Consider the following 121896-nt stretch of genomic DNA (forward strand, 5'->3'; position numbering starts at 1 on the left):
TCCAAGACATTGTATGAAAACAGATCCAGCTCCACAAGAGCTCCGCAACACAGTGTTGCCCTGCACTCATCTTGCATGAGGATGAGGAGTGGCAAGTTGTTAGGAAAGACTGGGCTGAGATCAGTGTCAGGATACTTTATTTTTTGGTGAATTCTTATGACTTTACGGTCCTGAGAAACGCAGGCCTGGGATGATCTCCGGGTTTTCCTCTATGCGTGTGTCCTTTAATCGTTGAATTGACACACATCTTCAAAAACTTGACAGTGCTACAGATGTCAATAGGGGGCAAGCTTTGTATGTTTCTTTTTTGTATTTCTGAACGCGATTCAACAAAAGAGGTATTTAATCCCATATTACTTGAAAGTGCTCTGAGGCACGGTACGCTATCTCATTAGGTCAGAATCAGAGAGAGTCCCTGGGAGAGCCCATTTTTTCTAAGTATGAAGATAAGAGGATCGAGAGGCTAAATGTATATTTTTTAAAAATCTTGCTGAAAACTTACCCTTCTATATTTAGATTAAGAACGATAGTAATTGGGACGAGAGCGAAAACCAGTTGTGGTTAACATTAATATTTGAGATCCAGATCATCTTATTCAAGCTCTACTTTAATTTGGAATTAAATTATTAATTAAGAATGAGTATTTGCAAGTAGAATTAGAATTTGGTTATCGCAAATTTGTTTTCATAGGATGATTTTTGAGGTATCTAATACTTGATACTATCTGCATCAATGTTTACCTTTGCTTCGACTTGACCTGGTCTGGCTTAAGCAATCAGGGCATGCCATCCAGCTCAGCAGAAGTCATATGTTATTAGGGTACAGAAATTACAAGCTACGGCAGCCCATGTTAACATGTATTATTGCTGAAAGCGCTCTTGAATTCCTTAATATATTAGACAGTAAATTATAACGCATCATAACCAGCAAAGCCACCCGTACTAGAGGGACGAGCAAATGCTCCTCAATTACTTTGTCACGGTTTGTCATTTCCTTTAGTTTGTTCAGACCTCTCAGATTCACAAAAGATAGGAAGGGAGGGTGGTTTTTCTTCACCGTTCATCATCCCTGCTCCACGTGTGGGTCAGATGCATCCGGAAAAGAAAATCACATAGCCTTTCTCTTCATCTGATTATACCAAGAAATCCCTTTGTTAATAACTGTTTTCAGTGCATTTCTGTTAATAAGAGCTGTTTTGTTCTTTAAATAATAGCTTTTGATGAAAACATGAATAAGAAAACATGCACTTGAAATGCTCGAAATGAGGACTGTATTTTGCCTTCAGTCCTCATCTCACTGAAGTCTCTCACTGGACTTCAAGCTGTAATGTGCAGAATAAATGAAGTTTTAAACCATTATCTAAGCGCGTATTTACCATCTCAAGATTTGGACTGGAATCTGATGACAGCTTTTGTGTATATGTATAGTTATTACCAGACCTCTTATTCAACAAGAATTTCATGAGAGAAATATTTTTCTTTCTGGCTGCCTTAAGTTTAAAAAAAAAAAAAAAGGCAACTTAATGTATTAGCCAGAAAGACATCCAGAACACATCTGTTTAGCACAAATGTTATTTTTCCCCCATAAAAACATGTTGCTAAGTGTGTCTGACAACAATATACTTGGGAGAGTATTTGTCTTTCGGTATTGCTGTATTCCATTTACCATATCTGGAAGCACTCGCAGGCTACCAAAATATGGCATCAAAACGATCTTACTTCAGCAATGGTACTGTTACTTTATTTTCAAAGTCATTACGATGCAACCTACCATGTTATTATAAAATTATAAGAGTCTAAAGGAACATTTTGAAAAAATATTTTAAAGATAAAATTAATAATCTATTTTTTAGAAGATTTGTGTTTATGATTCCCAAGCACTACTAAATTATAGTCACAGTTAATGATCAGAAATGGACTCATATGAGGATAATTTGGAACTGAGTATGGGAAACTCAGTTTGTATATTTATACTGCTGCTATGATTTATTGTGTTGGTAACAGTTGCGAGATAGATTTTTGAAAAATTTGAGAAAGATTATCAAATAAGTTTTAAATCCTTTCAGTAGTATTTTGGCAAGTTAACTACTTAAAGTGTGCTATTATTTTCACACTTGAAGCATGAATCAATTCTGTGTTTGTATGATCTGTTATTCATTCTAGTGGACTCCCATTAGTTAGAAAGCAATCAAACCCTCCCCGTCGTCTTAAAAAATGGTTGTAACTGTTGTAGATCTTTTTTCTGGACCTGCTGGTATTAGCATCCTGTGATTCTACACTGACCTTACATATCTCTCATTTCCGACCTGCCACGGTTTTCAAGCTTTGTGACATTTCTGTCTGCAACAGCATAGGTAGAGATCATTCCTAACACAAATGTATGGAGACTGTTTCCACTGTACTTAATATTTACCTTACTTTTCAGTGTTTATAACAGACTGTTCTAGGGAAGGAACCTTTCGTTTTTGAAAAGAGTAAGCAAAGAACATCTCTCTGGTAGAATCATTACTGATTTTGACAGTTTTATTTCCTTATTAGTGCATCTCACTCCAGTGACATGTCTCCTCTCCAGAGGAGGACATTTTATGGCATTCTAAGTATCTTAGCTGGCATAAAAACAGTACAGCAGGGCTAAATCTGTTGTTTAAAATGCTGGAAAATACTACGTTTCACAGTAGGACAGTGCATAAATGAACTGTTAGTTATACGTAATAATTTTCTTGGCTTTGACTTCAAATTTTGTAGCTGTAAAAGCATTCACAATATCCATTCTGAAGTAGATGTTAGTCTCTAATCCGTTTGTGTTAGTAAAGCTGACTGTAGTTACTTTTTTAGCTGTGATGAGGGTTAATTTATGGAAGAAACACTGAAGAAAAGGGCTTCTCAGGAGCTCGTGCAAGTTAGCTTTCCATCTTGATTGAAGTGATCAGCGAATGAACTTTATATTACTTACGTGCGAGCAGTAGTTGCGCTAGGCTAGGTGAAACAAGTCCACAGAAATACCAAACATTGCCCAACGTCATTGGACAAATTAAAACCCTGAAAATGGTTAACATGATCTCATTTTACCATTTCAGAGCCATTTAAAAAGTTTATTTATTAGTTAATTTTCTTTTAACGTTTCACTTCAGAACCTTTCAAGCTAATTTATTTCGGCTTTCCCTGTAGCGATGGAATGAACTTGGCACGAACAGGGAAAATATTTATATCAGTCCTAATTTTCACTTTTCATCTTTTTCCAGTTGTGGGCTGTGTGCCTTTCTGTTTGATCTGTGATGGTGTCTGTTGGAAAGGCCAAAAGATGTGTGAATAGATAGTGCTGTGAGATCACTTCATCTCTGTCACCACGGGGAATGGCAGATGTGGCCATATCTGAGAATTGTAAAGCCTGTACTAAAGAAAGAATTCAATCTTGACCTCTTTTAAATCATCACATGCGGTCCATTTAGCGAGGCTTTGCAAATTCTGTGGAAAAATACAAGATTTGTAAGAGTAATGAAACAAAAGCTGTGGTCTGTAGTTTACAGAGGATCGTACCTTCATGGCTGTGCTTTCATCTTTTTATTATGCCCTGCTTTGACTCAAAAATGTTTTCACCATTACACCGTTTTTAAATAAGTTAAAGAAGAGATTTTTCTCCTCTGTCTTGTCAAAAGTAGCATACCACTTATTTTTCCCCATCGGTATTATTGCCCTGCTGTAGACATTTCAGAGGCCATACCTTTAGATTTATTCTCATAATTTTCTAATTAACTCTTATTGCAAGTTTACAAATCCTGACTGTACCGTGAAACTGATCGTGCAAAATAATTAAGAAGGACTTCTTTCGTTGTTCAGACGGGCATAATTTTTTTGTCAGGGCACAAAACGTGGTAGGATAGCAATTCGGCTGAAGAAGGTATAGACTCTAGGTAGAACAGTTAAATAGAATATATGCTTCAAGTGACAGCCTTGGTGTACAGAGAGTTGATTCACAGCATTGCTTAAGCGTAGAACCGAACTCCTAGAAATTGCTATTTTAATTGAAACTTTTCTGATGTAAGCTAGCTCGGACGGTTATTTATTATTGGTCATAACTTTCTCTGATGCCTCAGAGTTTAAAGGAACCCTGCAATTAAAAAAGTGAGGTTTCTTTTTTTCTTTGCTCCACAAGTTTGCCAGCAAAGGATGGAGAGCTCAGCAAGCTGTCAGCCGTCCTCATTCTGAATTCTGTATGAGGCAGCAGCAGCCAGGCTGAGGTCCAAGGTTAAGTGTGCGGTGTGCCAGGTGACAAAAGAAAACAATGTTACATCCTTTCTCTGGGATTTCTTAATTGCGTCTCTTCTTCCTGCAATATTCATTTTACTTGTACGCTCTTGAGCAAGTTCTGAATACTTTCATGGTCATGAATAGTGTTTTTTTTCCACTGCAACCTCATTCACGTGGACTGTTTTGCAATATTTATTAGGTAGATCACGAAATGCAGAAAATATGATCCTTTAAGCAGAGAACAATGTTTTGCCGTTCTTTTTGTATTTCCATTGTTTGACTTTTTTTTTTTTTCCAAAATAGGTGGTATAAAAATGCTTGAGAAGTAATTAATTACATATAAGGCTTTATTACGTAGAGGGCTTATTTTAGAGCCTCTTTGTCTGACTAGGAAAGAAGGTATCAGTTAGAGGGCAAATAGAACAAATTCACAGTAAGTGCACCTAAATTTGATTTTTTTTTTTTTTCCATTTGCTTCCTTAGCATATTCAAAATGGTTGTTTTCTTAGAGATTTTTATATGACACAAAATATAGCTATACATCTCTTTAACCACCTCTTTGGGAAGAAAGCATGTGGACTCTCAAGTTTGAATAAATGACTAAAACTACTGTGTCTGTAGCGTTAGTTTCTTTTATTGTGTGTTGTTTACAAATGTGACAAAATGTGATGCGGAGAGACAGTGTTTGGACAGGCTATTTTGAGAAAAATAAAAATAAAGATCAAGTTTATTCATGAACTGGACAAATGAACTTTGAGACCCCACAGAAATCTTGCACATCTTTACTATTCATTCTTATAGTAGAGAGTCTCAGGATGCTCAAGAAGTAGAAGGCCTTCCTCCTTGAGCTTTGCTGAATCTTTGTCTTATTGTGAGACAGAACATAGAGAATCTAAGAAGGAAAAGAATGGGTGTTTGAACTTGAATAAAAAGCTGTTATAAATATATGAAAAAAAAAAACCCACCAAGTAAACAACCATCTGTGTTAAATCTTCTATGTTGCTGAGGAAATAAGCAAAATAAATTGGTGCCTTCTAATGTAATTTTTATTTTGTTGATATATGTAGTCTTGCCCCTAACAAGAAATAGAAATAATAGGTGTTTTGATTTTGGTCTGAGATCTTTTGGCCAGCTGGAGGGAAGAAGGCATCGTGGTAAAATTGAAAGTACTTCGCTAGTGAGCTATAGCAGTAGAGACGTTGCTAGTGTATAAGAATCTTGTCTTCATATTTTTTGGCGTTTTCCAATATCTGCACACGAAATGTTTTGACGTAATAGTGGTAGTATGTCTTTCTGCACGTACAATGATATTTCCTCCACAATTAATTATTTTACATCAGTTACATTATGCAGTCAAAATTAATGAATCGCTTTATAACAATATTGACAAGTCATGTATGTATTTACTCTTTCAAATTGCTTTGTAAATGGCTTAACTGATAAATATCTAGTAGTACAGCTCACCCAGTGTTTAGTCTCAGTAACTGTTTTGCTTTTTATATAACCTTATATCAACTCGCTAATCCAGAGACCTGTTCTTTTAAGTAGCTGCTCAGTGTTGTGCTTTATCAATATTTTGTGTGTTATATGAAATGTCATAGTGATTACACAGCCTCAGAGAACAGGGTCATGTAGTCTTAATGAATTACTTACAAGCCTATATGAAGTGAACTACAGCTTGCTATTCCTTGGTAACAGCAGAACAGGAAAGAAATGTAGTTCTCTTTTAAAGGGTGCGTATTTCCTTGAACTAAATTAGTTAGATCTGCACTGACATGGTGATAGGGAAAAGTGATTCTTGCTCATTTTTTGGTACGTTTCTGCCCTTTTCAATTAAATGCTTTAAAACTCACTGCAATGACAAGTGTTAACTTCCTGCGGTTTTGCACTGTGTTGTGTCATAGGGAGAAAACTAGAAGCAGTGGTGTCCAAAGGAAAAAGCCTTACAAGTGACAACTTGTGCTGGCCTGCAGGAGCTCGGTGGTGTTAAGTCCCTAATGGAGAAGCTAATATATGTCACCGTCGTACCAGTCGGTTCAGATGGAAATACTAGTGTTTCCTCTTGTAGAATGTTTTGAGCAATTAAAAAAATATTAACGTAATTTTCATTTTTATCTGTAACTGGTAATGATCTTGAATTTGGATATTGCTGCTTGTTGTTCTCATTTGACAATTGTAAAGGAATCCAGTGAAGTGGAAGAGTAAAAGATAAATTGCTAATATTCATTCAGATTTCATCGCTATTTTGCCATGCTTCAAGAACCTTCCAGAGAGCGCATGCTTAAACCCTATGAAGAGAAAGAAGTATTGAAGCAATCTTTTTCATTGATAGAGCTACTTGCAAAAATGCACTAAAAATACCTTTTTGTGTGCTGAGACTCTTAAATGTAAGAGAGAAATAAAATGTGGAAGATAAAGAATTTTCTTGAGACCTGAACTAGGAGGTAAGCTTTTCCAGGACCTCAGAAAACTTGCATCTTTTTACAAGAAATTCTGTGTTTGCTTACTCAAAATGTTTCTACTACGTAATAATCATGAGACTATTGACATTCACAATCTACTCATAGTCAGCGTTTTTTATCTGGTAGAGGACTCCTGAGGTAGAAAGGATGAACAATTTCATTCCGTCGTCTTTTCAGTCATAAGGAATTTTCTTTGTCAGAATTTATTAAGCATTTAGCAGCGCTTTGAATGCCATTGTTTGCATTACCTGTAAAAAAAAAAAAAAAAAAAAAACCATACTGATGTTATGACGTTAGGTGGTACATAAATGTTTTCACTTCGATTTAAAATCAAGGAAGCGAAAATATATGCAAAAAACTGTCTGAATTAAATGCACATCTTAAAAAATGGAAAATAATTTATTAGTCTCGAAGTAGCTGGTGCTCTTGGACATCATCCTTTTTAAGGTCATTCGTAGGCTTCCCTCTTCCAGAACGTGTTCTGCTTCGATACAGCATGGCAACTCCACTATGAAAGCATCAAAATTTATTCACAAGTGTTCTGCAGACTTTTCTGGGATAATGGGCTTGTCTCCTCTCGGGAAAGGATATCTTGTATAGAGATGTGCGATATTCCAGTTGCTTCTTAATGCGCTCTTTAAAATGCTTCGATCTTGTCTGTCAGGTATCTGTGACAGAAAAATAAAGGTTACATTCCCAAAACACAGGAGGTAACCAGATGAGGAGAGCAATATCTCTTTTCAAATGCTGGCATTGAAGAGGTGGATAGAGTGAGACTGTGACGTATCAGGATGAAAAAATGTAGGTAAGAAGAAAGGAAATAGGCTGATCTTAAGTTCCACATAGCTGAGGGAATGTCTACATCTTTGGTCTCTTGTGTTTCTCACTTAAGGCCAGCGAAGCACCACTGCTACATGTGAAACTGAAACAAGCGAGGCAGTAGGTGAAAGACACAGGTAAGACAGAATCTACCTATTACTATTGCTATTTCATCCTGTGTTTACTTGCTTCAGTAAGAGATATGGAGTTAAAAATCCTCCAACAGACATCAGGAATCTGAAGGTATTCATGAAATATTTAGGTATGCCTGCTTTCTGTCTCTGCAAATCACTCTGTACCCTCCCCACTGCCCCCATTTCTGTAGTTTCTATTCAAATTTTATGCGTAGGTTACTCCAGGTAACACAGTGAAAATGTTACCTTGGAAAAAGTCAAGGTTTTTTTTTTGTTGTTGTTACCATGTAGTGCATTCTTAAAAATTACTTTAACTGTAAGGACTTGAGTTAATCTTCTTGCCATTTCCTACAGTCTTGTTCATTTTAATACTATTTACAGTTGATTAAACGCTAAGAAGCAATGACAGCAATAAGATTTTTGTTTTTTAAGGCATATTGCAAGTAGCTCTGTCATGGAAATAGACTTGGAATACTTCTGTATTTGTATTCTTTATGTGCCAGTAACAATGAGTGAGAAAATCAGTTGCACTGAAGAGGACAACTTAGAATTACAATAATATTAAAATATGCTCAGAAACCTAGCACCTGTGCTCTCTTAGGTAAGATTGAGAAATTAGATACCGTTTTTGATGCAATTAAGTCATTGGGAACAGTGCATTTGTAGTGAAAATACTAAGTCACAGCCTGAAGCAGCAATGCAGCACATGGTAGGAAGGCAGGGCCAACCCAGGGGAGCTCAGGTGCGTGCAGTGCAGCTGAGTGACCGGAAGAGCTGGAGCCAGGACCCACCCATTCCCAGACCTCATTTAAGGGTTGGAAGTGGAGGTGAGGGGGTCTTGCTGCAGATCCTTGCCTACCTGAGGGCTTCCGAAGGTAACCAGCTCTTTTCTTTCATTTCTCCATCTGTGGTTGCTGCATTTGGGCTTGTTCTGATTTGCTGCAGAGGAATACCTTGCCACCCTGCTGTTACTGTGGTACTTCCCATCCCGTTATAGCATTACAGCATTCAGAAAGCCATTCAGGTGCTTTTTGTGTATAAGATCTGTTTACTTAAGTTCTTTAGATAAATTCTTGGAATGAAAATGGAGTGCAACAAATGTATCATAATATGCTTAAGGATACTGTTTCTGAACTATTTGATGTTTATGGAGAAGATCTAATGGGCTAACAGTAGTGTGATGTAAATGTGGGCTGGTCTAGGAATATATCTTGAGGGAGTGGGGTAGATAAACTTGTCAAAATGCAGAAGTGTTAGCGTAAGAAAAACTTCAGCTTGTGAATGCTTGATGTAAGCTAATTTAAATAAAATGACTAGATATAAGAAAATCACTGGGAACAAACACATGTGAGCAAGGAACTTACAGCTGTGACAAACAATTGGCACAGCACATCAGCTATTTGGATGTGTCCTTTTGGTGGGACACGATACAGCCTTCCAAAGAGATAGGCGAGTGGGGATCATTCCTGCAAAAAATAATGCAAATCCAAGAATAGTCTGGTTTATAGTGAGTGGTTTTGAACAAATTATGCGGTATGAATTTTTTACGCCTCTTATGGCAAGTAGTATTATTTGCTTTACGCTAAGTAGGTGTTTTCAGAATCATTCAGCAGCTAGTTCTAATGAAGCTAAAAATAGTATTTTTTTTTTTTGCTGTTTTACTTATATGGACAGGGCTTATATCTTTACTTATATGGAAGTGCACCTGGTTGTAAGCAAGACTGGAAAAAATATCTAAGGATGACAAAATGAGAATTGCTTTTGATCTGTTTGCTAGTTTCTGTTTCCTCAGTGATCTCGGGTCTACAGCTAAACCTGCTTTTCAGTATGTGACTTCTTATATTTAATTAACACAGCTTTTAGTCTTCCTTTTTCATCTCAGGAGGAACAAATCAAATTCTTTTGTTTTTTAGCGATCTCTGGTATGTGCCATTTGTACTCATTCTGGGCTTTGTCTGGTACCATCTCTAATATCCTGTGGGAGCGTATCTCAAAGTTTTGAATCCCAGTAAGATCCTGGGAAGGTCTCCAAGGATCTTAAAAGTTATAGTTGCCCATCCTGAGTACTTAGAGTTTCTGGCTGGGTTTTTCTATGCTCTCCTGGCTAAAATATGAACCTATAGTTGTAATAATAGGTACCTGAAACTATTTAAATTTCTCTCATTACACTTCAAAATTATCTGGATAGCCAGTAGAAGATGATACGAGGGAAATTTCCTGAGGCCTGGGTGTGCGTATGGAGTGAGAGAAGAAATAAGGGACAGCAGAAAATGAATAATACATAAAACGCTTCTGTGTGGATCAAAGAAGGGAAAGGGGAAATGGTAAAAAACAGGGAGAACGTTTTCACCCTTTACTACTTTTCTCTGCACAGGTGTTCACGGTTTCCATGGAAACTTGAATATAGTCTGTTTTGAGGGGTGGGAAGTAGCGTTTATTCCATTTCTGTTTAACTGCCATAACTGCAATGGAAAAATTGATGTGTGGTTTCTGTTTTGCATGATTAGGCCAGCTACTTCCACCAAGAGCACTCACTAAAACCAACGAATCTATTGAACCTTGTGGTTAAATTATGAATATACTTTATTTTTACATATCACAGGAGCAGTCGTGGTCATAAAACAAGCCTAAGAGGTATCAAGAGTTAAAATTGAGTTTGCCTTTCATCTCAGTAGGTGATGCACTTAGATTATACTGGTTAAATGGATTTCTTCAAATGTATTCATCTACAATTTTCACTGTGTTTATGCAAAGTTGTTATAGTTTTTTTTAAGGAACATTTCTTTATTTTGTTCTGCAGTATCTAATATTAGGTGAAGAAGAAAGAAGTTTTTATTACGGTATTTTGTTATCCAATGAATAATACTGAGAAGATTGATGGAAATTAAATAAAAATAGGCTATGCCAAGTGAGATGCGTGCTTTTGCATTTATGTCATACATAGCAATTGTTTGTCGCTGGTGTGTACTATGGGTGCAGTATTCAGAAGCTATTGGCCTAAAGAGGCCGGCAGTTACTTGGCATTATCGCTGCTTGGTTTTGCAATTAAAATGGCGACTGAGAGATTTTTTTCTAACTTTCCAATGGAAGTAAGAATTATGAAATAAAACGTGTTGACAACACTGCACAACTGATAGCATAGAAAGTGCAGAGTTAAACAGTAGCTTCACAGTGCTGTTACAGGAATTGGCTTTGTGTGTGTCTACACGTCTCCAGGAGCAGAATGGGGATTTAACTGTATCACAGGGAAAAACAGGCAGTCCTTCATGTTGGGAAGTAGGTAAATTGTGTTCCACAGGTGGATAAGAACAGTGTAATGCTAAGTAGGTGATGACATTGCTACCTTTTGTTCCAAAAGGTATATAGTTTGTTTTTGTATTAACTGGTCATTGGTATGAGATGCTTTTAAAAATATATGTACTTGAGAAAAGAGTGGGATTCCCTTTTCTGAACTGAGTCTGGAAATGAGAAGCAATACTAGGCACAGGCAAATTAATAAAGCATGATGTTGGTGGGAGAGTACATGAGGAGCAGAGCTGCAGCGTGTTAGACAGCCCTAGGAACTTGGAATGGCAGTGATCTAAAACAGTGATCTGCTAAAAATCATCCTTATGCTTAAATGCATACCCACTCCGATGTGCCTGCTCAAATTTTGCTTGCGATCCAACTGCTGGATGTCAGCCACCATATGGCATTGCTTACTCAGCTTCACATGGACACAGATGTGATACCAACTTCTGTTTATGGCTGAAAGCAGCTAGAAGATGTTAGTTTTGGATTTTTATTAGAACTCCAAACTATAGTAGCTCAATTCCAGTTAAATATAGCAAAAAAATGTTTTCTTTGGTTTTTTTCTTGTCTCTATCATTTATCTCCTTTCATTTAAAAAAAAAAAAAATAACTTCTGCCTATGCTCAAAATGGAATACATGCTGTTAGTTTTATACATGCATTTTGTTCAGGAGGAATGGGTTTGGTTTTTGCTATGAATACGCACTTTGATTAATTTGTCTATTGAAAGATAATAGGTGACTATAAAAAATACTGAATATATGATAGGTTTTTTTGAGGTTACATCTGAACTGCTAATTAAATTCTCAGTATTAACACTGAATAAGTATGGTGTGTATACCATAATTTAAATACATTTGTGATGATTAACTAAAAACATTTCAATACTTTTTATGATCCTTATTCTTTTTGTTCCACTGGAATCACTGTTTCTGTATTTCTTCCTTCCTTCATTTTCTTTCCGTCTTTCTCCCTTCCTAAATACAGAGTTTTATTTATGTATATATATATGCATACATTTTGGTAATATTCATATGGTAAATAGTATATAGCCTTCAATTCTATTCTTTATGAGCGGAATTGTGATGGTTTTAACATGTGGGTTTCTTTTACAGTCATCCCCAAAGTCCTTGAGAAGGATCTCTTATTTCCGTACACTCTGTATCATAGAATTGCTTGAGTTGGAAGAGACTCTTAGAGGTCATCCACTCCAACTACCCTGTCAGGCAGGGACGCCTGCAACTTGAACAGGTTGCACAGGTGCTTGTGGGCAGACCCTTTGTTCACACAATTTGTTGACATCAGTGTGTAGTTTGGAGTTCCCAGAGATAGCAAAGTCTCTCCAAGATTTTGAGTGGTCACTGCCTGGATGTTAACAATTTTCTGTCGTAAGCCTCCTCTCAACACTCTTCAGTTGGACCGTCAGGTTCCCCAAAACGTGGCTTAGCAGTGGAGAAAATGTGAGGGAGTAATACCCACTGACTGTTGAGCAGTGTCTGCTGTGCGTCCGGTGTGCTCAGTCCTAGGATACCAGCACCAAGGGAGTGCTGGGATGGGCAAGTTTTCCACCTTGCCCTTGGTGAGTGCACCATTAGCGGTGCCTCTTGCTTGCTGCTGCAGCTGAGAGAGATTATGTCAGATTCTGTGCACAATGGCCACCCAGGCCATACTGGTTCCTGTGATCGAAAGGCATGGTGAAAAGCAATGGCTGCAGGACTGCTGTCATCACCGGCTGCTGCTCCGGGGAGACCTTCTCACAGAGAGCGTTGCTCCTCCTTGCAGCAGGCTGCATCCTGCCTGCTCTTTTCTTCCTTCTGGTAGCAGATCATCCTCTGCCGCAGCTTTAAGTCCAATCAGTGCATCTTTGTATGTGAAAATCTCTTCCTATTACATTGGAGACCTCTTGCAAGGTCAGATTTTCGTGAACTTGAGCACTGGCTGGATTTGGCACAAGTTGCTGGAAGATGTTGAGCAGGCTAGCTGTTCAGAAGGCTGGAAACAAGATAAACATTCTCAGGCAGCTTCTTGTAGCCTAAGAGGAAGTGGTTCAGGCATTTTTTCTCCAAGCAGAAGCAGAAGTGCTGCAGGAGATCACTTCTCCCATGGCGGCAATTCCATTTGTATCAGACTTGACAGGGCTATGGTCATCAGGTGCTGAATCACAACTGTCTTCAATGCTTGGGAGACAAAAGCCTGTGCTCACCAGCAAACAGTTGCAGGTTTGCAGACAGCTGAGGTGGAGGTTATGGTGCTGGGCATTCCTTGGCTCTTCCTGACAAACTGCACCTCTACCCCAGCATAGTTTTTGATATGTGCTGCTACTGAAGCTGGTTTCAGCCTACGTGATGCTCAAGAAGATGTCTAAGTGGTTGGGGTGCGCCCCAGCCATTGTCTCAGCTGAGAATGTGTTCATGGAGGCAGTAGTCAGCTTGATCTTGCAGGAACGATGGGAGGGCAGCACAGTCAAGTGGTGATCATATGACTGAGGTAGAATCATGTAACCTCTTTTCTCCTGATTCTGGAAGCGTTGGGTGGTTTCCTCCCAAGCAGGTAGAAGCCCTTGCGGAAGAGGTTTAAGAGGCTTTCTCTATCTCACTGTCCTTGTCTTCTTCCTTGCTCGGGAATCTGTCCCACTTCCTGCTGCTGTCTGACTTAGGAAGCAACAGCCCAGCCCATACAGCAGAACAAGGAGTTCTTAGGGATCTTGGTAGATGAAAAATTGGATAGATATTCATCAGAAGAGTTTAGCTATCATTTCATTCTGTTTTTGGGCACTTGGGCGGTTCACCCTCTGAGTTAGAAAATAATGGGTGCGATTGGAACTACAGAGTAGTAGTTTTTGTGTTGAGTATCTCGCAGGTTCACTGAAACAATTTATGTACTACATTTCAGAATGTTGTTTCCTAAGTAATATTGGCAGAAAATGTCTGGCTCCTGTGGACTGGAGGCTTGAACACTTAATAGAGGATGTTGTTGAAGTTGTTTTAATTAAAACTTTCACCAGCATTAAAATGAATAAATATAAATAAAAAAGAAGTGGTTAATAGCACTAAACAAGACGACAGATGCTAGATGCTAGTTGCATCGATTACTGAATTACTGGAAACACTTAACACTCTGAGGATGAGGGCAGACAAAGATCAAATGCAGTATCACAGTAAAGCCGGAAAACTGCCTCAATGAAAAATGTCGGAGCAGCTCTGACTCACCAATCTGATAGGAGTATTTTGTGAATTTGTTTATAAAAAAACCCAACAAAATAGCAACATTTGAAAAATGAAAGAATAACAAATATAATAAAAAAGCAAAAATCGTAATTCACAGAATTTTTTCATGTGTTAACAAGTTAACTACGTCGCAGCCACAGTTGATAAGGAATACATTAACTTTAAAAATGTTTGATATTGAAACTACCTCTTATAAACCGGTACCTTTAGCTGACATTCCGAGAACTTCGCGCTGTCACCGTCTTGAATCTTCTTTTGAAGATCTGAAGTACATAGTTAAGATATTCTCTTAATGTGCGTAAGTTTTAAATAGGAAAGCATGCAAGGAGAATTTCTAGTTGGTATATTTTATGTTTTATTGAAGTATACTTCAGTATGCCTCTATTAACTGAGAAATTGTCTTCGCCTCAGTCTGTATATATCCTTTAAAGAAAGATTTCTTTTTCGTAACAGCTTTATATTTAAAAATATATATATTTTTTAACTTCACTTATCAGGCAGAGTAAAAGAGCCATAACTTGAAAGCATAGGTAAAAATCTATAGTCTGGTGCTATTTGCTTGTTCCTTGATAGTAGACTCAGTTAACAAATACAATAATCTGAATGCATCTTGTGACTAGCAAGACAATCTTTTTTTTATGCATTAAAAGTTTACTATTATTAAATTCCTTGAAAAAGCAGCAGAAATAGTTTCCTATTTCGAAAGAAAAAAAAATTCATCTTTGAGAAAGTATAGGCGGAAAAAAAAAAAAGGAAAAAAAAATAGAAGAAATCCTTTATCTACAGCTAATTTGGACTCTTGAAGTTTCCATAAATATTGTTTCCCTACTAAAGAACCGCTTGATGGCTTCTAAAGTCCTCCAGAGAGTTAGGACCTTGTTTTATAGACCTGTGGTAGTGAATTTACGTGCTGGTTTAAATTTAAAAAGTCCAGCTGTTTCTAGTGTTGAATTCTTAACGATTAAAATATTGGTTTTATTTAGTCATGATAAATAGGACAGCATTTGTAGCATTAGAGGAGAAATAATTTACCAATCTATAACAGTGGGCCTCTATCCCACAGTTCAGATTTATGGAGGCCATTTACGTGAGAGTTAATGCCAGCATTTTACATCATCAAAATGAACAGTATGATCCATGAGATGCCAATATAACTGTTTTCCAGAACCTGAGAAAATTAACAAGAGACTTTCAATTTATGCCATTGTTAAAAATCCGTGGAAACCATTTCCAGAGAACACTTAAGTATTTCTGTTTTATGCTGAGCTTACCGTGTTTGAATTTATGGTCTAGTGCACTTAGTTATGTTACTTAGTAGATAAACTAGATTTTGTAGTACTAACATAAACCAGGTCAAGATGTATCAATATCACATTTGTAACAGATGTCACTTAGTATCTTGCTTACTATGTAAAATGTGATAGGAAAGAAATAATACCCTTGGCGTTCTAACAGAATTTTGGTTTGGCCAATCATAATGGTATACTGCTGTGTACTGACTGAATGATGTCCTTATATATAAATTGATAAACGTTACAGGATATTTAGTAGGATGGATGTAGAATAAGTGTCTTTGTCAAACTGATGTGATTTAAGTGAAGTCCTTGGAGGAAACAATCCAGTTTGATTAATTATATTAGAGTTGCTTTCACTGAGTATTCAGTTTTTCAAGTCCCTAGATATCTTGGTCTTGTTGAATGACAACATGCCTTCTGGTGTGTCAGCCACTCCACTCAGGTTTGTATCATCAGCAAACTTGGTGAGGTGCACTCTATCCCTTTTTCCAGGACGCTGATGAACAAGTTGTAGTTTACACCTAATAAAATAGGAAATGTTACTTTTGGAGAACCCACGTGTGTTTCAATGCATGATTTCAGTGCCCTGTTCTCAAAAGTTAGTTCCTGTTGCTTTTACAAGTACGCTTATTTTTGTTGCCTTAACTAGATAGCTTATTTTTTGTATGGCTTTGCATGTTCTAGACTGACTGTTCACATTACTTAGATTCTGTGAGAGCTATGGCTTTATCACCCTTTAGAAAAAGAGAAAGTTACTTTTAAGTGTTCCAAGTTGAATGTACGCTGAATTAGTAGGAAACAAAAGTGATTGAGTCGTTATTTACGATAATCCATCAGAATCGCAGAACTTGTTGATAGCTTCACCGTGCTCACAAATTTTTGTGAAAAAGGTGCAGCTGTAAGCTACTAATGAGTTTCAATCTAGAGACAATATGACTGATGGCCAGGAGTCTTAACATTGTCCTTAACTTTGTCAGTATTAGCTGTATGTCATGTGGATAAAATCATTTGACTTACTCCGTTGCTGTTTCTTTGGGGAGCAAGTAATGCTTATCTTGCTTGTAAAGTTCAGTGATACTTGTCCATACAAGAATCTAAGCCTAGTGCAAACAGAAGCTTGCAGTTCAGTTATTTGCTCTACAGGTGTTTTACAAGTATTGGGAAGGGAGATGAAAAATTCAGCTAGGGTGAGTGGATGTCATGTGGTGTATCACTAACAGCAATAATCATTAGACGAGTTTCAGTGTGAAGAATCAAGTGAGAACAGGAAATGTTTTCTTCTATTATAATCAAACTGAGAAGCATTGCAGAATATCAAGATCTTTCTACTGTAAACTGAAGGAAAAAAAAAAACAACAAGTATGATAGAAAACCAAGCAGTGTTGCAGGATATTTTTTTTCATGGAGGATATTTCTAATATTCTTATCGTAGACATGAACACAACGCGTAGTGGAGAACACTGGACCAGTGTAATTATACGTATACCATACAGAATCTAATTATTCTTCCGGGCTGCTATCCGAGAAGTAAGATTTTTCATATTAAAACTGCTTTTACCAAGCATCTTTAATACTAGAAAATTATTGAATTAAGATCAGAGAAATTATCACACTCAGAAGTTCTTTTGTAATTGAGAATGCCTGATTCTGGATTTGTGTTTTTACAGATCCTTGCACGTGCATGTGCTAAATAACACCTATTTTAATTTAGAGACTTTTCTGCCTGAAAGAGATTTCCAGTATAAATTTTACTGATTGTATGTCCTCTTAAATTAATGACAAGTGTGCGTTTATGAAGGCAGACTAGGACTAAAAGGAAACTGAACAAAATGTTCAATGTGTTGTACTTGTAATTAATAATAAATTTGCCTTTTTAAGCAAGTTTATTAAAACAGGTTTCTTTTATTTATATCTGGATTTATGTTGTCATTGACATTACAGAATGGATATTCACAATCCATCCACCTCTGCGTTGCTGTATAAGAATCTCATGTAAATTTTTGACATGATGAAATCCATCCCTCATGAGCTGGATACAGACTGTGGTGATCTTAGAAGTGTTAAGAGCAATATTCATGATCCTACAGCTTTTAAATTCTTAAAGCCCTAGTTAGACTTCTTTTTTATTTTAAGGGAAGACTTTATGAAAAAGCAATGTAGGCATATCAGTAAAGAATGTTGCTGTGCGTGAGATTGCATTTCTTGATAGCTGGGGAGGTTAACAAACTTGCCTGTAGTTTGGCCGCTTCAATCTCTAGTGATACAAAAACCCTATTTCTCTTGCTGCCTCTCTTGCATAGGTCAAATGCAACCTTCCATTTAAATAAATGGGCTCATTTGTATTCTTTTTCTTTCTAATTTTGATCATGTTAGCATGCTAGCATTTTCAAGAATATTGAATATTAATTAATTCTAGCTATATTAGGCATATAGTTAATATAACGAATGTAAATATTAAAGGTTGAATATGAAAAAATTGGGCAACGGTGTTTTGATACTTAAAATGTAGGCACAGAAGTATGTGACCTATTGGTGAAACTTTTTTTTTAAAAGCACTTCTTGAAATGAGGTGATGTCTAAAGTGAAACACCTCTGAAAAGTGCATACCTTAGATATGGTGTGGAATGGACTACAGAATGTTTAGAAATTAATCAAAAAGCCAGATCTTGCTACCGGGGATGAAAGTATAATTAGACATAAAATTTCCACAGTCTCCTTTATACAACAATATTTTATTTTTTTCCTTAGTTTTTGAAGATTTTTTTACCCTGTAATTTGTGTTCAGGCAGTTTGTTTCCTTCAACTTCCTGTAGCGTATAAACAGTGTTACTCAACAAGCATCTAAGATTGTATTGCAAAGACTGTCTTACTCCTTAGCAGTGGCCTTTTGATAAACTTGTTATGTAGAATTAATTGTGACGTCCTTTGGGATAACTTCTCTTTCCATTACATTAAAAGCAATTTAAAAGGAATTTTTAGCATATAATTGGAAAAATAATTTTTAAGTATTTAATAACCCAAAGAAAAAAATTCCTCAAAAATGTAGATAAGTAACTTGTGTTCTTTTTACTTCAGTTCAAAACGAAGTTCAGAATATTCTCTATGATAAATAAGGTGTGCTGCAGTTGTGTCGCAGATGTTATTTACGTGGTCAGGACTGATTTATTTTCCCATGATTTGGGATTTCATTTTTTTAACAAACAAGCTCTTTAATTTCACTAATCCTCAACACAATCACAGCAGGGAACTTCATTAACCCATTTAATGTGTTTTAATTATAATAACAAATAAAAATCTTTAGTTTCTGCTTCACTTTGACTTTTGCTTCACTTTGGCGAAGCACACGGGGTCCAAGCATGTAAATCTTTCTGCTTCTTTAAATAAAAGTAAGAAAGAAAGAAGAAAAAGAAACATTTGAATTGGACGGTTCTTATGTGAAAATCAGAGAATTTAGTTTAAACTAAATTAATATTTTGGAAGCCTTTGAGAAGACTAGATAGAATATATTGATGATTGTTATTGTGCACCTAGTGCTTCAACAGTGAGAAAAGTAAATACTCTGCTATTACTCTCCGGAGCTGAATATTCTTTCAGAAAAATGAATCTATCTAAAGCTAAAAATAACAGATGACAACTTATCTCCTATTTGACAGTGAAGGCTTTTGCCTGATATGTTTTAGACGGATACATGACATAACCAAACACACAAAAACAGACGTAGGGATGTAAATTACTGAAGGATTCATAGGGAAGAGGATAATAGTACACTAATATTTTCCTCAAAAAGGAGAGACGTAGATAATGCTACAAGGCCATGAATTTTTCTTGATTTTGCTACTTAATATTGGCAAGTATGATGTTATGAGGATGCTCAGTGGGCAGAGTTAACAGATGAGATGGCCTTTCCCAGCTGATTGTGGTTTCTCTCACTTGCGTAAAAAGTTGTCTAGAAACAGTGAGAGTTGCAACAAATAGCAGCAGCTCATGCAAATTATCTGTGCTAAATTAATTATGTATGCAACATACCCTAGAATACTACGTAAGTATTTTATTGACTACTGAGATACAAAATAGGCAGCAATTAATTAATCCTAGCGTGCGTATTCACTTTGCGTAGAAATATTAATTATCACAGAGGTTCAGATTTATCATTTTTCCATGCCACTGCACATTCTAAGAACCAGATATGCCTTAAAAAGTTCAGCTTTCATCCTTCAATGAGCTTATTCAGTTAAAGCGTAAGAAAAGTATTATATAAGTATGCAAATTAATGTATTGCCTTTCTTTCTATGAAATCAGGTACGTCGTTACAGAGTTGGGTGCTAGGATGCTAATTTCTTTGCTCCTCAAGGATTTACAAGCAATGTCAAACTGTTATCAAGCGTTATTTGATTGAAAATGAATGAAAGTTTTTTAGATCACGTGTCAACTTTTAACGTAATTTGATTAATTACTAGATGCAGATAACTGAATAAATCTCATATGCTAAAGCATAGAACAGTAGATTGTAAAATTACTGAAGAATCTAAGTGGAAAAAAATTTTAAATATTCTTACCTCTTAGATTTTCTGTTGCTTACTAATACTTGAAAACGGAGTATGGGAATTTATAGATACTTTCTAACAGCTATTGTTATTTCTACCTATGAAGGAAATAGAGCACTCTTGATGTACATTCTTGTTAAAACATCCAGAGCGTGTGCTACAAAAAAAACAAAGGACAACACAGTGCATTGCAGTGCATTGGTGTTTTTCTGTGCTAACACGCTGGCTTGTGTTCCTGCCTGCACTTGAGGAAGCGGGATGCCTCAAAGCAGAACCATGAAGGCATGGCTTTCTCGTGCCCACTTCCTACCTCCACAATTTTATTCACTCTATCCCCAAGCGTTTCAACAGGCCTCACTGTGGTCTGGGACTCCTCTTGACTGGCAGCCGTCTCTGTGCAATGCCCCCCTGGCAATAAAAACGTTCATGACTGCTTTCCCAGGTTTGATGTTCAGATGTAATGCTAAACTAAATGAAATTAAGTAATATGCGCAAAGATCCATAAATAATACATTTAATGAATGTTGGAAGGGACAAAGCAGGACCACTGTGGCTCGCACACAGCGGAGTTTGTTACCACCGCAGCTGGGCATGGCCAGTTGAAGGAAGGCAATGGCCACCATTATGTGGGAGCCCTCTGAGGGCGCCTGAGACCCCATGATGACCTCGGTCATTTTTTATATTCAACCTTCCAGGTGGCAAAAGGAGAAACGGGTTTTTGCAACTTCATCCTAGTATAGAAGGCTGGATGAATAGGTGATTATTAAGAGATTCAATATTCTCTGAAGAAGGGAAAAATTAAATAAATAAAAATCATGGCTGTAAGGTTATATACATAGGTGGCAAGCTAGACTTTCTAGAATATAGAATATCTATCATCTTTCTATCATCACTGTATGCAAGGCCACTTTTGGTAGAAAGTGCGTTGATGCAGATTTTCAAAATGCCAAGCATCCAAAGCTAGCTGAAAAATTCCTAGAAATCTTTATGAAATATCTCTGAAGTAACCTAGCAGGCTTTTTCTTGAGCTTCCAACCCTAATTATTGGCTTTAGATGGTCTTCTGTTAAGGTTTGCATCCATAGTTTCTCTGAGGTACTGGAGAACAAGATTGCTGTGGGGAGCTGGTCTGTATCTGACAGCTGCCAACACCTGAACTGTGCCTTTGTTCTGTCTCTGCTTCGTGTCAGGTAGAGTCTTGTGGAATGGAAATAGGTTTCAAACATGTCTCTGACCAGGATGAATGGTTCCTTGGGGCACGTTGCTTATTGCTGCAAAATGCTTGTGCAACCACTGTGACTGATGAGTGAGAGAGTATAAATATTGTCTTCCTTGGATGAGAAGAAAGAAGAGAAAAGGGGATAAATAGCAGTGAGAGTAGTTTTAAGCACTGAATAACTACGATGATTACTAATATTTTAACTATAATGACTAAAATGAGTATTTTGAGCTCTTGGAAAATGGGTGTTACCTTTATACTGCTCTCCTATTTGAAAGATATTGTCACTCTGCTAAAATGTGCCGGCTGTGAAACAGCCAAGTGTTATATGATACGTTACGCTACTACTAAAATAACTGCTAGAAATAATGATATTTTTAATGTAAAAAAAAATGTATTAAGCTGAAGACAATTAAATGCATATGCTACATTTATAGCAGACGTTTTTTCTTTTTCTTCAGTATAGGAACCCTACTTACCCCATCTTCTTTATGTAATCAGTGACGTGGAGCGCTTATACAAGCAAGGAGTAATACATGGCACCTGAATTTAAATTCAGACTGTGCCTTTAAATGTAGTCTGAGTTTTTAAATTCAATCATGTGTCTTTAGCCAAGGAAACTAATGAATATTAAACTGAAATCTTGTACTAATGAATGTATTCAAAATTAAATCTGGTCTATCAGTTTACCGGATTTATCTCTTAGTACACGTTGTCAAAATCTTGTCAGCTTTTAACAGATGCAATTATCTTAAATTAAAATTCAATTGAAATCTTGTTGGATGGGGGAAAACTGTAACTTAACTCTCGGTTGTACTTCTGTTGAACTATCTTTGCTGCTATCTAAGGCTTAGTGGTGTCACTTATCCCACACAGGTAGCTGTATCTTGTACGTGGTACCTTAGCGATGCTGTTAGCTTGTTTGAAAGACTCATAGCACAGAAGAATATCAGGGAAAGAGTGTCAATGAAGTTAAACAGCAATAGAGAGCGTGCTGCTTCCTGAATATGAAGGATTTAAATTATCCATTGCTTGTTCTATACTGTGTCTCCCAGTGATAACTAAGAATAAAATAATTTTGTTGTACTAAGTTAACTAAATTAACTAAGGTACGAAAATGAATGTAAGTTCATTAAATAGAGCTGTCTGGTGTTGAAGAAGGTAAGGCTGGTAAGAACTAAACAGCTCTTACACCTAAAGAATGTGTGGTTTACTTACTTAGATTTAAAGCTCCTTTCATTAAGTATTTCTGTTTATTCTTTAGTAGAACAGTGAATAAGTCAAAATGCTTTTTGAATAAAATGCAATTTTGACCCTTCAGTTAGAGGACGAAAGCAAGGATTTGTCCAAGAATAGGAATGGGGAGAAGCTAATATTGCTTATTGAGGCTTAGGAAAAACTGTTGTTTTTTCTTCTCTGAGTATTTGTTTGATTTATTACTTGACACATTCTGATTAAGTAGCTTAGCCAAATATATAAACTATTACTCTGAAAATAACTAGTGTATAAAATTGTTTATGCTTGCTTAAGTCATCTTTCTGCCCAACTAGGAAAAAAAAAATGTAAAAATCCAGATGTGAGAATAATCTAATGAGAATTTACCACTTACTTTATACTCAAAGGATGCTAAATAAGTCGTAGGAACAGTTCAAGAGTATATTAATTGTAATTTTTCCTGTGCTCACAAATTAGCATGTAAATTAAACAATCTGCAAAGCCACTGAATTGGCACAGCAAGTCTAGCTCAGGCTTATAACGATGCCATGTGCAGTGTTTGTCCATTATCTGTTCAGGTGAGTCATTTTAACTTTGTGCCCTGTCAGTGCAGTGCAGTCATGCCCCAGGGGAATACTGGCAAATTCATACAGTCGCACTTTAGATCTGAGGAATTCGGATGTTTTTGTTTGCCTCATCCCCTCCACGCTTAATTCTTCCCTCATGCCCAATATAATGAGGGTTTTAAAAATCAGTATTAGTTAAAAAGATTACCTGCTTTGCTTCTTAAGTAAGTTATGAATATTGTCTGTGTAATTTTGGAAATGAATTTTGTGCATGGAAAGCTACAAGTTTGATGCCACATCAAGTATGTTTTTTAAAGGGATTGAGAAAGGCCCTTGTGGAAATAGGTCTCTAAAATAGTAATAACTTGGTATGAAGTATTATTATCCCTAGTTTTTGATAATACTCTAAGATTGATTCAAACCGGTACATTTATTATTGCAACAAATTATATGCAGGCCAGATGTGTCAGGTCATGTTAACTTAGTTTTTTAAGTTGGTCTTGTTTTCTTACACTTTATTCTTTCATTAAAATGGTAATGGAACAAAGTAAAACCCTTTCGAACAAATATGCCCAGCTGAGTTCTACTTCTTGATAAAGTAAGCTTAAGAATGTATGATCTGGTTCAAACGTACGATAACGTTTTTTGATCATGTGATTTCAGTAGCATTAATTTCAGAAGAATATTAGATTAGGATAGTAGCAATGCAAATACAGCGTTTGAACTAACTCTTCCTTGATGTCATCTGCTGCTGCTCAAGAAAAATGTACAATCTGGTAATTTATGATGCTCATAATGGCAGGTAAATCTTGTGGACTGTATAGTAAAATCATGAAAGAGAGACTGAGAAGAGAGCTTAAGGTAGTGAGATTTAGCAGAACCGGAAATAGGTTTTGATTTTTACATTCCTTGGACAATGTTCTACAGTATCACTTTCATTTTCAAATAACTGTACTGAGGTTTCAGCTGGATTTTTGAGATTCTTATTTTAGGACATGGTATAATGAAGCATTACAATCTCTGTGTAGAAAATTATGCTGGGAGATGAAAAAAAACAAAACAAAACAAAAAAACCATAACCTCAGCCATGTAAATCTCACAGAATCCATTTAAAATAAATAGTAATCTTTATAAATTTTACCTAATTGCTAAAATACGTGAAAAACTACTGGATGTCTTTTCTCTGCAATGTAATCAGTACAAAGTGAAAAGAAGGCATTTTCAAATGAAAACATTGCTAAAGTACAGATGTAAGCATTTTTTTATTAAAAACTACAGTGCTTCACTGTTTAAAAAGCAAGCAGAAAATCCCTAGCTGATATCAAGTTCCTTACATTTTAGTTTATTTGTACAGAATAAAACATCAGAATAAAATATCTGAAGATACAGACGTGCTACTTCAAACAGTCCTGACAGTCACTCTCTCAAACTACCTTTTATGCAAAATATGCAAGTACATAATTAAGCGAATATGTTGATAACTGAAATTTGAAAGCTGTTTGAGTCCAATACTGATTGCCAGGATCACTTGGAATAGTTGAGCAGTGCAGATTCTCCGGGCACCTGCAATTTTAAGTGTAGAGTTGAGACGACCTCTTGAAATCAGAGCATAAGATGCCCAACTTGAGTTAGAAACGGCACTTTGTGCAAATTTTCTCATGTTATGTCTTGAATAGTGTTTTGTTGAAAAGTAGTCAATGCAACAAGGTTTTTGTCTTAAATTTGTTTCTCTCTGCACTAGGGCAGAAACAAGGCTTTCTGACATAGCACCTTTAGCACGCTCAAAATATCAAGAACTGAAGAGTTCTCAAATAAATAATTTGGGAAGGATACTGAGGGCTTGAAATCTCCGGTTTCCCAGGAACTCAAACTTGACTCAGTCCTCATGTAAAATGGCAGCTTTCGAGTCTTTCCCTGCAGTCAGGCCTAGAAGTCTCTTCTGTGTAGGAAAGTACAGAAAAGAATAGAATTAGTTGGGCTAATTTGTGATCCCTAGCTAGGTGTTAGCCAGTCATTTGCTATTCACCTGTTATTTCTTACGGTAACTACTTTGTTTATGTTCACAGTATCAACTGTATGCAGTTTTGCATGTTGACTTCTCTGTTGGAGACAATTCCTGTGAAGTTGTCCCAGTGCTTGAAAACCTTAAATACTACCACAGGTGTGATGCGTAGATAAGAAGTTTATGCTGCTGGGGCACTGTGATATTATAGGGCAAAGCATGTGACAAGTAGCATTACAAGATCAACTTCTTTTGGCATAGTTGTGTTTCTCTCATGGTGCCATCTTGAAGTGCGTGAGCTGGATTCTATTCAGGGTAACTAGAGCACAGTTTAGTTCAGGACACTGTTAATGATCATTAAGTCAGCGGGATCAGGATGGTTGCCTCTGTCTTCTGCTGTAAGGCGCGCTATAGACAGATGCTCCTGCCTCTTCTGTTTTTATCTGCAAATCCAAATTCCTCTTGCACCACGCCATTGACTGATCCAACATGAAATTTGCACAGAGCTGTTCCAAATAAGGATTTAATCCAAGCAATGGATTCTGCAGTTGTTTGGGTCCAGAACCGCAGAGTGGTCCTTCATTGTTCTGTATTAGCACCTAGCTTAATCAGGCATCATTTAAAGATGAGTCAGGGATAAATGAATCACATTGTTTTTAAAAATGAAAGAGACCGGATCCCTGACAAATCTTCAGGAAATTCTTCACTGTGATCAAGATTCTTTGTCCATGAATAAATTAAATTTTTCTAAAGTGAAAATGAAATCATCACATTCAAGAGTGGTGAAATGTTGTGTTCATCTCCTGTTAGTGTTGTGCTCAATATTGCGTTTGTTCTGAAGTAGCCTTGTTAGAAAATGCAATTAGGGAAATGGTAAAACAGCATTTCTTGTGTTTGCTTTATGATTGAGAAGTTCTTTTTATCTTTTAAAATCACGTGATATACAATGTGATTCAGTGTTGCAGCTTACAGTTGCTTAGCAAATAGAATTATGAAAACTAAAACACTAAAACTAGTGATTAAACCAGGGCACCAGTGCAGATAGTTCTTTACATATGCTTTGTCCTCAGCAGGCAAAACTCTCCAGAGTTTGTGGAAAAAAATTTTTAATGGTGTATGAAAGTTGCAAGACCTATATAAACGCTGAGAAGTTAAATCATATTGTTTGTTTGGCAGAATCAATCTTTTAACAGGTCAAATGTACACTGCATTCTTTAACAAGGAAATTTTATGGCAACTAAAGGTAACTTTAAAATCAATTATTATCAATCTATGGTATCTGGAGGAATGAAAGCCAGACTTCTTGTTATAGCGGAAAAGATGCTACTCAGCAGAAAGATTTAGTATAATTCCCTAACCGACTGATGAATGAAAAGCTTACTGGAGTGAATTTGTGAAATCACTTTCTATTTCTTTCCTTCATTGCCGGTTCCTTGTGATAGAACACAAATCGTCTTTATAGCAGCCTAATCCTGTGAACATTCAGCTTCCTGTCAGCAACAGGTTCTACATGACTCTGCTTTTGAAAAAAATCTAAATGGCATTGGATGTAAAAGCTATCTTTGGTAGTATGTAAGAAGGGGAAAGACTGTGAATTACAAGTATTATACGCAGGGAAAAATATTTTTAAGGCAATACAACATCAGTGTTTTAATGCTATTTGAAAATCAAGTGTTATTTTTTAAGTAACGCTAAGTTACTTAAGTCCAGTGAAACGGGACTAAATTCTGCAAGCTATCCAAAAAGCCAAGCATCCTCTACTCAAACATGTTCTGGATCTGTCACAGCTCCAAATGACATGCTTCCAGTTTCAGAGGCATGTATAAGAAATAATAATTAAGTAGATTTCAGGACTTAATTTTATAAATGTATGAAGACACCATAGTTACTGTAGTGATTAGAGCATCAGTTCTTACTCTCTTGCTCTGTTTTCAATGACTGGAGATATTAGCTATCTTACTGCTATTCAACTTGAAGTCATTTTTGCATTAGCAAAAGAATCATGCTGAAGGCTGTATATTCAGTTGTGAGGTTAATGGATGATACTGGCATGCACTGCAGTCCTTGGGAATATTAATTTTAAGATTAAACAAGTGTGACTTCGTGTATGAGTAGGAGTGCTTGCAGTGTGTCTATAGTTAATGTTCTAGTCATTCTGATAGACTGACTCAGGCTGGAATGTTCTGTGTGGAAGTGTTAAATAGTATGTCAGGTTTTTCAGCACCGTGACAAGTGCTACATTGATGTTGGGGGAAAAAAAGAAGTATTTATCTGGCCACTCTTAGAAATTTGAGTTAGGCTTCACTTCTCATTCTTCAGTAAAGGCCTTGTGTTTAAATCATGTAGTGCTTATGTATTCGTCCCTTCTCCTAATTACATCGCTGACGTTCATTAGTGATCCTCATCTTGCTGTTCTTTCTCATTTAATATGTATACTGATAAAAACTCGAGTATATTGTTTCTTAATTTTACTACCTCTTCCTTAAAAATAATAAGTTTTAAAAAGTGTGTGATTTCATGTGAAATAGTAATACAAATACCAGCACCAAAATCCTCGATTGCCTACGGCTTGTCATACTATCTTTCCAGCAGATGTCAGTTTGCTTTAAGTCCCTCAGCAGGACAGGAGCCTGCGGTCCAGGCTCCTCCTGCAGCTGGAGGATTAAGCCTTCATCAGCATGCTCCACTGGATCAGGTGGCCTGTAGTAGACACCGACCATAGGGATTCCCTTTGTTGCCTTGGTCTCTCTCTCCTATAGGCTTTTGATTTGCTCATTGCCGTTCTTCATGGACAGCTCTTCATACTTCATACTCTACTGTTTTCTTGATGTAGCAAGCAACACCTCTCTCCCTACTTGTTTTGAAATGAATAGGTTATGTTTCATCAAGCTTAGTTTTTTTACTTTTGCTTTCTTAAGACTGATGCAGTAATTTATGAAGATGGCTGACAGAACAGCGAAAAATAGTTGCGTTAATATAGATACAGTTTATGGCTACTTTTCTACTTGATAGGGTCAGAGGAAACAGTGGTGGAAATGGTACACGAGAGTAGAATTGGTAGCGATCAAAAGAGGATTAGTAACAAATTACCAAATATTTATTAAGAGCTCTGAAAAGATCTTCTTCGATAAGACAGGTATTTTACCTTGGATACCTCTGTGGTATTGCATTGTGTTCCCACTGTATTTTGGTCGCTTTAATTCTTAGATGCTGAAGGAGAAAGGAGACTAAGGATCTGAAAGAAATTAAGGACTAATTTGCTATATTGAGCTTTGATGACATGACGAAGGTGGGATGTCCCTGGTACTGACAATAGTGAACATTATAAAAAGATGTGAAAATATTGTATTCAATCCTTATTGCTTTGAGTAACGTCTAAGGTGTGCTGTGTGTGTGCAGTCTTCAGTAACTTCCTGTCATTCAGATGGGGTCTTTATTATAGACATAAGATAAATAATTTGAATTGCCAGAGAACAATTTTCTGCCAGATAAGCTTCCGTGTCACCTGTTCCAGAGAAGTAGTTGAGAAATAATTCGACTGGATCATGTATGTATACAATATATTAGACCATTGAGAACACTCTGTATTCTCTAACAGACAGCACGTTATGCTTTGGACTTGATTCCAGCTGGAAGTATATATATATTGCCCTGTGCAAGCATGTTTCTTTATGTATATCATACACGATATATGTGTGGTGTTGCTATGTGTATTTAAAAATATTTATGTAATGCATACGTATGCATGTGGGAAATCGTGTTAACGTTAGTGAATCAAAACCAAACTATGATATGCTTCCTGTTTCATATATGTACATAAATAAAAGAAAATTAAGTCTTACATACAGTGACATCTGGTTTTACCATCCACTTGAGAAATGAAAATATAACAGAAGGGAAGAAACATCTGCCTACTGGAAATTGTCAAACTAAGCAGTGAGTCCCAGAGTGGCTTAGAGAGCAGGAGTCTAACCAAGCAGTTCTGTGGCTCCAAATGAGACATGCACTGTACAATGGAGAAGCGTATGTGTTTCTTAGAAAGTAAGACCTGGAGTCATATAAAGCTTTCTAGGTAGTCATGTTTGTTGCTGGAACTGTCAACATGTTTGGGTTGCTTAAGACCAGTGGATTTTTCTGCTGTACACTCTTAGTTATTTTGGATTGCTTCAATTCAGCTGGTTGGTCAGGTTACGTTTACAATCAATGGTATTTTAAGGACACTTGCATTTAATAGAATCATCTCTGTTTTGCTGGAACTAATCCCTTCTGACATTGTTTCACTATACCATTTTCCAAAGATCAAAAACGAACACAAAACCTTACTCTTGCTTATTTTGTCAAATTCAACCTAAAAAAAAATTTTAAATTACTTTGTTCTGGAGCACATTGTTACATTGCTCTGTCGTTAAACAGTAAGAAGAAAGTGTGAGACAACTAACATAGTTGATAATACTTGTTTATTTTAATATTAAATTAATGTGATTAGCCATATAGCTCAATAGCCCAAGATTCTTTCTCAAAAAAAAAAAAAAAAGGCCTTCTGCCAGTAAAATATCAGTCTTGGAGAGCACAGATTCTACTTGCTGGTAGAAGTGGACAGGACTGTTCATGCAGTGGGAGGGGAGGGCAAGGTTAAAATGGATTAAGAATGTTTTTCTGGTCATACGTGTTAAGTGTTATTCTGTGTTGTGTCTTCCTGATAATCTTTTTAAAGCAGGTTTGTCTGACATGTTTTTGATTAATGAAAGTTAGAATAGTATACTTGTACTCTGTTTAAGAGCAATGCATTTAGGATTATGTAGAGTTTGAATCTGGAGGGTGGAAAAAAACTAACAAAAACAGCCATGTTAGTTTTTCAAACTTGGCAGTGATTTATGTTATTATTCTGAAGGTCTGTGGTTAACTACCAGCCTGATGTCTAACAAGTGAGGTTTTATTTGCTGTTCCTGTTGTTGTGGTATAGTTTTGTTCTTGGAGTGTCTTAAAGCAAGAATTTATATTCAATGGCATCTACATCTTTCTATAACCATTCAGTTGAGTGTATTCTGAGGCATGTATGTAGAACAACAGTAAGTCAGCTAAGGGTATGACCCACAATGTTTATTTGGTAACATATATAAACATAGACATAACTGTAGGTCCTGGTACAGGAGACTTGTTAAGATCTTTAGATAATGCAGCATTTCTTTGTGATAAATATGATGACATGCTTCCAGATTGTGGGAAATAGGTGTTATTGTCCTTTCTAAGCCCACTAGGGAGTAAGTAACAATTATTTTCTTGGAAAAAAAAAAAAAAAATCGATCTATCAAGAGCTTCCTTTTCCAAAAGAGGACAAAAAATGGTCTATTTTTGCAAGACCAGGCAGGATATCTATTGAGATTCCCTGGAGCAGTGACTCTTGAAAAACCTTTGATACTTAATTTGCTAGGGTACTCTTTGCTTGCAACCTGTTTCTAGGTTATATGCAGCAAGGTATATCCATTACTAGAACAAGCTGTGATGTTTTCATCCAGTGTCATCCTTCCTTACAGGGATGGAAAGTTATTAGTACTTAATGGTTAGGATATTAACATAGAGCACTAAAGGTAGGCCTCAGAGGACTTGATTCTAATGCTTGAATGAACGTGTCCTTTACTTGTGTGAGAACGTTGCACTGATGAGTGATGGTTCTGAGTGTTCAGATTGTCACCAAACTGATTTTTTCGGTGTTCCGTAACTCATTTTCAAATAAAATGGACGAGGCCTTCAAATGTTACATCCATTTTATTTTAAATAAATAAATCCCTCCTTCCCTTTCACAAAAATCCTAATGAGAAATGTTTTTTGAAACTTAAGTCAATTAGTTGTGCAGATTCTTTTTTGCTTCAAAAGATAACAGATACAGACTCTGTCATTGCAAGACTGATTGTCACATCTGGGGGCAAGATAATTTTCACAAGCTTTTAAAAGAGTTATTAGCAAAATAAAATGAAAGAGCATAAGTACTATTTATAACAAATAAACCTTTTATTTCATACTGTGCAATGGCCAAATAATGACCAACAAGAAACTGGTAAAATGTGCAGAAGTTAGCAGTATAGCTATTACTGTTTGGGTTTTTTTTTTGTCTGTTGTATCCTAGCCATTCAATTTGCAGTGCAGGTGATAATTTATATTTTATATTTTATATATATATACATATAATATAATTTATATTTGTTATTATATATAATATATATTATATAGTATTTATATTTGTTATTATATATATATTATATAGTATTTATATTTGTTATACACTATATATGTTATATATTTATATACAGTATACATATATATAATATACAATATATAATATTGTATATTATATATATATATATATATTTGCTATAAATTATATCAGCTTCTCCCAAAAATAATTCTTTTTTGGGAGGAGCTGAGTTAGAGCCAATTGATTCATTAAGGGATTTTTTTGTTTGCCTTATTTATGAAATGGCCAATTTTTTTTCTGAATGTGTGCATGTAGGAAGGTGGATGTATGGTGGAATGTGTGTTTGGTGTTTTGTTTGATAGTCACTAGTGCTTGAGATCTCTTTGTTGACAGTAGGTTGGTGATCCATTGAGCCTTTGCTTTTCTCATCTAGTTACTTCAGCAAGGGGTTAATTCAGTATTGGTTCCTTAATCTGATGTTGCCTCATTCCTTTTACCTGTGATTCAAACAGAATACTACAATCTCCCAGGTTGTCAACCTGTCTCCTTTCACAAGCACTAAATACACCAGGGGAAAAAAAAGCAATTTATTACATTTTTACAACTGTGGAATACTGGGTAGCTCAGGAGATGGGTAATGAGCCTACATACTGAACTTGTTGATACAGCACATATGCTGCTCACAGATTTTTAAAGATGTAACTGTAGATACACCCAATGGGTTGGCCCAAAGAAACTGAAGATGGAATGTGGTTGATGGGACATGATTTTCCCCTGTGTAATAGCATTAAAGTTAAACTGAGGCCCCTTGAAGTCCATGTTTAGCAAATGAAATTCCTGTCTTATGTGACTTTTCCACATGGTACCTTTCAGGCATCTACTCCAGATGAATCAAGTGCTGAGTTAAATTTCAGGTATCTATTGCAGATAATTTACTTCAGAGTGAATATTCTCTGCTTTTATACAATATAAACTTCATTTAAAAGAAGTTGTTCAGAACGCTATGGTACATCACATCATAGCCTACTCCGAGTCCATGCTGTAAGAACTTCATACACTTTACACTGAGAACAGTGTACAATACATAAAATTAATACTTTGAAAGGAAACTGAAGTGATTTTTTTTCCTGTGTAAATATTTCCAAGTATTTACAATATTTTTCTGAGCCTTTTGTTGGGAATTTTTATGCCGAAATATTGCCTAATAAGGATAAGAGAATACATCGAAACCACTGTTGGCAGTAGCTATTCAGAGAAAACATTCAGCCAGCAGTGTTCCTCTTGCGTGTGGAGACTGCTTTCGAATCATGCTGAATTGCACGACTTGAAGTTTCTTTTAGGCTTTATTATCTCCAAGAGCTTTTGATTCGATTCACTCCACTGCTGCGATGTCAGGCTGCTCCTAGCTTTGATTTGAGAATCAACTTGATATTTTTGATATTCCCTTTTTTTTTTTTTTTTTTTTTTTTTTAGGAAGAGAGAATAAATTGTGCTTTTGGAAATAAATTTGCTGCGTTTATTCACTAGCCATTTAAAAAAATAATCTAAAGTACTTGTTTTATTTCATAGATTGATGCAGTCTTGTGAGATTAAATAAAGGTTAAAACTGAACAGAAGTGTGGGTGGCTTGCTTTCCTGGAACAGTGTGATATACTAGCGGGAGCTCTTAGGTGTTTTAGAAACTTTTTCATTTATAACTACTTAAACAATATGAATTTTTCTAAGGTAATATGTGAACTGAAGTTCTCAGAAGTTAAATGATGCTCGTGTGCTGCTATTTTCTATCACCTGCAGCAATGTCTGAACAGTTTAGTATAAAAATTAAAAAAAAAACAAAACAAAACAAAACACGGAGGGATAAATAAAAATCTTCAAGATCGACATCATTCTGTGGGGTGCATTGGCATCAATTACCTTGTAAATGTCTGACATGACAAGATGTTCATTTGATAGTGTTTAAACGTTAACCCTGACCAATAATAAAGATAACAAGTGGTTTCAATAACTGGCAGTAGTCTAACAATGCATATGAAGTAATGAGGGGTACCCTAACAATTTGTTTTCTTGCAACATACGTATATTTGTTTTCACAGAAGCTGAACTGGATGACCTTTAATGATCTTAGTAATTTGTTGAGAAGGTGGTCCCTTCTTGTCCTAGCCAGTTGAGTCTATTAGGGAAGAAATAAAGGTATATACTCACAGGTAATGCAGGTATTACTCTGCCTGATACATACTTCACATTTTACATACATTGTATGTATTTTATGCAGCCGAAATACAACTTTCATCCACTTATTAGTTATTCTTAGATACTGTTTACTAGTAAATTTCACGTGTATGTAGGATTGATGGAGTACACGGGGAGGAAAGTGGTCTGTTCAAACTTGGCCTGGGTCAAATCCTTAGCTTCAAATGCTGATATTTACGATTAGAACATTCATCTACGAAGACCACACCCAAAACTGAAAGAAAGAACTTGACTGCCTGAAAGCTAAAATGCGTTCAGATGTGAAATATTCTGTTGGGATAATTCTGTGCACATACAAATGCGATTTCCTCAGAAATTCTAATTAGAAACTCTGTTTGTCAGATTTCTAGATGTTACTTTCCTGTGTTGTGTATTTTTGGATATTATTTTGTATTTGCATAATGCATCTTTAATTAGTGATTAAAAAAGCATTCTCAAGAACTGCCATTTTGTTTCACTTTTGATTAAAATTACGTACCGTTTATATTCTCAAGGTTACGTTCACTCAGATGGCAAAAGATTCATGCCAAAAATTCCTCATGTATTTTTTCTGTTCATTATATATTTTAATTATGAACGTAGCAAAATACCAAATAGAGTATTGAGGTACTCAGTTATCTGATAGTTTTGCATGTGTGTTTTGAGTGAGTTGCATGGTTTCTTACTTAGATGGATTCAATTAAGTTTATGCCTATCTACTTTCATTTGAGTTTTTCTATGCATAGGTGTGTGTGTACACTGACATGCGGAGTATTGGTTGCTACGGTTTGATGTGGATCATTGCTCGTGATAACTATTTGTTTGTAATGTTCAGGGAGGGTTAGTCATGATATTTTATGCCCTGTTTTTTTCCTACAAGCTGAATCACATAAAGATAAAATTACACGAGGGCTTTTTATTTTTAAGTGTATATGCAGTTTTCAATAATGCATTTCCATTTGGAAAAGTGATGTTGAGCCTCTTGAATTGGATTGCTAAATGTATGAGTATTATCTTGTTTTTCTTTTTATCTTAGAAAATACTCCTAACAAAAGCATATTCCTAACATGTACATTTGAAATTGTAGCTACTTTGTTGCGGGAAACCTGTAAAACCGTATGAGATGTGTCTCACTGTAACTTAGATTTTGGGGAATTTTGAACTAATAGACGTTCTGTAAAGCATTCTATTTAGGTAGAAGGAAGTTTTCAAGAGAATTAAAGATTTTATTTTTAGTTGACTCTCTTGCGGTTTTGAGGCTACCTGTGATTAATAAGATGTAATTTAAACTATACTTTTCTTAAAACTGTTGCTTTTTGTGGGCGCAACAGTTGAGTTGTAGAAACTTGTGTATGAACTTCAGTACTGTCACATACTTAACAATTAAGCAACATCGGTCCCTTTAATTCATCATCTTTGCCAGATATGTATTTTTTTAATTTGTAAAGGGGTTTGAGAAGAACATTATTGCTGTAGTTATATCTGTCAGATCGTACAATGGCAGTGATGTATCAATTTGTCTTTATATTTCTTTGTGAGATGTTCACACGAGAGTGAATTTTAGTTGTATTATTACAGTTTAATTTCAAAATACTTGTCAATATAAAAATGAAATCTAGGCATTCTTCTGTTGGAATACTTCGCGTCTTCTAGATCTCAAGTATAAATTTAACCATGTACATCAACAGTAATTGACTGATTAAAGTTCTGTAATTATAACTACTTGGTCTAATTGCAATCACAAGGGAGGCAGAACAAGCTATTTGTTAAATAACTGTTGTGTGCTTGAGGTACTTCCCCTGCAGGTTGTTCAGCTGCTACGTTTGCCAAGACTCGAGCGTGATAGATTTGGGCTGATTTAATTTTGTTATTGTGGATTTATTTGACTTGAGTTGACAAATTAGCTTGTCATCCAAGGTAAACCAAACGTAGTTGATGTGCCATTGTTGGCTCTTGTGTTTTTCTTGGTACTTTTCATTTAGTTCTTCGTTTGTCTGCAGCTATTGTAATGGAACATGAGTTATGTACTTTGTTACTGTATCTCTTTAACACAGCGCAAGATGTAATTAGCTCACGCTTAATAGCAAACAATTAGTGATGCTTCTAATAGATACAAAAATATGTGGGAGGGAAATGTTACACGAATGGTGTATTTCATTTTACAATGCACTGACATGAAAGAAAACCTGGTTCGTCTTGTTAATGGAAGAGAATGAGTAATTTCATAATCTTTTTATGACAAAAATCTAAGCGGTGGTTATCTCTGTAATGGAGCTGTTTTCATTTCTTTCTTCTGCTGAGTCTATAAAGCTAGTTCTTTGTTTTCCCTTGTATAATGTGATAGTTTTATGCTAGATGATAAGTGCACCCTTGGGCTTTTAAGGAAATTAAGGTTTTACAGTGACTTGTACTCTAAAAATAGCTTAGTAACTCCAACTTTGATGCTGAACGCTTGAACGGAGGAAGAAATGTTACCTGTTTTTAGGCAGGCCATTAACATTCCTGTGAGGCGTTCGGAAGCTGAGTGCTGGCACACACTTCTCTACTCCGTAGGGATAAAATCCTTGATTTTCATGTGGCTTTTTATGTGCGCAAACCAACGTGATTCTTTGTGCCCACAGACCCCTTGTGTGGGTGGGCAGGCAGTGCCCTGCAGAGCCTGGGCTGGCTGGGGCTCGCTGCCTGCCCTGCTCTGTGGGTTGTGCCCATGGCAGGAGGGCACCTTTCATGTGTGGCAGGGGCACAACCCGTGTGTTGTGATAGTTTCCTGGAGCACGGTCACAGGCATTTATAATACATCACCACAATATGTGATTATATGATTAGGTATGTATTTGCAGTGTAACACATTTCCTGTGCTTTATAGAAGGCAAGTGACAGGATAAAATACAGCTGTGAAACATTTATCGATAGCTTAATTATCTTGAAATGTTTTTTCTTGAAGTCCTTTAATCTTGCAACTGTAATGCTGAATAGAATGGTTTACCCTTGTATTTTCTTATTCTCTTAGCTGTCAGAAATGATCCAAGCTTAATCTTTATGACTGTACACTTCCCTCTTCAGTTAAAGAAACACAATACTTATTTACAGCAGGGATCTATTACAGAACTTCTTGTACTCGGTGTGTATTTCAGACAAAACTCTAAAGTAGCCTTAGAGACTGAAGCATCCCACGCTTAAATTCAGATAAATATATAATGTTCCAGGATCTATCTTTAATCAATTTGTTCTTTCATAGTATTCTACTGAATTCTGTTCTTTGTTCTGTGTTTTGGGCTGTATGAACTTGACTTATCTGTAATTGATAGAAATGGCAACAACAATGACAAAAACTTTTAAAACTGTCTGGAAAGGGCAGCCTTACACGTGTTTTTGAAGTCAGTAATCTTGGTTTTTGTGACAAACGAACAAACCAACAAAAACCATAAAACACTTTACAGCACAGAGTGATTCTTTCAGCATCAGTTTAACATGACTTTTAACATTTCTTTTTTTTTTTTGCTTCTTTTTATTTTAACGTGTTTTAGCTCAAAATTTGTTCTAGATCTAGAGATATTGGGAAATGATGTGGTTTATGCAATTATAAATCTCATAATGCTCCACGTCTGTTCTGAAACATGGAAGCGTTATCAGTTAAGATAGGGTTGGAATTACATGCCTCTAGTCATCGAAAGCAATCCTGAATCTTTTCCAACACTTAAGACTCCAAATCTGACAATTCTAGTAAAGAAAAGAATATGTGTATGTTTTGTTATAGTAGATGATGAGGGATACGGTTAGGAGAAAGTGATACATGTTGAAACGAATGAAGAAAAAGTGATAGTATTAGGAGATGAAAAGAGAAAAAGAAATGATAAATGTATAGAAGAAAGGGAGAGGAAGATGAAAATGTCCTTTTTAAAATTAATTTAAACTTTTATTGCTGTCAGCTAGGCAATACTGCTTCTTTAGAGGAGAAATGTAACTGGAACAAAATCTTTTAAAATGCCTTGATGCTACATTCCCTTTATCACAGGACCATGGAATGGCGTGGGTTAGAAGGAACCTCAGACCTCCTCTAGTTGCACCCCCCTGCAGCGGTCACGGATGCAAACCACTAAATCAGGCACTAGATGACTTCATTATCACTCAAGTAACGTATTGGTAAAATGAAATCAAATGCTTCAATGTTCCAGGATGTAAATAATAAAATTAATTTGCATTCTTCGAAGCATTAGGCACCTGAACAAAACGTTTCATGGAATGTAATTGAAAAGGGCTAGGAGAGTTACCTCTGCAAGTGTTAGTGCACGAGTTTAACACAGACATAGATCACATTATCATGTGGAAAAAGAGAAGCTATTACTGTAGAGCACTGTTTAAGAAATGTGTTCTCAACGCTGGTTAAGTATTTCAAATAGTTATGTTCTTCTTTGTTGCTTTCAAGGATTTCAATCTCTGGTTTCTAAATGAGAAGATGATTTTCTGGGAACTAAAACTATATAATAGAGTTCAGTGAAGTTTGCTGTCGGTGAAGAGGTTTTTTTTTCTGTCTTGCGTTTGAAAAGTGCTTAGGATTTGTACATAAAGTAAGTACTGATGGTGACAGAAGATAGCTTTGGGATACTGAAAGGAAGCTGGGAACTCACTGAGCAGGACTGTAGCATGGAGGTTTTTCAGTGCCAGCGGCAGTAATCCTTGGAAGAAAGCAAATCCAGCATAATTCAAAAAACTGAGAGGAGGTGGATGATTTTTGACCTGTGCTATGTATTTTCTCTACCACTCCAGTTTATACGTTCAGCCTCATTTTCATAGCCTCAGTCACTTTGGCAGAGATTACTGAGATTTTAAACATCCAACTTCAGAAGCACTGGGCTGCTTCAGGTGACCAGGAAAAGTTGTCATGGCTCACTTCTATGTGTCACCCTGGAAACCTCACTACCACTCCCTTACTCTATCAGGCTTTTGAGTTGAAACTTGATCGTCATGAAAAATGTCTTTTTACTATTTTAAGCTTTTCCACTGTCTGGATTTTTCCTTAGGTCTATTTTAAATTTTAATTGAATTTAGTGGTTGGGAGAAAAATGTCTTAAGTTCTGTTCTGATGGGAAAGATTTCTACCTCCCCTATTTTTGGGAGGGATGAAGAACTAAATGTAAGGTAAGTTAAACAATAGATATTCATATTAGTACTGGGGGCTTATTTTGCATTTTACTTCCCTCTCACATATCTGTTAAATTTCACCTTTTGTAAAAGGTATGAGCAAGAGAGTATCAGTGAATAAGAACAGCGTATGCATCTGATTCCAGGGCTTAGGCTCATTTAGAAAAATACGCATATCTTGAGCTACGACTTGATCTAGAGAAAGTTTTGTCCACCGCAAGAAAGAGATCCTTCCTTGTGTTTCCTTCTCTTATTCACACATGCTAAGACACTGAGAGAGCAGCCATGTGCTGCAAGTTGAGTTTACCTTAGCCATCTCTGTACCATATTAAATGTGTACTTGACAGATCCTTAGAATAATAATTGGACATTTTTATTTTTCCAGAATACTAAAAAAAATAGGATAAAAAAAAAGGAGAAATTATTCTAATTTGAAATAAAATACTGTGCATTACATATACTGTCAAATTCTGAAATAGCCATCCATTTTATTACTATTTATTACTATCAAACTATATATTGTCCATGAATTTTGTATTACGACATTTTCTAGCAACAGAAAGTGTTTAAAACTAGTGTCAAAATGTCTTGTATTTAAAGAAATCCCTTCTTAACAATAATTTAGGGGAGAGACAGATGTAACAGAGATCTGTGAGTTTACATGCAGTTCAGTTATTATTAGAAATGAATTTGAAGTGACAGAAAACATTGTTGAAACTGGTAACATGTAAGAACAAACCTCTGCGTAGAAGGAAAACTATGCGTGAATACAAGTCCTAACTTGGACTTCAGTTCAAAAAAAAAAAAAAAGTACTCATGAAATTGCTTAGTGCTCTACCGCAAAATAAATGCTCAGTTTGTAAGATCTCACAAGTTTAATTGCGTCTTGGAATTTCTTTTCTTCCCAGTGACAAATCACAAGTCCTATAAAATATTAAAGTTTCAAAATTCAGTATAGATTTCTGCTACCTTTTCTGGCAGCCAATCAATAAAGGTTATGTGGAAATGAGAACAGAACACATTTCTTTTAGACAAATTTTAAAGATAACCACAGTCATTAAGTGTTGTATTTCTGCAGTATTGGCTTAGAATTCTTAGGCTTCATATTTTGATTATTTTTACATATCTATTCTGGGCAAAGCTAGCTGTGTCTGTTTAAAGTAATATGTTTGAATATTAGTATCTTCATAAGAAGCAATTAAAATAAGTATGCAGCACATGCACAAGCGTATGCTCCCAAAAACTTATTTCTCTCCCGGTATTCTGAGTTATGAATTACATGATAGGCAGTGCAGTATTTCAAAAGCTTTTAGTTCAGAATTAGTATGTTCATATCTCCATGAAAATGAAATTAGGTTGTAATTTGGGGACCCTTTAAAACTGAAGATAGAGTTTAAAAGTTTGTATTGTATTATTGAAGTACATTATCCAAGACAATTCCTTTAATTTTGATACCATAGCAGAGGAGCACTTCCTGGCTGTTAGAATGCACTACGTATCAGGAACAAATAAATACGCACTATTGAGATTAGTCTCTCCTTTGAGAAGCTGACATTCTCTCAGCTGCCTTCTACTGAGCTAACAGTACTGATGAATTTCAATGACTCATCTCTCTTTGGTTGTAACTTGAAATAGTCTTTCATCTGAAATTTTTAGCTCCCCATTAAAAACCCCGGAAATGCGCTGACCGGTTGCAGAAGACATAAGGATGTAGTTTTCTCATACCCTTCCTCCCACTGCTGGCTTTCCCAGCAAGTTGCCAGCTACAATTTTACTAGGGAGGCAGCGGAAGTTTTAGTTGAAAAACACAGTTAATTTTGTGAGTGGGTTTATGTATTCCTCTGTTTTGTGAATATCCACTAACTAAAACTGTTGGTTTTTTTTCCAACACGTGTCCCGCAAATCCTACAGGCCTAAGCACAGTGTCAGGGTATTATTAGTGGGGTCTTAGGGTATGCTATGTAGAATTGCTGTACCACAGTTTGAGCATTCTAAATGCAAGATGGGAGAAGAAGAAAACTAATTGGATTTTCCAACAGTTCCTATCTAATCTCTATTTGATACAATAAATTGTTGGTTAAACAATTTGATACTTTTATTAGCAAACGTGTTTTCCTAATATTTTGCTTCACAGTAGTCACTTCTTCCTCCTCGGTGTCTGTTGGTTAGAATACAATGTTTGCCAATGGTGTAATCTTAGAGGGCAGTAAACTCAGCCAGTCACTTCTGACCATCTTCAGCTCCCTAATTGTTTTCATTTGCTTATTGATTTAATGCCCTTCTTTCACAACTTCTTCATTCCTTATTGTCTCATCGGGATCAATTTCTGTTGTTAACTGTTGCCATATTCGGAAAAAAAAAGTTGTGCAAGTTTGCGTGCTTTGTGAGTCTACCCTTCATAACAAGTACAATTCTTAGTTACTTCTACTCAAATGATCTTGAAGTATCTGGAAACTACTTAGGTGGCCTGAGATAGTGTAGCACTGAGCGTAGAAATACACTCCTCTCTTTAACTAGTCAAAAAATATTTCTATGTTCAGTTCTCATCATGCTTCCATTCAATCTCGCGGTATCATTCAGTATTGGTTTACATTCCTTTATTCATATAATCTTGAAAAAGCAAATGTTGAATGGAAAAATACAACCCGGTAGTATTATTTGCCTATGAGTATACAATACAAGTTAATGCACTTTTGGCTTAATAGTATTTGTCTTTGCTCTCTATTCTTTCTTTCTCATTCACAGTACTTCAGATCATAGTTCTAGTTTCTAGATATTTGATATGGCACATAAATATATATTTATAAATAAAAATATTGATATGGTATATAAATACTCTATCAAATTGCTAGAGCAACTGGCAAAAGTCAATAACAGCATCTAAAAATAAATAAAAATAACTAAAACAACAAGGCAGTACAGAAATCTAAGTCTCAAAATGAGCAGACTTGAGTGCTTGTTTAATATTTAACAAGCCAGTTAGATGATCTTATAAGGCTGACCTAGAACAACATATTTGTAAAGAGTTGTCAATAATGAATTAATCTTGGCAAGAAATATTATTAATAAGAATAAAAATACGGAAAAATAACTGAAATGCAGAACAAAAGAGAGAATAGAGGTTCTGGTTTGCATATGACCTTTATGTTCTTCTATCAACAGTTCAGTTAAATTTAATAATTATTCTTGTGATGTGAACTATTGGTTGTTTTAAATATATGTGACTAACATTTAAAAGCAGTTCTAATGACTGTTGTTTTTTCTTGGTTATCAATAGCAAATCACCAGCAGATAAGAGCTGGAAGAAGAGATTCCCCCCCACTCCCGCCCCACTATTCATTTAATTTAAACTATTAAATAAGAAAAAATAAGAGGGTTGCATATAGTATATTCTCTCATGGAAAAAGCAGATAACTTTTAACTTTCACTCATCAAAATGCATTCAGACACCAAGCCAAAATCATGGTTGTTTGCTAGAATCTTCATTCAGTGGGATTGTTTAATGGTGTTCTTTGATTTCAGTTATGTTTAGCAAAGCGATGTTTGCTCTTTCTGATGTCATAAAATTCTATTTAGCACCTTCTTAGTTGAGCTTCAAACTGCTCAAAGTTCCTGGAGTTGTACTAGTACAATGCAAGTTCAACATGAATTTGTAGATGAACGTTGTAGTCATTTTCTCCATTAAACTGAGAATCACTTAATATAAATACTTGGAATGCATTATATAAACAGCTGAAGCATTTGACCCTTGATGTTTGGCAGTTGAATATTTTGTAGAACTGGCTAGAGAACTTTTGGTATGAGGAGGACAAACTTGGCGGTGTATTCCTGGAGCTTAGAATCCTTAGAAATCAGGACTTAGGTTCTGTGGGATATTTGCCCATTTCTTGTTCAAGATATACTGCATATTCAGATTCATATTTTATAATTTGTATCAGTGTCTGAAAAACTGTAAAAGAAAAATATTTGGCAAGTTGTTTCAAGTACAAGTTTAACAAAAGCGCATCATGCTGTTTGTACAAAAACCTGTTCATCACTCTTTCTGTACTACACTTTTGTGATAGTGATAAACTGAAAATAGCAGTGTTCTCTTAGTATGTCTTCAGATGTCATTAAATACAATAGATCTTAGTTACATTTTTTTTCCTCTGAGTAGTGCTCAGTAATAACAGTCTTTTTATAGGATAATTGTGCGCCCATCCAACTCTAATCTGAGGTCATGTGTCATCTGTTTTTTCGCTTCTTAGAAATCAGCCGTCGGGCTTCGGATCCTCTGTGAGTATTAGAAGATGGAATGAAAAATGCAGAATTACTGTAAGGCATGTCTCTTCTTGTTTCTAATTATTTCTGGTATATTGTTGATGTAACTGTTGTTTGTAGCGCCAGTCGTGGTGCTGCTCATCCTGCTGTGGAAGTGAGATACTTCATCTGTAGAAGTGTCTGATGAATTATCAAGTAGACAGATGGAAAGACTTGAAGTAGAGGGTGAAATTTAAATGGGAATATATCGTCTTTGATCATTTTGGTTTACGTAGTCATTTCAGAACGTACTGTTCTATATTTTAGGATACCTATAATGCAAAGAAATATTGTGATGTTGTGTAACTGTATAAATTTTACTTTCTGAACTTAGGATGTGTTAACAGGAAGGCAGTTCTAGAAGATATTAAAGCTGCATGGTTTTACTTACCAGTGCCTAGAAAAGAATATAGAAGTTGCATGAAAGATTGAAAACCGCAAAATCTTTAAGATTTTATGTTGGAAAATAACATGGGCTTGGATCATGTTCCAGATTTATTTGGGGCTGTTAATTCCTCGGGCTTTTTCCATCGTTTCTCATTTACTTTTTCTTCAGGAGTTAGAAGCATTTGCTTCATTTTTTCCATCAGAATTTACACCTGCTTGTTTTATTAATCAGAAATAATTATTCTACATCTTGACAATTATTCAGTGTTCTAATTCTTTGTTGAGAACATCACCAAAATCCTCTTTCAGTTTCATAAGACCTTCTTTTCACTTTAATGGGAGGAGAAAAATGCAATATCATCACCGTATTAGCCTACTCAGAAGACGTAACTAAAGAGAATGCTGTTTTCTGTATAAGTATAGCTATTTCTGAAGGCAGATAAGTATTTCTCTCTCCTACTTGTCTCAGAGAGAAAAGAAAGAAGACAGAAAACTATTAGAAAAGTGCAGATATCTCCAAGCAAAAGGGATAGTGTGCAAGTGCACAACTTAGAACGTAGTGGTTTTGATAATTTTTGGGAGATGGCTGTCTCTTGAACTTCATTGTTTGTTACTGCTATAGGCACGTGCTAATACTGGGGAGAAGTTTGATGCTCCATAAGATCTCTTGGTTTGTATCTTACTTGTGTCCAGTTTTGCTAGCATGCTCCTTTGTGCACTGTTTCTTTAGTAAATATGTTAAGAACCCTACTGTGAGGCAAAAGAAATCGCCAAAAAGTAAGAACAAAAGTAAGAGCATTTTCATAGCTGCTGATTTTTTTTTATCAGCTGAAGTGAGGATGCTTCAAAGGAGATGATAAGGGAACTAGAAACCTTTCAATTTTTCTAGTAACCTTGCATGTCCTTAAGAACAAGGAGCTATACAATATAAACTCTGTGTGTTTGCAATAACCTGTACTTCTTGACAGCACTTGCATTAATACTTTTATTGAAGGACTTCTGTCTAACGCAAACGCTGTGGGCTGATGGTGATGCTTGACTTCTTTTTCTTTTCCACTTCTTCTGGACTGAGTTGTGTGTTGGATGATCTCAGCAGGATAGCAAAATTAATTAATGTGGTTTTCTGTGAGACTTCCTCAGCAGACGAGGAGTAGAGTGGACCTGATAATTCAGTCAGTGCAATCCCCTAAAGACTGTGAGTATGAATACAGTTGCTGCTGAATTCTAGTAGTACAGAGAAATACAAACAAAAGCTGAAACTTGTCCAAATAGTTCTTTTTTTATTCTTCCCCTTCTTCAAGAAAATCCCTGTCGGCGTCACTCCTTTCCTTTTAGAGGAAATCAGAGATGGATCCATTTAGAATTTCTTCAGAATACAGTAGACTATGCTTGTTGCAATAATACATAATTGTTTTGATCAAGAAGAATAAAGTAGATTTAAAAAAAAAAAGAAGACAAAGTACCATGAATGTATTCTGAATTGATGTTGTTGCAAGATACAGTGGAGTTTAGCTTTGCAGGGGATCAGTTAAGTCACAACTTGAACTGGTGATTGAGCACTTGGTGAAAGGGTGTGGCTGCCCAGGGAGCACAGGCAAATTGTTTGTACCTGTGCTCCCCATGAGAGCAGACAGCGTTAAACCCAGGGTGGAAGGACCCTGATCTCATATAAGAGCCAGTCACTGAAGTGCGATCATCTTTTGGTCCTCAGCTGGTTTCTGAGAAGGACTGCTCCATAGCTATGGGTTCTCTTCATCATTTGGGTGAGTCTGGTGCTTCTTTATTTATATGACCATTGGCTTACCCCTAAGTGCTTTGCCTAACATCTCTAAGAATTGTCAGAAGAAATTTTGCTTCTTTGAGAACACTACCTATTGAAGCAGAATTATCTGGGACCAAATTACTTAATGCTTCTACAGAATGCTTATAGCACATCTTATGTTTGTGTTAGTGTTAGGATTTGAACCCTAGAAAAGACTTGATCTTCTCAATAACCTTATTTTCTTGATACAAAACAGCTCTGTTTTCTGCAAGTACAGTATGAAGATGGGCTTATTTGTTTTTTTGTTTGTGTTTTTTTTTCTAAAATAATCCCACTTTCATATTTTTCTTACCATGAAGTTGTTTTTTTTCAAATATGTACACTCTTTGATGTCAAGAGCTATGTTTTCCTGTTGGTAACAAACAAAAAATCATGAAGTTCACTCTGATTGTTGATTTAATAAGTTAATTGGAAATTCCATATGTGAGATTCTGTTCAGTGCATCATAATAGTTCTCAAGCTGCTATTAGGTACTTGGTAAATGGTAAGGTGTCAGTAGTAGTTATTTTAAATGATTCCCTGTTATATTTCTGGTTTTATTTTGTGTTTTGGTTTTTGTCTTGGCTTTGATAACATCTATGAATCTAATAACGCCAAACATTTTGACTGCTTGTTTTCAGTGCTGAAGGTTTTAGGGGAATAAAGCTCTTCAGCTGGTACTAGAGAAGCCTTGCATCATGTGTTACTTGAAAATATAGAGCAGGATCTGTATTTAACATAAAGCAGATTTTCCATTGTGTGAAATAGTGTCTCAATCAGCTCAGCTGAAAAGTGAAGGTATGCCACTGCTTAAATGTATTTTAGAGTAGTTATATTCTGACCTGAGTATTGTATGATTAGGTATTGCTGTTTTGGTTGGTTAGTCATAAGAACTGTCAATGCTGATGTAGTACATAATGTTCTTAGATATGTGCAAGAACTGCTTCCAGTTAATTGAAAACAACAGGAACTGGTGTGTTTTCAAGACTTTTGTAGTAGCAGATAAGTTTGTCAGAAAAATAGGGATTCTGAAGCAGTATTAATAGTAATTCAAAAGGTAAATCTTCATGGTTTGCATTCTAGAGAGTCTCTGTCAGATTTCCAGTTCCGTGAGATTGATCCATGATGGACTAAGGGAGCTGCAAAGAATGGGATTTAAGACTCAATTCTTATAAGGATTTTTCTGTAGGCACTCAGTGGAAAGACTCAGCTGAAATGCTGTTCAGCCTCCCAATCATCCTGCTGCAGAGTTTCTGATTTGTGGGTTGTAAAACCATAGAATATAGGTGATATAAGGCTGATGGAGATCTATAATTTCTATTTTAGGTGAAAGGGAAAAATCCTCTATTTTTCTGCATTGAGAATCTAGGAAGGAATGAGACTTGAGCTGGCAACTGTGAGCAGTGTTTCAGGTGTGCTCTCTCGTTGCACTGCTATGTATGCATGCTGTCACTGATAGTAGTGTAAGCCTGAAGTCATATTTCAGGCAAGTAATGTGGTAGACATATAAACTGAGAACGCCAATGGGAATTTGAATTGAAATGTTCTGGAAAAACAGGGCAACGCTTTAGAAGTTGTATAAAATAAAAAGCTCAAATCAAAACCTGGCACTAAGTCATGACAGAAAATTATTTGTGTGAACTGACTTTAAACTTATTTAGTTATTTGGGGCATTTTGTTTGAATATTATTCGGCTATTTGTTGGTCCTTTCCTTCTAGTGCTTTGTGCGCTACCACCAATGCTCACCTCTGATATCATAGACTGCCATAATAAAATAGCAGGTACTACTTTTGGAACAGCCCTTGTACGTGCGATTCTTCTGCTCTTTGTGCCTATTTATCAGTTGTCGAAAGCAATTTAGAAGCATAAACTGCACGTAGATGAGTTTCTAAAAATTATTAATAGGAACAATGTTTTTTAAGTTGAGCCTAAATGCCTTGAACTTGGATGGCGCTGGTAGTATGAAAACATAAATATGTACTCATAAATATGCAAAGATCAGCTTGGTTGTTTGAGTGTGGCATATGTAAAACAGGTGATATTTTTCCACTTGGAATAATGAAAGGAGGAAAATGAATAGGTATAGGCTAATTAACAGTTCAATGATGTTAACTAGTTATTTGTAAAACTCAGAATTTAAGTACCTACTCAGTTAAGTAAATGGGAAATGTCTTGTACGGTTCTTCCAGTGGGAATGAATTTAAAATTTTAAGTTAAAACTGTGTGGTGTGTGTCAACTGACCCACGGTATTTTCTTGTAGCCTGCAATATGGATGCGTAGCTTAAAGCTGCTTTTCAATATGTTATCCTGAGGTATTACATATCAGCGGAACAGTGCTACATCTATTTTTAAGTTTCAAAATAGGAAAAATAGGGATAAATATTCATAGTATCCTATAAGTGTCCTTAAAATGCTTTTTGTACAAGCTGGATTTTTTTCCTTTCAACTACTGCATGTATGTGTAAGTAATACAGATTTATTTCCCTACTAAAGCACATGAGATTATCAGCAGACTTGGGCATTTTTGCATGAATTCTATCTTGCTTTATCTGTGGATCCAAATGGTTTGTATTCCAAAGTTTAGTGGCAGTGAAAAACATCTTAAAAAAAAAAAAAAAAAAAAAAAAAAAAAAGTTTGGATGGAGTGATAGCAGTTCCTATGCAGAAAACTGCCTGAAGAAGTAGTCTGCTGGAGAAAACAAACGTATTAAGAGTGGACTGCGTTTCATAATAAAGGGTTGCAGTGGTTTCTATATAATTTCAGAGTGATAATTGCTGTAGAAATATGATCTTTATTATTGTTTCTGCAGCATTCTAAGTAAACAAGTTGTCTGTCATCTTAACTAGCATCTCATTTAGTAAGATTTTTAATTGCCTTTACAAATTTTACTGTATTTCTAGAAACAGCCCAAGTATGACATAGTTTGAGATCGTTTTTTTTTTTTTTAGTTCACATCTGAAGCACACTTGCATGGGAAAAACAGTTTAGAAATTTTAATATATATTTTTAGTGTCTATGAATTGATGATAAATACAGATAAGCTGAGGCGTCTTCACATGGGAGGATAACTGAGGAGACTCAAGGAACATCTTCAAAGCTGAATTTGGGATGATTTCTGGTATTTTAATATGGCTTAGGACATATCAACAGGACATGGAGTTAAAGATGGTTTGATAATAGCTGGTAAATGATGATCTGTTTAGACACTGTTAGTCTGCAGTGCCAACACATTAATGAGTTGCTATCTCTTTCACTGAGGAGTGAACAATTTTAATTTGACTTGTACTTGCTGCAGGGTAAGAAAACATGCAAAGTGAATTACCATGGAGCTTTCAAGCGTTTAGTAACCAAGACCTTACAAATTATTTTTCTATCATTTCAAAATAAGCTTGTTAAGTGAGGCCTAATCAGAACTAGTTCAAGACAGGTTATAAACAATAAGTGGTTTCATTTTCTGTGGATCTTTATGCCATGCTATGAATTGTAAGCAGTTTCAGGCATGCCTTCAGAAAATTACTTAAAGATTTATACAAAAGATTGATATAGCAATAAATACTTAGCAACAGTTGTGTGTAAAATTTTAACTGATAAGGTATTTTGTTGTTTAACAGATTAAGTAGACAATCAGTGACTATCATTACAATAGTACTTCTGTAGAAAAGCAAACTAGAACGTGCCAAGAAAGAAAATAAAACAATTTACTGGTAGGTTTTTTTTCTCCTTAAAAGTGGCATCTGTTTCTTCCCACAAATTTCTAGAGAAAAGCATACCATGTGCAGTAGCATAGGCTTTTAACGTGTTCTTAGATTAAGGAAGAAAATGCTACCGCTGTTATTTTGGAGAAATCTGTTCCTAACTTGCCTTTCAAACTAGAAAGCAAAATCTACTGGTCATTTCTAGGAAGCTTCAGTGTTGTTCACAAATGTAGCTCTGCCGTTTTGTTTGGTTTTTTACAATATCACTGCAGTTTTTGAGCTGTTCCCCTCTTTAAGTTAGATCATGTTCACAACATGTAATAAAGCTTTTATGTACTTTGAAAACTCTTTGGTTTCACAAATAATTATTAAAAAGTAAAACTATTTAGACGAAATTAAGTACACGTAAAATAGAACTAGTTGACTACCAAACACATTGTTCCTTCACTGTGTGTATATATTTGGCTCTCAGTATCGTATTAGGCATATTAACATTTATCGTGACTTTCCTACTGAGATAAAATCAAAACACCAATTCCACATACTTGAAAGGATAGGGATTGACAGGTTGTGACCTTTTTTATAAGTGTGACTTTGGGTTGAGTGCTTAGCTTTTATGAGAGCGCAGTTACGAAAAGAGAGAAAAAGGACTCAGAAGGTGAAGCTGCAGAAAAAAATGTGTGTGACACGGTAATTGAACAGGAATCATAACATAAAGGCAAGACTGAAGTTATAAAACATGGTTTAAAAAAATTAATAGATATGATGACTGGATACAGTGTACAGCCAGGAAAATAGGTGGTTTAAGACTTCAACTGCAAATGTAATTTAAGAAACAAAACAGAGGCAATCGGTATACCTGATAGAAGCCTTGAATATTCTTGCTTATTAGGCTACATTTAAAAAAAAAATAAACCAAGTTTTCAAGCAAACTTTATATCAAATTTTTGCCCAAAAAATTTTCTCCAACTTTTTGTTGCTTGACTCATATGTTTAGAAGTTTTTTGGAACTTGGTAAATGCTGCCATTCTCTCTCAATTCTAGAAGATAGGGCTCCATCAATTTTTCAGGAGGTGTGCTCCTTGTTAACAACGCAAAACGTGTTAGGATTATTCGGTTCAAGTGGATATTCAGATGAGGTCTTCTAAAACAAACTTAACATCTGTACTGGCAAAATGACAGATGGCTCTTATGCGGCATCTTCATATTTGTATGAAAAGGAGCTGGTGGGACAGAACATTTGTCTGCTTTTGATCTTAATACAGACTGTAAACTTGTACAACAAGAAATGTATCTGCCCATAGTGATGCTCTGACAAGTGGATATGTGGGAAACCTGCTTAACTTAACAACTGTTTGAACAAAACTGGGGTGACGATCCCGCACTGATGTTTTATCTTAATTTTTAACGTTGGAATGACACTCATTTGTAATTAAAGCTTTTTCTTTCTGCAGGTGTACTCGCTAGCTTTTGGATATCTTACAAGAATTTGCATACGCTTCAATTATTCAATTGCAAAATTTTGTCGTTATACCTTTGTGATGAAGCATAGGGAAATTTGTGAAACACAGAATTGGGTTTCACACAATTTTAATCTGCATAACATTGGTTGTCTTTACTCACTACTATTTTTATACATTTCTCTCCATGACTCTCTGTTGATTCTCTCTCAGAAAGCGATTTCCAAGTACGACCATTGCTGGTACGTCAACTTAAGATGAGGCAAAATTACTTCTCAAAACACCCGGCTAATATTATTGTTACAAGGTTACAGAATGAGCAGCTACAAACCAGGCAATGAGAAAATGGACCAAATCAACAAAAGGTTGTCAAGCCGGTGCGTATCTGATAAACAATACCTCAAAAGCTATAGCTTTTTCGTGTGATTTCAAGGAAATTCAGGTTGTTCTGAGCACTTAAGCATATGTTGGTGCATACTCTACGTGGCATTGTCTTCTTGGTTGCCATTCAGCATCTCTCGGTGGTAAACATCTGGGTGTTACCTTACAGCGAGCACAAAGATATTATACTTTAGTGTTTTTATATAAGCACATTATTTGAGACTTAACCAATAATTTTTCTCTATCTTTTCTTTCACTATAGTGCTGGATAAAAATACTGAAAAACTTGAAACTTGAGTAAAAAAGAGTGTAGTATATGTGACAGTTTTTTTTATCCGTTTTATAAATTCACAGAGCATCAAAAAGTTTCAGACCTGGAGAGTAAATATATTTTGTCGAGTTCATTAATAATAATTACTATATATCAGAATGTATTGAAGTGAGGAGCAGAGAGTACTTTAAACGTGTAAATAAGCTGAAACTGCTAATGCAGTGGGATTTTCTGTGAATAAAGTGTACGTTGTCTCAGCTTGACAAATGCTCGTTAGAAAACATTTATATCAAAACCAATCCGTGTGCTTTACCTTATCAGGATTGTCTTTAACTTACTTTGGTAACAAGTTTTTAATAGTATCTCTAAAAATACATTTAAAAAGTAATTATTCAAACCATTCAATTTCAGGAACCTGTCTCAAGATAATTGAATAATTCACTACTAAATACTTCATCTAACTCTGCCGCTACATAAATCTCCAAATATTTCAATCCCTTTAGGCTCCAGTGCAGTTGGAAATTACTTATTGTACTGTAGCAGAATACATAATTCAATCGCAAATCACCAGTTACTGGGTTTTTCTGTCCGTTTGACTTCTCACGTTTACTATACTTGTAAGCAAAACACCTTGAAACCAAGGAAGACTCAAGAAATGTGAGTAATATATTATTTAAAAGTACTAGGTATGCAATCGATGTTAATACTACTTTTTATCTTAAGTAGTATGAAGCTTTCTCTGCTTAAATATGATCAGATTGATTCGAAGTAAGATTGAACAACACAGCCACAGATTCTAAGTTACCTAAGTAACTCTTACCTGCTTGGAAAGGCAATGAATATGCACTTGCGGATGAGTTTGAAAACGGTTCTTCAAGCTGTGTCTCCAAGAAATTGCAAAGCAAAGGGTACTGCAGGGATAAAGAAGGCAGGGAGGAATACTGACTTCCATGCTTTTATCTGTTTTGTGCTCGCTGTAAGGCAATAGCCAGTTTTTTTTTGTACGCTGCAGTTAATTTCAGGTTCATGAAGGACTGTATTTCGACTTCTGTTTCTCTGTTCCTCTCCTTTCTTTGTTCTACTGTATTTTGTTCCAAAGCACTTCTAGATGAAATGCAATTCAATTATTTTAATGCAATTTGAACGTGTTTATGTAAGCAGAATTAACTAATACAGCAGTGAAGGAGCTTGCACCGAAAGGAGGAGTTTCCCCAGGCTTGATTGAACACGCTCATGTCAAAGTTCGGATAACTAGGATGCTAATCAGAGAAAAATATGCACATTTATTGAACTGGCCTCTGTAAAATCAAATCAGAAGCATTTGCCCTGGTAGAACCACTAACTTCCTTACATGAGAGACTTCTGTATATTGTGTTCAGAAGAGAAACAACAAAAATTCATTTACGCAGGGTAGAAAGTGCAGAAATCTTTCATAATTAGTGGCCTGCAAGAGGCTAAACCGAAGTAGAAGAGAAGTTTATGAAATTCCCTTTTTCTACATCTTGCTCAAGAGTCCACAGGACTAAAACTAAGTCTGATGATTCATCAGTCTATAACAGTGTTTCTCATTCCAAAGACAAGTCAATGGATAAGTGGCAAGTTAGCCCCGCTATCTGTAAGCTACAGGATTACCTTCTTGCCAAAGAATATGCTTTAGGAGGCAGAAGTTATGTTGCCAAAAAGAAATAATTATTTAAAATAGCTACTGCTGGGAGTTCTTAGAGAACCAGCATCAAATGTTTAAAAAGTAAAAATAAAAATCACTAATGGAATCAGGAAAGGCTAGAAAGATCCAAACAAAAGCAAAATATGTTAATGTTAATGGGATGTCTTCCTAAGGATGAAGTCAACTTAAGGGAGCCCAGCAATAAACATAGTAGTTCATGTGCTTGCATGCTGAAACTTGGGAAATAACCGTCATGGCTTTTGTTAGAAGTCTGATAATCTTGAGTTCCAAACAAATGCAGGACAGACACTGTTATGTAGACAAAAGCTAAAAAATAGTAACGTATGCTTGGGTTAACTTACTTGTCTGTAGTATCTCCTTATAAGTTGCAGGAGCAGGGTTAGAGGCAGTGAGACTACTAGGAGTGGCTTCTGCAAAATAACAATTACTGAGGACTCTACATTTTTCTAGCAGTCTCTGATCAATTTCTTTACGCTGTTTGTATTAGTCTGCTGAATAAGCTCATTTGAGACCCTGATATGTTGTGAGGGTTTATGCTTTGAATTAGGTTGTAGATTTCAACCTGTTATCTGAGCCGAACCTTCCATGCCGGCAGGAGCCAAAGGGATAGAATATAAAATATATGTAATGTGAAGGTTAACCTATGGATCTGTACAAAAATCTTTGCTGCTAAATATAACATGGCAAGAATGATGGGGAATGTAACATTTGTACACTCATCTTTTTAATAGCTGCACTACTGACCATGATATTCGTTCTTGGTTTTACTGAGTCTTGTTTCGTGACCTTGTGCAAGCTACTTAATGATTCTGTGTCTCAGCTTCCCCATCTGTCAAATGACACTTGTAAAACAATCTGAGATGCTGTGGCAGATGATGTCATAAGAATTAATAATACTCTGTTCAGAGAGGTATATAAACAGTGACAGCAAATGCTGGGCTGAAATAGCACGTGTGAAAATAGCTCTACACAGTAGGATAGATGATGAATAGAGTATTTGCGTTTATACATACATATGAGAGCAGGAGTTTATTTTATACCTTCAAACGTATATTTTCAGGTGACTTGAAATTCTAGATTAGTAAGGCAGTGTTCACTGAAAGCTTTACTCCATGAAATATTTGTTTTTTTTTTGGTTGTTATTTCCAGACTATTGATTATGCAATTTCACGTACAGTTTTCCACTAACGCTTTATTTTAAAATTATGAAAATCAGGTATAGTATAATACATAAGGAACTCTCCTCTTTCTATTTTGAGATGCTAGTTTGTCCAAAGAAACACTGTGAAATGATTTTCACAGTGTATTTTTTTATCTTCTCTTTTTTGTGCTAGAAGAAAAAGTTAATTGAGGAGGAGATTCTATGTCATGTCACGATATTGTTCAAGTGCTTGACTGTTCAGCTTTTCCTAGCTTAGGCTGAATTTGAACCATTAAATATTTGATTTAATTGATTTATTATTATTATAATTTATCATCACTACGCTGTCCTGGGAAAGAGACACTTGCCTGGAAAAGAGCTAGTTAACCCAGTCAAGTTATTGCTTGATTATAGGATTGTCACAACGTGCTCTTTTGCTTAATGTATGAATTGAATCAGAAGTTCTTCATGCTGTGTGTTCAGACACACAAAGCAATATTTTCTCGTCCTTATATTTATTGATGTCATTCTTTTTATTATCATTATTATACTTCCTCCAATATTTGTCATTTTGATGTAAAAATAGTTGACAGATGTAATTTCTAATGAAATCCTGAGGGTCATGGACTTCTGTGAAAGTTTACTTAATTTCAGTATCCTGTGGATTTATATTCTCAGTATATAGTTATAGGCTGGTAATGATTTGTCTTCGGTACTTAACACTCCTAAATTCAAATTCTGATAGACATGTTAAATCTTACTTTAAAAGGGTGTATCAGGAGTTTCTATTTCCATGGAGAATATTTTTATGGAACGCAGTCAGAAATTCCTTGTTGAAATAACTACTGCCAACACTTTGCTTCTGGATGGCTGCTTTCTGTTGGTTTTGACAAAAAGAAGTTTCTCGCTTACGTGGCTGTAAGTTGCTGATATGAAAATTATTATTGGAATAAGTTTAATGACTTCTTAAAGATTTAGTAATTAACCTATTTGTTGATCAGGGACCTACAATGACACCTGGCTATGTTTTGCTTAAGATATTTTGATTCACTACTGAAATAGTGACTAAAGAAGCCACTTTCTAGTATCACTAATGGGTTAGAGGCACAGTCGCTGTCAGTTAAAGGTAGTCTTTTGTAAATTCTGTTTCGCATTAGCAGCTTTCTTAAAATGTGATTTCAACGTGTTTTTAATGATGTTTTGTTTCTGCTAATTTGATGCACTTGCAGCATCTCAAGCTGCTTACTTATTAGCTTACTGAAGTAATTTGGAAGTCAGTTTCTCTTACAAGAGAAAATAATTACTATATAGATGAACGTAATATTATTTAAAGTCAGTAGAAATAGAAAAAAGGATAAAGAAGTAACGAACTAATTGTGGATCTGTATTATTTCTCAGTGTTCAGAAGGTGAAGGCACAAGCCTCTCAGCAAATGCTTCGGATGTTTTCAAATCACTCTCACGTAATATTTTGTTCTAGTCTGGATATTGCAACCAAAAAGAGAAAAGTTCCTTACATCCTGAAATCACCTCCTCAGATGATTTCTCACAGTTCTGTAGCCTTTTCTACATCTTAATTGGATACATCAATGCCTTATAAAATGCAAATACCAGCTATTTTTCTCAGTCTATTAGTCTGAAAATTCAAAAGTTCAAGAAGCAGTGTAAGTACTCAGTGAAACGTTCTATAATTTAAGAAAACCCTTATGCCTCCTGTATTAATTTCCACCTCTATTTCTCAACGTATTAGTGGAAAACTATTAACTTGTGGACTTTCTGATTGCTGTACTGATCAAAAAGGGAGGAGTATTTTTTGAAGTGTCTTTGAAGAATAATGACAGCAGATGAATGATGAAGCAATTGCATAACTTCAAACAGAATTATGCGAGGACTGCTCTGAAAGCAATGCCTCCTATTTTATTATCTTGGCTCACAATGTCAGAGGAGGATGCTGGTACGACAGCAGTAAGTTTTGAACCTTCTCACCAGTGTTCTGTTGCATTTCGTTGCTGTGCGAAGGATGGCACCAGAGGGGCAGTCAGATAGAATGGCGTCTGACATAGAAGTGCATGTGAAGCAAAGGTGTGGAACTGCATTCCTCCATGCCGGACAAAATGGTACCCGTTGACATTCATCAATGCTTGCTGAAAACATTGATGGATATCTAACAGTGAATGTGAGCACAGTGATGCAATGGGCTGTGCATTTCAGCAGTGGTGACGAGAGTGATGGGAAAGAAGAGCTATGTTAGGGAAGACCGTGCAGATTATCATGAGCTCTGCATGCAGGCTCATGCATAGCTAATGATGATGACTGTGCTGAGAAACAATGTTTTGTAGCTGAGAATTTGGTCTCGGATAGTGTTACTGTGCTCTTTGTATCTGTTCTAGTTGCCATGGAAATAGAAAGAAGGCATGGTGTACAGATGTAATGTGATGCTGATCTTTCTATTTGTGAATGGTCAGCTTTGTTTTGAGGACTGCATGCTCTGATGTGTAGCATTGATGTTTGGGTCCAAACTGTAGTTGTGGATCTAGATGCACAGTGTAAGTGAACTAATTCACAAAGAAAATACTTGTAAATTTTAACGTTCCTATTGTGTCTGTAGTGAATTAAATAGAGATTTGAAGTTAATTTCATGTGTGTAACTTTTAATCTTGAGTTGATTATGTATTAAAGCTGCATTGTTTCCAGGAGGGGAATCTATATAGTAGGTTATGTGCATATGAGATGTTTTTCGTTTGGATTTATAAAACAAGAGTTGGTGGTTCTTTCTGCTGTGGTACTGTTGGTTATAGGACTTTTTTTTCTGGTTGTAGAGCTTAATGAATTAGCAGAAAAAGCCCCAAAACGTGTTTAACTAGCAGGAAAGCAGTACTATTGAACGGAGAAGTTATTTTTTGTCATTCTGTTACCTATGCTGGTCAGAAATGTTATGGGATGTAACTACAGAGTTGCCTAGCAACAATGAATAAAATATTTCTTTTTAATGTTATCTTTTTCATCAGAAATCTTGTGATGTTTACATGTGAAAAATAGTATTGGATATATTGAAAATAACAAGGGTGAAGTAACTGTTTAGACCAGAGGTGTCCGTGACACAGATTTATCAAATGCCTGCAGATTAATTATTTATGTCTTCAGAGGGAGTTGTTTTTTTTTTTTTTTTTTTTGTGGGGGAGGGGGTTATTTATGAGTTTTAACAAAATAGAACTTAGCCTTTTTTCTTTCAGTTTTCTTGGGAAATAGTGGCACAAAAAATGCTTTCATCTCCTGCATTCTGTAATGACCTTGGTAGTACTGATATGCTAATGTATTCAAATGAGACATTATGTTTCAAAACCCACTAGCGGAGATTAAAAAATGCCAATGTACTAAAAATAGAAATATGTTTGGAATGGTGGATATAAATTTAACTGTGTTCGCTAACCTAGCAGTCAGATTCTGAAAATCAAGGTTTTGTCCAAGGCCAGCAGCTGTAAGGGTATGTTGTTGCCACAAAGATTTCAGTAATACCTGTCCTGATTTCTTTAGTAGAGAAGTGCTGGGTAGGCTTTGTTGTAAAACATGAGAAGCCTGGGTCACTTTAGCCCCCGTAGGCGGAGCTTTGGTGGAAATGTGTCATCAATGGCAAAGACGGGCAGAGCAGCAAAGATCAAATTAAGCATCCAAGGCTCTGCTGTCTGTAGTTCTGCATAACATGCAGAACGTCTTCTTTGTTTTTCATCATCCATCTTAGATGCAAGCTCAATTGTTTTTAGATCAGGTAGTTGTTGTTTATTATATGTTAACACATAGAATTACCTTTCAACTTCCTAGTATGTTACTGTGCAAGACAATGCCACCCATGGCTAAATGCAAGTTGCAGACAAGCACCAGTGTATGAATGGAAAAACTCGCATCAACATGTAAGTTGTCTTTTCAACTTGTATCAGCTTCTCTAAATCAGCTCATTCATGAAACAGTGTAGATAACAGATTTTTGAGTCATCCCTTCTGTAAGCTACCTCTAAATATTCCACTTGCTATGTTTATATATGCCAACACTTGGCACCACTCGTCTCCTGCTTAGAGGCTGATTGTGTCATAAATGGTAACAGTGAATACTAGTGTAACCATAAAGATTGCAAAGATCTAATATCAAGGTCTTAAACATCTGGATTCTTACTTATTTGCCCTTTATATTATTACTATAGACGTTGAGGTTTTTGACTTCTCTTCATAGCAGGCCCTCATGATTTAAAGTTTATTATATCCTATATATAGAAATATGCTTTTTGATAGCTGTAGCACAGATGAAGATAGATAGGAATTGAAAGGACAATAATTTGGGATATCTTGTTTACATCTTTCACACTTGGAATTTGATCCAACCGAAGAGAGTCAATTCTGTTTATTCATTCTTAAGCTATTTTAAAGTATTATGGGTAAACCAAACAGATCTGTATTCTTTGGGATTATCTGTGTGTGTTAGATAAAAACATTAATTGATTTTTTTTCATACATAGTAATCAGCGAGTGCCCAAACTTCCATCAGAAACAATCTCATAACACAAACAGATCTCATTATTACAAGGTATTTTAATCTTAAGCTTCTTAACAAGATAAACGTATAGGGGATAAGTACTTCTTGAAGAAGTTGTGCCCTCTCCATCACTATCCACATGTTTTCTGTAGTCAGTCATCCACAGAAACTGATCGGATCAGTCATATTGATATGTCTGAAACTAAAACATTTCGGTGTAACTGAGAAGCTGGATTATTTGGATCTGTTTTTTTTTTTTTTTTTTGTCAGAGGTTTTTTCTTCTTTTTGCACATAAACACCAGGTGACGCAGTACAGAGGCAACAGAAATAGTTGCTTCTATGAACATAATTGCCTCTTGGCTTTGTCAAGAAAATAAAGAGGGGAAAAAATTAGGTTTCTTGTCTCTGTTAAATCCATTTCGCCTCAGTACTTACTAAATGAAAAGCAGTAGATTTTTCAGTGTACACAATAGGAATTGTGATTAATACTCAAATGGCATTACTGTAACTTTTCTATCTTCACTTCAGTCCTTAAGAGTCCTTCAGAGCCAGTAACCTCTCTGCAGTCTGATAGCTTGTCTTTAACCGCTATCTGTTACCACCTTCTTGTTGAATAACAATATCCATCTCTTTAAAACTTCTCCTCCAGCATAACTACAGACTTTGTGCTGTCCTGTCTAACCTTATATTTCGTTCTTAAAATTTTACTCATAAATTACATTTTTCAAGAGAGTTAATCTAATGCTATATCATTTTTTGGTTAATTTATACAGCATTTGTTACTTACTTAATTTACCTCTCAGTGTTTCACAGGAATAACGGTTTTCACTTGTTTTCACTGTAATGCTTTTATCTGTTTCTTGTGGTTTTAAAATACAGCTATTCCAGCTGATTTTTGAAACTATCTGTCTAAACCGTATCTCTGAAGCACAACCTGGGGGCTGAGAAATCACAGTGGATTTACATACTTCGTACCCAAAGCCTCTCATCGTACTCAGATGCAGCATATTATATGCAACAAGATTACTTGGAAATATTTTAAGTTCAGACTCTAGAGAGTTTTGTAGCTCTGTCTGTAAACACCAGCATTTTGTGAAATCAGAAGCTAAGGCAAGATAGAGATCATTCAGCTACTTTTACAGAATACGTAGCCGCTTCTCCTATTTGCAGTGTAGGTCTGTCTCAGAGAAGATTTACTCCAAAATCCTTTTGGAGTTGTGTATATGTGGTAGTAGACCTTGCTACTTTTAAATAAACTTTCAATCCATGTGCTCTTAGCAGAGGAAGCAAGGAAGTAACTCTATCTTCTATCCCCTGGGCTCTGCATTGCCTTGGCAGAAATGTTTGCCTGTCACCCAGAAACATGGCAGAGTACAAACCATTCTGGCTGTTAAGCATGTGTTGCAAACAGTTGTTTTCTCTGGTCTTTAAACTCACATTCTTATGTTTCCAAAATAATCTGATTATTTTATTTTCCAGTAGTATCAGATGTGAATAGCAAAGGAGAAACAATTTTAGATCAAATGGGAAGGCAGTATAGACAGAGAGAGAGAGACACAAAGCTCTGTGTGGTAGAAATACTAGAACTGTCAATTATGTGAGTCCTTGACTGGCAGTGGTGCAGCAGCCAATCCAGATGTCTAGGAAGCAAATTCTGCAGTAAACTGAAAAGCGACTAGACAGAACTGGAATGAAGTGGGGCCAAAAAATGGCTGTCCAGTTGTTTTCTAATAACACTACTTTGGTTGACTTGATTCTGACAACAGAGATGAAGGCACCTTCATCACCAAAAAGAACTTGGGTTAGCAGAGGTAGACCACCTTCATGTCAAGATTTGACCTTAGGTCTGCTGTTGGCTATGTTCGGAAAATCTAGGTGAAGCTTATAAGTTATGTTATGGAGCTGAAATTGTCAGATGAGGTGGTAGAGTCGCTAATAAAAACAGCTTTTTGGAAATGGGAGAAGTCCTCATTCAGTAGGAAGCTGCTCTTGTCAAGGCTGTACCTATAAAGCTGATGTTTAATCCTCTTTGTAAGACAATTTTTCTGTCTTCATTTTTTTTCTACTGAAGGAAGGAAAAGACCTTTTATGAAATACTCTAGAGAGCAGACACAGTGTAATAATAATTTTGTTATAATCTCCTTGCAAATACAAGGTTGACACATTTTTGTAATCCATTACACACTGAGTTTTTTTAGTAGTAAGTTCTGTATGTATTTTCTACAAGGAACTAGCATACTTTTTACCTCTTTCAGCTGTTTTCCTCCGTAATTGCTTGAGGGATGAGGCACGTTAGCCAGTTAGTCTTTAGAAGAACTTAAGTACTAAGTGGGTGAATATAGCATTAAACGTTTTAGAGTACTGTGCAACAATACAACACTTAGCTACTCTAAGTTAGATAGGAGCTCACGTTCCTTATGTTGATAAATTGTTTTTTCAGTTATGTTTTAAACCTGCTTTTTCACCTTTTCCAGTTATAACACAAGATGAAGTTGTTAAAATGCCCAAAAGGTGTTAAAACCGTACAAACCTTATGAGCAAAGAGGATCCTCATTCTCTTGAGTAGTCTCAGCAACCTTAATACAAATGTGATGAAATATTAATGAGGGGAGAGTACGCAGGAATGCTGTTTGTAAACACTGCCTGAGCATTAGCAGCCAAAATTTTCAGCTTTATTTCATATGCGCTATTGTAGCATTGATCTTTAGAGGAATTGAAGAAAATGTTGTTTTCTGCAGAAGTGAAATCTATGAAGAGATATGTTACCATTAATGGGGTATGCTCCTTTGAAAGTGAAATCATTTATGTGTAGCAAACACTGAAATAGAAGAAATTTTGCTAGAAGTACGGGGTGGCAAAGGCAAGGTAAAGGACTGTAGCTTTTCTGTTTGTGCCTCTATATGTTGTGTGTGTATATCCATGTATATATACACATTCTGCAATACATTAGTGACTGCTCTCCAGTATTTGTGTTGCTGATCGATATCTCCTTGAAAACAGGGTTATCTAGTGTTAGGGATTTAACTGGGAAGCAATTTTACACTGATAGGAGAAGATGTATGAATTACAGCTTTTGGTTTTCAACTTAAATAATGACAAGTAGGCTCAACTTGTGAGTACGAAATTGTTATTAAAACTTTTATGTGCTTAGATGGAGTAATTTCTATGCTGCTTTCAAATAATTATTGTAATATCATAATGCGGAAGATTTGTGCGTACCTGACAGCAGCGGGCTTTTTTGTATGCAGGCAGAATTGTAGTCCTTAAAGTCTTGCTCATGGAGTTTGTATGAACAGCTTATATTACCCGAGGAGCAATAGCATGCATTCAGTTCACGAAGTGAGCTCCAAATCCCCAGTGAGTTTCCCTAGGAGAATAAGGCCTGTTAATTCAAGCAGTTTGACTACATGCCAGGAACTTTGATGTGAAATTCTGCCTCTGTGCAAATCCAATGGGGATCTTGCTATTAACTTAAATAGATGCAGGATCAGGCAGAATATTCCTATGTGAATTTGGTGCCACATTTACTCGTGCAAGCAGTACTATTGTGATATTTATTTCATCCTTTCTCAAAGCGTATCAGAATAAATAAAAATATCGTAAGAAAGCATGGCAGTGCTGCTTCACAATTGATGTGTTTAAGGCAAGGCATAATTACATCTGCGTCTGGCCGAACGATGAAGGTACAAGAACAACGTAACTTATTTTTCTTTTTTTAACTGATTCTGCTTTTTTATGTATATATTTTCAAAATATTCTGTACGGCTATCTGAATTGTAAAGGTCTTGTTAGTCATGTGTAGTTTTCTACTTTCAGTAATAAAAATAATCCTCTGCATCTGTTACAGTCACTTATAATATGCAGAAGGCCTGAGAAGTCCCTCGTTTTCTTGTGTTTGCTCTGCAAAGCTTTATTTGAATGCAGCTAATTAAATAATGTCTGCTACGTTTCCTCTGCAGTATCTTTGGCATATTGAAAGTTACACAGCGTGCCAAAGAAATACTGTTTTATACAGTATAATTATATACAAGTATCATTGACACTGTCAAGGCTGTAAAATATTTACTCAGCTTGTAAAATATTGAGCGTTAAAAATGTGAAATAAAAGTCTGAAAAACAGGGAAAAATATTTTATCTGACAGAAAAGTGTCTTTCAAAAGCATCTAAAGCCTATTTGTTGAGAATAGGGGAGCGCAAATGAATTTTTTGAAAACACTGCGTACTAAAAAACATTTTGGTTTATTTTATTTAGCGTGAGAACAATTCTCATTTTAACTGATTCACAGATAGTGTTGTTTTGTTGTTGTTTTGTTTTTTTTTTTTTTACAAGTAGAATGTGTTTTTATTTTCTTACGTCTTCTCTACCAAGTCTCCATTGGGTTACAAATATATCAAACTTCGTAGCCATGAAGTTGCTTACAGTAAGCCAGTTGCTTACTGAATCAAAGTTGAAATTATGATGTGATATTCCAGAAATTATCTCTACTGAACTCTTTCCAGGCTGGCTTTGCCACTTGTGGAACTGGTTTTGCAGGCTCAGTGGGTGTATGAATGTTGATCATAAGTATTAGAGTACTTTAGTTTGGTTTTTATTTTATTTCAATGTCATGTTCTTTAAGCGTTGAATCTTTCTGGTTACTCACTCTAAGTGTATTTTGAGAGAGCACAGGCCAGAGGGACAAATGATGTAATTCCCAGATAATTTTTATAACAAAGTATTTTGGGTTTTCAAATAAAGTCAGGAATCCATATTGCTCTGTAACTGTGCCTCTTATTTATTTCCATGGAAGCTAAGACAGATTCGAAGAGCACAAGAACTCTACTGGGGAGAGTAAATGCTCATAAAATACTTTTTTTTTTTTTTTTTGTAGCAGTCATCACCATTAGCTGTGCACTTCCACCAGCCCTGAACAAGAGCCTGCATGCCAAGTTAATAAAAACTGCATGGCTATCTGGAACATGGCTTGTCTTTCATGTCGCTGTCATTGTCACCACTGGTGAAACGCACTACTCGCTACTTCACTTTGCTCACATTCACTGTTTGATCCCTATAAATCAGGTTCAGCAGGTTTTAATGAACATCTATGGGTGCCATGACTTTTTGCAGGGAGGAGTTGAGCTCCACATCTTCATTTCATACACGCTTCCATGTCAGGCGTCATTCTGTCAGATGTCTGTCTCTGCTCTGTTATCTGTTGCACAGCAACAAAATGTAATGGAAGATGTGTGGGAAGGTTCAGCCTCTACTGCCATATTAACAACATCTGATTCTGCTGTTATAGGCTCACGCAATAAAATAGGAAGCAGTACTCTTGGAGAAGTCTTTCTATTTTGATTGATGTGGTTTTTTTTGTTTTTTTTTTTTTTTTTTGCTGTACCCAGTTCTGCTCTTGGAGATATATTCTCGTAACAGCTGAAATCCATTCCTAGATCTGTCTGTTTATGGGGAGAAGGGGGAGGAACCAACACTGTATTTATATGCGGACTAGCCAGTGGCAAAGCAAAAAAGGAAAAATACCACGCAGCAAAGCAAGTTAACTTCTCAATGGTAATAACCCAGGAAATAAATTAGGCCAGCTTAGGACTTTCTCTTATTCTGAAATGATAGATCTTTGTACTAGCTAAGAATGTGATGACGTGGAATATGAACTTCAAAATCTGATGGGATTTTTTAATGCAATCCGGAGAAAGGAGGCAACCTGATTTTGGAGGGAGCTTGACTGTCTAATCCAGAGAGAATTGGCTGTTGCTATTAAAATTCACGTTTAACAGTGTGAACCTCGTTAAAGTAATGTAATTATTGTCTATTCTCTTGGGAAGCCATCATCCCTTACAGATGAGTTGATATTGGATACCATCTGGCTATCAGTATTCATTTGCAGGAATTTATTTTCCTATCAGTCGGGTGACCTTATAACATTTTCATGAGAACTTTGTATGGTTAGGTCATATTCATCCACAAAAAGTTCAGAGTTAAGTCTGAAGTTTTAAATATTTTCGATAGGCTTTATAACTCCCAGAATATGAGAATCCTTCACATTAACTCATTCCACGCATGGTGTCAGCTCTTCTTTTGTTCAGTCTTTCATAGACGCTTCTTCAGCAAACAGTACACCTATTTACCGCTCAAACATTGCTGTCTGTCTGATTCAGGGGCTGCCTTCTGAGAGCTTAAAGAGAGCATTCTAGGTAGGGGTAAGATGTGCTCTGTTGTGCTTGTTCGATGTAGAGACTCTGGAGGCCTTAAGTGTCTTGTTATTTCCTATGTCACCTGTGCTGCAGAGTACTAAGCTGGAATCTCCCTTGGGGAGCTGGAAGGGAATCTCCTGAGAAGCCTGAGAGAGTTCAGAGCTGCCTGGTTGAAAGGTTATGGTCTCATAGACAAAGTGAAGAAAACTGTATGCCACACTTTGAAGAGAAACTTTGACTTAGGTGTACTTCAGTAGTGACAACCTTTGTGCTCAAGCAGTTGTAGTCCATTAGTACTTTACTAAGTTAATGCATTTCTATTCAGGTTTCTGAAATACAGGTTCTATCATCTATCTGAGGGTGAGTTTCCCTGTTGTGTTTAGCAAGAAAAATGAGCGTTCGCAGTATGCTTTTATGTGGAAACTCAGTAGATGAGCACGTAGAGGAGAGTGTCCTGCTACTAGCAGCAATGTTGCTATTTCTCTGACGCTGACTTATGTGCTTGTTGCACATTTATCTCTATCCAATGGCCCTCCACCACTATCTAGATTTCAAGCGCTTGTTCTTCATCATTAACCGTCTTCACACTGAGCTGCTCCCTGTTACAGATCTGTAAATAGCCTTTGCTGCTGCTTGCTGCAAGTGGAGCCAAAAGATGTCACTGTGAGTAGAGTCTGAGTTCTCACATGGCACATCCGCACAAAAGACGAATAGTTAGGTGTTTCATAATAAGTAAGCATGGCATGTTCTTCCTTTCTTTGTGTACTGTATTGCTTCCCTTCTTTAAATGTATTTTAACAAGACAGAAGAAGCAGGTGCTTACATATGCCAGTCATTCAACCCAGGAATTTGGTGGTGAAAAGACCAGAAGTAACATAACGTGTAGTGTTTAGGCTTTCTAAAGTAGTCCATTTAAATTCTACAGCATTGTGTGAATTACTAAGCAGGATGTATTAAAAGTTAATTATGTTTGTTGTTTTATTGAAATTCGAGACATCACATCTTCAAATGACATCACGTGTAGAAATAATTTTCTAAGTTTTGCTCTTGTACAAAGACTTGCAATGTTTATTGTGTATTATTGTTTATTATTCCGTTTCCATGGGTGTTCCATTTTAGATTCAGATCAGAGATTGTTTAATGGCTTCCAGGAAAGAACGTAGATCTGGAAAGTCATGTAGATCCAGTGTAAAGAAGAGATAAGAAGGGATATGGAAGGATAGATTTACTTAGCTTCATTCTAACTTGTAGCGTGGAATCTAAGTCCAATGTATTGCCAGAATAGTCATTTTCTTCATGGCTACAAAATGTAGCTTACTTCGTTAAAACTAGGAATCTAAAAAAAAAATAAAAATGAATTGTGGAGCTGAGATGGTATCCGCTCTAGGCTTTAACACTGGGCTGAAATGTATCATGCTTGCTTCTCTGAATTAGTTCTCATGGGAGAAAATAAAATTCTGAAATTAAGTCTCTTGTAAATAATTTTCATCCAGATTCTTAAGAATATTTTACGTTTTCATTTAATTTCTGTTTTCAATTTCAAAACGTAAAGTAGCTCTTGTTATTTTTAACTCAACTTAAAAGTTCCTCTAAAACGTTTTATTTTTCATTTATTTTTCTGTACTTGCACCAATAAAATAGAAATAGTCATAGTTGGCTGAAAAAATGAGTTATTAAAAGACAAAAACAAAAGAAAAAGATATTTATGCTTGAGGGAATAAATGAATTCCCAATTTTATAGTGTTAGAGTAAAGCATTTCTGTAGTGGTCACTTGTATGGTTTGGATATCAGATTTAATAACTCAGTTCTTTTATTCATTATAATAACTCCTGCAAATCCACAGAATGATGAAGGAAAGTCTATCAGTAAAAAGGCTGACGAGAATTAATGTGAAAATATCCTTTGTTCTCACAACACTGGACAGGGTTCCTCATTAATATCAACGGAACTCATCTGCATACTCTGAATAGTTTAATTTTATTCTCTGCATTTAATTGTTACACCTGCAGACAGAAGTTAATGTGTTGCATGGCATATAAACTTTGCAGAGTAGGAAATTCTCTGTAAATTGCGTTGCTGTTGAATCCAATTTTCATCCCTTCTGATGAGGAAAAAATTTTTTTTCTCAAATGGGTGGTTATATATTTTGAAAACTTCACCTTTACCGCTAAGAAAAGCCTTAGCAAGGAGTTATGTTCTATTTGTTTATTATTTTCTAAGTAGTGCTCATACTTCTTTCTCAGATACTTCTACGTGTATCAGTGATAGATCCAAATCTGCAAGAGTTGCCAGCAGCGTGAGGGATGTACATGTCTTGAAGACAAGTAGATGTCTTCAAATGTGGTTCTGCGATTTGTCATATTTCTAGCTGGAATTCAGAGTGGTTTAAGTTCATTGGCTGTGTTTCTTCAAATATTCTTATACACGAGCAACTTTTCCTCTGTTTCACAGGTAGGCCGTTGGGTGGGAAACTTGATTTGCCAACGCTGAGGAAATGGCGTTTGACTAGGATTGGAACTGAGAAATATCTGGCTCCTTTGTCTTTTCTGGAAATATTCTTTCTGGCTAAATGTGCATCTCACAGCCATGATAATAATCTAACAGCCCCGAAGGAAAAAAAAAATATATTACACAGGAATTTCAGCCTGTAAAAATCTCCTATGTTTTAAATGCCGAGGTACTAAGAGACTGCAGAATGAGCACCAGTAGGATCTCTCCTTGCTCAGTCAGTTAAATGACCACACTGAGTGGTTAAATAATACTGTGCTTTTAGTTATGGCACCCATAGTTACTCAGAGCAACCACTAGGGAGTAGTTTATGGGACTACTCTTTAGAAACTATCAGGGAAAAGACTTGCATGTTAATATCTTATACATAGCTAAAATTGATTTCTAGATCTGCCTCAGCCATGCCTTGCTATGCCTATTACAGCATCTCTCTCTTTACAACCCTTTTAAAGATTGTGTTGTTATTATTAGCTGTGGCTAATATCTTGCTATATTCTAAGAGAATATTGTTGAGGATTTTATTGCAAATTCGTTCATCTTTGATTTTTTATTAACGTCGTGGCAAAGTGGTTGCACGTAGCTTTTTTTTTTTTTGAATGTTCTTATGCATACCAAGAGTTAAACGAACGAGACTGAGTTAGACCAAAGCACTGAGACAGCAAATCAATTTTGGAAACAACAGACCTGTTTAAGTGTGATGTTCCACTATTTCAGCTCTCATATAACTGTAGCTTGTTAAAAACAAACTGAAAATGGGTACTGAAGTGTCGTAGAGAAAATCAATACACAGATTATAATGCTATCTGATATATTAATTTATATGCCCATAATCCAGAGGATTTATAATGTGCCAGTGTGTACAAGGAAGTATACATCAGCTGTTGGTCATGCTGACCAGAGCCTTATCCTGTAATATTGAGGAACTCAAAAGCCTTTTTCCACTTTGAGAACCTTCATTTTAGGTTTTTGAAAGGAGTTTGGGGGCCAAAGCCAAGGTAGGAGTAACCTTTTTTAGAATTTCTCCAAGTTATTATGATGAAATCTGAATATGTAAAATAAAACCTCGTTTTTTTTCTGCATTAGTTTTGCTTTTTTTCCAGTTTGAGACATGATTTTAGTGCATTTTGATTTGATTGTTGTGGAAACAATCACTCTACTCCCACACTGTCGTTAGCAGTACTTTTTTTCCTTTGTGATACCCAGAGAATTGAAATTGCATTCTTTCTTTTAGGTCTCCTGAGCTGAATCAAGTTCACAGTGAAACCAGTGGAATTTGGAACAGCTCTTTGTGCTCTGATTATATTCGTGGGGGAATTTTTTCACATGAGAATTTTTCTTCTGCTAAAGTAGAGCTGATCTTGGGCTGTAACTATCCCCTCGATATGACTTCAGCCATCTGGGAAAAGATGCTTAATTAAAGAATTAACTGTACTTTAATACACAGAAATGTAAATGCATACATCTGAGAGAGAAATGTAGGCCATGCTTGTATGGTGAAGATAATGAGTGGGGAAAAAAAATCATCTAAGGGAACGAAGGCATAATATTTTAGGACTGAGCAAAAAGGTAAATGAGTCTTAGGTTTAGAACTACTGAATGCAAACGTTTATCTTTATGTATTGAAGATGGGCAGTAATGGAATGTTTCTAGTTCTGCCTCTTCATAGGTAACGTGGCAGATTACAGAAAGAAAAGATTTCTTAAGAAACATAAATAAATTTTAAAATGAGGCCCAATTAATTCATTCGATTTAACTTAATAGATATTTAATAGTAAACAAATTTGATCTTAGAGGATTTACTGATCTGGAAAGCAGGATAATTACCAGCTGGGATAATTGCCAGCCCTTACATTTCACATTCAGAAATGATAGCTGAGATTTGATCCGGCATGATCCCAAGAAGAAACCAGCCTGTTGTGAAGCCAGTCCTAGATTTTATAGAGGTGTGTGGAGAAGTGCATCTGTTTTGTGTTGCTGTCAACTGGGTAATTCCTGTTCACTGTATTTGAAATTATATCCTGTTTGAAGACTCAGTCGGAATCTCCAGAACGCCTCGTCATTTCATCATTTCATATCAAATATGGTCAAAATGGCTATAAGTTTAGAAAAGGGCAAAGGCCACCACCACACAGCTAAACTTTCAGAACTTGTTTGCTGGTAATCTCACCTGTCAGTGCTTTTTTTTCCTTTCTCCATCCTTTCCTCAACTATTTGCAGCTGTGTGAAAAGGACAGGCCTTTCACAGGATAACCACAAGAGCCTTAAGTATCTTTTGTGAGCAGGTGCTGCATTTTGGCAGAAATTTAACAGTAGAGATACCTAGGTACTACTCCTAAAATGACCAGATGAATTCAAGAGCGCTTGGAGGGTATGTAAAATTATTACTAGTTTGATGTTAAATCTTGCTATTGGAAATTTAGATTTTTTTATAATTAAATATGAAAGAACAGAATATGTATTTTCTCTAGATGTAAATCATGGCGCAGTTGTGGTGAGATAATAGAGTGATGTTTTTAAAGCAAAGCCTGTGCTTTTCCTTGGGAAAGATGATGAGTGAAGTAATGCCTTGGTGGTATAGTGTGTCAGTTACTAATAGCTTTTGGAAAAAAAAAAATGGAAGTTTTGCTGAAGGACTGTGGGCCAGCTTGGATGTGGCTGTGGGTAGCCTGGTCTGGTGGTTGGTGACCCTGCACGTAGTACAGGGGTTGAAACTGGATGGTTATTGTGGTCCTTTTCAATTTAGGCCATCCTATGGTTCTGTGACGTGATTCTATGAATTTTTATTGAAATAACTGCTTTCCAAGAATGATTGAATGCTAGTTTGTTAGACATGGGTTTGGACACTTGATTTAATTTTAACTGGTTGAAACGTGGCAACTTGGTGAAATGGAGATAGTGGTGTTAGACCATTATAATTTAAGTATTAGAAGTAACATTTCATTGTGCTCGTGTTTTCTGCATTATGAAAACATCTAAAGAGGAACAAAGACATTTTGTTGGTTTTGATGTGTACGTTTTGGAATGCGGAAATCTTTCCGTAACATAATTGAAAACATTATACAAGGTGTAAAATTCTGAGACTTCATAGTTTTACATTGCACTGGAAGAACAAGTAGAATGTAGAAGGCATTCTATGGAGTTTTGACAAAATATAAGCGTCTGAGAAATCTGATCTTGGATGCCCAAGACTGCTTATTTTTCCATCTCAGGTAGAAGATACTTGCCTAATTTCCTTTTATGGACCTAGTTAAAATGGGCATTATAATTTTTGTTTCAAGTATTTTGTTATAGCATGTCAATTGTCTGTTTCTGAGTCACAAAGAATATCTATCCATTAGCAGTTACTATCAAAGCTACGCATAAGAGAAAAAGAAAAAAATATGCAGAGGAGTGTAACAGTTCATCTTCTCCATTTAATCTCATACTTATCAATGTTGTGTTATGTTAATGTCAAAATTCACAGCGGAAAAATACTCAGTATTCCCACAGAATTAAGCAATATATTTCTTGGGTGTTTTCCTGGTATGAAAATTTTCTGTTATACTAGATGAAATATCACCTTAAAACTTCTGCGAGCCAAATTGTGTCACTGGTTCTTTCTGAATATTATGTCAGTTGTCAATATTGAATATCATTTTGTGCCTTGGCGTTGTTCCTTTCTCTCTAAATCAGTGTTTTTGAAACTAGATATAGCTTTTGAGGAGGAAGTTCAAGGGTTACATAGGAACTGAGTTAAGCTTTACTTGTTATCTGTGAGGCTTCGTACTTATTTAAAGGCTCTGGAGTGATCTGCTAATATTCTTTTCCTTTTTTTTCCCTCCCCTCCCTTTCTCATTCATTCAAGCATTATTTTTCTCCATCTGTGAAGAGAACTTATTTAAAAACGTCAGTTTCCTACAGTTTTTAGTGTAGCCTGAGAAAAGAACAGTCTTAAAACAAAAAAAATCCCAATTTTATTTGCTTTTTTTTTTGTACGGTAAATGATTGTTCTGTTATATGGCTTTTAAAATTTCATTTGTTAGTGCATAATGAAGCAGAGTAATGTAGTAAATTAATTTATACTGCTAGATTTTGTTCATGTTCCACTGTGATGTGAGCATGCATTATGCATTTGGATCTTATTCTGCCTGTGGTTATTGTTGTTTGCATGTGATAATATGAAAGGATTAGTATATTTTCTTAATTCATTTCCCTGCATTGTTCACATCAAAAGATGGTAGTATAAGTGCATTTGTTCTAAGATTATTTAATGCAGATAGTTATAACAGTAGCACAGGGTAAACAAATAAATAAACATAGATTTAGCTTTAGCTTAGGAGAGATTGACAGTCACAACTGTGGTGTATGTGTGTGTGTGTATATATATATATATATATATATATATGATATCTACTTGAGCCTTTATTTCATTGGTTAGTGGAGCACTTTTTTTTTAAACACTACATAAACATTTCTGTGAGTTTTTGATTACATAAAATATAAAGCTCAATGCTTAAGCTAAGGTTCTATTAATCTAGTGTATCTGAACCTTTTCTTTTAGATGTTGAGGTAACTTCCTCATATCTTTCACATATTAACATTCCAGTGGATTTTGGTGTCTGTGAGATCCTTACCAATCATTTTCACTAAGCTATTACTATTAGAAATAGAGTTTGAATTCAGTATGTGGGGCATAAAGTTCCTAGGATATACTGGAACTTGTGTTAAGTTATATTTCAAGAAAAGCAAGAACAAACCAGAAAAGTTGGTGTATTTTTAAGCACTTTGCTAAAGAAAGTAGCTCAATCATGGTCTTTGTATTATAAGCCACAACACACAAACTCACAAACTTTACTGGTGTTTTTTGTCTGCTCAGAATTTCACCCATCAGTGTGTTATCAGGTGTCAGGCATGCTTTGTCATGTAGAGTTTGGTTAGTTTGACACTGTAGAATTTTTGCTCTTTATTTCACAGGTGAGCTTGATATTCAGGATCTTTTTCTGTGTTGATTATCTCAAGATAATTAATGCTGCTCGTATATCTGTATATTTTCACCTTAATTTAAAAAAGTTTTGACATTCAGAAAATAACACATCAGTCACAGATTTCTAAAAATAAACAAGATTAATCAAAGATACCTTGCATTCTCACCTCTTAATTCAAATTGTGTTTGCTTGTGATCCTTAGTTTGTAAGGAAAGTAGAATTATCTGTGTGGTGCAAAACCCTTATGGACTTTGACTATAGCTGTTGTTATCATTATAGTTGGAGAAGTAGTTTAAAATAAGAGTCTCCTTCAACTGAAAGGAAAAAATGGTGTAAGATAAGTCACGAATTTATGTTAATAATTTATCTCTTTGACAATCAGTTGGTTATTACTAAATGGAGAAGGAAGAATTTTGCCTTTGCTTTCTGCCAGCTCCTACATCAAAGTCAGGGAGCAGAACCTGTTGTGGTAGCTGGAAGTAAGTGGGCAGAAGTGAGGCTGTGAGAGCTTAGAGAGGAACATCATGCCTGAGATGTTACTTCACAGTATCGTGTTAGTGGCTGAGAACCAAGTCTTAATAACTTTTATATCACTACAAAGATGAAAGTAGGGTAGTAATGATGGAGAAGTGCCATTATGGTGTGGTACAAAGACTAGGGGACGTCATGCTGTGATTTCGTAAGCACATTCACTTTCCACATCATGGAGATGGTTTTTCTTGGCCATGCAGCAAAGTTAACTAGTCAAGATTAAGTACAGTTAATCGCCGCCTTCTAATTTTAGTACTGATCTGATTTAAGTATCCTTCATCTTGTCACGTATAATAATGGAATAGCTGTATAATAATGTGGAATAGCTGATCTTAGGAAACAGTGAAATGTTTCTGCTGGGGAGATCCACAGGGTACTCTATTAATTCTCTAAGGCAATCAGAAAGATTTTTTGAATGATATTTCGCCTCATAATACATCCTGCTTTCAAGATGAATAGTGTCTATATCATGTAATATTTACATCCATTCAAGCTTTCCATTAATGCATGAGAACTGATTCTTTCTTCTAATACAGTGAGGTAAATGGAGATAAGCCACTTAAAATTTAAGAGCCTGGCTCAAAAACAGTCCTTGATTCCCAGCTTACAGTGGAATAATGTAAAATATATGCAGTCTGTACTGTCAAGCAGTAGTATCTATTGTCTTAGGTAGATTACTGTGTTATCTTTAACTTACATGTTAAAGGACTGGATGGATTCTTCAAATTGGCATAGCGCTGCTATCTTCATTTATACCAGCTCACACTAGCAAATAGTAAACTCTGTGAGGAAGAAATGTTTTGGGTATGTCAGGCATACACTACATGTAAGGCCTAATCACAGGATCACAGAATCGCTAATGTTATTTGTTACACTCCAGTAAGTGTACAGCTCCAATTAAGTGATGGCTTTAAAGTAAATTATGGTGAGCTGCTTAAATCCTTTGACGTAAAGTAGAAGTTGTTCTTAAAAGAGTGCTTAACTGAAAGATGAGATGCTATTATACAAGCTAGAGCTGCTGTTATTAGCTGCTGATCTGATATTAGGGACATACATGGAAAGTATCAAGCGGGCAACAAATGCACCAAAATTTGTAGGTAGCAGCTGCCGTCTCTGCATAGATGCATAGAAAGGAGGTGAAGCAGTCAGGGCTGAGAAGCAGGAGAAGTATGAACATGCACGGATCAAGAAGGTGCTGAGTTACAAGGAACACGTGCTATTTTGGAAGAATGGTAGCATGTTATTAGGCTGCATGAAATTCTGCGGGGTTTTGTAACTTCGTTCTTAACTGGGAGAGAAAAAAATGGCAGAGATGGCTGACGGCTCAATAAAGAGGGCAGCTTTGAAAGTGGTGACTGCTGAAGCTGGAGGATTAAGTGGTGGCTGAGAAAGTAGTGCTCAGTACAGACCAAAGTATCTCTGATGTCTCTTAATCAAATCTGTACCCCCTCCTTCTCTGTTAAGGTAGCGTACTGTTCCTATAATTTCAAATACAAGGGCAAGGGGTCAGAATTTCTCCCCCTGCTGGAAGACACAGGATTACAGCCTCCCTTGTATTGCAAGTTGTCGTCACTAGTTGTTTAAACATAGCTTCCAACTGTACTTCATTCTTTGCATCAGATTTCCTGCAAGGTCTAAGAGCGTCATCCTCCCTGATGCTGTACAGCTTCTCACTTTTTCCTCTAACTTTTTCCCAGTGACTCAATCTCAGCACCCCTCTCTCAGGTGAGGCTGCTGTTGCTCCCCACCTAAGTCACAAGGTGCTCCTTTCAACTTTAGACTTGGGCCACAGCAGAGGCTGTCTGTGCATAGAACCGTCTCGGTCGCGGCCTCCAGTTGACAGGTAAACTTTCTTCAGGTGGAACTTGGGCTCGTGTCCTGCGATGTGTCAGCTAAAAGGCATAGCTCCATGTAATTCAGTGATGCAATTTGATGTGCAACACCATCTCTTGAACCAAGGAGTCATAATTAGTATCTTAGTGTGCAAATTGAATTTATGCCCCCAACATGAGAGAGAAGTTATAGAATGTTTTCATTTGGTTTTTCAGTTGGTATTCTTCATTAATTTCAATTAAGGCTGCAAATAAGCTGTGTGAGGAGAGTACAACAATGGAGATTACTGTGTGGTTGAAGTGCATGTGTGTATGATTTTATAGGTCCTATTTAGTGTCTACTGAGATGTATTTTCCAATTGGAAAGAGAGAGAAAGCTATACTGGAATGTACAGTGACAATTTCTGCTTGGATTTTCTGAAAGATAATAGTTGTGACTGCTCAGCCAAGATCAATACTTAACATTAAAAGTGGATACAATCCCACTTGGCTTTAGAAGTGAAACGTACAAATTTCTGTCAAAAGATTTCTGAATGGCCTTTCTAAAGTACTTAAAGAAATTTAATTGCAATGTTAATTGGAAACAGTTGAGCTCCGTGATGTTCTCAGAAACCTGGGTCAAGAGCCACAATTTTACATTTATGTTAATCTAATGATAAACAGCAGTAAAGAATCAAATGGAAAACACCAAAGCAGAATCGTAAAACTTCAGTGATCTGACGTGACATCTAAATTCACTTAGCAAAGAAGTCTCACTGATTTGCTTATTAACTTGCTTATTTCCTTATTAGTTTATTAAATAAGCCTTATTAACTAACAAAACCTTAAAATTTTACATCCAGTTCAAGAAATAATAATAATGGACACAAGGCTAGTGTTAACTTGTTGAAAAACAACTGAAAACTCCAAAATGTTCACAGTATCTAAAGGAAAAATGGGTTTCGTAAGGATTTAAAAGGTGTATGTTTTACTGGTTTTGGTTATTGTACAACAGTGGTTATCTATCAGAAGAGGCTACAGGAGCTATTTACACGATTCACAGCAAAGACCCACATGAAACGTGCATTGGTGTGTCGTCATTGCATAGTTCTAATAGTGCATCTCATCAGTATGTTCAGTTCCAGCTGCAAAGGGGGAAGAACTCTTCTGTCTCTTTTTTTCTTGAAGGATATGTGCTTTAAAAACACTTAACTATTTCATGTGCCAGCTTGTTCAGGCTCCAGACACTTAATGGTGTGGGAACAGTGGCTTATCTCACATGTGGAAGGTTAGCTGGAGTTGCATTATTATTTTTTTTAACATTAAATAGGGTTTTTTTTTTTTGAAAAGTTGAAATAAATTTATCTTGATTAAACGTTTCCAAACATTTTAATAAAAAGAAGCAGTAATTCAATTAATTTAGAAAATTGTGGGTTACATAACATCAAAATATGAACTGGAACCAGAAGTGAAAGCCTGTTTTTACACTTATTTTTCAGTTTGTAGCTGAGACGAATTCAGGAGACATTTCCATAAAATCTACTGTTTAACAACAGCAACAAAAAAGCTGATAACAACTGTAGAAGAGTACAGCAAACAAGCTGATGGACAAAACATTCAGTTAAAGAACACCTGCATAAAGTTGTATTGGAGAAGCCTGTATGTATTGCAGTGAAGAAGCCTAAAGAAAAAGTGAAACCCAAAGTGAGGATCACACTGGCACTCTAAGAGCATATCTCCATAGCAGGAGGTTAATTATGATGGCAGCTGAAACTTTGAATTTGGTCTTTGCTTGTTGTAGATAAGAGGTGAATAATGAAGAAATGTTGATTAACTGTTCCCCCAGCTGCTCTCTAAGGGGATAACCAAAGCTGGTGAAAAACAAACTTGCTGTGAGAAAAGATAACATTCAGAGAGCTTCTAGCTGATGGCAAAACAAGCAGTTAAGGAATTGGCTGGAAAAGTGACGGGGTTAAGAGTGATAACTACCTTGGTAGCCAGAGGGATAGGAAAAGTGCTTCAGTGTCTTAAGGGAGGGCATGATATGGCTTAATTGGCCCATTAGGATTTCTTCTTCTTTCAGCTGGAACCACGCAGTGCTCTTCCAAGTTTTCCAGCTGTCACAGTTACTGTTCGGGACAAAGTGAAATCCAAGGAGAAAGTAAAAAAAAAAAAAAAAAAAAAAAAAAAAAAAAAAAAAAAAAAAAAAAAAAAAAAAGATGATGGAAACTAAGTTTAGTAGTATTGGGGAAAATCATAGAACTTTTATACTGACGTTTGAATGGAATGTGGTAAAATGCAGTAGAACCATTAATCAGACAGAGACAGGGAAATTCACAGGAGAACTGTGATTTAATTAAGGAATGAGGCTGGATTCCCTCAACGAGAGATCAAGTCTAACAAATCTGATTGATTTTTTTTTTTCAAGCACGTTATTACAGCATCATGTCAAGGTTTCTCTTATATGGAAAATGCCTGTTCAATTTGGATATGCGTGAATTACAGGGTAATTGTGTACAAGTGCTTGATTTTTTTTTTGTGTGTGTGTGTATTATAAAAGAGTAGATTACAAGAAAATTATTTTCTATTTAATCTACAATAGCATGTAAGTCTAGAGAATTACCTTGGGCTGGATCATTCCTCACAGAAGTGAACTCAAATTGCAGTGTCTTCTCAATGGTTACTCTCAGTGAAGGGTACCCATGGGTTTTAAAAAAACAAAAAAGCTATCAGAGCCACCTTTACAGACCCCACAATTTTCTGTCAAGTTCTGTTAGTGTGGTGAATGGTCCCTACTTTAGAGGTCGAGTCTCCCCTTAATGGGGATTTTCATAATCAGAGCAAACTTAGCTTTCCTTCAAAGGCTCAAATGTACAATGTCTTTGTTCATCTTCTCTTACAGGATGCATGAAGAAAGTGTGTGTAAATGCTGTTTCTCTGGTATGGTGCCCTGGAGGCAGCTCTGTAGCTCCTCTGTTCTGCCGGTGCTGTGGGGTCCCTGTTGTATGGCTCAATGTACTCTCAAAAATTGTGGCTGATGGTGAAACACGCACCTAATACAGATCCACTATTCGTTGTCTCTGGTTTACAACTGCATTTACCATTCAAACTTAAGCCTTAATAATTTACTGCTGAAAAGAGGAAGAAAAAAAAAAGCTTTGTATCTATGTCTTCCCAAGATCAATCTGGTTCCTAACAGCAGAAAAATTATGGGTATAGTTCATTCACTGTAATGAAGCATTAATAACATCAAGTTTGGTATAATTTATTGTTCTGACTATTTTTTTATATGAATTCATTTAATTAGTTATTATGATGTTCAAGGATTAAAATAGAACAGTTGAAATTTGAGTAATTACTGGATTTAAGTATGATGTAATCAGATAAATATTTGTACGAACACTTCATCTGGGGAGGTGAAGGGGAGAGAGGGTGAGTGGGGGAAGAATATACAGTTATTACAAGCAATGAGTGCTGGAAAAGTGGTCCAAAACCAGCTGGTTTGAATTCTAGCCGTTTAATTATGGCCTTTCTACTAAAACCAGTACTTGTTTTTCAGAACAAGGCAAAATGAAATCAAGAAGCATTTAAAAATGTGACATTTTGCCTGGAATTTGGGAGATAATGCATTATGATATTTCCTCTTTAATAGACGTGTTTAGACTTCTGTCTATCTTTCCTAGTCTTTTCCCAGTTAAGTGACTGCAAAATGGAAATGTCTCTGGCAGAGACTACTGTGAAATTAGTGTTCCTTTATTTATGTAAGCTGTTTGGAATTAAGGTAATAAGAAATTACAGAAATATCAATTAATTAATTCTGTCTGAAATACAAATGGATTTGAGCAGACATCAAAGAAAACCAAATTGAAATATTAGTAAAAGTATTTTTTATTTAGTAAGGATGTTTTGTTTGTGTTAGGCTCTACAATAACACCTTGGAAAAGAGAATCCCCGGAGGAAGTAAGATTTGCACAGACATAGTTTTGAAGAGGGTTGTTTATTCAGAAAAGGGTAACTATGTAAATAACAGCACATGCTCTAAGTCCCCTTTGAAGTTAATGAACGTTGTGAATATATTTCATGTCTATTGGTGTCTCCAACCAGTGTGGCCATCCAGAGAGCAGGCTGTAGAGTTGGAACTGTTCTGGAATCCCACAGCATGGCTTCCTTTCAGATCCAGCCGTGAGCTGACCTCTGGTTTCAGTCCAGAGATGTGCCTTTCTGTGGAGTTAGATGCTCTGTGCCAGCTGATATCTGGCCTGCTGTGATCTGCACAGAGATGGCAGAAGTTCAGAGTGCTGTATTTCTAATATGCTTCATGTGACGCATGCTTGAATTTCAATAATATCAATTAATATTAATAAGCATAGAGAAGGATGCCTGTATGAGTGTATGATACTAAGTATACAGCTTGTTTACGAAGTGAATGACCATTTTGTTTTTCTCTTTACGATCAAAACATGTCAGAATCTAGTCAGTATCTTTTGCTAGTATAGCCATATGTTTTTTTTCTGCAACCATGTCAAGACCCATATGCTTGGTGGAGTTTGTTTTCTTGGCACGCTTCAGAATTTTTTCATGACATTGTCTCTTTATTTGTCTGCAAGTAACTTCTTGGGGCTGACATTTGTGCAAATAAACAATTATTTTCTAATTAAATATACATTAAACTTGATGGAAAATGGTTTAACCTTTTTCTTTTTTATTTTAAGTGCATTTAAAAGAAACCAAATGAATTACTCGCTAGTTGAATATTTTTAGATTCATGAAGCTATGCCTTGAAGTGATATTTTTGTGCTTAACAGCTTGTGTACTGTTGAAGAAAAAATAATAATTCTATCAGGCAGCCATTGATGAGCCAGAAGATGAACTGCTTATGAGAAACCTAAGTGACATAAAACTGAATTTAGTAAAAAGTTCAAACAGGTAACTGAAATTTTGGGCATCCAGCTCATTCAGCTGTTTCAAAACAATTCACCAAATAGATGGATATTTCATTTATTAGAAAATGCTTCTAATACATGCTTGCTCTGATATCGTCACTTAATTTCAGATTTATGAATGTATAAAGCTAAAATTGTGTGTAATACCTGCATACTGGTAATAATGTAACTTCCCCAACAACTGCAGACAAACTTTTAGAAATGTACCTAAGCAAACTCTGCTACAGCAGTAGAAAAAGTCTGGAATTCTGAAGTTTCGATTGTGGACTGATAAAGCTTATGTACAACTGGTAAAAGTACAAAGATAGAAGAGTAGTGGTAAATGGAAGTAAATCAAGCTTATCTAGTTTTATGTGGAACACCATCAAATTTATCTGCTTCTGCTTGCCACTGCTAGGAGACAAAATAAGTCCATTTGTCTGCTCGCTGAATTAAATAGCACGTTACAGAATGCAAACTATGAAAATCAAAGAATGCGTACCATGTTACCTCACTTAAGAGTTGGAGTCTGAGAAAGGCACTGCCAAATTTATTCTGATGTGTATTTTCTGGTATGTTGTTGATTTAAGATGAATTGCCCTAAAACTAACTAACATAAACTAAATCCAACACTAGACTATTTAGATACTTGTTCTGATTGGTGTTGCTTAACCAGTCTTGTCATTAGTGTTACCATTTGTCTGTCTCTGCTAAGATGTCAGTCTTATGAGCTCTGCTTCCTTGTTGTATCCCAGAATGACTTATGCTGAAATTTGAATGCGGGATTGGAAACAAGTAAACTGGTGGCATTCGAATACATTCTTGTATTTTCACTTCCTTAAGAGTATCCTTTACAGCAGTGAAATTCAACTTAGCAGTTGAAAATGTGTTGTCTTGGATTTCTTTGGAGGATAGTTCTGATTTTCCGAATGCTTTAAATTCTATTTGTTAAGAAGTGGATAAAAGCTTTTCTCACATCTGTTGTAGGCTTTTTTACGTTCCTTATAGGAAAATGGAATCCATTTATGAGAAAATCAATCTTATGATTTCAAGACAAAAGTGATTTAGGGAAAATGCTGCTGAAAAGGGATGCATTGGTCAATGAATCAACGTGATGATGCTGAACTGATTAGGGGTATGAAAAAGAATCAATCATATTAATCTTGATCAAGGAATTCATGAAGTCTAAGGATTTTTAATTACTAGCTCTCAGGGGATTGATATAAAATAAGCATTAGCTGTTTATAATTGTCACAAGTATTCAATATCACTATTGTTATTGGAGTATTTTCTGCTTGAACATATGCTCATTGAGACTGATTTTGTTAATTAACAGTGAGTTTTATTTGGGCAATTGAATTATAAAACGCAAGACTATTATTGTCTCAGTTGTTTTTCCCTTCATTTTCTTTGTCTCTTTGAAACTTCATCCTAAAAACAGTAATGTTTTCTCAAGGCCAGGGATCAGAGTGAACTACATTAACTGAAAGGAAAAAAGGCCTGTGTGTGAAATCTGGAAATTCTGATGAGAGATCTTCCTGTGATGCAAATGAAGTAAACATCTCTGAGCTAGCAGTCCTACTCTGGAAAGGCTTTTAAAAACCATAGGGTACTTTTCCCACACCTTTGTTTTAATTATTCAACGGTATTATTCATCAAGTATGCTTCAGTAGATGCCTTCTTTGCATTCTTAGCAATTATACACGTTATTTCTGGAACAACAAATATAAACTCACTCCAGGCTGTTGACAAACTTAGAAGTAAGGCTATGCAAATAGTTGACTGTCAGTTTGGCACGCTAATAATACCTATAACAATAAAAATATTGGTTCCAGCTAACAAAATAGCTGATGCACTTCATGCCAAAACACCAGTTTGGGAATTAAATGGATCATTCTGTGTAAAAGGAAGGGAGAAAATACTAAGTGGGATGTTAGGTACTCAAAAGTAAGTTGAAATAAATAATGTGTTATTCCCAAGTAGGAAGAAAGTAGAAGAGGAAGTCTGGGAGTAGCGTTTACGTTTTAAATAGTCATAGTCTTGATGCAAAGCAGCGTATAGGAAACCGGCTTCAATTCTCATCTCTCAAAAGAACATCTTGCTACTTAGCTATGGTTTCTTTTGCGGATTCTCTGGCAGATTTTGGACAGAACTTCCAAATTTTTTTCTGAAAAATGTTATGTTCTTGATGTGACATGTAAATGCCTTAATGAATAAATCCTTTTTCTTGCTTGGTTTCCAACGGGAGAGCAGTCAAGGCACAATGAAGACAGACTCAAAACCCTGCAGGAGGAGGATGGAACTGATGTCAAGGTCACTTTCTGCAGGGTTTGGTTGTTTGTTTGTTTTTTTTTTTTGCAAACTGATCTACCAGCTTCGTTTCTTTTTTTTTCCTTCTGATGAAATCCCGTCAGCTTCATAATGTTTCCCAGAAGTTGATTAAAAGCTGCCCAGATTTGCTTTTAATCCATTGCTTACTTAACTTCTACCTATGCAAGGAGTGCTTCTAAGTGGTAGTATTGGTAGAGTTTATAGCAAAATACCTATTTGCCAGGCACTAAGCTAATTTAGCAGCTATGATGTAGGAAACCTTTCATCGTGGAGCTGTTATTATCACATTCAGTACATAATAATTATAGCCAGTGTCTTTTATGGTCTGTGAAGTAAACTGCTGAGAATAGCAATAAAAATAATGATAGAAAAAGGCAACATCGGAAAACCCTGTCCTTTACACTGCTTTGCATGTCACATGTTCACCAGAAAGGCTAATGAATTATTGCTAGTTCTAGCAGTTAGTAGTTTTCATAGGACGGGGATGTTTGTTTTCTGGTCTTGTATCATGACATTGACAAAATGTGATGTTAACATATCTAATACATGGAAAATGTTTACTAATTTACGTGCATAAAAATGCAGAACACTATGAGAAAAAACTTATGAAACTATTTCCCTTTCATTGAGACTCAAAGATGATTTTTATTATGTGTAATATTAAAGAAGATTAACAACATGTTAAGTAAGGCTATACGTTATTTTGAAGTATCAGGCTTAAGATAATAGGAAGAGATTATTAGGTTTTGCCATTCCTTGTTCCCCTTAAAGATCTAGGACTGGTAGCTAGTACTGTGGTACAAGGGAAGACTATTTTACCATTTGATGAATAGATCTCCAATTTGCTAAGGGTGCTTTAGTTGATGTGGATGTCTAGGACTAATTTCTCGAGTCTGGCTTGTAAAGGTGAATGGAAATGGGGACAGGATGGGTGTGTGGGGAGAAATGTTTTTCAGCCAGACCGGAGGATGTAGAAATGAAGGCAGGACCCTTTTGATGATGTTTATGGACTTTGACTGTTAACCAGACATGAGATCGTACCTTCAAGACAGTATCGGCAAACCCATCGAAATTAATGGGATCACCTGGAACGAATTCAAGAACCAAGTATGGATCTGAAACAGCTTTTAGGAGATGGGTTTCCCAATCAGCCTCTCATGGGATTTTTGTGAGGAGTGGAAAGCTTGAAATAACTTTCAAAATTTTGCTTTTTCTTTTCATTAATGAGACTTAACATACCTTTTACACTAGTTACGATTCTGTTAATGTATTCGGACACATCCTAGTCAGCTATTTATTAGTGGTGGCTTTAATGAATGTTGCATTAGCTAAAATGAACATAGCAGGAAGAGAGCTGAAATAAAGGAATCACTTATGTCTACCAGCAAACCTATTAGAAAGTATAGAACCTGCTGCCAAAAAGCTTAAGTTGAAGCTTGTCAAGATCTATGGAGCTTAACGCATCAAGTACATAACATGAATATAGCACAGCTACCCAAGTTAAAAATTCCTAGTACAGGTGGTGGTCACTTCAACGATCAAGATTTTCTTTTTTATTTTGTTTCCGTCAGAGAACATTGAACTGCATTAAAAGCTGTCGTTGACTCTGCTCCAAGGGCTGGGAGTTATCCAGTTGGCTGTGTGCGTAAGCAGAATTATACGAATTGGTACTATTGCACTGCTGTAGGAAAATGGATTGGATAAACGCGATGGTTGTGGCCTAGGGGTTTTCCAAACCTTTGTCATTATTGTCCAGAAATATAAATAGGTTTTGACTAGAGAGAGAAAGGCTCTTTAGATCAGTTCTTCTAACAGCATTATACGTTAACTGCATTTTTAACTTACCCCATACTTGGTTTCAGTCTCCAGTATGCTTTGTGTGGAAAATCTTTAACTGAAAAAAGTAACCTTTCTCAAGTGTGTTCTAAATACACTAATTAGATTATTTCCTCTTCCCATATTTTTCCCTTAGCAGTTTTAATGCTAAACTGTCCCTGCCTTCTTGGCCTTTACTATTTTTATGGTCTGTATGTATGGAAGCCAAACATTATGATACATTTAGAATTTTAATGGGATATACACAAAATAAACTGCAGTTTAAACCTTACGGGAAGCAGTGATCACTGCTTATACCTAATTAGGTGTCATTTCTTCTTTTGCATCAGGTTCCTCTTCACTTACTGTGATAAAAATAACAGCAAGATAATTTCTAACTTTGGTTTTCTACCTTCATAAGTGGAAACAGGACCGAAGGTTATGTAGGGAAGGTTGTGGCTGTTCGTGAAAGAACTGGATCAGTGACTAAATTTTTGGTGAATTGAGGATTGTTGTATCTCTCGTGCAAAAGCAAAAGGGACTTAAGATTGAAAATATGGCTTCAGAGATATTTATTTCACACAACAGCTGCAGTTCTCTGTCACTTCAGAACATCCTGTTTGCTGCAGTTCAAGCTTCCAGGTATTACGAGGCAGTGTTATTTATCACAGCTATGTATCAACCACGTCCTTTGTAGCATCATGTGCATTTCAATGATACACGAAGTGATAGAAAAAAATATTAATTGGACTTGGGAAGACCAGTGTACTAATCTCTGTGGTTACAGCAAGTATGTGTATAATGGAGATAGACAGGAATTAGTTCCTAAACCAATTATAAATTAATAGAGCAACTTTAGAGGTTAAATTTTTCTGCAGTGGGTGTTTACTAAATATGCTTTATTAAATAGGTTAAGTGTTTCAATACATTTATTTATGTTATTTTTCATACTGTGTGAAGAATTTTTGAAAATTGCAGAAGGTCTTTGTTTGAAATCCATCACAAAATGACAAAAAGCAGGAGTTGTTTTATGCTGTTTATTTCCCTTCCCATCTTCCTCCAGCTCTCCCCAACCCTAGCTTCTGTTGGAGACTGTAAGCCTTGCAGCCTCCCATACCCAAATAATGTCTGTCTGTAGTCATAAATATCTACGCATTAAATTAATGCATTGAAAATAGATATCTGTATTAGTTAATAAGTAATATTTTCATCAGGAATTTGAGGTAAGAAATGTAGTTAAAAGAGTTTTGAATCTGTGACTAAACATGTTTCTTTTTGAAGTGTCAACATTTGCACTCAGATGGGAAGATCAGGCTTAATTCTCCTTCCTTAAAATATGCAACTTTTCAATTTCTTAGTTCTATCGCGTTGTGGGAAGTACGCTGTGTATCAGATCTGCCATCTGGGTAATTACGGAGTAAGACTAAGCATCTTCTAAAATACTTGGATTATAGAGAATGTTAATTTTGAAAGATACTTCTTTCCAGGGTGTTTCTTACTCCTGCCCGAGCCAGTCTCAAGCAAATTATGTTTCCTACAGGCTGGAAGTGACAGCTGTCTCTGGCAGAATCTCTCTCCTCAAGGGCGGGTGGCTGCTGTGGCTGCCCCACTATCCCTGATGGGCCGCAGGGTGTTTCCCAGTGCCAAGCATGAAGGGGATGTTTTTGGAGAAACTTCATAGGATTTAGGGGTTGATATTCTGTTCCAGATGAAGTGTCTTGGGATAAAATGGAAAGTAGTCTATACTATGCAACATATGTGGCATACAGAGTAGTCTATACTACAGTTCCTTACTCTAGGCAATGGTAAGAAGAGGAACTGTCTGCATGTGAAATACGTAGTATTTAATAAACACTGAAATGGATTTAGCTTTGAAAGAGACTGAAAGTGTTTCACATCTGTTCTTGCTTAATTAATTCAAAATTAAAACGTAGAATTGATTTTAAATTATGTCAGTCATTCTGGTAGGAGCTCAACATTAGCATTATACAGAAGAAAATGATTCCAGAAAGTGTTTGTTGACACAGTCCATTTCAGATTGGAAGGCTGAATTTTAAATTCAGAATACTGTAATTATTTATTATATGCTTTTAATAAAAAATTTAATCCCTATTGCTTTCCACTACCCTTTTTGCACTTTATTCAGCCTAAAGCCATGTAATTGACCTGACTAGTAACCTTTCAAAATCAAGATTACTGTAATAATCCAAGAATCATGTGACTTCCAAATGGAGAATTGTATTATATTTCTTTTCCCCAAAGATTTTTTGCAAGGTATCGAAGTAATTACTTTCTGGCCATACATGTTGTTTACTGAATTGCTTTTGAACAAACTATTCAGATAATAATTTCATGTTCCCCATGGCCTAGTTTGAACTTGGTGCTTGGTAAATAAGTAAGAGTCTATGTCAAAGACTACTTCATTTCTGGTCTTTATTTTCTTGTGTGTAACGTAAATATAAATATTTGACTCACTTCAGGAAAGTTTGATTTGTATCTTTCGGCTATCTTTACTTAATTATTTACCTGCTTCAGGTGTTACCAAACCTTACAAAATGTGTTTGTAAAACACTGCTAGCTAGGTGTTGTAAGTAAAAGTACAGTCATCGTAACAGTTGTTCCTCAGCAGCGTACTGGGCCTGAAGGTTCCGAACAGCTGTTAAAGTTCTCATTCTTTCTATTGTACTGTCTAAGCAGTGAGTATTTCTAAGTGTTTGATCATTCGAGTGTTGCGTTTTGGAAATGAAGATTTTCAGGGGAAAATTGTTTTGGATCAACTGCAATGTTGAAAATCTGCTATGAAGAATGGGAGGCTTCTAAAAGGTTACGATGAGAAAAATATTTTATGACAATGCTGAGGCCCATGAACAAAGCTAAATCCAGAGGGAGTAAACAATAGCAACTCGCACTTGCTTCTAATGAAATGATTTCAGAACACAGAAGTAAAGATGTTGGCTGCCTGGAAGTAAGAGCTTCTTCCTTTCGTTGCTGCAATTAAAAGTTTGATAGCAGCTTTCCAGAAGAAAAAACCTTTGTGTTTTCTAAAACAATAAAAGTAGGCTGGGTAAATACAGACTAACCCAGATAACTGTAAGTTTAAGTATTGTGTTAAATATGTTAACTATCAGCATCAGGAAGAGCAGAGCAATAATAACTCTTTATTGTCTCATAGCTGTGAGATCTGGGAGAGCTGCTTCAAGCAGTGGCAATGTGCAGGCTGGTTGAGTTACTAGATCCAGGACCCACGTCAAAAAATTTCAAACCTAATTACTAGGAATAGATTAAGTGGTATATTTTCCTGTTGTCTTATTCTAAAGCTAGTGCTAAGGATAGCATTTAAGTGCCATGATAATTACAAACCTAACACCACAAGTTTTTTCTCTATTGAAGATAGCAAATCCATATTTGTGTGAATCAATTAATCACTGTGAGAATAAGGATTATTAATGTTTGTTTTCTTTATATGCGTATTTCCTCTCCTTCTTTAAAATACCCATAACTTCACCTTTCTCAAGAGGCACCATAAGTGGCAGTCAGGGATGTATATGGAAAAACTACACTACAAGATCTACACGCTGAAGTTGGCAAATAATAACGAATAATAGTAGCAATTTAATCTAAGGGAAGAGACCATGCCACGGTGTACCAACATAAATGGGAACTATTTGAGAACTGTTGGTGATAGGTGGATGGTTGGTCTGGATGATCTTGTAGGTCTTTTCCAAACTTGGTGTTTCTGTGATTCTGTGAAATCTCTGTGAAAAGTTCCTAGGTTATATTTTTTTCACAGTTGTGTTGATTTTAGTAGAAAATCCCATGATAATTCTAATTTTTTTCTAAGTTTGGCTATTTTCCTTTTCCCCGCTGATGTGATTCCAAGCTGCATGTTTTAGGAAGTAAGTTTTGGCTTTAAACTGGTGGAGAGAATCAAGTGGTCACATAGAAAATCACAAGCTAGAGTGGAAGACTCGCAAATAAGAAATGGTGATAAACTGTTGTACTCTAAGGAAAATTCATCCTAGTAAGAGCAACCAGGGCACAGCACACTGCATAGGGATCAGCACTGGTGTGCAGATGACTGTACTTGTTGTGTAGGGCCATTTGTGTTTGGTCAGCAACTGAACAGCCAGCAGATCCTGGACCAAGTCCTTGCTGCTGGCTTTAGTAATTGAAGCTTATTAATGCTTTTTCCTTTCAGCTAGTATCCTCTTTTTTGATGCCTTCTCTTAAGCTACTAAAACATTGCTTTGTTGTCCTTCCTACTTCCTTTTATTTCTTCCCACTTCTCTTCCTACTGCCTTTTATTACACGCAAATTGGCAGCAGTTTCTGTTGTGTTTCAAATCTTGTGAATTTATTACAAGCAAACATAGCTTTTGGGGCTTGAAATATTTTTAGAGCAAATTACAGTGCAGTATCAGGTGGTATTTTCTCATATTGGTACATTAAGTAATACCAGGTTTAGAAGACGAGCTAATGTGCTTAAAATACAGCAACATTATTCTTATTTGATAGCTACCATCTGTAAGTTTGATTTTAAGATGAACTTTCTCGCATGGGATTTTTTGAAGGAAAGCTGTAGGAAATCTTTTTGGTCAGGGAACACCTCTTCCTATGTTTCTTGCTTTGTTTGTTTTCAAAAGGAAAACAATTGTTTTAAAATTGCTAAGTACTTTCCTCATTAAAATAAAAATCTGATTATGTGCATATGAATGCATGCATTAAGCCAGGCATTTTATTTAAGATATAATGTACTTTTGGAAGAATTGAAGATAATCGCTTCCCTAGCTGCAGGACTGGGAAATCAGTGTATTGACTGCAATGTGAGGAAGAAAGGCTAAGTCCTTGATGATTAATTTGGTGTCCCACTTCACAGATATGTTTGCAGGATTATGCATAAAGGCGTAAATAATATGTGAAGTCCAGCATATAGCAATGTCTCTTTGCTTGGAAAACCTAATTCCCCTGAGCTCACAGGCCCGTTTGCTGGCACTCTAGCAGCAGTCAGATTTTAAAGGCTGGTGGATTTGGGAACATTCACTTGTCACACATACACAGCTGTGTTGAGATTCTTACACAGCACACTCTCTCACTCTCTGCAGGACTTCTCACGTCTGCTGTTGGCTCTTCTGGCCACACTCTATCAGCCTCCCATCTACTGGATGACTTGCATATGCTCTTATTTCTGAAGTCCTTAATCTAGGTGTAATTCGGGCAATTTCAAGTGTTTCAATGTCTGTATTAGTGCTGTGACTAATAGAAGTGTTATCAAGCGAAGTGCAGAAATGTGATATTCTCAGAATTTTTCAGAATCACGAGACATTTGTATATCTTTGTACTTTCCCTCGGTTCAGCCTTATTTTATTTTGGCTCTCACCCTTCCTTCTGAAATCTGTTTCCCAGCTTCTTGCTTCATTGTTCGTGGACTACTTTCTGTTTTGCCCAGGCAAAGGCATATAATTAAAAGTGTGTGGTTTTATTTGCTTATCTCATCTTTAACAGAAACATCTATTATGTTGTGTGTACTGTGGCTATTACTGCAAGCATTTACGTGAGCTGTGAAATCGTGTGGCTTTTTAGATGGGTAAAACATGTTTTCTTCCTCAACCTGCTTGTGTTTGTATTAAATGAGTGTTAAGTTTAGGACAACAGTTTAGGAAATGCAGTGTGTGAGGATAGTTTAAAAGTCTTGGCTCTGGGTGTTTAAAACTGTTGGTTGATGAAGGCAGTGAAAGCTTTCCAAATGTGGGCAGCCAATGTGAGAAATTTTTTTAGCAGAATATTCAAAGAAAATAAAACATTGAGGAAAGGCCAGGGAATTGTGCCTAACTTGGAGAAAGCATAGGTGGAACTGAAAGTATAAGGATTTGTGTGACGAAAAAAACTTGTACACAAAGATTTATATATCAGGAAGGCAGTTTTTAATTTGACGCAGCCAGAGATAGGAAGACTTCTCAGGAGGTTATTCATCCCATTTTATATGATGCTACAGAATCTGTAGAAGAGAAGAGGTCTGTGTTGTGGACAAAACGTTGATCCTCCTGACACGATAATTATATGCTGTGTAACATTTAAGGATTATCTTTTATGCTGAAAAAAATGTATAACATACCTTATTTAATGTGGTATTCCAGTACCTAAAGGGGGCCTACGAGAAAGATGGAGAAAGACTTTTTGTCAGGGACCATAGGGACAGGACAAGGAGTAGTGGCTTTAAACTGCAAAAGAGTAGATTTAGATTAGGTATAAGAAAATATTTACTCAGAGGGCAGTGAGGCACTGGAACACATTGTCCAGAGAAACTGTGGATGTCCCATCCTTGGAAGTGTTAAAAACCAGGCAGGATGAGCCTTTGGGCAACCGGAGCTGGTGGGAGATGTTTCTGCACATGGCAGGATGTTGGCGCTGGGGGGTCACTGGAAAGGCACTTCCAAATCCATTTAATGAGTCAACGAGGGTTGCTCCAAAAGTAATGCCTCCTATTTTATTATGTTGGCCCACAGTATCAGAGATGGATGTTGTTAATATGGCAGTAGAGGCTTAACTTTCCCACTGATATTCCATCACATTTCATTGCCGTGTGACAGATGGCAGCAGAGGGGCAGTGTGACAACAGGTGTCTGCCATGGAGGTGCGCATGAACCAAAGGCATAGCATTGAATTTCTTCATGCAGAATAAATGGCACCCGTTGACATTCATGCTTGCTGAATGTTTATGGGGACCAAGCAACGGTTGTGAGCACAACAAGGCAGTGTGTGGTGCATTTCTGCTGGTGAGAATCCATGCTCTAGATGGCTGTTTTTAGCAGCGTGTCATACCGATTCTTGTTTATTGCTGGTGAAAACTGCATGGCTGATGGTGGTTGCTGTATTGAAAAACAGTGTTTTTTAGCTGAGACTTTGCGATATGAAATAGTATTATTGTGCTTTTTGTATCTTGTAGCTTCCATAAAGCACATAGAAGGCATTACTTACCAAGTTACTAAGACATAAGATTTGTCCATTCCTAATGTCAGAACCAAAACAGCAAGATGCACTTGAGCAGTTTAATAATCTAGCATCAATTTCTGTTGACAGTCTTTATGTTAAAAAACAATAAAGGAAATGTAAGTATTCCCACATACATCAATATACACTTTTCTGACCAGTAGAAAATATTAGGTAAATCCAACACACAAGCCTTTCAATCCTAGCTTACTGTTGATTTATTGTTGCTTTAACTTCACAGGCAAATTACACGCTTGCATCCTAGCTGCGTGATCTTCTACACATAGCAAATTAGATGATTATAAGCTTCCTCGTACGATTGTTATCTTCCCTTAGTGTCATCCAGATTAATGAAGAATAATACAACCTTTTGCTGACTTGGATGGACTATTGCAAGTGCTGAAATATTTACTGCTGTGATTTAGGAAATTCAAATCGTATTTGCACACGTGTATAGGAAGAATGAGAGTAAATATGTGAAATGTTTGAAGACCTGTAGCTTTTCTTTACGATACTGCTACATCTGAAAACTGTACACTGCACTTAGAACAGGCAGCTCAAGTTGATGCTAGGAATCGTTTACACTGCAGTGGGAGTGCAGCAAGGACTTCAAGGAATGAAAAAGCAATTTCCTCCTACCTTAAGGTATCTTTACATTGTTTTGTAAGGTTATATATTCAGACTTCAGACTCTTATTTTCCTCCCACCACGTTTGATCTCTACATGTTACTCTTTGTTTCTTAGCTTCTTTTTTCCACCTTCAGTTAGGAGATTACTAAATGGAAGTATTTATTAATAATTTCTAGACGTTTCCAAAATGAATAATATGAGTTGTGATCAAATCATTGCAATTTTTGAGTCTGTAAATACTGTATATCGTTATGTAAATATTGTATATTGTATTTTAAATGTGCATCTTTTGTCCATTAGATTTGAATCGTGGAGATTTAAGCACAGTAACTATTTTTAAGTACTATAAGGCCCTTGGCTTTTAGTCATTGTACTAATAGCATCTTAGAATAGCCACATTAAAACAAATTTATGCACAGTACCAAACAAAACACAAACACATTGCTCCTCTTTCCATAGATGGTAAGCAGATCTTTACATGACTCATGTGATTTAGACCATTTTGGGGATTAGAAGAGTCAAAAAGCTGGGAACTGAGAGAGAGTTTAAATGTGAATGGCTAAGAGATCTTTAGAACAATCCATAATTTCCCCTGCTTGGAGTACTTGGCTGCGTAACCTATATGAGATTGATCTGAATTCCAGTCTTTTCTCACTCAAACAAAACCACATAAAGAACAGGATACTAGTTCAATATTTTTTCTCTGGGTGTCACTCTATGCCTAAGAGCAGCTAGGCTATTGAATAGGATTTGTTTCTATATTTCTGATGCATTTATTGTTTTTTACAAAATAATCATCAAGCTCTTGTCTTATAGATCGTACTTGTTTTGGGGGCTGTCTAGTATGCTTTTACCAAGTGAGTTTTTCAGTGTCTAAGTTTAACTGCCAGTGCTTGTATGAGTGCCCACCACTCTGTTTTATCATACAGATGGTCCTACTTGATGGTCCTGTTGCCTTTTTCCATTATTGCTGTCATCACGTCCTATTACTATTTCAAATTAAATTAAAAAAAAAAAAAAAAAAAAAGCAGAAAAGAAAATGGAAAGAAGTTTCCTTGTGATTTTTCATGGGTTTTACTTTTTTTTTCCATTTGGCCACAAAACTTTATGAAAATGAAAATATTCCATTGGGAATGTGTGTTGACTATCATACTGTATGTCTTTGATATAGTGGATGTTGTGTGGTAACCTGTGCATAGTCTAAATCTGCTTTGCTCAATTCTCTCAGATTGAAATTCTATTTTATTCAACTATTAGCATATATATCTACTGTTCCTTCTTCCTTTATTCAAAGCGATGCAACAGAAGGCTTGTTTCCAGAAGAAATATTGTTTCAGCTCCTCTTCTAGCATAATTTGTTGAAGACAGACTAGAGACAGAAAGTTTAAGAAGAAAATTGCTAGTGTAGTATCTTGTTGAAGTATCTTCTTCAACTGCAGGGTGGCACATTTTCAAAGGCACTTCTAAAAACAGCTTTTCACAAGATCAGCCTGCTAAAGTAGGAAATGACAGTTATGCACAAATAGTAGTTCCCACTTTAAAGTACTCTCTTCTGTTTTAAGATCTGGAATTATTTTTAATTAGAATCTGTTCTTTAAAAAGTCTGTTTGATTATTAGCATAATAGCTAATAGCACTTAATAACATTTAGGATTGCACTTAAGACTAAGAGCAAATGATAGAAATATTAAAGTTCCTTTACCAAATCAGATATTTCTCTCTACGAAAGTGTACTGTTATATACTGTTAGTAGTGAGGAAACACTGAATGGTGTCTAAAACTGAGGGCATTTTAACGATGGCTGCTCTTTCAGTTTTTTCTGAAGGATTTCCAGCACGTGAAGAGGTATAAGGAACTGTAAGACAGACATAATCACAGAACATTCCCTTTTGAAGTCTTAAGTCAGTAAGTCATCTGATTTCAGTGTGAGTGAAGTTAGGAAAGACTGAGATTTGGATTATGCATTGACTTGCTTGAAAAGATTTTAATAAGTAGGCATCACAATGAAGAGTGCAGCAGTTGGTAAAGGTACAGTCGTTCTTTGTATTTGAAGGTGCGTAACTCTTACTGACTGTAACTACAGAAACGTGGGTGTGAGTACATTTATTGTCCATCAAATCAATTGGTCTTTAGTTCCCTCTCATTGTCTCAAGCTCTTCAATACACATAGCAGCCAATGTATGCAGGTACTCCCTATCTTGCTCAATAGCATGAACGAAGATGGTACAGCTTTTTCCAGCCTGTCCTGTATCTTCTGAAAAAAACCCTTTTACTGGCATTTTTAATTTTTGCTTGGATCTACTAAGCGCTTTCACAGTCTTGAATTGCCTTGAAAGGAGATGATAATCTTACTGAATGTCACATGCTTTCTCTGTTTATTTAAATTATAAACTCTCTGGGGTCCTTATTTTTTTTCCAAGTAATACTACTTTTCATTTGGAGCCTTTCAGTTTGTTAGTAGTGAAGTAGAGTGGGTTCTCAGTTCCTCAGCAGCAGTATCTGATTGATGTATTCTAAAAAGGGATTTTTCACTAAACAAAAAGTACAGCTCCCAGCATTGTTCAGTGAAGTTCTCTTTCTTCATCAATGCTACGTTGTTTACTGAAAACATAATTAGGATTTTTAGAGAAAAATTGCTTAATTTCATTATGACTGTCACAAAAGCCGCACAACTTGAAAATGATTCTCATGGGTAATGAGGATGTTAACCTTACCTTCAAGCTTCTTGAAATTCATGCGTGTTGATTATCTTTAATCTTAAGTTAACATCAGTTGAGTGCTGTACTTAAGAGTATTGCCCTGTCATCTTTCAATGTGTTATGACTTGGTGGATATTTCTTCTTGTTTTGGAAATTATAGTCTGTCATGCTGACGAGCATCATTTTGCAATGATATGAAGTCAATGAAAAAGATTTTTGTCCTGAATTCAGGACCTTAAACCAAAATAGATTTTCACTTTTAGAACAGAATCTAAGTTAATCGTGTAAATAGCACTTGACAGAATCACAGAATGGCCAGGGTTGGAAGGGACCTCAAGGATCATGAATCTGCAACCCCCCTGCCACATGCAGGGCCACCAACCTTCTCATTTAATGCTAGACCAGGCTGCCTGAGGCCCCATCCAATCTGGCCTTGAGCACTTCCAGGGACGGTACATCCACAACCTCTCTGGGCAGCCTGTTCCAGCACCTCACCACTCTCTCTGTCAAGAACTTCCCCCTGACATCCAACCTAAATCTCCCCTCCCTTAACTTAAAACCATTTTCCCTCGTCCTGCAGTTATCCACCCTTTCAAAGAGTTGATTCCCCTCCTGTTTGTAGGCTCCCTTTAGGTACTGAAAGGCTGCAATGAGGTCACCCCGCAGCCTTCCTTTCTCCAGGCTGAACAAGCCCAGCTCCTTCAGCCTGTCCTCATAGGGGAGGTGTTCCATCCCCTGATCATCTTTGTGGCCCTCCTCTGGTCCCTCTCCAACAGCTCCCTGTCTTTTTTGTACTGGGGGCTCCAGACCCGGACGCAGTACTCCAAATGGGGCCTCACAAGAGCAGAGTAGAGGGGGACAATCACCTCCCTGTCCCTGCTGTCCGCCCCTCTTCTGATGGAGCCCAGGATACCATTTGCCTTCCAAGCTCTTCGCCTCACCAGTTGGAGTAGAGTTGAGCTGTCCCTGATTGAACCCTAAAACACTGGCATGGTTTAACACATTAGTTCTGCTGAGACATATGCTCCAATACATATTTTCTGTATTGGACACAGGAACTGGAATTTTGCCTCCTATTTGATTTGGACATGCTATTTTAAGACTGTGTGCTGCTAGTGAGTTGTTTAGACACAGTCAGAGACTGTATAAATAACTCTTTGACAAAGATATGGGTTGTCCCCAGATCCCTCAATGTCATCTTCGTTGCCAAATATGCATTTGTTTGCTGTTGAATTTCCCCTTTCTATTTTCTTCATTATATTATTTGTCTTCTGTCAAACACATGCAGAATGGGCTAACAAAAAATAACAAAAATGGTGATCTGATTGGATACACCCTAAAGAAGATATGGTAGGGTAAAAATTCTCATTTCAAAATTACAAAAATCTTTTTATTTTATTTGTGTTCTCCTCTACAAACTGAATGATCTATTTTTTTGTTTGTGTATCCGTTAGCAAAAGTCAGGTGCTGTACCTTGCATTTTGCTTACTGGTTTGTTAATCTCGATTTATTCATCTTTCTCTCTCTGTTTTTACTTCCTATGCTAATTTGTATAACGAAAGAGTATTTTTAATGCTTTTGAATACGTTTTGGTGCCTTTTAGCAGCTTATGCTTGCTTGCGTGTTTGACCAGGAGAATCAGCAACACAATAGCTGCCATCAGTCCTCTGTAGGTGGCACTAGCAGACATGACAAACACCAGTAGCTGGCTGTGAAGTCGAGTGAAGCTGATAGAGCATTGCAGTTTCACTGCAATGGCATATGGCAGGCAGTGTGCATTTCAGGTAGGCGAGCACTGACCTGTGTCTGTCTCACCACAGTCTTCAACATCTTCAGAATGCCAATTAAAATTATTCTGGAAGTGGTGATAGCTGGTTTGTTCAGCAGTAGGCATTTGCACAGCTGCATTATTATCTTTACTGTTAGATAACTGTCTAACTCGTTTTCTGTTTGTCTTCTGTACTGTTCCAATTTTCTGATTAAATTTGGCTCTCTAGTTGTACTCACAGAATGCCTTCATCTTTTACCTTTTCATCTATTCAGAACTTCCTTCCTGAGAATATCAGATTCCATGCAGGGGAAGGGGAAAGAAACTCTTCAAAATGACAGTGAGGATAAGCCAGTTCAATGTCAGCTGAGAGAACAAACCTGACATATTTTTTCCTCTTCATGTTCTGTGGTCCTTCTTGACTTAAAGCCACCGAGAGGATTCTGTTTCAAGAATTTGGTCTGTTGCTACCTTTTTAGGTTGATATTGTAACACGCTTCTGCAGCAACAGCTAATCAACTGAAAGGCTGAGTAATTATTTCTCAAATGCTATGTTGTAGTTCTTTTTCTCTAGTTATTATTGCTGCTTAAAAAAAAATAATAAATAAAATACCAATTTGATCTCACTTTTACTGGGTACAAGAGTTTACGACGCTAGCCTAAATCTGTGTCATCTGATCGTGCCCTTCCAAAAGGAAAACCTTGTCCAACATGAAGTGCATAGGTTCGTTAGGTGGTGGTGATTGGGGCAGCAACTGTAAAAATGTGAAGGTGGCTCACTGGCTGACCAGTTGCTCGTGTAGCTGTTTGAGGGAACACTGAAAAAATTCCCTTAACAAGACTGTTTAACCCACTTTGATTGTAAAGGATGACTTTTTTACCTCCCTGAGGCCTTAACATGCTGAAGCAGGCAAGCTGTGCAGTTTTTCAGGAGGATGTAGACTCTGAAAAATAAATTAATCATGCATTATTTTTTTTCCTACTGACAGGCAGGAAAGCTTATGAATATTTTTGTGCATGATGTCTTGTCTTCTCTGACCTAATTTGACCATAATTTTTACTTCTCATCTGATTATGTAAAATAATGTTCAGAAATATGATATGTTGTTATTACAGGCCAGATAGTTTCTGCCAGTTATGTGCTCAGGAAGAAGGATAATCCATCCAGAGTATGAGGCTAACGCTGGAGCAAAGTTTAGATGTCTTATTTTCATCGTGACCTTAGGTAAGTATTTAGAACCAGATCCTAAAATACTAAAAGCTCTCTAGTGGAATATTTAAAACCATTCTAAAAACTCCTATGCAAAACTTACTTTTATTATTCTGTGTGTTTAGGTATGCAATTACTCTTAAAACTATGCCTTTGTCTTTTCTTTGATGTACTTGCGTATCTTGCTCTTTTTGGAGATTTTCATTCCCAGAAGTCTGGAAATGGATTTCCAATGAAAAAGTATATTGACAAACCAAGTTTCTTGGTTTCAGTTATCAGTGTTAGTCACTGGATTAAAAAAGTGATTCTGCTTGTCTTGGCAGGAATCATCACCGCATAGGGAAGCGGGGCAAGGCTTAGGAGGAATTGGGCCCAGCAAGGTGCAGGGACAGTGACTGCCTCAGCGAATGGGTCAGATTCTCCCCTGGCAAGGGGAGAACCTAGTTTTCCCCATACTGGCAGTGTTCAGCCTGGCTTTTGGAAGTACCCTCCCTGGTCCCATCATTCATGTCAATCGCAGTTAATATCTCATGTTAGCTCACAAGGGGTGTTGCTGAGAAGCCAGGAGCTCTCCATTTTCGTGGCTGGCAGTTTTTTGGATCAGTTCCCATCTGGCTTACTGTTGGTTCACAGTACAAAGACTGTTTTGCCAGGAATGATCAATGATCTCCTGTGGGTTATCAATTGTGGTCATTGTTCCATCTAGATCATAGTTGATTTGTCATCATCCAGGGACTGTGTGGACCACAAGGTATGCTGTCATAAATGATTTTCAGCAATTCCCTGTATCTGACATTTATACTCTCTTAATATGTTCTAGTGCTATCCCGTGCTGTTCAGATACGAACACGTAGGCAGCTATTCTGTAATTCTCTTAACAATTTTTATTTTTTGTGTGTTTGTTTTCATTTTAGTATTAACCCTGAACAATGCGAAAATAATGAAGTGAAGGGAGGAATAACATTAACTTATTCTAACGTCAGATTTTCTACTTCTGCAAGGGAGTACTTCTGTTTTGTTGTGTCTGATGTTTACTTATCTGTGATAGAATACAAGATAGCTATTGTAATACTGACTTCCTATAGCAGGGTGATGTCTTCTGCATTATGTAGGCTGCTGCTGTACCTCAGTTTCATTACCAGAACTTTTTCTCTCAGCAATCCCAACAGACTTAAGACTAATCCTATTTGTGTCTTCATGTTTACCTAGCAGGTACACTTGTATCACGTGATGGATGCTTTTTTTTGCCAGCTACTAGTGTAATTTCTTGAGCTTACAATTGTGAAATGCTATCTTTTTATTATACTAGAATCTCTCAGTTGAAAAGACTTGGCGTAGTTTGCAGGAGTCTTGAGGAGTCATTTCTATACTCCCTTTATACAAATGTGAAGTGTTTGTACTACGAATGATAATAAAGGCAAGAATGGAAGAACAAAGTGAATAAGTTATTTCTATACTTCTTCCTCTTTACAATTTTCTTACATTGTACAAAGGATCGCAGTTAGAATAATGACAGCAGGCTGCTATGGTGAAGCTGAAGAATACTTCTGTTTAAGTGAGGTCCAGGGCTCTCAGTGAAGTTGGTGTTCAATGCACTGGAAGTGAGCTATAAGTATATACCTCAAGTAAATGTTTAATTGAGTGATAGTTAAGGGTCATTACTAACTTGAGACTGTAGACTTCAGTATTTCAGATGACTGGCCAAATTCTTCTATTGTTTATTTCCCTTGAAATTATTAACATTGAATTCCATGTATTTCAGGACTGGGTTAATATCACTGCAAGGGATTTATGCTTAGGGCTGGATCATGTTGAGTCCAAATGAACAATAATTATTAAGAAAATGAGCTGCAGCTCCTTCTTATCTGTCAGGACTACGTCAAGCACAAGACCAGTGTAGTGCAATACAATAATGGCAATAAGTAGTAATGGCAATAAGAAGCTTTCCTTGAGGTAACATCAGAATTGCATCCTTCCACCATTTTGTTTGTGAAGATGGTTAAGATGTAGCTCTGATAACAGAGCTTGCTCATGGAGCAGTATTAATGATAGGAAAGCTCATGTGCATCATCTGCCTTATGGCAGTTTGCCACAAAAACACTACTTAAGCTGTGTCCTTAGGAGCTCTTTTGGAGGAGTTCCTTAATGGCAGCAGCCTTACTTCCTTTCTCTATATGGTAATGGGATAATAATGATCTTTACAATATGCTTGCATTTTGATATTATACTTACGATTTCCCTATAATTTGAGGTTTTATTCCTCAAAACAGAATAAATGGAGTAGGAACCATTCAGGTAGTAATGTTAGAAATAATACTTCTGGAAGTACGCAGAGAGTTATTAACAGGCCCATTTTGAGTGTGGAAAGAAAGGACCTTCCTACGTGTCTGCTGTCCTGATGTGAGCCCTGTGATGGGTCCGTGTCCAGCACCAGACAGCTGTTCAAGAGCGGGGTTCTGCAACCTGCTATAAATTCACATTTACTAGAAGGCTAAATCAAGATGGCTTTCTTATTGCAAAAACACAAAGAAAACAAGCCAGCAAAAACAACAACAACAAAAAAAACCCCAACAAAAATCTAAAACAAGTTGGTAAGTTTGATATAAATGAAGTTTCCAGGATTCCATTTCGTTTTGGAGTAAGCTTAGCTCTAAGGCATAGTAAAGGAATATTGAATTTAAGTTTGATACCAATTGGATTAATAAGATTGCTGGCTCCTGCTTGTTGTTTGGCCAGCAAATTGATCCTGGCTATGCTGCAAAGTTAGCTTACCTTAAGGTAAAGCTAGAGGGCTACTACCTGCTTGTATGTAATGCTCTAGGAAGAGCAATGGAAAAGCAGCACTAAAAATAGTTTGCATTTGAACGCTGTTTTAAAGTTTCACAAGTAGAGCTGTAGTCATTCTGAGTGTGCCACTGGAGGCAGCATGCTCAGTATCTGCTCAATTACCATGGGAGCTGAGATGACTAAACAAGGGGTTAAAATGCTGTGCTAGGAATCTCTAACACAGTGATCAGTGAAGTGTTTTGTGTGTTAGTAGTCTTGTTTGGAGCTCTTCTGACAAAAGGAAAAAAAAAAAAGTGGTAGAAGAGGATGAGAAGGAAGAAAGCAGATGGTTCAGTGTACACGATACTGAACACTGTGGACAGACACATGAAGTCAGATATTAAAAAATATATATTTATAAAAAATACCAAAGTTAGGCTCTTACATACGTGTTTAGGCAGCCAACAAATCGACTTTTTCTTTTACCCCCTGAAGTGCTGCTTACCCAGCAATTTCCATTAACTTCACTTAAAGCTGTGCAAAGTCACCAGGGCACTATTGGCCCTGTGCTCAATGCGAACTCAGGTCCCTTGTCAGCAGTTTCAGTCAACATGGAGCTGGCATACTTCAGTCAAGCCAGAATCAGGTAAATCCAATAACACTTATTCATTTGTAGTTGCTTTCTTATATTTACTTTTCATTTTCCTCCCTGAACGTGTTAGAGGGGTGCAACTGAATCGTAATCAAAAATTTGCAAAAATACACCAGAGTATAAGTAAGCAAGACGTATAAATATAGTAGAAAAAGGAGTAAGGAGAACTGAGAGAAGAATAAATCTTACTTCAATGAAATCAAGAGTGAGAAGATTTTTCGCTAAGAATCTAAAGCAGAAGATGAGCTGAGATGGCCAGCTGAGTACGTGGGCAAGTTAGTGCTTAGTGTGATAAATGTTGTTTATGTACAAATCAGCAGGATGTAAACTGCAATGGCTTTTTCTTCACTTCAAATTTAAGAGTGGAGCATTTGAACGATTGCTGATCTTAACGTATTGAGATTAATAGGGTTAATTTTTCCCAACCCACATCATTCATTAGGCCTCCAGTAAAGAATATATTCTAAATGATTTACGTAAGTAATCCTAAGATTATTAAAACCATCCAATAAGGTAGTTTGAAATAAGCATGCTTTTTTTTTTTTCTGTATGCATTGAAAGCATGTGAGACCTCATGTGTGAGTTCTTACATATAATCTCTGTTCCTAATGGAACATTTTCAACATGACACTGAATTTCAATTCTTAATTAAAAAAAATTACACAATTCTTGATCTAATGTTAATCTGATCTTAACCTAGATCTTCTTGGAGAATCTCTCTGGTCTTTTTCCAGTATTAGTTCCTTTATATTTCTTTTCTGACTCTACAGAGAGTGAGTTAAGGGGATCATTCTGTCCAGATAGCTCTAATATCTCATATTTGTATTTGGCAATACTTCCAAGTGGTTGTTTAATCTTAGCTGTATACTACAATTTTATTTCTATTTGGAATAGCTGTAGCTGCCTGCGTGACTGTTTTACATCAATCACAGTGCATTTAGACTTCTTATAAGAGCTTCCAGTAAACTTTTTTTTGTAACGTAAAATTAGCTTTCAAATCATCTCCTTAGCAGCCAGTGTTAGCAGAATGAGTGTTCTGATACTTTATTTCCAGTGATTACAAATGATAGTCTAATATATGCTGTTGTTTTCTATTCAATTTCCTTGAATAGATGTTTGCATTTTTATTTGTTCCCTGAAGGTGAAACAGTAAAAAATAAATAAATAAATAAATAAAAGTTAATAATAAGTAAATAAATAAAAATCTTTTAATATTGAAAAACAACTGTACAGTAGGTCTTCAAAAATAATAAATTACTGATGTGTTCTTGGCAGAGCAGCATTTAGGTTAATGTGTAACCATTACTACTGATGCAAAATGCTTGTGAAATTCCACAGGTATTACCTAGGCTTGTAATTGTATTGCATACAATAGAAAGAATATACATAGAGAGCTTTGGGCCATTATTTGTACACAACTATTTACCTTTATACAAATACTTATTTGTGGAGCATTGCTTTATTTTGTTGTATAAAAAAATCACACGCTTGTCTGGTATTTGTACATCATTCTTAGGTTTAAGTATAAAATGTAGAGTGTTGTCTACTTTCAGGTGTAAAACTTATATTACGGGATTAGTAAAAGTGACTGCTTACCTGTCTTTGGGATTATTGGATTCAGTCAAGTAAAGATTTTCACAGCTTTTGCTCTGTCAAGTTTGGACAGTAGGGTTGAAAAGCGTAAATATGTTTGAGCCTCACCTCCAGTGGTCTCTTTTCCTTTTTTTCCCCCTAGGTTTGTGTGCTGGTTTTGTAAATGCCTTGCTGAATGGCAGACTAGAATGTTTGAAATTCAAAAACGTTTGGAATTTAGCATATGTATGTAGAATGACAAAAGGTTACCTGAAAAATTGATATACGGTTCAGCAGAAAAGTTATGACTATTACTTGATTCCTCGGTTTGGTTTTTGATTGTTTTTGCTTTGAAGTGAGATTACATTGATTTATAAGAACTTTTTTCCTTGTAGTTTTGCTCACTGAATTATCTGGACCAATAATGGTGTTCCTGACAGTACTGTGCTACTGGGAACTCAGCTGTTAGTAAAACATGCAATAAAGCTGCCTTCCAGCATAGTCTGCTGGGGCTCAGTAGAAGACAAAAATCTAGGCCTGTATTTGTCTCAACACAAATGTTCAAAACAGCAGTCTAGAACTTCTTGTCTTCCTGCTTCCTGTCTTTTTTTTTTTATTTCTCCAGTTAGGCTGAACTTTTACTGATTATCAGATTAGTCTGCGGTAGTTGATTTTGTGTTTTGGTTTTAAACTTGTGCCGGAAACTCATTTATGTGTGTGATTTTTTAAAATTTTTTTGTTTTTCAAGAGATGAGGTTTAATAGCTCATGTATTTCCTTTGGGAAAATAGAATCTACGTGTCGTCATTTCTACAACTTATAATTGCTAAAACAGCTTGAAACTTGAATCTCTGAAATATCTGTGAGTAATGCCTGTATAATATTAAGAAGCCTCATTAATTAATTACTCTAATAAGCTGAAGGTGATTCAGTAAATCTCTAGTTAATGCATTTTGTAAATACCGTGATTATACATGTGACTTTGTTATTATGAAATGATTTGTTCCCCTGACATACTCTTCTAAGTGAGAAGCAGTTGCACAGCTGATCTTTTCAAGAGGAAAAGGTGGAATTAATGAATGAATCAGTCAGTCTTTCACCCTTCATTAACACTGAATTCATTTCTTAAAGAAATGAAAGATTGTCTTGAGTCGCTTAAAGTGTGAATTTCATTCCAAGCGCGCGTAAGTCCTCATCTATTCAGAGAACAAGAGATTAACAATTAAGTTTAAAAATGTATATACCCTTCACAAATGGCTAATGGTGCTGAATGGCAAGAATTTAAATCTATCTTGACTCCATAGTAAAGACTGAAAACATGCACAGGTTAGTAAACTTGGTCATGACAAGGGAACAAGTGAAGTAAAATGAAGTAAGTGAAATAAATAACAAGTGAAATGCTGTCTTTGAAGTGAACGTTTTCTGTGTTACTAACGTGTAAATAGGGTATGGCGTTTTTAATGAATTCCTAGGACTAGAATTTCAACATTTCAGAAGGCGGTGGTAATTGAAGAAATGATGGCTGTAGTTCGACTGCAAAGTGCTGGAAAATAAGGGTTCTCACCAGCATACATAATAGATGTCAGAAGTGTGCTTTTCCTTCAGAAAATATATATTTTTTAATGTATTAAAATGTCTGAATAAATACTAGTCATCTCATACAGTAATCTCATAGGATCAGATCACTGGTATGGCAGAGGGTCGTCTTACGTTCCTTTAAATGGCGACTGCTGACTCAATAGGTCATCCTTCTTTTGAATGGGTTTTATACCAGTGTTTCATAAAGTGCTAGTAGGAAGCGTAGTGTGGGAAGTGCTCTTTCAGATGGGACCATATGTGGCCATGAAAGTTTCCCCCATTCTCTCTTCAGTAGTAAGATTCTGATGTTTGGAGTTCTGTTTAGCCGTGCTGAATTTCATTCCTCCTACTGCATCTAAAAATGACTCCTGTAGTTTTCATTTTCCTTGACTTGAACAAAACCAAGAACTTCAGTGTTTTGTCATGTGAGGCCCGCTGAAATACATTCTTAATGAAACTGAAATCCACAATTTGGTCAACTACAATGTTCTATTTCTTTAAGAATATCAGAAGATGCTATCTTGAATCGTTCTTATTTTTTATTATTCTTATTGTATTATTCTTATTATCACATGTAGCCCACATGATAACCTTTGCTGGCTTTTACGGTTGTGGCTTAGTGTTAAAACTGTGTACGTATCAGATGAAAATGTGAGGAAGAGATCTTCTGCTAGAGTCAGTAGAGAAAGATGTTAGAGAAGATCGATAACGGTATGCAACAGTTTTGCAAAACCAAGGAGAAATCCTGAAATGTGAGTTTCTGGGTGACATGATTGATTGCAGTATTGCTTTCTGCTGAAGGCTTTGTAAGGCTGTGCCCCGTTTGCTGTTGTGTGTGAAATAGTGGGCCTTCAGTCCATGACTTGGAGTCCACCTGGTTTTAGCTACAAAAAGATACCAGGTGTAAAGGAAGAAATCTAGCTTATGATGGGTATAATATATATTATATATATAATATATATATAGCTTATGTACAAGGCAGTGCTTTCATTATGGAAAAATTACAAGTTGGACTCGGTGATCCCTATTGGTCCCTTCCAACTCAGGATATTCTATTGTGTGTAAAAGGATACACATTTTTTTCCCTGTATGTTCTGTTGGGTTGATCAGGTGGGGATTTTTTGATAGAAAGATGTTTCTATCAGTGTAATTTATGATTTTTTTGTGTGTGAAAGAGACAAGAGGAACATACCAGTATTCAGGTTTTGTTGTGTGTTTTTTTTTTTTTAATTGGATCAAATATGCCTATATAATTCCCCTAAGGCATCTGGTTAGATAAAAATGCTGCATGTAAAGCCACACTCACCTGATAAAAATTCACCTATTCTGTGTAGCATTTCTTTTTCGTTCAACACCATCTGGCAGCTGCAAAGAGCTGAAAGAATAAAGAAAAAAAAGCCAGTTGTATCTGCAGGTAACCTTCTTGTTACTTCACAACAAAATCCAGAAGGTCCTAGCCAAAATATTTTTCATGGCTAGCTTATTGACAACGGGTAGAATGCATATAATATCTTTCACATTTGAATAATTCTGAGATCCTTGATTAGATAATGTAATCATGATAGTGAATAAATATGTCAGTCTTAATATTGAAGTGATTCAAATGGTGAAAGTGATTAAAGAAAAGGTGCTAAGAAGGTGAAGTCTTTGGTGTGTTTTGTCTATATGCCAGCACTGAAAAAGTGAGCAGGCAGCTTTAGGAAAAAGACTTGGAAGGAGGAATAAAATATTCAGAAAACCTGAATTTTTTCAAGAATATTTTAGGATCACATGTGGTTGGTTTTATGCTACTCCATCTGCTTCCGTATTAGCTAAATAGCTAAAATAAGATGGAGAAAAATGTCTTGAAATATTTATTGATATTTTCAATTAAGTTTTTAATGGTTTGTAGATTGACCAATTTTTCTGAATATTTTTATACTTCAATTATGCAAGCTCATGAGTTTACAGGTAAACATTTTGAATGGGAATTTAGAATATTGAATATATGAAACTGTGAAAATAATTACAAAAAAAAAAAAAAGAGAAAATAATGTCATAGTTTCCTATATGGACATAAGTTTTTTGATTTTTTTTTTCTTGCCTTTGCTTCAGGTTCAGTTTCTTAGTGCAGTAGTGGAGGTGATTGAGAGCATTGTTTCAGAGGGTGAAGGAAACGTGGGAAAATATTAGGAGTATAGTGGGGTGGGGGAAATGAAACTAGACTTTTAATAGCTGTACTGTTTCCAGGTATGTAATAGAGGAGAACACATGGAGAGAGCAATGTACAGGAGGCGAATCCAGGCAACTTCTTGAATTTGTTCCAAACAAGACATAACTTAACTCTAGGCTGATTAAAACAGACACCATTATTCCAAGTTATTGTGCAAAACAAGTCAGTCTTATTAGGTCTTACATTTCTCATATTTTTGTTCTTAAAGTCTAGGAGTTGCAGCATGCACAGTGCAAGAACTCTTCAAGATCTGTTCTGTAATCCAGCTCCCAAAAGACACAGGGTTATCAAGACTACACTGAGGAACAGGGCTTGCATGTTTTGGTTGTTGTGCAACAGATGACAGCAGAGGTACAACCTGACAAAATGGCATCTAACATATGAAGCAAATGTTTGCCATTGAATTCCTCCATGCTGAAAACAAATTTTACCCATTGACATTCACTAACATTGACTGAACATTGATGGAGACCAAGCAGTGAATGTGAGCTCACTGAGGTGGTGGGCAGATGGGTTGGTGGTGTTTTTCAGCAGCGGTAACACGACGACTGGCCATGTTCCGTATGGCCTTGTAGATTTTTATGAGCGTGGCATGCAGTCACTTGTTCACTGCTGGTGAAAATGCGTAGTTAATTGTGGTGATGATGCTGGAAAATAGTGTTTTGAAGCTGAGAATTTGTTCTATCAAATAGTGTTATTTTTCTCTTTGTATTTGTTGTTGTTTCCATGGAAATAAATAGGAGACGTAACTTTTGGAGTGACTTATGTAGTTTTCACCCTGGGGCTTCTTAACTAATAATGGGAAATTGGAGCAATATAAACGTTGACAGAGAGACAGGGAATTGCCGGTGGTGTTAGAATTTTCTGCTAAGGCTCTGAGAGCTACATAAAAGCAAAGATCATTAGGAAGACTTTCTGAGCAATGGATAATGCTCACTCTTAGTACAATGATGATGCTTAATTCCTTAATTTCTATTACTCTTACAATATTTTTCATGTTATGAAAAGACAAGAATGGCAACATTTGTTATGCTGGGGTGTAGGAATTAAATTTTAATTGTAGAAGTATTATTTGACTGGAGAGCAGGGAGGAAGAAAGAACTGTATATATTTGTCGGTTAACTATACCAATCCATGGACAGTAGAAGCTGGATGTGAACTTCATGTGATCAACGATCAGTGCTCAGGTGTGTGCTTTTATGCTGAATTAAACACGGTACTGGGAATGACTTCTTTTCCCAAAGTCAACAATGCAAAGTCCTTCTTGAAGGGTACCTCGTGGAGCAGCGGTAGGGTACCTGATGCTCATACAGTCTAGTTTACCTTACAGTATTTTGTTCACATGGTCATATTTATAATAATGTCTTTTTCAGACTATCAGCATTGTGTGACCTTATGAGAAGATGGAGTTGTGGATTAGTTATAAAACTTAAATGATAACAGTGTGAAATTCCTGTGTGGTGGGTTCTTTTTTTCCTCACACCAAACATAAATGCCTAAAAAAACCTGTGCCTGTAAATGTGCGGACAGAAGAGTATTCCCTTCTTTTCTTTCTCCCTCTCTGTAAACATTAACATTCATTCTGTTGACTGTCAATAATTACTTGTGGGATTACAATTACTTCAGAGTGGATTTGCTTCTACTTTCAATGGGCATGCTTTCCCTTTTGCATGCACATTCTCTCTTGCTCATTTTTCCCTTTCCTGTTCTGTCTGCCATAATACTATAGCTACTCTAGTTTTTCTGAAAAGCAGTGGTTGGTGCTTTTAAGTAGTGGGATGATATTTTAAGCATAAGGGCTTAAAGCGGTGTAGCCCTTAATTCCTCTTCTTCATGCAGTTACAATAAATTCTCTCTTCCTCCCTCTCTCTCTGAAATCTAGATTACTTGGTTATGAATTATAGTTGATGCTGACCTAAAGCATTTAAGTGGGTTGTAGTCTGATTTTCAGACTCCAGTCTCCAATTGTGTGTGTAAAAGTGCTGCCTGTATGTCTTAGCACAGGCTTATAGTTGTACACAGACGAGAAAGACAGCTGGGAACAAATGAGTGCACAATATTTTACAAAACTTTGCCAATTAGCCGTTTGATCTGTCAGAGTGTCAGCTTAGGATGTACTTCTTAGTAGCCGAGGGAACTAAATTGACAAAGATCAGTGTAAAATAGCTTTTAAACTTCCCTGTTAAGTTCATTATAAAATCACTGTTGCAATTGATCTGTTTCACTTTAATTTATAACCTTGTGTGTCAACACATGCTGCTCTGAGGTATAACGGCTTCTTTGTGGCTGCTAATGGACCATGCCAAAGGCTAGCTTAATCATAGCACTGCACGCTGCTTGTTGCCTAAACTTATTCTGTGTTGTTACAGCAGAGAGCAGGCCATACATGTAACTTCTTCGTAATGTCTTTAAGTTTCTAGATCACTGTGCAAATTATCATGTAGGTGTTTTCTGTTTTGTTTTACCTTTTATAAACAAAGCGGTTTTATGATGGCGTGGTTCTTTTAAGGAGGTTTCCATCTCTGTCATTTGAATTTGATTCTACCAGATCTTTGAAACGTGTATTTTTTTATGCAGCAGTAGCTAGGGGAAAAGTCCAATGAAGCGAAATCAAAATTGTGAACTTTCTCATAAATGTAACATTATTCAGCAAGAAGAAAATAAAAGCAAAGTGTCAGGACACGTTGTGTCTTTTAATTGTACGCCCATCTTTGCCTAATGCGGTTTTATTACGCTGCCTTAATTGAAATGAAATGTTTATAACAGACATTTAACCAGAATTCAATGATTAAATAGACAAATTTAATTCCACTGTTGTTTTTCTTAGGTAATCAATGTGATTTAATGACAGTCTAATTGAGTACTTTAATTTTGTGAAAGGAAAACTAAAAGAAAATTCACTTTTAAAATTAGAAGTAATAATGGAGGTACAGGATGATTCCTGGGGATTAATGACTCTCTGAGAAAGCTGAAGGCTCAAGGATTAGCTGCGGGCTTTTAACCTCAGGTGGTCATTAATTCTTCAAGTAATGCTCCATGCCCTGATCATTATTAGAACTCAATAGTGATGGAGTAGCGAATTTTAGCAATTAAAACTTCAACTATATTATTTAAATGCAGATTTTTTTGTCTCACTTGGATATCTTCACACAAAGTTGAGTATGAATCAAATCATCAATAGCATCCAGTCAAACCCGTAGTGTTTTTCATAATTTCCGTGCTTTGCAATTTGAGGGCATGTTATGTCCTCATTGTGTTATGCGATTGCAGTTGATGAGCCGTGCATTGTTGTCCCATTAGCAGTGCCCCACACACATCTAACTATTAGGCTGGATGTACACTCTACTAGGGAGACTTGAACTTGCACAGATGCTTGTTTTTGTCGGTAATGATGCAGGTGCCACTGGTTTGACCGGCATCAAAATGACAGGGTAAGTAATGTGCTTTTGTCTTCAGCATCCTAAATGTTGATTTCCTAATCCTCCTGGGATTAACATGTAACTAGATCTTCCTGGATGAAGGAAGAGCAGGAGATGTCATTTTCTTGTATTCATGCAAAGCATTTGACTCTGTCTCGCAATATGTCCTGTCACAAAATTGGAGAAAAATGGATTTGATGGACGGACCACTCGCTGGATAAGGGATTGGCTGAATGGTTGCACTCAGAGAATTGTGGTCAATGGCTCAGTGTCCAAGCGGAGTCCAGTGCCAAGTGGCATTCTTCAGGGATTGGTGTTGGCAGCAGTGCTGTTTAACATCTTTGTCGGCTTTATGGACAGTGGGATAGAGTGCACTCTCAGCAAATTTGCAGGTGACACCAAGCTGAGTGGTACTGTTGACACACTAGAGGGAAAGGTTGCCATCCTGAAGGGACGTGGACAGGGTTGCGAGGTGGGCCTGTGCAAAACTCATGAGATTCAACAAAGTTGTGTGCAAGGTCATGCACCTAGATCAGAGCAATGTCAAGGGCAGAGAATAGCTTGAGAGCAGGCTGAAGGAGAAGGTTCTGGGAGTGTTGATTGATGAAAGATTGAACGTGAGCCAAAAATGTGCACTTGCAGACCAGAATGCCAACCGTATCCTAGGTTGCATCAAGAGAAGTGTCAGCAGCAGACTGAGGAAAGTGATTCTGCCCCTCTACTCTGCTCTCGTCAGACCCCACTCAGAGTACTCAGTCCAGTTTGGGAGTCCCTAAAGCAAGGAGGATATGGAGTTGTTGGAGCAGGTCCAGAGGAGGGCTACCTCCCCTACGAGGACAGGCTAAGAAAACTGGGGCTCTTCAGCCTGGAGAAAAGGAGTCTCCAAGGAGACTTTATAGTGACCTTCCAGTACCTGTAGGGGGCCAACAGGAAAGCTGTGGAGGGACTTAGTAGAAGATCATGCAGCAACAGGATGAGGGGAAGTGGTTTTAAACTGGACGAGGGCAGATTTAGACTAGATAAGAGGTATCATGTCTTTATTGTGAGACAGGTTTCTTTATTGTGGGAACAGGTTGCCCAGTGAGGTTGTGAATGCCACCTCCTTGGAAGCATCCAAGGCCAGGCTGGATGGGTCTTGAAGCAACCTGGTGTAGATGGAGATGACCCTGCCTATAGCAAGAGGAGGTGGAACTAGATGAACTTAAAGGTCCATTCCAGTCCAAACTATTCCATGATTTTGCTAGATCTTTTGAGGGATGTGTATGGATTCATTAGTCCAAGGGAGAAGCAAGAAAATTTACTTCAAGCTAATGCTGTAACTTGTTAAAAACACTATGAAAAGCAAATGTGACTAAATAGAATCAAGCTAAAGAGATTTGTAGTTCTTAAAATTGTCATGATAACCAAGCTCGCTGAGAGCAGTTAGCAAGAAATTCAACAGATGATCCATATGTCTCTTCTGCAATCTGACACTGTACTTTCTAATTCCTTTGGTATTCATGGATTCTCTTTGATGACAGGCCAAGAGCATAGAAACCTATTTGTTTTCTTGTTGACATTTTGAATCCCTGGCAAATGAGTGTATTCTCTAAGATTAAAATATGCATATACATATATTTATGCATATGTATACGAATTAAAATACTGTGCATTTTTCCAATGTGGAGTTGCCAAGAGTGCTAAAACTGTCTTCAAAATATTCCACCGTATTTAAAATAGTTCTCTAAAAGCTTGTAGTAACATATCTTTGGTTTTGCATGGCGTTTTTTTGGTATGACTTCAAGCAGCCAGTTCTGGTTTTCTCCAGTCAGTCAGTCAGCACATGGTTCAGAAAGAACTCCTGAAATGCTTCAAAATAGTTGTTGTTCTGTGACTGCTTTTTGTTCTATGAGTCAAGGACAGATTAGCAGACAAAAGCAGCTAATCCCAAAATCAGCAGTTTATGCTTGACTGGAGCGCAGAGAATAATAAAAGCACATAGAATTAAATGGGTGTCAGTACAGTGTTAAAGGCATGGCTGCTAAGAGGTGAGTGAGCCAGTCGTGGTGAGCCACTTTCTCAAAGTGGCTTTAGGTGAGAAAAGGACTGAAAACTGCTGGCAGTATATCCTGATTAGTAAAGTCGTTATTAAAGTGCCTGTATAGACATGGGTAACCCATATGATGCAGGTGGCACGTTAAAGCGTGAAACGCAATGTTTGAAAACACATGGCCTATAGATTGGATGCTCTAAGGTTAAAATGTGTCACGTTTATGTTTTTAAATAACTTCAAGTTTTGACTTCTTAATTTCATTTGCATTAATGAAGGAGTAAGTGTAATAGAATAATTTTTTTTTTTTCAAATTAATGTAAAACAATAAAAACTCCAGGGCAGCTTTGATTATATAAGTTAATTATAGCAGTTAAATGTTGGCAGTATAATATATTCACCAATTATTCCACTAAATAATAAATCTATTTTTGCTGCTCTCTGCTTGTCAAAATAACGTTCTCCATTTTAAAACAGTCTCGGCTGAAATGTGCATTTGTGGTTCTGATATCCCATAGCTGCTGCAAGGAGGAATAAATTGGATGCTTGCACGTTTTACCAGCCTTTTTCTAAACAACATGAACACTAATGGCAGAGAAGCTAAATTTATGGCTGCTGATGTTAATCTTGTCTACGTTGTCTACCCTTGCTCCTTACGTATGATAATATTTGGAAGCTAGAACTTTTGAAAAAATCATTGTATCGAGGACTTAATAGAATTTTTATGATATTCCAGAATAGTCATTACTGGGAAAACAACTGCTGGGCTTCAGTGATTACTGCAATGATTCCAGAATTTTGGGCTTGGAGCTAAGGGGAAGAACTTCTTGACTGCAAATATGTGGCAACAAAAGTATGGTTTAAAATGAAAAATAAGCTGAAATCCTGTTCTGATCCATCTTTGTCACACATTTTCTCAGATTATTATTTCATACTCCTCAGTAATCCTCATATGTGTTCCTACAGATTTTTATCTCATACTGCAGTAATGTTCATACAAGCAGCGTGGAGGTACAACCAATTAGAACAGAGATTTTATTTTTTCCTTTTGAGTCTGAGCATAATTTTTTCAGTCTCTGTACAATACAGGACAAGGTATTGAATTTCTTGTTTCTGGAGTTCAATAAAAGTACTGCCACTCATGCAGCCATTGCCTTGAAATGTACTAGTAGTCCTGCTGGTATATGAGAAGAAAGGTTTACAGATCACTCTTGATTTTTAATGGTTAGAGTGTTAGTTTGCACTTCAGATGGCTGCCAGGTATATGTCTATGTATTGGAAAACTATTTCAAAAGACAAGAAAACAATAAATGTTTTTCAGTTCAATTCCTTACTGCTGTGACCCAAAGTTTTGAATTTCACAAGAATCGTCGTCTTACTGTGTACAAATGAAATCTTATTTACCAAGATTTATTTCAATCACCAGAAACTTTTTGTACATTCTTGTTGACTGATCACCCTTTTTCTGTACAGATTATGTATTTGTTACGTTAGCCAAGCAGAGCATGTGATACTCAATAATCATAGGAGGATAGAGAAAGGGAAGGAGTGGGAGTATTAGTAAGAGATCAGGGATTTCCAGCACTTTCAAAGTTGTAAATATCAATACTGAAGACTGTCCTCCTAAAATAAAGGTTAAATAAGCTTCCATCACATTCTCGGCCATCTGAGCTTGTGCCAAGACACAATGTGATTAAGATTTGTTGCAGAAATATTGACTGAAGGCACTCTCAGCAGATCCTTTTGTGGTGCTAGGGGACGTTCTGTGTAGCTGTGACTTCATTTGGTAGCCAGGTGAAAAGTAGATTATTTTTTTCATCAAAAACTTCAATACTGACAGTTGGAGAAAGAAGAATCTTTGAAATTACTCTACTGTAAATATTTAAAAATAAGAAAGAAAAAATGAAATTTTAGAAAGATTTGGAGAAATAATTTCCTACAAATGTGGGGTGTATCTTAAATAATAGACTGGAAATAATACTGCGTGGCCTCCTACTTACTTCATCTGCAGTTAAAAATATTCACATCTAGTATTAAAAAAAAAAAAAATCAATTCTAGACCTAAAATATGGCCTTTTATTGTCTATGCCTTTATTTGTTTCTTAAATAATTGATGGTGACTCTCCTAATGAAATTCATTAATTAAGTTTAACAGAGGTCACTTTATAATAATGGAATGTTTCTAATTTTTTTCTTTCTATTGCGGAATCAATATCAGATGTAGAAAGGACAAGACAATGGAATTAAAATGTTCAAAATTCCTTGCAGATGCCATGAGCAGAGACGTATTGACATTGAAGCCTCAACAAAAAAGTGAATTGCATGGCCAGTGACTGTATTTGTGTCTAGTAATCATCAGTTAAGACTCATAAATGCCAGTCCGTAAGATTAGAATCTGACTTTAAAGTATTGCTGGTGATACTAAGGCTGAAGAGATGTGTTCTCCCTCTTGCAGGTAATGAATTTGGAAAGGAATGATTACAAAGTAGTGTGGATGATCTTATCTGATTTTGGTTTACCCTGTTTAGTAGGTTGGTGGGGTGTAAGGATGAAGCTTCATGCATCTTTATCTCTTACAAGGTTTCAGGTAACAGCATTTAAACTCTGCTTTCTCTTTTTAAAACACCAGGAATGGAAGATGTGACATTATGCTTAGCGTTCTTAACTACAGAAAGTAGTTTTTCCTAACATTAAAGTTTCCTTCCCTGAGGCAGCTCAGCCTCTTCAATTTCCTTCTTTCTCCTGTGCAAGAACACTTCTGTGCCTCTTGCAAAAAAAGAGTTCTTTTATATTTGAACATTAAAAGTAATACTGAATTCTATGTAAGGCAAAAATTAAAGCCTTGGTCCATAATCTTTTTTCCCGTTCAGTGTTCAGTCATTGTGGAACCTATAAATGAATGGAAATCTTTATCAAAAAACAGTTGATCTGCAGGATATTTTTATATGAATTTTTTAAAATTCACTCTGAAATCAGAGTGGGTTTCATTGGGAGAGCTCCCTGGAATTTGGATATAGTGAAATCCAAATGTGCCATCATTCCTATTAAATAATTAAACTATCTCAAGTCTCTCTAAGCATCTATCTCGACTTGTAGAGAAAGATGCACATTCCTTCTGTTCCTTCTTTATCTGTTGCCTCTATCTTCATTAAAATATGAATTAAGACTATTATCCTATTATCTTCCTTCTTTATCTCTATTAAACCACTGTCACTGAAGACAAATTTTGCCCCATTCGTTGGTTTTTACGTTATTTTGCTTTTTTCTTATATGAAATTTTCAGCTTCCAGATGGTTTTTCAGTTTATTTTAAATTGCTGTGATATTTTTGTGGAGAGAAGTCCAGATTTTTCTCTTCTGCATACAGACCTCTTTTAGTGACTCTGTTGTATGGGTGACACATTGTATTCACCCTACACAACAGTATCTGAAAGCCAGCAGCAGGAAAGTATTAATACAAGAAAAAAAAATAAAATTGTCTAAGGTGTTTAATGTTGGCAATTCTATCTGATGTCAGAGAGATAACTGTAAGAGAGAAGGGGAATCCTCCTAAACTCTTTTTCCCTATTTTTCCTTTCCTTGATTTTTATTTTGGAGTGAGATTGAGAGGGGACAGGGTGGAGCCTGGAGGTAGAAGCAGATGTTTTTGAGAAGATGTTTTTCTTCCATGGCCACCACAAAAGATAAATAATAGTATATTTTTAGCTAAGTGAGACAGCAAGCATTTTTCACCATAAGAACTGCCCATAACTTCCTTTATTTTTGCACAGAAGGAACAGCCAGCTCGAATTTACAAAATTGCTGGGGAGTGCACTCAGCAGGGTACTGGCCTTTCTGGAAATCTGCCGTTAAGGTGTGTGGATATTGAGAAGAATTTTTTTGTTTCAGCCCTTATACAATGCAAACATTGCTGATGTGCAGCTCCTCCTCTGGTGAGCCAAACAACTCAGTATCCTAAATTGCCCCGCTTCGAGACTGTTTCCCTCATATCACTCTTTGAAAAGCAGCTGTGGATTTTACTTGTCATAGGCAACTTATCAGTTTCTGAAATATTGTAGGTACTGATGCTTATAATCTGAATATTGAGGGTGTGCCATATACTTGAGCAGTGACTTAGAAGCAGTTCCAGGTGATGACTCACCTTGGCTGCTTTTCTCTCTTTTCCAGGTATTACAAATGTAGCTTCAGAAAGGCTGTCACTAAATATTCTGAGTAAACCTAGCTTTTGGTAGTGTGTCTTAAAATGGTTAACGATTCATGTGGTGTGCAATGAAAATAAGCTATTTTACTACAGCCTACCACTCTTGTTGATTTGACAAAACATGAAACCAGAAGCAAAAGTTAATAATTTAATTAGGCCATTAAACATCTGCTAAACCTTTATAACTCCGTAAATGTAATCATCTCATTAAATAGCAATGGAATTTAACATTGAAAAAAATCTAGAAGAGAATTTTTCTCTTTCACTGATTCTACTTGTACAGCGTTAACAGCGGTTTTTTCTTCTGTCACTGATCTCTTCCCAAGAAATGAAACATCTGTAAAATGCTATATTAGCAAGGTATTTCTTCTCATATTATATGTGGAGCATAATTCATAATTTGTGTTTCAGGCAGCAGTTTAAATTCCTCTTGAATGTTAAAACGCAAATTGCGGTTTCACTGATCCCTCTGTGTAAAGAGTTTTTGAAGCTGCTGTGGTATAAACTATACTACTTAAGAAATCTTAGAGTTGTTTGGATATTCATTTTAACTGTTTGGGGTTTTTTGTTTTCTTTTTTCTTTTATCTTTTCCCCGTAAAAATGGGATAGTTTAGAAAGGACAACATACCTTCATACCTTGCAGAACGGTAGTTCTGCAAAGACAAAATTCAGTTGTTTCTTTCCTTTAAATTTTCCCGCATAAATTAACTCGTGCCCTGAAAAGATTGGGATTAATTTTCTTACCTTTAGAAGCACAAAGCCTGAATCTGTCTGGTTAAGTCATAACAGTTGGGATTAAATGCCCAAAAAATGAATATTGCTCCGGCATCAGCACGCAGCAGTATGTAACTGATGTAAGAGAGCTTGGAACTGGGCTTGTGATTGAATTATGTTACAGGCTGTGCCAGATGAGATTGTTGAAAATCAAGCCTATAACATAATGAATATTTTACTGAGCCAAATATTTGTAGTGTAAAAACAAGCCTTTCTAGTTCTCACAGCATAGGTACAAAATAAATATCTTGCAACCAAGCCACTCTTTGAATAAATACAGGAGAATATGATTAAAAACACAGTAATCAGTGGGTTATTTTGCTCTCATTAATTTTCCTTTTTCCATCATCATTCTTCTAAATATACCTTCAGGTTATTTTTAGCAAAATGTATTTTTAATTTCTAAGCATGCTTTCTTTAGCATGCAACACACACTATCGTCTGTGTGTACATGATTGCAGGAATTGATGTAACACCTTCATATGTTTATGCCATGTATCTACCCCATCTACCTCTGTGATCACAGAATCACAGGGTGGCCCGTGTTGGAAGGGACCTCAAGGATCATGAATCTCCAACCCCCCTGCTACATGCAGGGCCACCTACCTCTCCATTTAATATTAGACCAGGCTGCCCAGGGCCCCATCCAACCTGGCCTTGAACACCTCCAGGGATGGGGCATCCACAGCTTTTCTGAGCAGCCTGTTCCAGCACCTCACCACTATCATAATAAAGAAATGACAGATTGTCAAGAAGTGGTTCCTGTGCGTATCTGCTGACCTCACCTATCTATGACTCTGCAATGGAAAAGATTCTTCCCAAAAATATAAATTATTCTTTAGACTAGATTTTGCTTTCAAACTAATACAGTGATGTTACTCACAAAAGTGAAGTTATTCGTATTCAGACGCATTCCTAGAATTAATATATAACACATCAAACCAGATGTAACAGGATGAAAACATGGAATTTTGGGGGTCCAATTTTGAGTATCTATCAATCACAAAATTGACAGTTTAAAATATCAGTGATAAGGAAATCGTTAGTTTGTTCACACCCCATTCATTTTTTGATAAAAATGATATGATAAAATCAAAGGCAATTTATAACATTATTTGTGAAACAAAACATATCTTCGGGACGTAAAAATTTGATTTGAAATCTTATATCATAGCTTCAATCCAAAATGAGTGTTTTCCAGGATTTGGAGGAAAAAAAAATAAAAATAGAAGAGCTGCCATGTGAATTTTCTTTCAATTTAGTTCAACTTTAAAATTTTGTCCAAAAGAACTCTCAGTATAAAGCATTATTAGAGAAAGTATCTTGGTTACTTTCTGTGACCCAAGTACAGTGTTTCTCTCTGCAGTTTATTTCTTATTAGGGTGACGGAATGTGTTTTTCCTGCAATTTGATTAAAGTATAGTGTTTTTGGTTTTTTTTTTTGGATACAGCAGTTTGAATGCCAAATTGTAAGTGTGATTCTGAAAAAAAAAAATGTTGTAAGCTCTGTGTTTTGGTTCAGTATTAGTAACTATGAGATAGATTATATGTAGTCATCAAATAGCAGTTTTGTTATGCAATGAGTAACTGTATTTGCAGTTATAACACTGCATCATTTTTTAAAGTTAATATTATCTTTTAACTTTATGTTGTTAATTGCCTTTTGGTGCCTTTGGATTGGTTTAGTAGTAAAGAATTGCTGATTATCATATTAAGTATTTTTAAGTGTTATTGTAATGCTTGGGACTTGTTTAACTTAGATAAATTGTGGGATCTTTTTTTCTCTTTTCATTCTTTTAAGAGCTCAGCACAGATATCGGTCGAATCTCCCTATGAGTTCAAGTCTCTGCTCTAACATAATGGCTATTAGACTTACTCAGATCATTGTTTGGAGGTAACCATGGTATCCACATATTAAAAAAGCATCATATGACTTTTTTTCATCTTCATTTAATTTTATTCCTTATATGCTGGATCGTCCTAAAACTTCTATCCATATTTCTTACTGTTCTGGGGACCTCTGCGATGCCTGCAGGCAGTGATACATACAAGTAAGTTTCAAAGGAGTTGGTCTGTAAAGAATATCCTTTTCCTGAGTTTTACAAATAACTGGGCAGTAGCTGTGTTTGGGGCATCTTTTCCCAGACCTGAAAAAGCTGTAAAGCTATTCACAGCAGGTGCTGTCACAGAGCAGTGGGACAGTAGTGAACATTCTCCCTAGTCAGTGGCCTCTGATGTCAGACCCAGACTTGATCCTGCTTCTACTGTGCTTTTTCAGGTGATGTTTAAAGCCTGATTTGGCTAATTATTGCCAACAAAGTTGATTAAAGTCTCTTGTTGTTTAAAGCTGTCAGCAGTGTCAATGTCATGCATCTGCTTAGGCATGAGTAGTGAATTGAAAGCTAAGAGTTAGGCCTGCTCTCCAACATGAACCTTTATAGCAAACCCCACCTGATGTGCCTTACTATCATGGGGCTCAAGCCATGACTCTGTACTGTTCTGCTGCTGCTTCTCAATTCAAGAAATACTGCCTCAAAATAAATCTGCTTGTCTTATGTTAAGAGAAAATATCGTAAGATCTCAGCAGTAGCTTAAGGAGAACTTTAATCAGTGGCTCTATACTATATTTTCCTGTGTTTTGCCTTGATTGCTTTTATATACATCCCTTAGTGAAATGGGGCAGGAACAGAGAAAGTTTCTGTTACTTTCTGACTGGCTTTGAAAGGTCCTGGATGTATCAGGACTGTTTTCCCAACCAAGGCAGAACCCAAGTTATACGAAGAAAAACTTGATTGGAGAATGGGTCTTATGGCTGGAGAAGCCATGCAGGAGCACATGATATCATGAACATAGTTGTTATTTCCTGGAAACTACTGAAAAAAGCAGTTAGTTTTGTCACAGGCATAAATGTTTAGCTTGGTGTCAGTGCAGCATCCATTGTTTGCAAAGGCAGGTTATCCTGTGTGTGCACAAATCATGCCATACCATGTTACAGGAGGCTCTGCTGGTCAGTCATGGTGATCCAGTCTGGTCATTTTTGATATTTAATGCAAGAAATGTGAGCGTCTTTATTTAGGCAGGTGTTTATTTGTGCTGCTCCACCTGCAGTTTGGATTTCCTCTGTGTTTGCTTGTCTCTGTTTCCCATTTCTTGTGCTATAGTGGATTTAAATCATAGCAAATCCTATTGTATCAGTTGTATCCAGACAGGATTTAGCTAGGTCACAGAGCCATTTTCACCTGGTCAATACATAGGAATTACGTGACTCAAACTACAATTCTCTACTTGTTGTAAAACTCCATAAGAAAAAGCTATGATAATGAACAGATAGAAAGCAAGCTTTCTTTGTCTAAAAGTGGTAAGATATATATATGTATCTAAAGAAATAAGATAACTGCTATCAAAAGTTTTTCCTAAGACATTTTGTGATCTTCGAATTCAGTATTAATTCATCATTTGGGGAAAAAAATAATTCAGAAATTATTTTCAGCCAATAGGAAGAGATTGAGAGCAAATATTAAGATCATATGAGAGGACAACTGAGGATTTATTATTATTATTATTATTATTATTAATTATTTCTCACAGTGTCTCTTATTGCTATTATGTCTGGTTCTTCTCCATTTAAATTTTCAGCACGTCTGTTGTTTTGGCACCAACAACTGCCTCTGTCAGTGTACATAAGAAATCTCTGATCTCTTACGCCACCTATGCAGATTCTGAATCCTGAGCCAAGACTCAAATCAGAGAGCTGTGTTCATACCAAGTCCTAGAAAAATCATGATGGGGAACATCTAGTATATCTCAGATCTTGTAGTGGAATCAGCGTGCTGGTACCTAACTTAACGTGTTAATTATTAGTAATTAATTCTTAATCGCTACATTTCATAGTTCTTGGTTGGTTATGCACCGAGGTAATGAGTTCTTGTGTCTTACTTTATGTTTCTTGAAGGGCATCATTCAATATAGCATCTATACAGTTTTGTTAAAACATTTAGATTTAATTTTTCTGCAGCAAAGTCAGGTTTATTAAACATTCCATATGTTTATTACTGTTCACAAAGATCAAATCTTGGGAAAATATTGCAGATCAAAAATAACTAGCTTCCTGCCTTAATTCCCATTATTCTATTGACTAGAGAACTAAAGATTACATGTATTATAAACTGTATTATCAGATAATCCATAACCAGATGCCATTTTAATGATAGGCATGTGCTTTTTGTGGTGTTCCTGGTAAAGCAGTATGAACAATTTAATCACTTAATTAAGAGATACGGCATAACAAAGAAAGGAAAGCCCAATGCTATTTAAGTTTATTGTAAAATTCTTCACAATGTATTACATTGCTGTATTGGATTTTTTTGTTTTGTTTATTTGGTTTTGTTGTTGTTTTGCAATTTAATGTTCTGTAAGTTGAACAATAAACCTGTGATAAGCTAAGGAAATGTTAAGATTTTTGCAGATACGGGCAAGCAGTGTTATGACAGGTATGTTGCTGTATCCTTAAAGAAACAGCAAGAATAATTTGTACCTTAGGGTGATTAATCCATAGCAGACTTTCATTTCTTTTTAAATAGGGAAAGTTTCATTGTTTCAGATGTTGGGGCTGGAAGATGCCACAGAAAGTATTTTCCCTTTTTTTCCTATTATTTCATTTGTTTGTGTGATTTTTTTTTTTTTTTATTGCTTGTGCAACCTGACTGTGTTAGTACCCTTGTGTTCTCAGAAATGGATCTGGAGGATTCTTTCCTTTTTAATGGAAGGTAGTGGGATCCTGTCATTAAGGTACTAGACTGGAAGTCAGGACTCTTCTGCTTGTGTCACAGACTTTTTGTGTGGGCCTAGCCTGGACAGAGCATTTGATTCTCACAGCTGCAATATACTGTCAGTAATTTGAAGTTTTGATTTATTCTTTCAATTTGTTTAAGAATACATGTATTCATCATGTCTGAGATAGAGAGATGTAATATTAATGGATACCTGGATGCAGTCCCTTGGAACGCTGAGTTTTATATATGAATTATTTCTCAGATTAAGCCAAGAAATAGTTATGATTTGACAGCAAAAAAACAAAATCAGGAAAACTGTTTGTCTTAAATGTGGCTATTCGTGATTTGTCTAAAAGCATGTTAATTTTGGGAAACAAACCTGACATTTTCTGCTGTTTCAGAACTTAAAAATCAGTGAAAATCAGCTGCCATCATCTTAACTCTGAACTGAATTTGCTTTGTAACCTAAAGAAGTTGTAATTTTGCAAATAGGTAACACTTGAGATATTGTTTGTATCGTTAATACTGTATTGCATGTGTTATGAGCATTGATGCTGCTAGATCTCTCAATGGCTCAGGTTAGCGAAAGCTGTTTAAAGAAGTCTCTGACCCAGCGATGCCCTTCAATATGATATCTTACATTCTGATTTATAGATTTATAAGCCTCTGTTTGTTGTTGATTTTTTTCAGAGGTCTTCTCCAATGGTTATCTATTTGTTGGTCTGGCAAACTCATGTAACTGAGAGTTCAAAGTGCCAGAATATGGCTTAGCAATTCATTGAAGCCTGTAGAGTTGGATTTTTTTTTAATTTTTTTTATTGCTCTCCTGCTGTGCTTGAAATTCACCCATTTATGTTTAAGTATGACAAGATGAAACAAGAAGTAACCACTGTTTCTTTTTTTTTTTTTCATGTATCTGGGACAAATTCATCAGCTTTTCATGAAGAAAGACTCACACTGTCCACAACAGAACTTGTGTCGTGAAAGACTAACACATTTAGTTCTTTGATTTTTACTACTTATGCTCTCTGTGCTTCACAAATGCACTCTTCGAACACCTTATTTATTTTTAATTGAAAATAGGAGCTTGGTTTTCCTCCCTCTTCTCAATTTTTATTGATGTCAGACAAATTTCCATGGATGATTGCTCCCTTAGCATGCTTATCTATCACCGTAACCGTGAGATATAACCACCAGATCAAACCAGAAAATCACCCAAATTCAGCTGTTTATTTGAAGGACACTTCAAAAGCTGATTTCTTCTTTATTTGTTCACCCATGGAAACCAACACATTTGTAATGATTTATGAAGGTTACTCAGAAATT

The 121896-nt window shown here is 36.2% G+C and overlaps 1 long non-coding RNA gene across 2 annotated transcripts; it reads left to right on the top strand.

Annotated features, from left to right (window-relative positions):
* The first annotated feature begins 7600 nt into the window (after nt 1-7600).
* LOC149916983 (uncharacterized) lies at nt 7601-98007 on the top strand. Of its 2 annotated transcripts, XR_016468517.1 has the most exons (4): nt 7601-7665; nt 42831-42897; nt 96503-96611; nt 96920-98007. It is a non-coding gene; the product is annotated as an uncharacterized LOC149916983 (long non-coding RNA). The 2 variants fall into 2 exon arrangements; XR_016468518.1 differs by lacking the exon at nt 42831-42897.
* Nucleotides 98008-121896: the final 23889 nt, after the last annotated feature.

The sequence above is a fragment of the Phasianus colchicus genome, chromosome 8, assembly GCF_987193195.1.
Source record: "Phasianus colchicus chromosome 8, bPhaCol1.hap1.1, whole genome shotgun sequence".
Taxonomy (NCBI): domain Eukaryota; kingdom Metazoa; phylum Chordata; class Aves; order Galliformes; family Phasianidae; genus Phasianus; species Phasianus colchicus.